Genomic DNA, 144,179 nt, shown 5'->3' on the forward strand with positions numbered 1-144,179 from the left:
ATATGTCAGATAAGCAACCGTTTGATGGCAAGAGGTTAGAATTGCACCCTCAGGACAGGCTGACGCCGCCTTCTGTGAACACGCGTCCTGCGAAGAGGCATGAAGCCTGACTACGCTTGCGCAGATCACCAATCACCTCACCTCTCCTCACCTCCAACCACTTCAGACCACCTTGCCCCCTTCCCCATAAATATCCCTGAGTCCCTATTTTCGAGGAAGAGGATTTGAGATTCATTCTCCCGTTTCCACACTTGGCTGCCTTGAGATGAATAAACCCTCTCTCTCCGCAATCTTGTCATCTTGGTGATTGGCTTTCTGAGTGGCAGGCAAAAATGGACCTCTGTATTGAAAAGATGAAGGAATGCCAAATGGGGTTACAAAACTTGTGGTGCATTTTAAATATTAATGTGTCACATATTGTGATTTATAATAAGAAATATATATTTGGTCTTGGTCAGCTGTTTCTGGCACAGAGCTCCTAAAAGCCTTGGATTTCCCTAAGTGATGAGAGATAAATGTGTCTCTTGTTATGTTAATGAGGTGACATTTGGAAAGCACCTAAGGATGGGGCTGGTTGCCAGGGGAACCAACCATGTGATTAGAGGGTTGGAACTTTCAGTCCCATCCCCTGACCTCCAGGAAGGGAAGAGTGGCTGGAGAGTGAATCAGTCACCAGTGGTCAATGATTTAATTAATCATGGCTATGTAATGAAGCCTCCAAAAAACCCAAAAGGATGAGGTTCAGAGAGCTTCCAGGTTGGTGAACACTTGGAGATTTGGGGAGAGTGGTGTGCCCAGAGAGCATGGAAGCTCTCTGAAACCCTTTCCCGTACCTTGCCTTAAGCATCTCTTCCATCCGGCTATTCCTGACTTATATCCTTTTATAATAAAGTGGTAATCTAGTGAATAAACAGGTTTCCTGAGTTCTGAGTTCTGTGAGCTCTGGAAAGTTAATCAAACCCACGGAGGGGGTTGTGGGAACCTCCGATCTAAAGATGATGAGTCAGAAGCACAGGTAACATCCTGGGCTTGGGACTGGTGTCTGAAGTGGGGGCAGTCTTGCAGGATTGATCCCTCAACCTGTGGGATCTGATGCTATCTCTGGGTAGAGAGTGTCAGAATTGAGTTGAATTGTAGGAGATCCAGCTCATGTCTGAGAGTTGCTTGTCAGTGTGGGGAACGCCCCCCACACACACACATTGTAATTGAGTACAGAATCATTTTTTTTTTTTGGTGAGGAAGACCAGCCCTGAGCTAACATCCAATGCCAATCCTCCTCTCTTTTGCTGAGAAAGACTGGCTCTGGGCTAACATCCGTGCCCATCTTCCTCCACTTTATATGGGACACCACCACAGCGTGGCTTGACAAGCGGTGCATCGGTGCGCACTTGGGATCCGAACTGGTGAATCCCGGGCAGCTGCAGCAGAGCATGCACACTTAACCGCTTGTGCCACTGGGCTGGCCCTGGGTACAGAACCTTTTAAAATTAAACACATTACTGCTTAAAATATAATGTAACATAATTTTGCTAGGATTAAATCATTACAAGATTTATTAAAATTCTAAAATGTTGTGTACTATGTAGTGAAAGTGTTACTGTGCAAAGGACACTATCTGCTCACTGCAAGACAAAAGCCAATCCATCAAGAGGCAAGACGGTGGTAGAGAAAGGACTTTTAGTAAGCACTGAGCTAGCTAATCAGAAGATGGTGTACTAATGTCGCAAAGAATCATCTTAAGGGGAGTACAGAATCTTGAAGCGGTTATATAGGGCCAGTGGCCTATAGAGGAGGGGGTCAGGAATGTTGACAATCTGGCACTGTAGACTGGGAGTCGCCACACTGGACTTTTCAGCTGTCATTGATGATGGATGCCAGTATAGAATTTCTGCCCTGGGGTCATCACATTCCTAAGGAACTCAAAAGAAGAAAGTTATTGTCTCATCACAGCTGGGAGATATATAGCTATACAGGGCTCATAAATCAAAATGCGTGCAGTTTTCTTTATGTTTAAGTTCTTTATTTTCTAGCCTATGTGCAAACCAGAGTGTGTCCAGCTGGGTTAGTTACCTAGAGGTCAACCATAGTTACAATATGGCTTCCATCCTACTGTATGGCTTCCCTTATGCCAAACCTGTGTTGAGCCAGTATCAAAAGGGCACAGATTCAAATTGTGTAAGTGCATCTTTTTCCTTCTGGCTATAGGTGATATCTGAGCCCTCGAATCACCTCGTATGCCATTGACATTAAAAGTCAGTTCTTGGGAGAGTTTCAGTTTGGGAACATTAAAAAGTTCTGGAGATGGATGGTGGTGCTGGTTGCACAACAATGTGAATGTACTTAATACCACTGAATTGTATACTTAAAAGTGGTTGAGATGGTAAATTTTACATTATATGTATTTTACCACAATTTTTTAAAAAGGTCTATGCTTGGAGCCTTTCATCAATGGGCAGGGCCAAAGGCACAGGGGCTTCCCTAGGACAAGCCCTGATCAGCCCTCACCTACTTTGCAAATGGGCCCCGCACTTCTGCAGTTCCTGTAAGAAAAATATGAATTCAGGGTAGTGCTCCCCAGCTGGGTGGAACCCCAGCTTTCCTACTGCCTACGTATTGACGCACATATTATTTTATTTAGAAATTCCTTTCTGTTATTTCTTATTTATATTAAAGTAAGGGCAATATACTAATTTTATTTAGATTATGTGTATCGGTGGGTATTATGATCTATAAAGTTTGTTAGAGGATATAAAAAGGGTGATATAAAATATTTATTACATAAAATGAAGATATTGGAATGAGTTGTGTTGAGAATCATTGATTTATCTCTTCCCCTACTGTTTAATATTTTGGATGCTCCAAAAATTTATGGTTTTATTATAAATTATGGCTGGAGGAATACCCATCTATTACTGCAGCAGTCAGGATAAGCTGTGTCAACAAACAACCCTGAACTCCCAGCAGCTTATAACAACACAGGTTTCTTTTTGGCTCCTGCCACATGTCCATTGCAGGTTGGCAGGGAGTCTCTGTTCATTGTAGTTACTCAGAGTTCCAAGCAGGCAGAGCAGCAGCCTCTCAAATATTGCTGGTCCCTTTGTCAGATTGGGAAAAGGATCTCGGTTGGCCGTTAAATGCTGTGGCCCAGAAGTGAAGCACTTCACTTCTCCTCACACCTCATTTGCCAGAATTAGTCATGTGACTCCATCTGCCCACAAGAGGACCAGGAAGTAGAGTTTTCCATGTCTCTGGAAGGCAAGGAGAACTGGATATTGGTGGAGAGCAATAAGGCCTCCCACTAGTCACTCTTAATTAGTTCCTTAGGATATTTGTGTGTGTGTGTGTGTGTGTGTGTGTGTGTGTGTGTGTGTGTGAGGAAGATTAGCCCTGAGCTAACATCTGATGCCAATCCTCCTCTATTTTCTGAGGAAGACTGGCTCTGGGCTAACGTCTGTGTCCGTATTCCTCTGCTTTATGTCAGACGCCGCCTCAAGCGGTATATCGGTGCGCGCCTGGGATCAGATCCTGCGAACCCCGGGTGATAAAGTGGAGCGCGCGCACTTAACCGCTACACCACCAGGCCGGCCCGCTCAGGATATGTTTTTAGAGTGGGATCACTGAATCGAATGCTCTTGATTCCTATTGACAGAAAGCTTTTCAGAAAGGTTTAATATATAATTATTCTGCAGCTTTATCACCAGAGTATTTATGTATGCCTTGATACATTGTCTGCAAATAATGATAATTTGGCCCCTGCCTTGGCAATATTTGTACTTATTCCCTGCTGTAGTACATTGACCAAAACTTCTTATACAATTAAGAAACAGTGGTGATATCAAGCAATGATGTCCCTCATCTGAATGCAAATATATTTACTGATTCAGCCTCAACAATGAGCAGTGCATGGGATCCTCTTACATGCTGGGTTTCATCCTCTCTGACTTACTCGAGGCATCTCTACTATGATTATTCCCTCCCTTCCCTGCATTGTAACATTTCTCTCTCTCTATTGAAACTTTCCCATCAGCATGCAGCAGGTTGCACCCCACTCTGCAAACTCTGAAAGAGCTGTCTATACTTGCTTTTCCAGTGTCTCCTCCCATTCTCTTTGATACTCACTCTAGTCAGGCTTTTGCCCTGACTACTACTCCAAAACGGCTCACATCAAGGTCACCAATGACCACCACGTTGACAAATCCAGGGTTCAGTCTTCAGTTCTCATCTTACACAGCATTTGGCACAGTTCATCAATGTCTCCCTCTTCCTTAAAGATTGTTTCTGCACTTGGCTTCCAGGACACCACTCACTTGGTTCTCCTCCTACCTCGCTGGCTATTCCTTCTCATTCACCTTGCTGGCTCCCCCCCATCTCCCCAATCTCAAAGCATTGGCGATGCCCCAGGACATGCTCGTAGTCTGCACCTCTCCTCTATCTCTACATACTCCCTAGCCGAGCTCATTCAGAGTCATGGCCTTAAATACCATCAATGGTGATGATATGCAAATCTACATCTTCAGCCTGGACCTCTCTCCTTAACTTCATCTGTATAATCTGTCTCCTTGACACCTCTACGTGAATGCTTAGGAGGCATTTCAAATTTCACACATCCAAACCCAGCCCACTCAATTTTCCCACCCAACTTGCTTCTACTGTCTTCTGCATCTCATTAAATGGCACTTATAGTCTTCCAGTTGCTCAAACCAAATATCTTGACATTATTCTCAACTCTTTTCTTTCTCTCATACCACACAATCAATCCATCAGTAAATATTATTAGCTCTAGTTTCAAAAACCCCCCTTGCCTGTGGTAACCACCAAACAGTTCTCTCTGTCTGTATGTTGGTTTATCTTCCACAAATGAGTGAAATCACGCAGTGTTTGTCTTTCTCTTTCTGGCTTATTTCGCTTAACATAATAGCCTCCAGGTCCATCCGTGTTGTTGCAAATGGGACGATTTTGTCTTTTTTTATGACTGAGTCGTATTCCATTGTATTAGATAGCACATCTTCTTTATCCAATCATCAGTGGAGGGACACTTGGGTTGCTTCCATGTCTTGGCTATGGTGAATAATGCTGCAATGAACATAGGGGTGCATAAGCCTCTTTGGATTGTTGATTTCAGGTTCGTTGGGTAGATACCCAGTAGTGGAATAGCTGGATCATAAGGTATTTCTATTTTTAATTTTTTGAGGAATCTCTGTATTGTTTTCCACAGAGGCTGTACCAGTTTGCATTCCCACCAGCAGTGGATTAGGGTTCCCATTTCTCCACAGCCTCTCCAGCATTTGTTGTTTTTTGTCTTGGTGATTATAGCCATTCTAACAGGTGTAAGATGATATCATAGTGTGGTTTTGATTGGCATTTCCCTGATGATTAGTGATGTTGAGCATCTTTTCATGTGCTAATTGGCCATCTGTATATCTTCTTTGGAGAAGTGTCTGTTCATTTCCTCTGCCCATTTTTTGATTGGGTTGTTTGGTTTTTTTTTGTTCAGTTGCGTGAGTTCTTTATATATTATGGACATTAATCCCTTGTTGGATATATGGTTTTCAAATATTTTTTCCCAGCTGCTGGGTTCCCTATTCATTTTGATCCTGGTTTCATTTGCCTTGTAGAAGCTCTGTAATGTGATGAAGTCCCACTTGTTTATTTTTTCTTTTGTTTCCCTTGTCTGAGTAGACATGGAATTCAAAAAGATCCCTTTATGGCTGATGACGAGTGGTGTACTACCTATATTTTCCTCCAGGAGTTTTATAGTTTCAGGTCCCACCTTCAAGTCTTTGATCCATTTTGAGTTAATTTTTGTGTATGGCCAAAGAAGATGGTCTACTGTCATTCTTTTGCAAGTGGCTGTCCAGTTTTCCCAGCATCATTTATCGAAGAGACTTTCCTTTCTCCATTGTATGTTCTTGGCTCCTTTGTCAAAGATTAGCTGCCTGTAGAGGTGAGGTTTTATTTCTGGGCTTTCAATTTGGTTCCATTGATCTGTGTGTCTTTTTTTGTACCAGTACCATGCTGTTTTAATTACTATCACTTTGTAGTATGTTTTGAAGTCAGGGATTGTGATGCCTCTGGCTTTGTTCTTCTTTTTCAGGATTGCTTTAGCTATTTGGGGTCTTTTGTTGTCCCATATGAATGTTAGTATTCTTTGTTCTATTTCTCTGAAGAACGTCCTTGGGATTCTGATTGGGATTGCATTGAATTGTAGATTGGTTTAGGTAGTATGGACATTTTAACTATGTTTATTCTTCCAATCCAAGTGCATGGAATATTTTTCCATTTTTTAATGTCATCAGTGATTTCACTCAATAATGTCTTATAGTTTTCATTGTATAGGTCTTTCACTTCCTTGGTGAAATTTATTCCTAGATATTTTATTCTTTTTGTTGCAGTCGTAATGGGATTGTCTCCTTGAGTTCTCTTTCTGTTAGTTCACTGTTGGTATATAGAAATGCAACTGATTTCTGTAAGTTGATTTTGTACCCTGCCACTTGGCTGTAGTTGTTGATTATTTCTAATAGTTTTCCAATGGATTCTTTAGGGGTTTCTACATATAAGATCATGTCATCTGCAAACAGTGAGAGTTTCACTTCTTCATTGCCTGCTTGGATTACTTTTATTCCTTTTTCTTGCCTAACTGCTCTGGCCAGAACCTCCAGTACTGTGTTGAATAAGGGTGGCGAGAGTGGGCACCCTTGTCTTGTTCCTGTTTTCAGAGGGATGGCTTTCAGTTTTTCCCCATTGACTATGATGTTGGCTGTGGGGTTGTCATATATGACCTTTATTATGTTGAGGTACTTTCCTTCTATACCCATTTTGTTGAGAGTTTTTATCATAAACGGATGTTGGATCTTGTCAAGTGCCTTCTCTGCATATATTGAGATGATCATATGGTTTTTACTCCTCGTTTTGTTAATGTGATGTATCACATTGACCGATTTGTGGATGTTGAACCATCCCTGTGTCCCTGGTATAAATCCCACTTGATCATGGTTTATGATCTTTTTTTAAAAATATTTTTAATTTTTTTATTGTGAAATTTTTGTTGTACATTATTGTTTATCAGTCACCATATAAGTGCATCCCTCCACCCCTTGTGCCCCCCTCCATACCCAGCCCCTGGTAACCACCAAACAGTTCTATCTGTCTGTGTGTTGGTTTATCTTCCACATATGAGTGAAATCATGCAGTGTTTGTCTTTCTCCTTCTGGCTTATTTCACTTAACATAATACCCTCCAGGTCCATCCATGTTGTTGCAAATGAGACGATTTTGTCTTTTTTTATGGCTGAGTAGTATTCCATGGTATATATATACCACATCTTCTTTATCCAATCATCAGTGGAGGGACACTTGAGTTGCTTCCATGTCTTGGCTATAGTGAATAATGCTATGTATGATCTTTTTAATGTATTGCTGTACTCGGTTTGCCAATATTTTGTTGAGGATTTTTGCATCTATGTTCATCAGCAATATTGGCCTGTAATTTTCCTTCTTTGTGTTGTCCTTGTATGGCTTTGGTATCTGGGTGATGTTGGCCTTGTAGAATGTGTTGGGAAGTGTTCCATCTTCCTCTATTTCTTGGAATAGTTTGAGAAGGATAGGTATTAAATCTTCTTTGAATCTTTGGTAAAATTCTGCAGAGAAGCCATCTGGTCCTGGACTTTTATATTTTGGGAGGTTTTTGGTTACTGTTTCAATCTCTTTACTTGTGATTGGTCTATTCAGGTTCTCTATTTCTTCTTGATTCAGCTTTGGGAGGTTGTATGAATCTAAGAATTTATCCATTTCTTCTAGATTGTCCAATTTGTTGGAATCTAGTTTTTCATAGTATTCTCTTATAATCTTTTGTATTTCTGTGATATCCATTGTAATTTCCTCTTTTTCATTTCTAATTTTATTTATTTGAGTCTTCTCTCTTTTTTTTCTTGGTGAGTCTGGCTAAAGGTTTGTCAGTTTTGTTTATCTTCTCAAAGAACCAGTTCTTTGTTTCATTGATCCTTTCTACTGTTTTTTTTTTTTATTTCAATCTCATTATTTCTGCTCTGATTTTTATTATTTCTCTCCTTCTGCTGACTTTAGGCTTTGTTTGTTCTTCTTTTTCTAATTCTGTTAGGCATAGTTTGATGTTGCTTATTTGGGCTTTTTCTTGTTTGTTAAAGTGGGCCTGTATTGCTATGAATTTCCCTCTCAGGACCGCTTTTGCTGCATCCCATATGAGATGGTATGGTGTATTTTCATTTTCATTTGTCTCCAGATATGATTTGATTTCTCTTTTAATTTCATCAATGATCCATTGGTTGTTTAGTAGCATGTTGTTGAGTCTCCACAGCTTTGTCACTTTCCCTGTTTTTTTCTTGCAGTTGATTTCCAACTTCATGGCATTATGGTCGGAACAGATGCTTGTTATGATTTCAATCTTCTTAAATTTATAAAAGCAAGCCTTGTTTCCCAACCTATGGTCTATTCTTGAGAATGTTCCATACGCACTTGAGAAGAATGTGTAATCTGCTGTGTTTGGATGGAGTGCTCTATATATATCTATTAAGTCCATCTCGTCAAGTTTTTTGTTTAAGTCCTTTATTTCCTTAATGACTTTCTGTCTGGATGATCTATCCATTGATGAAAGTGGGGTGTTAATGTCCCCTACTATTATTGTGTTGTTGTTAATATCTCCTTTTAGGTTTGTTAATAGTTGCTTTGTGTACCTTAGTGCTCCTGTGTTGGGTGCATATATATTTATAAGTGTTATGTCTTCTTGGTGGAGTGTCCCTTTTATCATTATATATTTCCCCTCTCTGTGTCTCATTACCTGTTTTATCTTGAAGTCAACTTTGTCTGATATAGGTATGGCAACGCCTGCTTTCTTTTGTTTGCCATTAGCTTGGAGTATTGTCTTCCATCCTTTCACTCTGAGCTTGTGTTTGTTTTTAGAGCTGAGATGTGTTTCCTGGTGGCAGCATTTTGTTGGGTCTTGTTTTTTAATCCATCCCACTACTCTGTGTCTTTTGATTGAAGAATTAAGTCCCCATTTCTTGATGAAAACAGCTACAAAGGGTTGTGGCCATTTTTATGATCCACAACACATTGAGTGGCGTCCCCCCTCATTCCCATCCCCCTTCAGATCTCTGATCAATCCCAACTTCTCAGAAGGACCTCCCCTCCCCACCCTACTCTCACCCCAGGGCCAGCACACCCTATTCCCCCACTGCTGTTTTCTCCAAACACTTATTGCTGCGTGATACATACTGTACTGATTTACAGGTTGGTTTTCCTCCACCACAATGTATGCTTCATGAGGGCAGACGCTTTTTCTCCTGGAATAGTGTCTGGTGCACAGTAGGTGCTCAATGTATATCTGTGGAATAAATATAGAGATGGATAAAGACTGAATTAGCTACTGATTCAATGTGATAATAATAATAGTAAGAGAATTACCTAAATTGAGCACTGATATCTCACATAAACATGTGCTGAACACTTCATATTTATTTTGTTTTTTAACTCTCACAATGATCCTAGGAAGTAAGGACTATGATGATCCTATTTTATAGATGCAAAAAACTGAGGATCAGAGAGGTTAAGTACTTACCCAAAGTCACACAGTTAGTAAGTGGTGGACCTAGGCTTTGAACACAGGTATATGAAAATGACATATTATTGTCAGTGGAGGTGATTCTGTTTTCTTTTCAACTGTCCTTGTATTCCTGGGTTGTGCATCATTTGGTCATAATGAATTATTCTCTATATACAGTTGGATTCAATTTATGAGTATTTTATTGAAGATGTTGAAGATCTTGCCATTTGTGTGTTTAATCTAGTTTGGATTTTGTGCTATCTTTGTCAAGTTTGGACACTGGAAATGTGATAGTTCTGTAGAAAGAATTAGAAAGCTTTTTATCTTTTTCTATGTTCTAGAACACAAGTAGGGAAATTATCTGTTTCTTAACAGTTACAGGAAAACTTTCCTGGTCTGAGCTGAGCGCCTTTGTTGGAGGTTAAGGCTGCCCACTGATCCTCTGTTCCCCCTGCATCTGGGTACGTGGAGACTGAACTTCCCGCCCCCTGGGTTGGGTGAGCTCTGTGGCTAGCCTGGGCCAGTTGGTTGGAAGCAGAAGCAATGTGTCATTTCCAGTGAAGAGCATCTAAGTGCTGACATGAGACTCTCCAGGGTGTCTCTCCCTCTGCCATGGTGGATGTCAATGCCCTGGAGCAGGGAACCCTGGACAGAGCCCACGACAATCTGTGTTGGACTACAGCATAAGCAAGAAACAAGCTTGTTGAGCTAAGCTAGCCGAACCTAAATGATACATGGGGGAACTCTTTGGTGGCGTTTCCGTGTTTTTCCAAAAGTTAATGAATCTGGTCAGGTTCTTGACTATTTCTTGAAACAATTTTGGGAGTGTATTTTTTTTCTAGAGGATAATCCATTGCAGTGACAATTTAGAATGATCAACATTCAGCTTTATCCACTTGGTCAATAAATATTTATTGAGCACCTATTCTCCATGAAGCCTTGTCCTGGGCACTGGGAAGAGTGAAGTAAACACATGCTATGTGTTCTGTTCTCATCTTTTTTTTTTTTAAAGTGCGCACTCAATATTTATTGTTCAATAAACGAATAAAATTTTAATGTAAACTAGACCTTAAAAATCATCTAATCACTCCATGAATCATACCGAAGCTAACATTTACCTTGTCCTCCTTGAGTATTAGGCGTTTTCAAAACACCATGACTTTTTCAGTTTGGTGCTTTTTGTAGAGTGATGTGATGTGCATCTTCATCTTTTAAATCTATTTATTGTTAAACTCCTTTACCCGTTTGAAACACAGTTTATGAGGGCACTTCACTCCTTGGCCCGGCTCAGTGATCCCCATGACACCAGAGCTGTGGTTAGAAAGGCACTCGTCAGAAAACAGAAAGCAGACACCTTACTGCTCACTGCACCTGAAAAATCCACTTGGAAGAAGCAGTATTTTTGGAGGATCCTAATGGACGTGCAGTCCAACTGGGGACTCTATGTTTGTACTTGCATGACAAGATGCTACCTGTAAAGTTCTTTGTTCTTGCACTCTGCTTTGGGTACACTTGGGTACACGAACCATCTCCTCTTTGGGTTTGCCCAAAAGGGGCAGTTCACAGGAAAGTACAGGGAAGAATGGCAATTGTTGACTTTGGAGGGCAGAAGGGGAAGAGAGCTTATACCACATACCCCTACATTTTCCCCAAAGACTCTTTGCCTCCCTGCCCTTGAGGGTCTCCCTTCCCCCCATAGCACCTAGCCTTGCTTGGTTGCCTCCTCCCTTCTCCATATCGTTCCCACACACATTTCCAAGCCCTCTTCCCTTCACTATGTAGAGCAATCCTGTGACCATCTTGTGATCTTAAACATCTTCACCAGCCCCTTTTTACCACATCAGAACATTTCTCCTGAATAAATGCAAGACTCTCCCTGAAAAGGCTTCTGGTGAATTCTATTTTCTCCAGCTCATCACATTTGAATTAAGTCAGACCAACAGAGAGCTACAGTGTGGACCACAGCAGTCCATCCACACCCCACACTCCAACTCCCAACTAGACTACAGTGTGGTTGTGTACTACAGTGCTCTGCCTAGACTTCAGTGTAGTTGTATACTACATTGCTCCGACTACACTACAGTGTGGTTGTATACTACAGTGCTCCGACTACACTACAGTGTGGTTGTGTACTACAGTGCTCCGACTAGACTACAGTGTGGTTGTGTACTACAGTGCTCTGACTACACTACAGTGTGGTTGTATGCTACAGTGCTCTGACTACACTACAGTGTGGTTGTATACTACAGTGCTCTGACTACACTACAGTGTGGTTGTGTACTACAGTGCTCCAACTAGACTACAGTGTAGTTGTATACTACAGTGCTCTGACTGTACTTCAGTGTAGTTGTATACTACAGTGCTCTGACTATACTACAAGTATAATTGCTTGTGCTGGTTGCAGTTTAATGTGTGCTCATCCTACTTTGGGACAGGTCATAAGAAACAGCTGTCTGCAACTTACGACACTACTATAAAATAGTATGACAATGATCATCACATTATAAAAATTGTTTTAGGAGGACTCTTAAGATGAATTTCTTTCTCCCATCCCAAAATTAGTTTGTTTCTGTCATACAAACATGGTGAATTAGGTCACTGGTCAGGTTTCCTCACACTCTTGGCAGCTGGAAAGCTCTGAGCTATATTGTGGTCCAACTTTAGAAGGGTATAAAATTTCATAGCATGCAGTTTCAATACCAACTACATTCCTGATTTTATCTTTCTACTGCATTCTTCTTGCTCCAATTTGCTCAAGCATATTTTTATTTTGTTTATTGTATTTATGAACTGCCTTTAACTCCTCTGTTAACATGGTGAGAAATAAATGCATTTAAAGATTAGAAAAAGAAAGTGGTAAAGTTTATTTCCCCTATGTAATAGTCTGCTGGCAAGTTGCCTTGGTTGATATGCACCTCCATGATGCTGGGGATTCAGGCGTCTTCCATGAGTCTTCTATCATGCAATGCTCTGTTCCCCTCCCCAGTTGCTGCCATATCTGCATGGTTGGAAAATGCCCACCACCATGTCCACTGGGTCTGCTTCCAGCCAGCCCAAGGGGACGAAAAGAGGGCGAGTGATAGCATGACCTTCCACCCTTAAAGGGCGTGTCTCGGAAGTGGCATCTATCACTTTTACTTGCATTCTGTCCGCACACTTTATTCCATGACCATTGCCTAGCTGCAAAGGAGGCCAGTCTTTCTTCGGGGTAGCTATGTGCCCAGTTAAAATTTGGGGGTCCTATGACTTAAGAAAGAAGGTGATAAAGAAAAGGAAATGTGAGATAACTAATAGTCTTATACTCCTTACTGTGAAATAATAGAAAACATATATTGTTCTCTGTTACTGGTTCCTGGCACAGAGCTCCTAAAACCCTTGTAAATTCCTAAGAAGTGATAAGAACACTAGAAGCATCTTTTGTTCTCTTGAGGAACTCTGGGTGAGCTTCCAGATGGCTCCTGGATGGGGGCTGGTCACCAGAAGACCAAGCCATGATTAGAAGCTTGGGGTTTTTAGCCCGACCCCCCCATCCTCCAGAGAGGGGAGAGGGGCTGGAAATGGAGTTAATAATTGGTCATGCCTTTGAGTCTGGGGTTCAGAGGCCTTCCGGGCTGGTGAACACCTCCCTGTGCCGGGAGGGTGACACACCCAGGTTCACGAGGCCAGAAGCTCCTGCACTCAGGACCCTCCCAGACCTCACTCTACGTATCTCCTCATCTGTATCCTTTATCACATCCTTTAATAACCTGGTAAACATAAGTGTTTCCCTGAGTTCTATGAGCTGTTCTCGCAAATTAATCGAATCCAAGGGTTAGTAAGTCATGGGAACCTCCGATTTGTAGCCATGTGGGGCAGAGGTTGTGGGTAACCTGGGGACCTACTACTTGTGACTGGCATCTGAAGTGGGAGCAGTCTTGTGGGCCCGAGCCCCTCACCTGCGGGATCTGACGCTATCTCTGGTAGACAGTGTCAGAATTGAGTTAAATTGTGGACATCCAGCTGGTGTCACAGAGAAGTGCTTGGTGTGGGGGAAACCCATACACATTTGGTGACAGAAGTGTCAGAAGTGAAGTGTTCTGTGTAAAAGTAAAGGAGACACAACAGGAGGGAAATGCATAGGAGGGAAAAACTGGGCGTTTTTTCTTACACGTTTACCTTACAGTTTCAGGAGAATTCTTGAAGAGGGAAGGAAGACAAACAGCTAGGAGCCAGTCCTGCACATCTAAATCAGAGGTCTCAAGTAGAACAGTAAGGGGGCGCCCTGGCTAAAGCCAAGCTCTGTGTGCGTCTGAAGAGGGACAAAGGTGGCTTTTGGCTGGATTTGGGTTTGGATGGATCTGTGCTTGAGGCTTTGCCTGCTCTTCTGCCTTGAAGGGCTGTTTGCAGGGAAGCCAGCGCTGACCCCTGTGGACACCGGGCAGGCTCTCGCCTTGTGAGGGGAGGAGCATGAGAGCAGAGGCTTTGAACTGAGGTGAAAAACACATTTCTTGTCTTCTGTGGGCAACAAGACTTGAGACTGGATGCTCTGGGTGCACTCTGGGGTGAGGGTGAGCTTGCCCTGTGGTGGAGAGGTGGGCAATTGGCAAGGAGGTGCCTCCCGTGGGGCCTGGCTGTGGGTCTGGGCTTCAAGGACTCGAGTTGCCCCATATAGTAGCAGTCATTAATTCTTCCTGACCATCTAAGGAGGTCTCGTGAGAAGTCGCAGCCTGGTGGCAGTGGTACGCAGGGCGTGGAGAGAAGGGCCCCCTTCATGCTTGGGGTGGAGTAGATAGGGGCAGACGGAGGCACCCCACTGCAAGGCAGGAGCAGTGCCCAGTGGCATAGCCTGCTCCCCCAGACCACAGCAGCTAAGGCCTGACAGGGAGGGAAGGCCACGTGGGCCTGGCCACCAGCCCTGAAGACAGTCTGGGGACTCAACACCGGGGGCTCTGGGAGGGGTGAGTTGCTCCACAGGCAGAGGGGGCTTCAAAGTCCTCACCATCTGGGAATGAAGGGGGATGCAATTTCAACTAGCCGTGTACCCTGGCAATTACTCTTCTCTACCTCAATTTCCCCGTTTATAAATGGGGATAAAAATAGTTGGGTGAGCGAACGGATCAAACGAGATGAATGCATAGAGCCCTGCTGAGCACCCACTTAGTACTCAGTCCTCAGTACTACCGTCTGCTACCAGCTACTATCATCACTCACAAGAAGACGCCCGGACAGACCTTCTATGAGAGTACGTCCTGAATGGAAGAGAAGGAATAATGGAGGAGGCTAGGCACGGGCCCTTCAAGGGGGTGGGGGTGGGGGTGTTCACAGGCCGCTGAAGGACAGAGTCTGCTATGTGGAGAGGACTGAGGCTCTCCTACGAGAGTGAAGCCTGGGCCAGGACACTCCCAGCATGGCCAGGGACCTGAGGAGGGAGGAGGGGGCCTTTTGGGGGCTGTGGGACCCAGAGGGGCAGAGCCAGGTGGGGGTGGGGGAGTAGAATGTCAAGAAGAGAGTGGCATGTGGGTAAACTGAGGCGACAGCAGGTGAGTGAGGTTGTAGTGTTTGGGACCTAGGGAGAGGGAGTGCAGAGGGGAGAGCCCCAGGCTCCTGCGGGGTGAGAGAGAACAGGAAAGAGAGAAGAAAGTGTAGGGGGAGACCACTGGGCCGGGAGGAATCCATGGAGAGACACAGGACACACAAGCTAGGGAGAAAGATGGAGCCCCGCCCACGTCTGAAATGCCAGCCTGGGGCAAGGAACCAGCGGTGGTCCAGGAACTGGCCTCCTCTGTAGCGCCCGCTGGATCCATGTCAGCCAGCCGGGGTGGGCCTGGCCTGTCTGCCCAGGGAGGCTGCCACAGCAGGCCATATTTGCTAAGGGAGATGGAGGCTTCCAGTGCCCATCCTGCTTCCTCCACTTTCCAGGAGGAGGAAGCTCTCACACCCCGAACTTCATTTAGCACCTGCTTTCGGAGGCTGGAGTTGATGCACACCCGTTTCTCACTGCTGCATCTCTCCCCAGGGTGCCTGCCTCTCCCGGGCTAGGCAACCTCACTTGAGTGCCAGCACTTCCAGGGCCCTCTGGGGCACCCCCAGATGGGGTGCAGAGACACAGAGATGCCGGCGGCCACCGCTCACAACATTTATTCACCTGGGGCCACTTTCTCACCCAGCCAAAGGCCACTCTGACTGGACGGGGATGGGGTGCAGACAGGAGGGCTCCACTGGGGCTGCAGGGGGAGGTGCTGTCACTCGGGGGGCGAGAGGGCAATCCGGCCGCCAGGGAAGGCAGGCAGGTCGTGGAGGGCGAGGACACGTCGTGGAGATGGGGGTCTTCCCTCTCACAAGACCTTTCCCTCAGTACTCGAAAGTCACTGTCTTGACCCGCAGGTACTCATTCAGGGCGGCCTCTCCTGCAAGACATCACACACTGCTGGGACACGTCGCTGTCACAGCAGCTTCCACTGCAGGCCTCGCTGTGCCGGCGCTGCACGCATGTTTTCTCACCAGATCCCCGCGGCAGCCGTGTGGGTCAGCCCTGGCCCAGCCCCAGCTACAGATGAGAGAACGAGGCCCAGGCAACTCAGGCACCTGTGAGAGGGCCGGGCTCCAACGCAGGCACTGGAATACCGACCAATCTGGGCCACCGTTCCAGAAACTTCCCCGCTCCCATCACCACCTTGCTGGGGAGGGCTGCCCCATCAGCCTGAGGGCAGCCAAGAGGCTCTCTTGGTGCCCTCCTGGTACCCAGACACACCAGCCCATCGCCTATCCCTCTGCTGCCCCCAGCTAATTCCAGGTCACGAGCCCATGGCCCCTGGAACTCGGCTGTGCTCTGTGGCTGGTGTGTCTCAGCCCCACAACCAGCACAGGGAGCCTCCCCGACCCGCTAAGGCTGGCTCCAGGAGCCACGCTTCCCCAGCTGGGGCTGCTGAGGTGGGCTGTTTGGCAGGCCTGGTTTGTGGGCCCTCTCTCTGCAGGACCCAGGGGATAGGGGGGAGATGAGTTGGAGGAGCTCAGGGGACAGAGTCATAAGTGACAGAGATCATATTCTGGGGACTTGGCACCCACAGCACCCCTGGATGACAATGGGCCTTGTGGATTCCTGTGGAGGACATCAGGAAGGTGGCCTGGGGAGGCAGGAGGAGGTGGTAGACAAGGACAGGGGGGCAGGAGTGTCCAGGGTGCGTGTGTGTGCATGTGTGAGTGTGAGCCCTGCCTCTGTGTGCACAAGGGTGTGGTGTCAGGCTTTGGTTGGTGTTGTTGGGGCTCCTTTCACAAGCACCCTTGGGGCTTTCTGCAGGGCATGAAAGATGGAGGGGGAGGGAAAGATGACATAGTGACAGTCCTTTGGTTTCAGACTCAGCCTGAAGCTCCCTGAGGACTCTGACCTGGACAGGGAGGCCAGGAGGGACAGAGGCTTCGGGAAGACAGCGTGGGGATCTCCCACAGCTTTCAGCCCCCGCCAAGCTTGGCATCCCAGTGGTCATCCCTAACTGGAGCTGGTTCCCAGCTGCTGGCTTCCACACCGGCAGGACAGGGGAGTGGGACCCATCCCAAACCACAGGGCAGCCCAGAGAAGGAGAGGTGTCAGGGCAGAGCTGGCGTCCCCGAGAGGCAGGCGGGGCTTGTGCTCAGCTCCCCACCTCCTCACCTGGGTGACATCCTGTCTACCCTGGGGACTCACACTACCCCATGGGACACCCTCAGTCCCCACGGCTTCCCGCCTCTCTGAGGATGAAGATGGAGTCCTGACTGTGGTCCCTAGGCCCCTGAGATCTGGCTCCTGCCTTCCTCTCCAGCCCCTCTCCTCCGTCCTCCCCACCCCGGGCCCTCACCAGCACTCAGGCGTGTCCCCACAGCCCCAAGGACAAAGCTGCGTCTCAGGACCCGCTGAGCGCTCTGCCAGGAGCACGCGCCCTCGGGTCTTTATGGCTGGCTCTTCCAGCACTTGGGTCTCAGCGCAGGGGCCACCTCCTCAGAGAAGCCCACCCTGGCCCCTGGCTAACGTTGCCCTCCCAGTCTCCTCACCCAGATCACTTTGCTTCTCTGCTTCCCAGCACTCCTCACTTTCTCGCAGGATCTTGCTGACTGCCTTAATTATCACTTGTCCCCTCCCAGTAAGAAGTGAGTACCGACAGCCGTCTTGTTCACACTACACCCCTGGCCCCTGGGACAGGGCCTGGCCCCAAGAGGCCTCTACCAGCTGTTTAGGATTAGGTTACCCAGGTCTTTGCCAAATCCGGACTGCTTGAACCCTCCAAAGGGAGCAGCCACGTCGGTCTTGTTGTATGTGTTGACAAACACGGTGCCTGCCTGCAGCTTGTCACTGACGTACAGAGCCTTGTTGATGTCCTTGGTGAAGACGCCAGAGGCCAGGCCAAACTCCGTGGCGTTGGCCCGAGACAGCACGGTGTCCACGTCACTGCAGGGAAAATCCAAGAAGAACTAAGTGAGGGAGGGACAGGGGGCAGCCCTAGACGTGTGACACAGAGAGACCTGCACCCCTTCCCCCAAAGGGGAACCCGGCCTCCTCCCAGCTGCCCCCTACGCAGGACCATCAGAGGAGAAACGTGCTGGGGCTATAGGTAGTGTAGGGGGGACAGAGGGCAGCAGAGGGGGAGGAAAGAATGAAAGGGAGGAGGAAGAGCAGAGTCAGATCCGCACACGGTGGGCCACAAGGATCCTTTGGGTCATCACGGGCGAGACCGTCACCTTACAGACAGGGGGACGGGAGCCCAGAGCAGAGACAGGCTGGACCCCCGGCACATGTAGAAAGGCATACGCCTCAGGCACTCCCCAGGGAGCCACGCTGGGCCTCCCCACCACAGACATCATAGACTTGAAGACTTAGCACAATATTTACTTGGTGGATGGAAGAAAAGTGTCTTATTCTAATAAAATCAGCATGTGGTGATGATTTCAGTAATTTTTTTTTTTTTGTGAGGAAGATCAGCCCTGAGCTAACATCCGTGCTAATCCTCCTCTTTTTGCTGAGGAAGACCGGCTCTGAGCTAACATCTATTGCCAATCCTCCTCCTGTTTTTCCCCAAAGCCCTAGTAGATAGGTGTGTCATAGTTGCACATCCTTCTAGTTGCTGTGTGTGGGACGTGGCCTCAGCATGGCCGGAGAAGCGGTGCATCGGTGCACGCCCGGGATCCGAACCCGGGCCGCCAGTAGCAGAGCGCGCGCACTTAACCGCTAAGCCACGGGGCCGGCTCTTCAGTAATTTTTTGACAGTTGGAAGTACAGTGTATTGAGGATGAGGTGCCATTTTGTAATCTGCTCAAAGGCGCTACTCTGAAAAATAATAGCCAGGAAGAGAATCTGTGGTAGATCAAATACGGCCACAGAGTGCAATTCCTCTCCCTTTAAACCTGAGCTGGCCTTGTTGACTTGCTGGACCAATAGGAACTGAGGTTCTGGAATTTCTGAGGCCAACCTCTGGATCTTGAGGAGTCTTGCAGCTTCCACCTGGTCTCTGTGGGGGAGCCAGGTGCTAGACAGAGGCCCTGAGGCTGCCATGGGGCAGAGAGCCTGAGGGGAGAGGCCCCCGCATGGCACAGAGCAGAGGCAGCTCAGCCCCTCTGACCAAACTGCAGATTCATGAGTGAAATAAATAACTGTTGCTATTCCAAGCCACTGAGTTTTATTATATAGCAGTAGGTAATTAGAACAGAGCCCAACACACTGAGAGATATCCAGAGAGATATCACCTCAGTGATTGACAAGGACTTGGCAGGCAGCCAAGCTGCGTCCACAGCCCCCACCCTGTTTGAGGTTTCCTCCTGGCCTCCTTGGGACAGCTCCACACAGCTCATGTGAAGACTCCAGTAATGCATGGAAAAGAATCAGGCTCTTGAGAGACACAAACAGGATTCCCTACCCGTCAGCAAACCGAGAGATGATCATGATGGGCCCGAAGGACTCCTCCTTGGCTATGAACATATGGTCTTCCACGTCCGTGAAAACAGTTGGCTCGAAGAAGAAACCTGTTGGGGAGACAGAGACCCATGGTGTGCAGGAGGGCGGTCCTCCAGCAGTCTAGCCTCTCCCCAGCCAGGCCTGGGTCCCTCCAGCCACCATAGGCACATCCCACTCCAGCAATGTAATTCATGACACCTCTATGGTGGACACCACGTTCTGTGGGTGGCTTTCCTGCCCCAAGCTACAATTTCATGTGATCCTCACACATTTTAATGAAATGCTGCCAAGGAAAACAAGGCTAACGCTCAGAGCTGGTGTGTGATACAGCTGACATTCAAACCCAAGTCTGTCGGTGCCAAAGCTCGCGACCATGACAAAGACCTGGGTTTTTCTAGTGACATTTAGTCTGAAAACATGTCTGGTTTCTTTGGCTACTGTAGCCTCCCAGGTGGTCCTCCGTCAGTCCCCGAGGACTTTGGACACCGGTCCTGACAGACAGAACCCTGGGACTGCCTCCCGTCCCCTTCGTGGACCCACAGGGCAGGCGTTGACTTCCCGGGCGCAGGGTGAGCGCTCTGTCTTGGACAGGACACAGCCTCCCCTCTCCTGTCCACGTGGGCCCACCACTGCTCCTGCCCAGACTGCCACCCTACAGGCCCAGACCGAATCATTCCTGCTGGTAGAATTGCTTTCTCGGACCCCTTCTCCTCTGAGATCCTGCTGCACTAGATTTAATTTGGCCTGATTTAGGGAATATTAAGAGACCTGAAATTTTCTCTCTCTAGTTTTTAGAAAAACAAAATTAAAAAAAAAACTTTAAAAGTAATTTAATTAATAAAATATTCCATATTTTTCATACATTTATAATTTATATTTTATACATTATACATTTTATATATTAATTACAATTTTCAAAACGTGAGTTACGTATGAACACACTGACTCATGTCGGGTGGCCTGTATCCACTTAATCTGCAAATCAACTGTCTGCAAACCACCCGGTGTCCTGAGCTCTGGGCTGGCCAGTCTTTCTCCCCTTCCTGCTCCTTCTGCTCTCTTCCCCGCCCTGCTCTGGGCCTGCATGGAGGGCTGCGTGCTCAGGCTCCCTCATCCTCTGGCTTCCAGCTGGGTTTGGTCAACAGGAGGCAGCCCACATCCCCCAGCTCTGCGTCTCACCAGGTCCCAGGAATTCTGCTCCCTCTTCTTGCCCCTCAGGCCAGGGGGTGGTGGTGATGGCTGCCCACTGCTGCTGATTCCTGGGTGCTGCCCCGCCCCTAACTGCTTTGAGAACAGGGCCTTCACTTCACTCTCCCAGCAGGCCTCACAGAACACCCAGCCTAGTGAGGCGGGAAGGGGGAAGCAGACAGACAGTGGCAGTGCAGTGGTGATGACGCTCTGTTGAGGGAGGAGGTGCCCGGGAGCACCCATAACACGGCAATGGCCTATCCCTGGATGTCCTTTGAGCTGGATGATGAGTTCACCAGATGGGGAAACTGAGGGGCTGTTCCCTAGGCAGAGGAGCAACAAATGCACAGAGTGCAAGAAAACGCAAGACGTATTCAGAGAGAGTTAAGTACGGCCAAGGGCAAGTGAGTGAGAAACAGATCAGGAAAGACCTGGGTGGGAAGGTAAGGGGTTTGAGCTTGCCGTGGCAGGAGGATGAGTCACTGTGAAGTGTTTCGGCACTGGGGGAGACATAGCTAGACCTCTGGCAGCTGCATAAGTAAAGGATTAGTGGGGTTCAAGAGGTCCTGCAGGAATCCGCGTGATGGTCCAGGCAAGACAAGATGGTGGCAGGGATTCAGGAGAGGCAAGAAAGATTTCTAGATTTAAGAAAATCAGGCACTTAATTAAAAGCAGTGGGTCAAGAAAAGAGAGGAATCTAGAATTCATTCTTTCCTTCCCTCCTTCATTCTATCAAATTAACTCGGGCTTGGTGTGAGGCTCGGTGCTGGCGCGAAGGACCTAATGGTGTAGAAGAGACACATTGCTCCTGTCCCCACAGGGCAGGCAGTCTAATGGGAAAGCAGCACAAATATTCCATGCCTGCAGCTCTTGCTCCTCTGGCTTGGGTGACTTGATCGGATGGAAGATTCTAGAGAGGTAGGCGTGTGTGTCTGGGGTCAGGTGGGGGCTGGGACACTGTAATGATGCAATGGATTTGGTGCCCATTGAGTTTGAAGGGCCTGGGGGACAGGCAGGTGGAGGTGTCCAGGTGGTCAAGATTCTGGGTGAAGAGGAGCCTGGACACAGATATTTGGGAGGGTCTGGGCCATTGCAGGGGGTGAGATCCTCCAGGGTATATCTAGCAGGAGAAGCGCTCCAAGCTCAGGACAGATATGGGGATACACCTACATTAGAGGGACAGGTGGAGAGGAAGGGAGCTTCCAGCAAAGAGAGACTGCTGAGGAGTAATGGCCTAAGAGAGGAAAACCATGACATCCAGGGCCATGGAATCCACGGAGGAGAGAATTTCAAGGATGCAGTGATGTTAGTGGCAAATCAGAGTCCACTTACGGTACAGATTAAACCAGCATGGATAATGCTTTCAGCTCTGATGTCTTTATCTTGTCAGTCCCACACCTTGTCTGGCAGGTGTCCAAATAGCCAAGGCTACCCCATCCAAGATCCCGGATAGGACCTGATCCCTGGGAACTTGACTGTGCAGGCACCTGGCCTTTAGATCCCTCGAGTTAGAGCTGGGCAGCAAACCAGAGGCCATGCTACCTGCTGCTTCAGTTTACCCAAGAGGGCCAGGTGTGCTCTAACTAACCTGGCCGAGGCACCTGATTCCCACCACAGACCAGTGTCGCCCCTTCCTTCACACCACGCTGGCAATACTCCATCAGCTTCCGTAGGTGGGCTTGGTGGTTCTGTGGCCCGTGGTTGGTGTCCCGGTCTAGAGGGTTGCCAATCTTCATCTTCCTCACCTCTTCTACCTGTGGAAAGCCCTCCCAGTCAGGTCTCCCTTGGGTGCCATGGTTTCTGATGATGGTCCTCACCTGACCCACCTCCTGTGTTTCCATTTTTGGTGACCAACCACTGGCCCCTGAAGAAAGTCTACATTCTATATTCTGGCCCTCAAGGGGTTCCATATTCTGGTTGCAAACCTGCCTTCCAGGCTGAAACCCCAGATGTATCCTATGTGCAAGGAGACCCAAGCCTAGTGTCAGATGGGCTGGGAAAACAGAGTTGTCCAGGGATATGGGTGTGTAGGGGAGACGGGGGGCAGCACACGCTATGTTTCTACACTGGTTCTGCACCCAACTTCACGGGCTGAGAAGGTGAAGGAATGCTGGTCCAGAGACTCCAGGATATGGGATGGGGATAGGGTGGGGAAACACCAACCTGCTGCAATGCCCTGGCGACAATGTGGGACAGACACTCAGTGGAGTGGAGGGGCCTGGGTCTTGAGTCCACCCTTCCCTGCCCCCACTTCTGTCTGCTTCAGAGCCCAGCTTTAAGGCTTCCTCTCCCAGGAAGCCTTCTCTGTTGCCTTGGCCAACATATAAGTTGGTTACACCTGGGACTACCCTCTGCCCTTCCCACCGGACCCTGGTACCAAGCTGCCACTTTGCTCTTGTTCTCTGCTCCTGTCTGATCCCCCAAACTGCTCTGGGAAGCCAAGAGCAACCTTGCTGAGTCTCCAGGATGTGCATCTCACTTCCTGTATTTGGGAACTGTCACTATGTACACAACGGCCCCTGGCATTCTGACCCCTTTGGTCACCCTGTAGGGTTTGACGACACCCCTGCAGACCCCTGGATGGGGCCTGAGCTTGCCCAGCTTCGTGCTCCCCACCACCACACCCACTTGGTGGCCCCCCACACGTCCCCCACCTCATCTCCAGGCAGCCCCCGCCATGCCCCAGGTCCAGCTATCCCGGTGCTGGGCTACTCACAGCGGTAACTAGCTCCACCAGGCTGGCCAGCTCCCAAATGACAGGAGGTTATACAGACAGACTCATTTCTCTGCAGTGCCTCCTACCTGGCGTGGAGTACATGTCCCCAGCCCTTGAGTCTGGCTGGCCTGTGACTCGGTTTGGCCAGTAGAATGTGGTAGAAGCAACGTTCAGTGGGTCTCAAGAGGCCCCTAAACATCTGCTCTCACTGTGGGAGTGCTGCCGTGGACCGTGTGTGCCCGAGCACAAGGTGCAGAATGAAAGACCATGATGAGCCATCCCAAGGGAGCCACCCAGTGCCCCACCTGACCTGGCAGAAGGGTGAGCAAGCTCGGGGGAGCCGTGCTGGTACCCACACTGCCAGCCCACAGGACTGTGAGCTGCGTGAACGGCTGTTATCTCAAGCCACCAAGTTTCAGAGTAGTTTGCTACCTGGCAAAAGCTGTTACACTCCTAGAAAATCCGTTCCTCCCTTCACTGCCTTTCATATTTTTACCCATTATTCAAGACCTTCTTCTTCAGAACTGCTTCCTAACAGCCGCCCCACCCTACCCTCAGACTAAAGCTCTCTCTTTTTTCCTGGCTTCCAGTTTGTCTAAAACTGCACATAAAGTCTGTCCTTCCAGCATCTCCTCTCCTCTCTGCAGGGTTTGGATTCTGTCCCCCAGGTCCTGGTATCCCTGAATGGATCAGGGTGTACCAGGGACCTGGTCATGCCAACCAGCGTCCTTCCCCGTAGCCTTTTCTATGAGTTGGTGGTAAAGAGTGATTTCCCTCTCTGGTTCTGCTGTAAGAATGTAGGAGATGCTGCCAGCACCTCACCATCCCTTTACCTCGGGGCTGTGAGAGGCACCTGCTGGTGGCTCCCAGGAGATGACGGGAGCTGCCCTCCTCCAGCCGGTGGACAGGCACAGCCAACAACTGCTGATGGGACAACAGCTTGGCCCCTTGAGTGCAGGGGTACACCTGAGTGGTGTCACTTGTGCTCCAGAGCTCCTGTCTGTGGGTTAGGCCAAGACTGGATGTCACCTGAGACCATGTCCTCTGTCCCTGTCCTCTCCTGGTCCCTCCCACCTTCTAGGCTTCACTGAGAGCTCACCCTTGGTAAGCCACATGCACCTGCATTCTGATCTCAGGCTCCACTGCTAGGAAACAGACCTAAGACAGGCCCTCTGGGTTATGTCAGTTTGAGCTGAGAGGTTGCTATTTCTTCCTGAAATAAAACCCGTGAAGATTTAATACGGCTCAGCTTGAGAGTTCCCTGACCCAGGTTTCCTGACCCAACTCCACTTGGTCCGGCCCTGCCTCCCCACCCCCAGCCTGCTGCAGCCCAGGCAACTGTCTTGATGAACCAGCAGCTACGAGCCTCTGCGGCAGAACTTACCACCTTCTGCACAAACTGGTCATGAATTGAGTCCTCTACGAAGAGCCGGCCTGCTGCAATGCAATTCTCCCCTTTGTTGAAGAAGACAGAGCTCATCCCCTTCGAAGAACAGACAAGAATGCTGGGTTAGGACTCCTCCCAGGGAAGCCAGCCCCTAGCTCCCTGCCGGGGCCTGGATACCCCCTTCTTACAGAGCAGGGGAGGAATACACGTGTCCTGACCTCCTACCTTGGACCAGGCCCAACCAGTGCTGGACATGTGTGCTCCACTCATTCCTAAGTCACCACAAGAGGAGGGGCGAGAGGGGACAGTGTAGGAAGTGAGGCCACGTGGTGAGGGGGCAACAGAACTGAGCCCTGACTCCCGCTGCTGGGGGACAAAGCCAGCGTCCACGTCGCAGAGAGCAGAGGGCAAGACGGAGTGAGCGAGTGAGGCTGGAGACCCTGCAGGGCAGACTCCCTGGGGCGACCCAGGAGGGGACAGAGCCCACACTGGTGGAGCTGAGCCTGGAAAGTCTGTTAGCATGGAGCAGGTGGCAGAAGGTAGGCAAAGGCAGGCAGCCAGCCGTTGTCTTGGGAGGGGTGGGGTGCCAGCCCAGGCTTGAGGGAACTCCTGGCAGGAGTCAGAATAAATGTAAATAAAAGGGAGCCTGCTTTGCAGACCTGGGGAGCCCCATGTGGGTTAAGCTCGGCTCTCCTGGAAGCTGGGACCGCACCAGCAGCGTTGGCCTCAGTACCAGGGCCAAGACCCTTGGGATGATGGACTTGTCCCCCTCAGTTTCCCCATCTAATGAGGCTGGACTCTCTTTCAAGTCCAAGCTGGGTGTCACCTTGTCCTCCAAGGCACAGCGGGACCCAGATGGGACGGCGGGTGTCTCTGGGCACCTGGCTGAACACTGCCTTACTTGTTTGCTCCCACAGGCATGGAGAGGGGACTGGGGCATAACAATGACGATGATAATACTAACGTAAGAACAACTGACACACAGCACCTGCCACGTGCAGCCACCGTTGCACACCTTTCAGACAGAGCAGCTGGTGTAATCCCCGTAATAACCGCAGAAGGCAGGTGTTCCTATGCTCCTCATTGTCAGGTCAGAGCACCGAGGCCCAGAAAGTTTAAGTGACTTACTCAAGGCTGCCCAGTGAGTCAGGGGCACAGCTGGGCAAGTGTGGACACGGCACACAGTTGGGGGAAGGGGTCTCTGTCAGCAGGGTCTTGCCCAAGTGTCCAGGGTTCTGCCTTCTTTTCTGTTGGAGAGGAAAGGCTGCTGTGCTGATTCCAGAGCAGATGGACCTGTGGCTCAGGTTTCCAACCATGAAGCTGATTTCAGTTATCCTTATAGGTATGAAACTTCTTGCGAAGTTTGTTTCGGAGGGCACGTGTCACTCCAAGGCCCCTTCCTGCCAGCCTGTGCTTGTGGTGACACTACAGTCTAGGCTAAATGTGTGAGTTTGACTGCGGAATCAGAGAACAGTACCCCCCACCCCCGCTCCTGCCCACCCCCGTGCCCCCAGGTTGGCCCTCACCATCTGCACAGCCTTGCTGAGGTCACAGTCAGCAAAGATGATGAGGGGCGACTTCCCACCCAGCTCCAGGGAGACCTTCTTCACATTACTCAGGGCACAGCTGGAAGGAACAGAGGTTGGTAGGGCTGGGTCCGTGGGAGACGGCGACACAGGGGGCTCCAGGTGGAGGGGGCTGAGCACAGCTCCAAAGCATGCCTTACTCGAAAGAGCAAGCAGCAGGTGGGAGGGAGCTCCATGTGAGACCAGGCCCGGCACCTTCTCCCCACCTCCACATTTGCCAAAGATCCTCTCCTCCCTCCTCTCAACTACTGGCTTCATGCTGTGCCTCTTTCCTCCCCGGACACCTAGGCCGCCCCCAGGGCGGCTCTCACTGCCCCCTCTGGCCTGCTCCTCTTTCATGCGTCCTCGTAGCTCCTTCCTCACTTCCTTCAGGCCTCTGGTCCAACCTCCTTAGGGTGCCTGCCTCGACGGCCCCATATAAAATGCAAGCTCCCGAGCTCCGCGCCTGTTGCATTTTGCTCCACCGTGTATCTGTGTCTGACCCCATCCGCCAGAACGTAAGCCCCAAGCCCCACTGAGGCGGGCAGGCCTTTGTCGGGTCCCACAGCTGGTGTTTGATGATGTTGAACCGATCAATCAAACACTGACCCATTCCCCAGTTGGGGCAGCTGCATCACCACAGGGCCTTCAGCGCCTCAGATTTTTAATGGTGGGTGCAAACAAAGAGACGCTGGGGGTCCTGTGCGTGCCACGCCAGTGGGCAGGAAATGGACTTGCTGACACTGTCCTCAAAGGGACATTCAATGGACTGGACCAGGGATACAGGAGCCATGGCATAGGACAGGGGGTCCTCACTCAGGACCGACCCAGCACCGGGGCTCCCCTGTTTCCGGCACCAGCCTGGCGGGGGCAGAGGGGCGGGGGGCGGGGCTGCTTGGAGAGGATCCCGGGAAGACAGCAGCCGCAGAGCCACAGAATGCAGCCCTCTGAAGCCCTCCTTCCCCCGGGTTCTTAGAGCTGACCTTCACCGAGCCCTCACTCTGCACTTTGCACACACACGCTCAGATGTGACTATTACCTACGCAGCACAGAGGAGGAGACCAGCCAGCTTTTCAATCAGGAGAGGGAAATAAGCTGCTGTGACTGCTTGCAGTTACCTCCCCTGCTCCCTCATCTGTCTGTCTGTCCTCCATCAGTCAGTCCTGGGCTCCCTCCAGCCTCCCTCTCTTCACTACTGAGGCTTTCTCTGCTGTGTTCAAAATGAATCAGAGCAGCCCTGCCTGGCATGCTCAGAGGCTGTGACCAGCCACACTGGCCGTGGCTCCTGATCCAAAAGGGGATGACATGTAAAGTCACTCATCAGCATGAGCATGGTGCTTGCCCAAGAAGGCGGACATGGCCCAGGCTGCTCCCAGCCAGCTCACAGAGGGCATGTGTGGGGCTGAGGGGCCAGAACCCCACCTTGTGGGGCACAGAGAAGCCAGTGGGAACTAGGGTCAGGGGCTGCAAGAGTGTCCCAGGGAGAAAGAATGCCCTTCTGCATTGGGAGCTACAACAAGGAGACATGGTTTTAACACTTGAGAAGCCTTTCTCCCGTGGAGCTGTCATGCCACACCTGGACTACCCTGGAGGTCACATGCATGACCCTTGGAGCAGAGACAGGTTGGTGGTCACGTGTCTTCAGAGAAAGGCAGGTCAGTGTGCTCAGCAGAACCCCCAGCTCCTCTCTGTTTGCACCTGTCACTCAAAGTGCAAATGCCAGAAATCCACCGCCAGAAATTCAGCTTCAGTGGGGTGGGGTTCAGGCACCCAGTGGTTGTCTTGGGGCAGCCAGGGCTACGAGCTGCTGCCCTGTCGTCTGGCCCATCTACCTCTCCATGCTTGTCAGCTATGCAGACCAGAACCACTAGTACGCAAACTACCTTCACTGAACTTGTGGGGAAACTGAGGCCTGAAAGGGTCAGGGCTTGGCCCAGGCCATATTATGAATTACCGACAGAGTCAGGAACACAACCTCAGTTGGTTTGAGGCTGAAGCCTAAGGAATAAGAGATGAGAGGATGTTCTAGATCAGTGCCATCCAGCAGAACAGAACGAAAGCCTCATGCACTAGCCATGACCACAATGGCAATGTTTTTTTAGTAGCCACGTTAAAAGAAAACTAAAAAGAAACCAGTGAAATTAATTCTAATATATTTTCTTTAACGCAATTAATCAAAAATATTACCATTTCAACTTGCAATCAATATAAAAAGTTATTAATGAGATGCTTTACTTGTGCACTAAGTTTTGAAAGTCCAGTGCATCTTTTATACTCGCAGCACATCTCAATTCAGAGCACCCGTTCCAAGCGCTCAGCAACCACGCGTGGTGAGCTCCACAGAGCGGCCTCACGGGCCGCACCAAGGGCCCAGCAGACATACAGAATTGGAACCTGCATTAAGGGGGCCTCCAGGGACACCTGTGCACACAGAGGCTTGAGAAGCAGGGTTGAGCTCCCACACAGCACTGTTGCTGTCCCAACACTGTGACCAGAGGCCACAGCTTCTGTGGCAGTGGTGGCCTCTCTCATGTACCCCCAATCACTTACCTCTTCATGATGTGCTTCCCCACCTCCGTGGAGCCTGTAAACCCAATTTTCCGCACATCGGGATGGTCCGAGAGTCTCTGGCCAACCAGTGAGCCTGCAGATAGGAGGGTGCTAGGGAGTCAGGGCAGCCCCTGCAGTGCTGACGTGGAGGGGGCAGGAGCCCCGCCACCCTCACACGTCTGCCCTGAGGCCAGAGCTCTGGGCTGCAAGACCCGCGTACTTAGTGCCCCAAGTTCCTGGGGTTCACTGGGCCTTGTTCCATATTATGGGGGTTATTGTATCCCCTCAAAATTCATATGTTGAAGCCTTAACCCCCGGTATACCTCAGATGTGAGTGTATTTGGAGACAGGGTCTTTAAGGACGTAAGTTAAAATGAGATCATTAGGGCGGGCCCTAATCCAATATGACTGGTGTCCTTCTAAGAAGAGGAGATTAGACGGACACACGCAGAGGGAAGACCATGTGAGGACACAGGGAGAAGATGGTCATCTGCAAGACAAGGAGACAGGCCTCAGAAGGAACCAACCCTGATGACACCTTCATCTCAGACTTCCAGCCTCTGGAACTGTGAGGAAATAAGTGTCTGTTGTTTAAGCCGCCCAGCGTGTGGTACTTGTTCCAGCAGCCCAAGCAGGCTCACACGCTCCCCATGTGGCTTTCCACCTGTCACGGTAGACCCCAAGAGTGAGGGCATCCAGGCTTCCAGCTCTTCCAGGGTCTCCGGTAGAGACCCAAGGGATGCCTGGCCTGGCCCGTGGGGGCAGTGGTGCCCAAGCATCACAGACTCCAAAAGTCCTGCCCTCAGGGTACAGCCTGACCCAGAGAGCCCCAGGAATGGAGAGGCAGGGTGTGGAGAGGCCAGGCATTTGCTGCCCCTTCTGTTCAGAATGCTTCGACTCCCAGCCTGCCCCATACCCCATGGCCTCCCCACTCCATGCCAGGCCCTGCACACTCCCCACCCGGCTACATGCTCATTCCTATTTCCTCCTCAGGTCTCTTTTTCAATGAGATTCCAGGTCGCCTCTCCCCAAACTCAACGTGATGTCTCTCTGCTTAAATCTCTTTCTTCTTTTGGCTTCTGACTCTGTACTCTCCTAATTTGCGTCCTATTTCTCTGACAGCTCTTTCTCCATCTCCTTTGCTCACCACTCTTCCTCTATTCAGCCTTAAAATACCCAGTGCCTCTGACTCCATCCTGGGTTCTCTTCTCTCTTCAGTTCACACCGTCTCCTCAGCTGATCTCACCCTGGCTCACCTCTTCGAATGCCATCTTCAGGCACGTCATCCTCTAAATGTCTATCCCAGCCTCCTCTGGGATCCAGATCCATTTACTATTCCTCTGCCTGCTCCGTACCTCCACCTAGATGTCTTACAGCCTCTCAAATTCAACATATATGAAACTGAACTCTTGATCTTTCCCCAGACCTGCTCCTTCTCTGGGTTCTCCATTTCAGTATACTACCTCTCCTTGCAGCCAGTTGTTCAAGCCAAGAACCTGGGAGTTGTCTTAACACTGCCCTTCCCCATCCCATCTACCGCCCTGTCCTGGGCTCCTCCACCCACCCAGTTCCTCCATCTTTACTGCCCCGAGACTCCGAGCTTGTAAAACCACACATGCCCAGGTGCACCCATGAAGGTTCTGGTTTGCAAGGTTTGGAGTGGGATACTTACATCCTCTCTATGTATATAGTTAAAGCTCTACAAGTGATTTTGACACTAATCCCATTCCACCATTCCTTGTTAAAAAAAAAATCACTGTTTTTGGAAGAAAATATTTGAAAAAGACATATCTGATAAAGTACTGTTATCCAAAATACACAAATAACTCAACAATAAGAAAACAAACAGCCCAATCTAAAAATAGGCAAAATAGCTGAACAGACACCTCACCAAAGGAGATATACAGATGGCAAATAAGCATATGAAAAGATGCTCACATCATATGTCATTAGGGAACTGCAAATTAAAACAACAACGAGATACCACTACAGGCCTATTAGAATGGTCAAAACCCAGAACGCTGACAACAACAAATGTTGGCAAGGATGTGGAGCAACAGGAACTCTCATTCACTGCTGGTGGGAATGTAAAATGGTTCAGTCACTTTGGAAGATAGCTTGACAGTTTCTTACAAAACTAAAAATACTCTTACCATAAGATCCAGCAATCACGCAGCTCGGAATTTACCAAATGAGTTGAAAGCTTATGTCTACATAAAACCATGCACACAGATGTTTATAGCAGCTTTATTCATAACTGTGAAAACATGGAAGCAACCAAGATGTCCTTCAGTAAAGTTCATCCAGACAATGGGATATTATTTAGCAATAAAAAGAAACCAGCCATCAAGCCATGAAAAGACATGGAGGAACTTTAAATGCACATTACTAAGTGAAAGAAGCCAATCTGAAAAGGCTACCTACCATATGATTCCAACTATACGACATTCTGAAAAAGACAAAACTATGGAGACAGTCAAAAGATCAGAGATTGCCAGGGCCTGGGGGAAGGAGAAATGAATAGGTGGAGCACAGAGGATTTTCAGGGCAGTAAAACCACTCCACGTGATACTACAATGGTGGATATACTTGTCAAGGAATGTACAACACCAAGAGCGAATCCTAATGTAAACTATGGACTTTGGGTTACAACGATGTGTCAGCGTAGATTTGCCAACTGTAACAAATGTACCTCTCTGGTGAGGGAAGCTGTGCATATGTGGTGACAGGGGCTATATGGGAACTCTGTCTACTTTCCACTCAATTTTTCTGTAAACTTAAGACTGCTTTGAAAAATAAAGTCTATTTAATAACAATAATAATAATAATAACAAAATCACTGTCTTAGGCTATTCAAGAAATATTTACAAGAAGGTGTCATATACTGGATCACAAAGAAATTCTCCATATTAGAAAACAGAATTTTTATGGGTTGGATTGTGTCCCCCCAAAATTCATCAGTTGATGTCCTAACCCCCAGTATCTCAGAATGTGAGCTTATTCGGGAATAGGGTTGTTGCAGATGTAATTAGTTAAAATGACGTCATTAGGGTGAGCCCTATTCCAACAAGACTGGTGTCCTTATGAAAATGGGAAATTTGGACACAGACACAAATGGAAAAAACACCATGTAAAGATCAAGGTGGAGATCGAGGTGCTCTACAAGCTACGAAGATGCAAGGAAGGATTCTTCCCTAGTGCCATTTAGAGGGAGCATGGCCCTGCCAACATCTTGATCTCAGACTTCTAGTCTCCAGAACTGTAAGGCAAATTTCTTGTTTAAGCCATCTAGTTTGTAGTACTTTGTTATGGCCACCCTAGAAAACTAATGCACAGGCTATATTCTCTGATCATGACATAATAAACTAGAAATATAAGAACAAAATTTTAGACCAAAAAAAAACTTGGAAATCTTTTTCACTTTTTTTACTTAATGGGTCAGAGAGGAAATCAAAACTGCAATTATATATTATTTAAGAATAATAAAACATGCACACAATATATTCAAAGGTACGAGGTGGGAGTTACTTCTGGAAGGCCAGCATGAGGAGCCCTGTGGACAATTTTCTGGGAAAACAACCATAACTGGTGAAAATCATAAGAAACAACTATTTGAAGTTTCTGGAAATTTTCCTAAGGACATACAGCAAATGAAGAAATATTTATTTAAGAAAATCTACTAAATCTCAGTAGAACCGTGAGAGTCTGTGGTGCTTGACTCATGAACCATTCTCTCCCTGCACATCTCCTCTCTCACTCCAGGCAGGTGTGGCCAGGAAGACAGGACTCCCCCTCCTCCAGCTCCCAGTCCAAGGATATGGCATCTCACCATGAGGAGCAGGCCATCAGCATTTCTCGTCTCCTCCAATTCTGAGTTTCAGAGGCTAAATTCTTAGTGAGTATGGCTTCCACTCAACCCCACATATGAGGTGAAGGCTCTACCCCAGGTGTGGCAGGCTGAGACTACTGAGACCTCATCTGCCTAGCCCCAGCTCCCTCAGAGGGCCCAGCCCCTGAGGCAGTGGCTCAGAGATTTTGGCCAGGGGAAAAGGCTTTCCATAAGAACAGAGAGCTCCAAAATACTCCCCAAAGGCAATGACTTGACTTGAAACAGTGTTGGGAAGTTGAATCCTAAGGGCATTCTCAAAAACAATGGAGATTTTGAGGGTGAGCAACTACGAGGAGGCTGGTAGCTCTATGACAGTAATAAGCAAAAACACAGGCCAGTGAGTATACTAGAGAGAACCAGGGAAGAGTCCTCTGAGTAAGAACAAATCTCAAAGGCTTGCTTCAAAAACTACCCCTACGAAAGGGCTCGAACTTGGATCAGATTGTAGTGTAATTTATGCCCCAGTGCATTGTTGAAAACAACAGAGCAATCAGCCTGCAGTTAGTGCAGCTGAACAGCTGGGTGTGATATAAAGGAAGCAGACAGCTTAACATAGAGACCTGGGAAAAAGGAAGTCAGAAAGAGCCCACTAAAATTGCTATCATCTCAGGTGACTATGGACATGCCAAAGGCTGTGTAGTTGGGAAGTGACATCAGAGGCTATACAGTGCAGGGGAAATAGACCTCACTAAAATAGTCTAGCCAAGTCACTAAATAAATAAGCAAGCAGATAATAAAAACAAGCTCTGGAAAGGGAGAAAGAGAATCAATTACCAAAGTTGCTATATTACCTAAAATATCCAGTTTTTAACAAAAAAATTACGAGGCATGAAAAGAAACAGGAAAGTGTGACCCATCACAGCAAAAAAAAAAAAAAAGAAAAGCAGACAATATAAACTGACCACAAGAGGGCCCAGATGTTATACTTAACAAAGACTTTAAAGCAGCCATTATAAATTATGTTCGAAGAACTAAAGGAAACCATGCTTAAAGGAAGCTATGATGACAATGTCTCATCAAATAGATAATATCAATAAATAACCAATAAAAAAAGAACGAGGTAGAAAATCTGCAATGAAAAAGTACAATAATGCAAATGAAAAATTCAGTAGAGGGGCTCAACAGTAGGTTTGAACTGACAGAAGAAAGAACCAGTGAACTTGAAGATAGATAGAGATTATGCAATCTAAAGAACAGAGAGAAAAAAGAAACGAAAAAAAAAAATGAAGAGCGCTTCAGAGAAAAGTGGGATACCATTAAGCACACCAACATATTCATAATGGGAGTACCAGAAGGAGAAGAGAAAGATAAAGGAGCAGAAAAATATTAGAAAAAATAATGGCTGAAAACTTCCCAAATTTGATGAAAAACATTAATCTATACATCCAGGAAGCTCAATGAATTCCATGTAAAATAAACACACAGAGATCCACACCCAGATACTTTACAGTAAATATGCTCAAAGACAAAGACAAAGAGAAAATTTTGAAAGCAGCAAGAGAAAAATGACTCATCTTATACAAGGAAACCCCAATAAGATTAACAGCTGACTTCTCATCAGAAACAACAGAGGTCAGAAGGTAGTGGGATGATACATTTAAAGTGCTGAAAGAATTAAACCGTCAGCCAAGAATCTTATATACAACAAAATTATCTTTCAAAAAATAAAGACATTTCCAGATAAACCAAAACTTAAATAAGTTGTTGCTAGCAGACCCACCTTACAAGAAACTCTAAAGGAAGTTCTTCAAGTTGAAAGCAAGTGACCACAGACAGTAATTCGTATCCACATACACAAAAAGAGTACCAGTAAAGGTAATTATATAATTATAAAAATTGGTATAAGTGCATATTTCCTTTCCTTTCTTCTCTTAACTGATTTAAAAAGCAATTCTATAAAACATTACGTATATAATTGTACTCTTGGATTTACAACAAATATAAATGATATATATTTGACAATAATAGCAGAAAGGAGGTAGGTGGGAACAAAACTGAAATGGAGTAAGGAAATGACAGCAAATAGTAACTCAACAGAAGCAAATGAAGAGAACCAGAAATGTAAATAAGAAGGTTAATAAACTCTCTCTATATATACTTGCTCTCCTTTCCTTTCAGCTTCTTTAATAGACAGAAAATTATATACAGTAATACTTACAGCAACGTATCCCTGGGTTTGTAACATATACAGATGTGATACGCACACAAAAATATGTGATAATAGCACAAAAAGGGAGAGAGATAACAGAGCTTTGTAGGAATAGCACTTGTATATTTCGCTGGAATTAAATTAGTATAAATCTGAAGTAGATGCTCATAGGAAGTACATGGTAAGTCCTAGAGTAAGCACTATGAAAATAACCAGGAACTACATAGTGAAAAAAATCATTAAAAGAATTAAAAGATTACACTAGAAAATATTCACTTAATGCAAAGAAAGCAGTAAAGGAGGAAGAGAGGAACAAAAGACAGGAGACACAGAAAGCAAATAGTAAGACGGCAGACGTAAATCCAGCTGTATCAATAGCAACAGAAAATGTGAACGACTCAGCAACCCAGTCAAAAGGCAGAGACTGTCAGACTGGATAAAAAACAAGACCAAGGGACACGTTGTCTACAGGAGGCCAGCTTCAGAGTCAAAGACACAAGCAGGGTGAAAGGAAAAGGACGGAAAAGACACTCACAAACAGCAACCAGACGAAAGCTGGAGGGCTACACCAACACCAAATGGAACAGGTTTAAGAGAAAAACTACTACAAGAGAAAAAGTGTCCATCAAAAAGTATGAGGTGTCACCAAGCTCTCGTTAAATGCTTTCCTTATTTAAACTGCAAAAAATAAAAATTAATGAACTAAACTTTCAACTCAGAAAGTTACCAAAACAATAAACACACAGGAGAACACAGAAGGAATAATAATGATAAAAGCAGAAGAAAATAAAACATCATAGGAGTGGAATGGGTAAAGAAATTCAAGAGCTGTTGTGGTTTATTTTTTTTGGAGGGGGTATGGTGCCAAACAAGCATTTTCCACAAATTTAATCAATTTAAAAAGAGAAAGAACAAATGAAAAGTATAAAGGGGATATTATGACAATCAAAAGTAGAATCAAAAAAGGAGATATTTCCAAGGACATTTAATTCCCAAGTTACGGAATTTGTTCTAGAGCACATACAAAAAATGGAAAACATTTGGGAAAGCATTTGAAAGCTAAAACCCTTCCAGGTGTGGGTCTCCCCCACCATAGGAGAGACTCCTCTGCCACCAGGTTGGCCACCCCACTGGCTCTGCACCGGGGTGCTATGCCCCCCAGGCCACATCACGCAGCAAGCCCTGTTCTGACCAAGTGCATCTCCAGCTGCCTGGAACCCTGGCCCCCCCTAGATGCCCATGTCCCCGTCCACCGTCCTTACCAGATCCCGGGAGGATGTTGATCACACCCTTGGGAATGCCGGCCTTCAAGGTCAGCTCTGCGAACTTTAAGGCTGTGAGTGGGGTCACCTGAGGAGGCAGGAAAGAAGCCTGGGTCAGGAGTGATTAGAAGTGGGGCTCTGCCTCCCTCTCCCAGCAGCCTAGGTAGTGAGTAGGGAAGAGCAGCCGTGGCGGGAAGACCCCAGGGAAGCCACGTTCATGGCCCACCACAGCAGGTACTGCCAACCCAGCCAGCTCACCCCGCAGCTCTAGCGGAGAGCTGGGACCAGGGCCTGCTAACCTCGGGTGCCTTTCTAGCACTCCGCCCTGCAGAGCTCCAGCCCCTCAGCCAGGCCTGGGCCCTTCCTGCACAGCCTTTGCTCCTTCTTCACCTGCTTACCCCGAGCCCTCAGGGACTGCGGTCCCAGGGCGGCCTCGCAGGGCCTCACACTCAGCCTCTCCCCGCCCCCTCAGGACAACCGGCCTCCTCTCCTGGGGCCGCCGCCTCAGCTGCCCCTGCCGCGGGGCAGACGCTCTGAAAGCATCTCAGCGCCCAGGCCAGCCTGGCGCTCCATGTGTCCATGTGCGCTTCTCACTACCACCCCCGCCACCGGAGGCCCCGCTCCCTGCCCTTGACCCTCTAGCAATCGTCCATCTTCTGGAGGAAGAGGGGGTAGATTTCTGGCCACGGTAACTTTCCTCATCAAGATGAGGTCCCACCGGGCCTCAGGCTGAGCAGCCACATCTGTGGGGTGCTGGCCTGGGGTGTTGAGACCAGTCAGGGGCTGGGTGTTCTTAAGGGCGATGGGTGAGTGGGGGCCTTCCAGGCACAGCAGCCCTGCACTAAAGGGAGAGGTTAAGGGTCATCTCAGAGGGCTGTTGTGAGGCTTAAATAAGCAAAGGCATGTAAATTATTACGGGATTTGTTCTATATGTTAAAACGCTGGAGGAGGGCCTGACTCGGTAAATATATAAATGTCACCCAGCAATTCCACTTCTGGGAATGTATTCAAAGGAAACGAAAACAATAACTCGAAAAGACATCTGCACCCTCATGATCATAGCAGCATTATTCACAACAGCCAAGACATAGAAGCAACCTAAGTGTCCATTGATGGATGAATGGATAAAGAAGCTGTGGTATATATATACACATACAATGCAATATTATTCAGCTATAAAAAACAAGGAAATCCTGCCATTTGCAACAACCTGGATGGACTTTGAGGGCATTATGCTAAGTGCAATAAGTCAGACAAAGACAAATATTGTATGATCTCACTTATATGTGCAATCTAAAAAACAAAACAAAACAAAAACTCATAGAAAGAGAGATCAGATTTGTGGTTACCAGAGGCAGGGGTGGGAGGAGAGGCAATTGGAGGAAGGTGGTCGAAAGGTACAAACTTCCAGTTATCAATCAGTATTAGGGGCATAATGTGCAATAGGAATGATGACCGTAGTTAACAGTGCTGTGTGGTATATTTGAAAGTTAAGGGAATCCCAAGAGTTCTCATCACAAGGAAAAAATATTTTCTCTTTTTCTTTTTATTGTATCTATATGACATCATGGACGTTAACTAAACCTACTGTGGTAATCATTTCACAATATATGTAAATCAAACCATCATGCTGTATACCTTACACTTAGCACAGTGATGTATGTCAATTCTATCTCAATAAAACGGGAAAAAAATAAATGTCAGCTATCTTTATTGTTGGTTTTTTTATTATGTTAATACCCTTGGAACCAAATTGCCCCCAAAGAAGCCGGGAGAGAGGGAGACCTGGGTGCACTGTCAGAGTGTCTTACCTTCTGTTCCCAAGACCCCTCGAGACAAGGAGGGTGGGGCTTTTATGGCCAATGTACAGAGGAAGAACCTGAGGCTCATGGGGGTGTCCTCACCCCCAGGGGACCCTGCCAAGGCCCTCCTGGCTTGCCTGAGTGACCCTTGCCGTCCTGCCCCTAAGCCCCCACTCGAGTGCCGTGTCATGGCTTCTCTGTAAGGGGCCGGGGTCCCTTACACAAATCCCACCGCTCACCCTGCTTTCGTCCAGGACTTTTGGTCTCTGAAGCCAAATAGGAGACCAGCACCAGCTTTACTAGCAGACCACTCCATGCTGTCTCAGAGCACGGGGCCTGGACAAGGGGCACCAAGCAGCGTTTCTGCTGCCCCGAATCCAGAGTGCTGGTGTTTTTGGAGAAATCTGTGACTTTGCTCACCAAGTAGCTGCAAACATAAGCGCAGCTAAGCTGGCTCAGCCACCTCATGGCCAAAAGAACATGAAGTCTGCCTACGGCAAGCACTGGCCCCTCCTGCACGCCGCCTCTGCCCACTATGAGCGGGGCCCACGGCACGCCACCCTCATTGCAGTACCCTTCCTCCCTGGAGGAGAAACCAGGACTGATGTCAGCAAAGGGGCCAACGGGCCATCTGTCTCCTCCCTTACAGAGCATTTCCCAATACCCTCTCCAGCCCACAGGCCCTGCCTGGAACTCACCCACACCCACCTGGGCAGGCTTGATCACCACTGTGTTCCCAGCAGCCAGGCAGGCAGCCGTCTTCCAGGAGAGCATCATCAGGGGGTAGTTCCAGGGGATGACAATGCCACAGACCCTGCCACACAAAAGAAGGCCATCTCTCCACTCAGCCATGGAGCCAGAGTGCACCTGCCAACTGCCTCCTCTCTCCCAGGCCTGACATCCACTCCAGAGCCAGGCTTCCTGATACAGCACCAAAGGGGGTACAGCGCACGCCTGCCTTTCCAGTCCCTGACAGGTCAGGATGTCCAGTCTGGCAGTAGTCCCTCTTCCCAGCAGGGCACGATGGCATGGACACTGGACAGGTGCTGATGGGAGCTGTCTAGGGACACAGTTTGATAGGGCATGGCACCAGGCAGTGGGGCTGGGGGTGACAGCAGGCAGACAAGGGTGAGAACCTGGCAGCCGGCAGGGCCTGTGAGAAGGCCGGGGGTCACACAGGCAGGCTGAGAAGGTGTGGGAGAGGGTCAGGACCACGCTGGTGGCCCGGAAGGGCACGGGAGAGGGTCCTCCTGGGCGTGGAGAAGGGAAGCACAGAGTCAGCCCGGGAGGCCTGGTAAGGCTTGGCCTGCTTTGTGTTAAGAGATGGTGCCCAGTGTCGGCACCGCCCTTAGCCCCAGAGACAGCCTCTGAGGCTGAGGCTGAGCAGTGTCTCCATCAAGTGGAGGCCCCATGGCCCTGGGGGACCTAATGATGCCACCTGCGGTCCCAGCAGGCATGTGGCCCTGCCTTCTCCTGACCCCTGAAAAGTGGGTGCGATACAGCACTTCTCTGTGTCAGTCCTAGACAATCAGATGAGCCATCCACATAAGAGCCCTGCACAGTCTACACGAGTGTTGTTTTCATCATCATTATCTTCATCTTCCTGACCACTATCACCATCAGAATGTTTCCCCAAAGGACAACTTGTTAGCTGAACCCAGGCAGTGGGAAGAGCGTGAGCAGAGGTCAAGAGCAGGGGGCAGTGAGGAGGAGGCTGCCTGGGGGCCCACATACTGTCCTGGAAGCAATGGGGTGCACTGAGGGGTTAGGAAAGCTGCTCCCCACCCCACGTACACCCAGAAGACCCAGAGGGACAAGACGGGTGGAGGGAACAGAATGAGTGTCCCAGGGAAGTGGGTGGGGTCCCAGGGAGAGAGGGCTGTGCCGTGGAGGGCTCCAAAGAGGAAAACACAGCCGAGGGGTCCCACTGTCACAGGCTGAATCCTGCCGCCAACATCCATATGGGGCAGTCCTCACTCCAGAACCTCAGAATGTGACCTTATTTAGAAACGGAGTCATTGCAGATGTAATAGTTAAGACGAAGTCTTATTGGAGTAGAGTGGGCACCTACCCAATGAAACTGCTGTCCCTATAAGAAGGCCTCCCTGTGGACAGACAGACATGCACAGTGGGGAACCCCATGTGGACAGAAAGTCAGAGAGCGGGGAACGCTCACGGTTGCCGGCAAACCATCAGAAGCTAGCGGAGAGGCCTGGAGCAGATTCTCCGCCCCCCCCCCCCCCCCCCCCCGGCCTCACAAGCAACCAACCCTGCTCACACCTTGCTGGGACTTGCAGCCCCCAGAAGGCTGAGACAACAGTCTATTGTTTGAGCCTCCCAGTTTGTGCTGCTTTGTTCTGAAGGCCCTCACCAACTCCTATGCTGGCCAATACAGGAGACAGGCTGTGGTCCCTGGGACTGGGGGGTCTGCAGAGTTGGTCCCGGCCCTGGGATGGGGTCAAAGCCATTGGGGGTGTGGGACATGGGAATGGGACATACACGTACCTGGGCAGGCTGCCATGAGAACGCTCTTTCCTTACCCGCCCTGCTGCTTCTATTCCTGGTGGCCTTTCTTAGGCGGAAACCTCCCGGCTTCGGCTCAGCCATTGTTGTGGTAGCCCCTCCCAGGTACTATCCTGCTGTGCCCCACTTCCCTGGGTGATGCAATAGGGTGACTCCTGACTGTGGCAGGGTTCCAGGGGCAGTGTGCCTGGACAATGGGAGGTGATACCTTCCTCTGTAAAGAGAGCCTCTGGCCCCAGTGGATGTTGGGCTAGGGTGCAGCTGAGGGACGGGAAGGGGAAGGGCCTTCCACGAAGTGGCTGTGGCCTCACTCCTGGGGTCCCTGGGGTGCTGGCCAGGGGAGTTGGTTGGCGCACGTTGGCTGCAGGCACTGAAGGAATGCTCCGTGTGCCCTGGGAGTGTGACAGCATCAGTTTGGATGGCATGTGTCATAGAGAGGACGAAATGAGATTGCAGACTAGTGAGTGGGCCAACTTGGGGCACTGGCCTCTGGGAGGAGGACAGGACACAGCCAACACCTGGATGACCAGCAGCCAAGGGACTGGAGGTGGGAGTGGGTGGGTGTGACTGTGCAGAGGGTGGCATGAGCGTGGAGGGCCCGGAGATCCTTGAGAAGGCCATTGTAGCTGAGCATTGTGAGGGGGTGGGGTTGGGGGCACCAAGCCCCCATCGAGTGTGCAGCCGAAGTCAGGAGTATGATTTCGTTTCAGGAGCCCAGGGAGGTGCTGAGAGGAGCAGTGAGACGACCTCAGATAAATTTTATAGTATCTTCTGATATGAACATCACAAAGATCTGGCCTTTGCTCTTTCTCACACCAGGTAAGCAATTCTCCTCTTTGCCCCATAGCTTCAGCTGGCCTGGCCTGGCACTGGGAAGCGTGGGTGGGAACCCCTGCCTTGGAGTCAGTGCCACCTCCGCCCAGCCTCACCCTGCCCTGTGGGCTAGAGGATTGGGTCTTCCTGCAGCCACAGCCCCCTCCCCCGACAGGAGCCTCCCTCACCAGCAGGCCTGTCCTTTAAGACCCGATTTGTCCATCTGTAATCATTTTTATTGATCCAAGTGACATTTGAACACATTCTCCGTGTGAAATACTCCCACGTTCCCGATGAAGCTGAGGGCCTTTGACCACCATCCACAGGGATGTGAGGTCCCTGTTGGTGGATCGCAGTGTCCCCACCCTGTGAGGGGCACAGAGCAGGTGGGAATGACTGTTGGGTGCTGACCGTGCCTGGGCTTCTGAGCCTGGCGACTCCCCTCCTTCCTGAAGTCACCCCTGGCCACCTGCACACCCACGTGCGTGCCTAGTGAAGGTGGGCCATCAGACAGGACAGCGTGGGATGCTTTTAGATGGCAGCCCTCAGTGTGTTTTCCTCAGGCCACACCAGTTTCTCCTGGAGCTGTTTCTGGGTGGTGCCCACAGCTCTGCCACAGCCCTTTACGCAGCCGTACACCAGCCCCTCGTAGGGACACTGTGCAGTCCAGCATTGGCTGTGCTGGGTTTTGCTCTTGGGCGTGTCTCCTTGTGCCCCTGTGTCAGTGAGTCACCACAGTTGTGCTTTGTGGGGTGAGGACTTTTGGGGACGGAACAGTCACTGCCAAGCTGCCTTTCACAGAGGTAGACCCACTGCCCCCTCCCCCACAGGCAGCGTGAGGGCCGCTTCCCTCTCTGTTGGCCTTTGGGCCATCTGGTGCTGAGATAAGGCCTCTCACTGCCAGGGTGAAAATCGTTTCCCCAAACCTAGTCTTGTCTGTGTTGATTTGTCTTTCTCCTGTGGAGCACCCATTTCTCTCCTTTGCCTCTTTCTCCGTTGTTTTTTTCTGTTCCTTGGTGCTGGGTAGGAGTCCCTCATTTTTATGCACATTGATCATTATATTCTTTCCAGATAAAATTTTTCAGGTGTACCCTGTTTCTCACCATGACCCTGACTGACAGTGGGTTATTGTGGGAATTAAATAAAATTATACTTATAAAGTCATTCAAACAGTGCCTGGCACAGAGCAGGTACTCTGGAAGTGAAGGCTGTTTTGATCTGCAAGAATGCAAGTCCCCCAAGGATAGGAGCTTTCAGCAGTTTGGGTCATTGCTGTATCTCCAGCACCTGAAATGTCTGGCACACAGTAGCTGGTGAATAAACAGGTGGTTGCTAAAAATGTAAAAAGGGGATGTTATGAGCACCCCACACAGTGTGTTGCCTGGAAAGCGCCTGGTGTGTGGCCTATCTTTGCCCTGCATGGGGACTCACCCGACAGGCTCCTTCCTGGTCAGGGTCAGGTTGCGGTTGGGTCTGGCCTGGTTGATGGGGATGGTAGAGCCCTGGAAGCAGCACAGGGGCTGTCAGTGGGAGGGGTTCCAGTTCCTCACCCCTTCCCCGCTGCGCAGCCAGTCTTCCTCTGGGGCCCAGGGAGGAATAGGGTCTTGTCTGTGTCCTGACACACCCACTACCCAGACGAGTAGGAAACCCACCCCTCCCAGCTCATGTGGGATAGGAACACTGAGGGGTTCAGACAAGGGTGGAGCGGGCAGCCAGCAGGGCCAGGTGCCTGCTGCACTGAGCCTGGCATCGTCCTCAGACAGGAAGCTGGTCCCTGCATGGGTAAGGCCTCTGGTTTTGACACTGCGGTGGAGCAAGGGTAAAGGTGGGGCATGGGGGACCAAGTTGCCTCTAGAGGCTGTGCTGGCCCTGGAGGTCCTGCTCCAGCCAGCAACGATACAGCAGCAGCAAACATGGAGTGGGCACCGGGTGGCCCACTCCCCTCATTGCTGCCATATCGGCACTCCTCAGCCCCGCGAGAGGAGAGGAGCTGTGGAGGCCAGACCTGGCAGAGACACCGTGAGCCCTACAGCCATGGGTCTCCTGGGGAAGGTGGGCAAAACCTCCAAAAATGACCCCAAGGTCACACCCTGATCCCTGGGGCCTGGCATATGGTGAGCTGCCCCTTCTGCAATAATGTGGTGCAGCACAGATGACCTTAGAGTGGGGAGATGATGCAGGGGGCCTAGCATGACCACAGGAGCCCCCTGTAAAGGCAGAGTTTTCTCCAGTTAGGGGCAGAAAAGAGTTAGAGGGATTCCAAGCCTGAGAACAACAAGCTGTTATGGGGGATGGAGGGCTGGGGTAAGGACCAGAGACAGGCCTGTAGGAGCCGAGAGTAGCCCCAGCCAGCAGCTAGCAAGGGCACAGGACCTCAGTCCTACAGCCACAAGAACTGAACTCTGCCAGCACCCGAATGGGCCTGGAAGTGGGGTCTCCGCAGGGCCTCTGGATAAGGCCCAGCCCAGCCACACCTTGACATCGACCCTGTGAGACCCTGGCATAGACCCCAGCTGAGCCCACCCGGACTTCCCACCTGCAGAACCACAAGCTGATAAACAGTGCCGTTTTAAGCCACTAAACTGCGGTAATCTGCTACACAGCATGCAGACTGCTGTGCTGCTCCTGGAGTTCCTCGCCGGGCCCAGCCTGCCTGTGTGAGCCCTCATGCGGTGAGCAGGGGCCAGGGCCCCACCTGGATCTTGTCGCACCAGCCAGCAAAGTAGCGGAAGGTCTGGATGGACATCCCCACATGGGTCTTCAGGGCCAGCGTGTAGACAGCGCCCGCGTCCAGAGCCTCGATGGTGGCCAGCTCCTCCTGATGCTGCTCCATGAGGTCTGCCAATCTGACCAAGGGGTGGGGGAGGGAGGGAGATGGGCTCAGGCCTGGCACAGCCTTGCCTGCTCTTTCAAGGCCTTTGGTCAAGGAGTCGAGGGGCCCTGCCCTGCATTCAGGCTCTGCCACACTCAGACGTGCTGACCTCAGTTTCCTCATCTGTCTGATGGGAAAGTAATGTTACTTTGCTGTCCCTCTCTCCTGTCCTCTCTCTTTCCCTTTCTTCCTTCCTGAAAATATTGATGGGTTGACTACTTTATAATAACCCTCACACATGATCCTGCAGAGGAGTCCCCTTGCCTCTGTAACAAGGAGGTCACCACCCCAAGAGGCCGCCCTCCCTGTCTCTGGACAGCCTGGAACAGGGAAAGCATGTGGCTTCAACCACAAACTGATCCAGAGGAGTGTGCTCTGAAGTCGGTGTCCCTGGGATGGAGAGGGAGGGATGATCAGGGAGGGATGATAGGAGAGGTGCCAGGGAAGGAGCATCTACACAGCCCTCCTTGAGCCCGAGCACTCCCAAGTCCAGTGCCCTCCGTGACTCTGGCAGGCGTGCTGCTGTGGGCAGCCTGGGCATCAGAACGGTGCCCCCTTTCTGATGTGAGGGTCTCATGCGCCCAGGGCAGGGTGGATGGGGGAAGGTGGAGACCACGGATCTAGAGCAGACCTCAATATTGTACATGGGGGAGATTTGCCCAGAGACAAGTCTGGGACCAAAGCCTGCTGACCCGTTTCCATGCTGCTCCTTCCTGCACGTGGCCACCGACATGGCCCTAACACCCCTAGGTCTGCTCCTGTCCTCCTGCCTACACCTCCAGGACCCCCCCAACAGCTGCCCCCACACTCAGGATGTACCCCCAACCCTGTGCCTGGTCCATCAGCTCCGGGACTCTGCCCATTTCCTCCTGGGGCCATGGCACCCACTACCTTCCTCCTCCCTCCTCCTCACATCGGCCTCATCCAGGTGCTCAGGTGAATCAGCCTCCACCCTGGGACCTTTGGGAGCCGTACTGGGTGCGGTGTGCCTGCACTGCCCCTCTCAACCTTCTGTACCTCTTTCAGACCCCAACTCATGTCACTCTCCCTGGGAAGCCAATCCTAATCTCTGCCCACCCCAGACGAATCACATCTCTGCCTTTCTTCAAGCCTTGCCTGACGTCATTGATATTCACCTAGACGAGCACGTCTGTGCTATTTGCCCCTCCCACAAGGACAGGCACGATCTCTGGTATCTTGCTCCCCACTGGATCTCCCGCACCCACTGGGCATGTGGTCAGCACGCAGCACAAGGCTGGTGAGTGAAACCGTGGACTGAATAAGCACGGCGGCAGAACTATGCTGTCACCTCAGAAACAGTGACGTGCCTGGGGCACTCTCTGAGTAACAAGAGCAAAGATGTAAATCACTTTTTGAGAAAAGTTATAGACCAAATAGTGAAAATGCCATGTTTTGGCATTTCAAGGACTAGGGTTTCATCAGCTACAAGGACAGATGAGCCAAAGGTATAAATATATATTATAAATAAGCCAAAGATGGCCTCTGTGTATTGGCCCCTAGGTTGCTATGTCTTTACTGCAGGCTGAAACCTATTAGCTTGAAAGTCTACTGGCGCCAATGTTTACACATCCAATTATTTTAAAAATAGCCCCAACAAGCAGATTTTTAGCCACTTAGAGCCTGCCCGCTTTGCATCCCCTGAGCAACTTCACCTGACAGCTGTTACCATTGGTGAGATGGGCCATGCAGGTATAGCTGTTGCCCTCCAGAGCCCTCCAGCCCAGAGACCCCAGCCGCACTGCTGACCAACACCGCCTGGATACGGGAGCCCTCTCTCTGATCCCCCTGTCCCCCCAGGAGTTCCCCTGTACCCCTCCCATTCTGAGTATCGGCCCCTCACTGCAGCCTCTGGAGGGTCTCCTGCTGTGGGGGCTTTCCCACAGGTAACCTGCCCAAGCACCCCCAATAAGCCTGCTGTGTGTTACTGCCTCTCATGGTCATATCTTTTTCCTTGACCAGCCCCAAATCCCTCAAACACCCAACACTTCTAGACAACGCCACATGTGTGTGATGCGACCAAGTCATAAATCCAATTCCCAAGACACTAACTAAAGTAACCATCACCTAGGCACACCATTCGGGAGGCTCCGCGAGGGGAGCTGTGCGAGATTGTTCTACTGTCAGCTTGGTTCAACTGTCCTCACACGGCACCAGGTGTGGGAGGAGTAGTGAAGCTGCGCCCCCACCAGGTCTGCAGGGCAGACACAGGGAAGGGCAGGCGCAGAGGGCCTGGCGGGCTCAGCCTGAGCTCCAGCTTGCCCCTGTCCAACAGCAGCCCAGGCCACCACCAGACTCTGGGCCCTGGTCCTGCAGAAGTCTCCGAACACAGGGCGACAGCTTCCCACAGACTCCCCCACTGGCTCTTTGTGCTCCCACTCTGGCAGCTCCCTTGTCTCCCGAGGAGCTCTATCTTGTCCCCCAGGAATTCTGGGGGCTGCCTAGTGACTTTCTCTGACTCTCCCTTCTGCATCTTTCTTCCCAGCTTCTCCCACAATTGGATGATGTCTTATTCCTGTAATGCATTCCGTATTCCACGATACCCATGGTGGTCCTATTCCTTCGTTGAACCAGGGATGCTCTGCAGCCATTTCTCTGGGAAATCCTGCCCCGCTCCCTCTCGGGCCAGTGATGGGCGTGCCTCCTCCACAGGGACTGAGAGCCTGCATGGGGCAGGGACTGGGTCACTAGGAGCTCTCAGGCCTTGAGATGTCTGTCCACCCAGTCCGGGTCTCCACTTAGAACTGTGCAGGGTGCCACTCTCTCACTCGCATTGTGGTTACTGGGGTTATCACGTCATGTGCCACCAGATGGCAGGAGAGCATCTTGAGGGAAGGACACTTCTCTGGGCCAGCGCAGGCTATCACAGGGGTCTCTGCTCCAGGGCCAGAGGCTCACCACTACCAGCCTGGGTGTACACGTTTCACAGCTCTGCCTGACCTCCAGGGGCTCTGGGTCACTAGCCAACAGCTTTCTAAAAATGACAGGTTCTCCAAGGGGTCTTGAAACTAACTTGAGATGCGGCAGGCTGGGCACGCCCTTGCCTGCCCCAAACCCCACCACCTCTATTCAGTTTTGCAAACCATGCAGCCCCGTCTCCGTGGTTCCTTGCAGTGGGGGCTGCCCTGGTGTTTCTGGCCAATAGAACAGAAATAAAAGGCATTCTGACTGTGAGGCCAAGGTGGAGGCTCTCTCCATCCGGATGACAAGTATGCTCAGACCACACCATCACAGGCTCCACGCCTGAGAGCTTCCCCAGGACCCAGAGCTCCAGGAACTGGCTCACCAGGCTTCCCAACACTGCTCAGTTCATCTGCCCAGCACCCTCCCTTCTTCTGGAAACAACACCTCACTTCCTTGGGGACAACCACTCCTCACCCACGGGGACCACGCCTCTCTTCGGGGCCTCACTTCCACCCTGTGGTCACAAACGGGAGCAAGCTCAAGTCCTTCCCTAAAACTTCTGATTGGAGCTAAGGGAGAGGGCCCCTTCTGCCCTGGTTTAAAAGAAAAAGAAAAAAAGAAAATGAAAGACCAGGAGACTCTGGTGGCCAGAGCCGGGCTGAGCAAGGACAAGCATCGGCAGGATGGAGCCTGTCCCTGCCCCGCCGGCTCTGTGCCCTTGTGGCGTCTGGACTCTCAATACCTCCTCCAGCCCACGCCTGTCTGGGTCTGCCCGGGACCAGCTGTCAGCTTTGCTAGTCCTCGGCTCCCACCTGAAGCACACTTTCACCTTTGTACCTCCTCACCTTTGCTCACACTGTCCCTCCGCCAGGGACACTTTTCCCTAAGGCTACTTGTGTCTGGTGAAATCCCTCCTGCTTCTCAAGTCACTTCCTTTAAGATGCTTTTTCTGAGCCTCAGGCCTCAGGTACATTAACTGTCTGGGACCCCACCTCCTCCTGACAGGACCGCGGGAAAAGGGGCCTTCACCCGAGCATCCACCCCGAGCTGAAGGTGGTGGTGGCTAGCAGGTGGGTGTGGGGCTCTCACCTGTACAGGAGCCGGCCCCGGTCCCGAGCGCTGATCTTCCCCCACAGTCCGTTCTCAAAAGCATCCTTTGCAGCAGCCACTGCCTTGTCAACATCGCTGACCTGGGCAAGGGACACCTGGCAGATGGCCTGTGGTGAAGCAGACCCATGAAGCCGTCCCTGGGCCGAGCAAGCACAGACACCCCACACCACCCACTCCCCTGGCCACCTGGGTGAGCTCAGAGGGCTCAGAGGGCCAATGGGAGGGCACTGGGAACTTGTTTGTGCAACAAGGGGAAGGCAGGGACCTTCGGAAAGGTCTGCTTGTGTTTCTACACACCGGGGGGCCTTTTCTTCACTTTCCCACTGAGCCCAAACAGGGCAACAGACTCAGGCTGCAGCTACAAGGCTGAGGGTCAGCTTAGCATTTTCAAACCAAGAGCAGAGACTCATTAACTTAGTGAGTCCCAAGTGGAAGGTTTTGTTCAGTGAAATAGGATAGACATGGGAGATGAGTGGAGAATGCCCATCCCCACTCCCCGCTCTGTGCCCTGAGGTGTGTCCTGAGGGTGCCCACCTGCACTACAGCACAGGGTCGGGGCGTGGCCAAAGGGAAGCTGGCGGAGATGGGGGTGGAGGAGTGCGGCCAGCACCTACTCGCTGATCACCATGGACAGTGCCTGCTGAGCAGCCCTGTCCACACAGCCTCCTTCCTAGGAGTTCCTGAAACTCCAGCTCCTGATGTTCCTGCCTGAGGGGACTGTGCCCCTTCTCTGTGTCCCTGCACCCTACCATGCCTTTGTGAGTCACTTTCTTTAAACTTCCCTCAAATGACCCACTTTGAGTGTGCTATCTGCTTTCTGCAGGGACCTGAGTGATGCCGTAGGGTAGGACAGGATAGAAAACAATCAGGACGCGCCTGTAAGAGTAACTGCTGTTTCAGGTGTGTATGTACGTGAGAGTATAGCATGCGTGTACGGGGTCACGATGCAAGAGGGTCACAGGAGACAGTCTAACAAACACGGGATTCAGAGAAGAACTGCCTGATGGTGGGTGTTCAAATACTCAAGAAGGTGGGGCCCACGCTGGGGTCATTGTTGGAGTGTGGAGGGGCAGGGAATGGCCTTCAGTTCTTCCTTGGGGGGTTTAACTCTTTCCCCAGTCTTTGAAGTAGGCTCAAGACCCTTTAGAGTCCTCTTGCCTCCCCACTACCCTCCCCCCCATGTCTCCCCACTATGCCCTTCCTGTAGGAAGGACTGGAGACTGACTGTACCCCTTTCATGTCCAAGCAGAGGCCCCCCGGGCCAGGACCCCCAAAGGCCATGTCGGGGAGGTGAGGGAGTGGATGGGAGAGGAGGCTGTGGGGGAAAAAGGGGTGGGCAGGAGGAGGTGCTGGGCCTGCACTCACACTTCCATCTGTGGGGTTGATGGTCTCATAGGTCTTGTTGCCCTCGGCATCCACAAATGCGCCCCCAATGAAGAGCTGGTGGGGCATTTGGAGGGTCAGCTTGTTCACTGCCTTTTCCACCTGGGAAGGAAAGTTTCACAGGCTTTAGCCACAGTGTCGATTCTTCACAAATGAGCATCGGTGACAGGCACATAGCCACAGAAGGACACAGGAAACACTCACAGATGGATAGACAACCACTCACGTGCGCACACACACAACCAAGGGGGCCAGGGCTCAAGGCCCCTTGGCCTCCTCAGAGATCCTTTGCCAAATCCGGTCCTGCTGTCCTCCTCGGCCCAAGGAGCTATTATGTGGGCAGTTTTGGGAGCTGAGTGACAAGAAGAGGTGAAAAGCATAGACTTTGAGGCCAGACTGCCTGGGTTGGAATCCCAGCTCTGCCACTTACCTGCTGTGTGACCTCAGGCTGGTTGCTTAGCCTCCACACGCAGGAAGTGCTAGTCAGTGGACAGGCCCTTGTAAGCCACCAGACATGACGCCAGCCCCACCACTCACTTCTCTATGGATCTGAAATCCACACTGAATACAGGAGCCTCTGGGATGCCATCCTTCTCTTGAAATCTGTTCATCAGTCATTTGTCCACAACCCCAAGGCCAACCTGGTGTCCATCCCGGCCACCTGTACTTTCTTTTTCAGCTTTTGTTCCAAATTATCAGCTAAACAAACAAAGCTAATTCCTATGGGATTTTGTAGCCTGCCAAGATACCCCAGGGACAGTTTTTCAAGAATTTCTTTAAAAAATAGATTTGCAATTATTTCACCACACTTCTGTATATACAAGTATAATATATAAGATCATGTGTTTTCCTTACTAGGAAATACTCCCAATTTCTCTCTCTCTTCCTTCCTTCCTCCCTCCCTCCCTCCCTCCCTCCCTCCTCCTCCTCCTCCCTCCCTCCCTCTTTCTCTCTTTCTTTCATGTGTTTCAACAAAAGGAACTTAATGCAGAGAATTAGTTGCACAGGTGACAGAAGAGCTGAGAAGTCATGAGTCAACCCAGAGGTTGGCAACCGCAGGAAGCCACTGACTTTGCTAGACTACAGGGACAAATGGCAGAGGTGGTGGTACCAGAACTAGGGGACAAGGCCACTCTGGGAACTAGAGTCCCAGCAGGGTGATCTGACAGGGGCTGGAGGCACAATAGAGATGCAGCCACTGCTGGAAAAACCCATCAAAGGAGACAGAGGGGGAGAAGTACTCTGGAAAAGTCTCTTCTTAATATCCTGGTCTCATGTGTTGGGACTCAGAATTTGTCCCATACACTGAGACTTAGACAGCAATTTTCTCTGTTGAGTTTGCTTTACTGCCCTGGCATCTTCAGGCTATCCAGGGAGAATTTGGGACACTGAAGGGTGGGTTCTTGAGGGTCCTGGCTCCCTGGACATCCAGGTTTCCCCCGTGTGTGATTGTGGATTCCCAGACATGGATGCTTGAGGGGCCAGCGGGGCCATGCCTGCATGGAGGGGCCCAGGACTCACATAGTCAATGACGCACTTGCTCTCTTCGTCGTCCCCTCGCAGCTTTCTCACTAATAGTTGGATGAAGTCCCTGAAGGTGGTCGCCATGTAAACATCCTCGTTTTCTAACTCCAGGCCATTGCACAGCTCCTTCACTTCCTCAACCAGTCTGGAGGAAAGGAGATGGAAAAGTGGGAGCATAGGAAGAGACTTGGTAGGCCCTCATTTTTCTAGCACCAGTGATGGTGGTGCCAAACACATTTATCCAGAAGATACCTTCATCCCAGCACCCAAAACAGGGTTGTTAGTCTAGAATTGGGGTTAAGAGCCCAGTCCATGGACTCAGAAAGCCCTGGTTTCAAGTTCTGGCTCCATCACTCACTAATTTGTAACCTTAGGCAAGTGATGAATTCCTCTGAACTTTAGTTTCTTCACCTGTAAAACTGGAATAGTAATAGCTCCTCTACTATTTTCTGATGAGTAAATGAGACAACCCACTTGTTAACAATAATTAATAGAAGATTAATAATAATTCTAGAAAGACACTGTTAAAAGAATGAAAAGACAACCCACAGATTGGGAGAAAATATTTCCAAGTCACATATCTGATAAAAGACTTGTATTCAGAATATATAAAGAACTCTCAAAACTCAATACTAAGAAAAAAAAAAAAACACAATCCAAGTAAAAATAGGCAAAAGATTGAACAGACGCTTCACCAGAGAAGAAATATGAATGGCAAATAAGCACAAGAAAAGGTGCTCAACATCACTAGTCATTAGGGAAATGCAAATTAAAACCACAATGAGATATGGCTACATACTTACAAGAATACCTAAAATTAAAAAGCCTGACCATACCAACTACTGGTACAGATGTAGAGAACTAAACTCTCAGACACTGCTGGTGGGATTGTAAAATGGTACTTTGGAAACCATTTTGGAAAGCAGTTTGGCAGTTTCTTAAAAATTAAGCATATACTTTTCATTTCACTCTTATGTATTTACCCAAGAGAAATAAAAGCCAAGTACAGACAGAAAATGGCAGAGTAGGAAGCTTCAAAAATCCATCCTTCCACCTAGATGACTACTGAACTAGCAGGAATGGTCTGAATCAAATATTTTGGAACTCCAGAGCTTAGTTGAACACGTGCAGCATCCAGGGGAGAACATGATGAAGAGGCTGGTAAATGTCAGTAAATTTTAGCCTTTAATGAGGTATTAACCCCCATTTCTGTGGCAGGAAGCAGTGAGGGCAGTGGGTCTCATTACTGGTGCAGCTTGCTGGAGCCAGGGTGAGCAACAAGGACCTCGTCCTCCATATATTTGGATTGTGTGTTCTGAGTGCCGATGCTGCTTTTGATCACTGAGGGGCCAGCACAAAGGCTGGTAGCCATTGTTTCAGCTCCCACATGTGGAAGCAGCTTCCAGGGGATTTAAAGAGGCTCTCCTTTTGGGAGCCAGACATTAAAAAAAAATCCTTGTTAGGCCACTGGCTGACCACAGGGATAACAGAAGAGAGACCTCCGTGACTACACACAACAAAGAATACACATTTTGCAAAAAAAATTTTGAAAAAGTCACAAATGGATGGCTCCAGAACTCAACAAGCAAGATTTAGCAACCTCTGAGGAGTGATAGAATTAGATTTTCAGCATTACCACACATAACACTCAAAAAGTCCACTTTTCAACAAAAAATTGCAAAATACACAAAGAAAGGAAAGTATAGTCTATTTATGGGAGAAAAAAATAATTTGAAAGAAGTCATCCCTGAGGAAGACCAGATATTGGAATTATTACTCAAAGATGTTAAATCAACTCTCTTAAATATGTACAATGACTTAAAGGAAACCATGGACAAAGAACTAAAAGAACTAAATTTCAGTGAACTTGAAATTACCCAGTATGAGGAGCATAAAGAAAAAAGAATGAAGATAAACAGAGCCTGAGGGACCTGGGGGATACCATCAACATACTCATTACAGAAGTTCCAGAGAAGAGAGATAGAAAGGGTCAGAAAAAATATTTGAAGAAATAATGTCCCCAAATTCCCAAATCTGAGGAAACACATGAATATACACACCCAGGAAGCTCAATGAACTCCAAGCAGGGTAAACTCAAAGAAAACCACACCAAGACACATTACAGTCAACTTGTTGAAATCCAAAGACAAAGAAGGAATTTGGAAAACAGTAAGAGAGAAGTGACTCATCACATACAAAGGATCCTCAATAAGATTAAAAGCTGATTTCCTCTCAAAAACCATGAAGGCCAGAAGGCAGTGGGATGACATATTTAAAGTCCTGAAAGACAAAAAATTTGTCAACCAAGAATTCTATATCCATCAAATCTATCTTTCAAGAATGAAGGAGAAATTAAGACATTTCCAGATAAACAAAAACTGAGGGAGTTCATTACTAGTAGACTTGCTCTACAAGAAATGAGGGAGTCTTTCAGGCTGAAATGAAAGGACACCAAACAGTAACTCAAAACCATGAGAAAAAAATAAAAAACACTGGTGAAAGTAACTATGTAGGTAAATATGAAAGCCAGTATTATTGTACTTTGGTATCCTTGTACCTTCTCTCTTTTTCCTTTATGATATAATAGGCAAATGCATAAAACAATAATTTTAAACCTATATTAATGGGTATACAATGTATAAAGATGTAATCTGTGACAGTAACAATATAAAGGGGGAAGAATAGAGATGTATAGAATTAGAGTGTTTGCTGGAGTGATGTCAGCATCATGGCAGAGTGAGCTCTCCCCTTAGACTCTCCCCCCCAAGATACAACAAAAAGGACATACATATACCAACAGAGAACATTCACACAACAAAAAAAAGACATCTGAGAGACCCACGCAGCCATACATCTGAAGGTGGAGGTGCTGGACCCCCTGGAGGAAGTGGAAGGAGGTAAGCAGAGCTCCTCTCCCTCTCAAACAGTAGTGACCCCAGGACCGTGTGTGGCTCTGAGAGGAGGGGGGTGAGAGGTGGCCCTCCTTGGGAGAACCGACACTCTCCAAGTTCCCTCACAGCCTGTGGGAAATCCCCACATGGAGGTGACTGAACTGTTGTGGGGGTGTCTTCATCAAGCTAGCACCCCAGGAGAGCAGATAGTGAGGGAAGAGCGAGAAGCCCCTGGGATTGCACAGGTGAAGGAAAGTGCCTGTCGCCCCCACCCAGCACTCCAGCTCAGCCAGTCAGTCAGAGCGCCCATGCATATGTTAGAAAAGCAGCAGCTAGAGGCCAGGGCTTGTGGAGGGCCCAGAATACACAGCTCTTGACTCCCACTCAGTGGCAGCAGGTGGAAGCTGAAATCAGATACTATCACTATGCAGAAGCACAAATCCACGCTGTCAAACAGTATGAAAAAATATATTAAATCTCCAGACCAGAAGGAAAATGACAAGCACCCAGAAATCAATCCTGAAGGCACAGAAATCTATAATCTAAATGAAAGAGAATTCAAAATAGCTATCATAAAACACGTCAATGAGTTACAAGAAAATACAGATTGACAGTTCAATGAAATCAGGAACTTCTTCACAAAACAGATTGAAACTATAAAGAAAAACCAATCAGAAATGTTGGAGATGAAAAATACAATGGAGGAGAGAAAGAAAAATTTGGAGTCTTTAAATAACAGAGCTGACAATATGGAGGATAGAATTAGCAATCTAGAGGATAGGAATACAGAAATGCTTAAGAAGGAGGAGGAGAGAGAACTAAGACTAAAAAGAAATTAAGAAAGTCTCCAAAAAATAACCAACTCAATTAGGAAATGCAACATAAGGATTATAGGCATTCCAGAGGGAGAAGAGAGGGAAAAAGGAGCAGAGAGCTTGTTCAAAGAAATAATATCTGAGAACTTCCCAAACATGGGGAAGGAGCTGGAAATACAAGTGAATGAAGCCAATAGATCTCCTAACTATATCAACGTAAAAAGACTCTCTCCAAGGCATATAGTAGTAAAGCTGGCAAAAGTCAATGACAAACAAAAAATATTAATGGCAGCAAGGCAGAAGAAAATAATTTACCAAGGATCCCCTATCAGGCTTTCAGCAGATTTCTCAGCAGAAACCTTACACAGGCTAGGAGAGAGTGGAATCATATACTCAAAATTCTGAAAGACAAAAACTTTCAGCCAAGAATACCCTATCCAGTGAAAATATCCTTCAGATATGATGGAGAAATAAAAATGTTCCCAGATAAACAAAAGCTAAGGGGGTTCACTTCCACCAGACCACCACTACGACAAATGCTTAAGAATGCCCTCATACCTGAAAAAAAAAAAGGGGGGGATACAAAGCCTTGAGTAAGGAGAAAAATAGGTAGACAAAATCAGAAAAACTGCAGCTCTCTAACAGAACAGGTTAGCAATCACTTAATTATAACATCAAAGATAAAGGGAAGGAAAACACCAAAAATAAATATAATCTTGTAATTTTAACCACAAACTCACAACACAAGATGGAATAAGTTGTGACAACAATAACTTAGAAGGGGAAGAGGAAAGGGATAGAATCGACTTAGTCTAAGGAAATAAGAGGCTATCAGAAAATGGACTATATCATCTACAAGATTTTTTTATACAAACCTCATAGTAACCACTAAACAAACAGCGAGAACAGAGACACAAATGATAAATAAAGAAAAATCTAGGAAAACCATCATAGAGAACTAGCAAACTGAATTGGTAGTCTGTAACACACAGGACGAGAAACAAAGGAAATGCAGAACAACCAGAAAACAAGCAATAAAATGGCAGCATTAAGCCCTCATATATCAACAATCACTCTAAATGTAAATGGATTGAATTCTCCAATCAAAAGACACAGAGTGGCAGGATGGATTAAAAATCAAGACCCAATAATATGCCTCTGGGAAACACATCTCAGCTCTAAAGACAAACACAGGCTCAGAGAGAAGGGATGGAAGATGATACTCCAAGCTAATGGCAAACAAAAGAAAGCAGGTGTTGCCATACTTATACGACACAAAGTAGACTTCAAGATAAAAAAGACAATGAGAGACAAAGAGGGGCAGTATATAATGATAAAAGGGACACTCTACCAAGAGGACATAACACTTATAAATATATATGCACCCAACACAGGAGCACCAAAGTACATAAAGCAACTATTAACAAACCTAAAAGGAGATATTAACAACACAATAATAGTAGCAAACCTTAACACCCCACGTACATCAATGGATACATCATCCAGACAGAAAGTCAACAAGGAAATAGTGGAATTAAATGAAAAACTAGGTCAGATGGACTTCATATACGTATATAGAACACTCCATCCAATATCAGCAGAATACACATTCTTCCCAAGCGCACATGGGACATTCTCAAAGTTGGGAAACAATGCAAGCCTCAATAAATATAAGAAGATTGAAATCATATTAAGCATTTTTTCTGACCATAATTCTATGACGCTAGAAATCACCTACCAAAAAAAGCTGCGAAAGTGACAAAAATGTGGAGACTAAACAACATACTATGGAACAACCAATGGATCAATGAAGAAATTAAAGGATAAATCAAAAAATATCTGGAGACGAATGAAAATGAAAATACATCATACTAACTCATATGGGATGCAGCAAAAGTGGTCCTGAGAGGGAAATTCAGAGCAATACAGGCCCACCTTAACAAACAAGAGAAATCTCAAAGAAGTAATCTTAAACTACACCTAACAGAACTAGAAAAAGAAGAACAAACAAAGCCCAAAGTCATCAGATGGAGGGAAATAATAAAAATTGGCACAGAAATAAATGAAAAGAAACCAAAAAAAACAGGAGAAAGGATCGATGAAACAAAAAGCTAATTCTTGGAGAAGATAAGCAAAATTGACAAACCCTTAGCCAGACTCACCAAGAAAAAAAGAGAGAAGGCTCAAACAAATAAAATTAGAAATGAAAGAAGAGAAATTACAATGGATACCACAGAAATACAAAGGATTATAAGAGAATACCATGAAAAACTACATGCCAACAAATTGGACAATCTGGAAGAGATTGATAAATTCTTAGACTCACACAACCTCCCAAAACTAAATCAAGAATAAATAGAGAATATGAATACACCAATCACAAGTAAAGAGATGGAAACAGTAATAAAAAACATCCCCAAGAATAAAAGTCCAGGACCAGATGGCTTCTCAGGAAATTCTACCAAACATTCAAAGAAGATTTAATACATATCCTTCTCAAACTAATCCAAAAAAATGAAGACGATGGAACACTTCCAAACACATTTTAAGATGCCAACATCACCCTGATCCCAAAGCCAGGCAAGGACAACACAAAGAAGGAAAATTACAGGCCAATATTGCTGATGAACATAGATGCAAAAATCCTCAAAAAGATATTGGCAAACTGAATACAGCAATACATTAAAAGGATCATACACCATGATCAAGTGGGATTTATACCAGGGATGCAGCGATGGTTCAACATCTGCAAATCAATCGATCTGATATACCACATTAACAAAATGAGGAATAAAAACCACATGATCATCTTGATAGCTGCAGAGAAAGAGAAAGCATTTGACAAGATCCAACACCCATTTATGATAAAAACTCTCAATAAAATGGGTGTAGAAGGAAAGTACCTCAACATAATAAAGGCCATATATGACAAACCCACAGCCAACATCATACTCAATGGGGAAAACCTGAAAGTTACCCCCCTGAGAATAGGAACAAGACAGGGGTGCCCACCCTCACCACTCTTATTCATTGTAGTACTGGAGGTTTTGGCTAGAGCAATTGGGCAAGAAAAAAAAATAAAAGGCATCTAAATTGGTGAGGAAGAAGTGAAACTCTTGCTGTTTGCAGACGACATGATTCTATATATAGAAAACACAAAGAATCCAGCAGAAAACTATTAGAAATAATCACCAACTACAGTAAAGTGCAGGGTACAAAATCAACCGACAAAAATCAGTTGCATTTCTATACTCTAATAACAAACTAACAGAAAGAGAACTCAAGAAGACAATCCCATTTACAATTGCAACAAGAAGAATAAATTATCTAGAAATAAATTTAAGTAAGGAGGTGAAAGACCTGTACAATGAAAACTATAAGACATTATTGAAAAAGATCGATGATGACATAAAGAAATGGAATGACATTTCATGCACAGGGATTGGAAGAATAAACGTAGTTAAAATGTCTATACTACCTAAAGCAACCCACAGATTCAACGCAATCCCAATCAGAATCCCAATGACCTTCCTCATGGAGACAGAACAAAGAATCCTAAAATTTATATGGAACAACAAAAGACCCTGAATAGTCAAAGAAATCCTGAGAAAAAAGAACAAAGCTGGAGGCATCACAATCCCTGACTTCAAAACATACTACAAAGCTACAGTAATCAAAACAGCGTGGTACTGGCACAAAAACAGACACAAGATCAAAGGAACAGAATTTAAAGCCCAGAAACAAACCCACACATCTATAGACAGCTAATCTTCGACAAAGGAGCCAAGAACATTCAATGGCGAAAGGAAAGTCTCTTCAATAAACGGTGTTGGGAAAACTGGACAGCACATGCAAAAGAATGAAAGGAGACCATTATCTTTCATCATACACAAAAATTACTCAAAATGGATTAAAGACTTGAAGGTAGGACATGAAACCATAAAACGCTTAGAAGAAAACATAGGCAGTACACCCTTTGAGATTGGTCTTAGCAGCATCTTTTTGAATACCAGGTCTACTCAGGCAAGGGAAACAAAAGGAAAAATAAACAAATGGGACTACATAGGCTAAAGAGCTTCTGCAAGGCAAAGGAAACCATGAACAAAACAAAAAGACAGAGGCCGGCCTGGTGGCACAAGCAGGTAAGTGCATGTGCTCTGCTGTGGCAGCCCAAGGATCGCCGGTTCGGATCCTGGGCTTGTACCGACACACTGCTTGTCAAGCCATGCTGTGGGGGCGTCCCATATAAAGTAGAGGAAGATGGGCATGGATGTTAGCCCAGGGCCAGTCTTCCTCAGCAAAAAGAGGAGGATTGGCAGATGTTAGCTCAGGGCCGATCTTCCTCACACACACACACAAAAAAACCCAAAAAGACAACCCAGCAACTGGGAGAAAATATTTGCAAATCACATATCCGAAAGGGGTTAATCCCCAAAATATACAAAGAACTCACACAATTCAACAAGAAAAAAACAAACAACCCGATCAAAAAATGGGCAGAGGATATAAACAGACATTTTTCCAAAGAAGATATACAGATGGCCAATAGGCACATGAAAGGATGTTCAACATAACTAGTTATCAAGGAAATGTAAATCAAAACTATAATGAGATATCACCTCACACCCATTTAGAATGGCTATAATCACCAAGACAAAAAAATAACAAATGTTGGAGAGGATGTGGAGAAAAGGGAACTCTCATACGCTGCTGGTGGGAATGCAAACTGGTGCAGCCTCTATGGAAAACAGTAAAGAGATTTCTCAAAAAATTAAAAATAGAAATACCATATGATCCAGCAATCCAACCACTGGGTATTTATCCAAAGAACATGAAATCAACAATCCAAAGAGGCTTATGCACCCCTATGTCCACTGCAGCATTATTCACAATAGCCAAGACATGGAAGCAAGCCAAGTGTGCATCGACTGATGATTGGATAAAGAAGATGTGGTGTGTATATATATATATATATATATATATATATATATATATATATACACACACACACACACACACACACAATGGAATACTGCTCAGTCATAAAAAAAGACAAAATCGTCCCATTCACAACATGGATGGACCTTAAGGGTATTATGTTAAGCGAAATAAGCCAGACAGAGAAAGATAAGCACCGCATGATTTCACTCATATGTGGAAGATAAACAAACACATGGATGAAGAGACTAGATTAGTGGTTACCAGAGGGGAAGGGGGTTGGGAGGTGGGCATGAGGGGTAAAGGGGCGCATATATATGGTGACTGATGAATAATAATGTGCAACTGAAATTTCACAATGTTATAAACTATTATGACCTCAATAAAATAACTAAAAAAAAACTCAACTGCAGTTTTTACAGAAATAGAAAAAAACCCATAAAATTCATGTGGAACCTCAAAGGACTTTGAATAGTCAAAACAATCTTGAGAAAGAACAAAACTGGAGGCCTCACACTTCCTGATTTCAAAACATATTACAAAGCTACAGTAGTCAAAACAGCGTGGTACTGGCATGAAGGCAGACATATAGACCAATGGAACAGAATCAAGAGCCCAGAAATAAACCCATGCATATACGGTCAACTTGTCTACAACAAGGGAGCCAAGAATGTATAATGGGAAAAAGACAACCACTTCAGCAAATGGTGTTGGGGAAACTGGATATCCACATGCAAAAGACTGAAATTGGACTCTTATCTTACACCATACACAAAAATCAACTCAAAATGGATTAAAGACTTAAACAAAGATCTGAAATTGTAAAACTCCTAGAAGAAAACATAGAGGAAAAGCTTCATGAAATTGGTCTTAGTAATGATTTCTTGGATATTATACCAAAATCATGAGCAACAAAAGTAAAAGTAGATAAGTGAGACTATATCAAACTAAAAAGCTTCGGCACAGCAAGAGAAACAATCACAGAGTGAGAAGGAAACCTATGGAACACGAGAAAATATTTGCAAACCATTTATCTGATTAAGAGTTAATACTCAAAATATATAAGGAACTCAAACAACTTAATAGCAAAAAAACTACAATCCAATTAAAAAGCGGGCAGAGGACCTGAATAGACATTTTGCCAAAGAAGATATATAGATGGCCAACTGCAACATGAAAAGATGCTCAACATCACTGATCATCAGTGAAATGCAAGTCAAAACCATAATGAGATATCACCTCACACCTATGAGGGTGGCATTACTAAAAAATAAAAAAACAAGTGCTCTCGAGGATACGGGAAACTAGAGCCCTTGTGCACTGCTGGTGGGAATGTAAAACGGTGCAACCACTAGGGAGAACAGTATGGAGGTTGCTTAAAACATTAAAAATAGAGCTACCATATGACCCAGCAATCCCACTTCTGGATATTTATCCAAAAGCATTGAAATCAGGATCTCAGAAATATCTGCCCTCAAATGTCCATTGTTCACTATAGCCAAAAGGTGGAAACAACCTAATGTCCACAGACAGATGAAGGCATAAAGAATATTATGTGGTCTACACATACAATGGAATATTATTCAACCTTAAAAGAGAAGGAAATCCTGTTATACGCTACAACATAGTAAACCTAGAGGACATTATGCTAAGTGAAATAAGCCAGTCACAGGACAAATACTCTATGATTCCATTTCTATGAGGTATCTAAGGTGGTCACATTCATTGAAGAAGAAAGCAGAATGGTAGTTGCCAGGGGCTGGGGAGAGGGAGAATGCGGAGTTGCTGTGCAATGGGTATAAAGTTTCAGTCATGAAAGTTAAAAATGTTCTACAGATCTGCTACACAGCAATACCGTACAGCAAGTACATTGTGCTATGGTTAACAATACTGTAATGCACACTTAAAAGCTTATGAAGGGGTTAGATCTCATGTTTTACATTTTTTACCACAATAAAAAAGGATGCATGCTCTTAACTGTTTACAAAAAGCAGGATCAGTTTTCTCTGCACCCTCCACCACCCTCAGCTCAGAAGCTCTACGCAGGCCTGGCTTGGCCTCAGGATATCCTTCTCTCAGGTGTCTGAAATTCTTCTTAGCATTATTTTTTAACAAAACATTGATTTTATACTTCGTATTAACCACACAATAAGTCAGAGTGAGATACAAGAGACCCGTAGTGTGTGATTTCCAAGCACACAGGCCCTGTGCACCCTCTTATATACACGGCAGGTTGCAAAACCGGCTGCAGTGCTGCACCCTTCTGTGGTCCTGGCCTCGGTGTGACCGCAGCACCTGCCGTTAGGAGCTGAGTCCACTTCCCCATTCCTTGAAGCTGGGCCAGCCCCGGGACTGGCACTGGCCAATAGAATGCAGTGGACATGATGTTCTCACGCTCCTAAGACACTCTCTTTCCTGGGATCCTGCCACCACTACGTGAACAAGCCTGGCGGGCCTGCTTAAGGGGCCATCCTAGACCAGCCAGCCCCCAGCTGGCCTGGCAGCTGACATCAGCTGAGTCTGGCCCAGGTCAGCTGAGCCCAGTCCAAACTGTGGACCCCACAGAACCACGAGCTAAAGAAATGGTGTTGTTTTAAGCCACCATGTCTTGGGTGGTTTGTTACACAGCAAAAACTAACTGGTGTGATACACATCCCCGAGTCTCATGAACTCACAGTTACTCTTCAGCATCAACCCCTGCTAAGATCCGCCCAGAACCACCCCCAGGTGGACTGCATGCAACTCCTCTAATTACCATTTATCTGAAGCTTTCTATCACAATATCATTAAAATAAGGGAGAGGCCTGTAGTCAGGATCACGTGGTGTTACTCTGTCCAGCCTTAGGTGGACTTTTCAATTTGGTCAGACCGCACGTGTGTTCTTGTCTTCCCCCAGAGCATAAACGTTAGCCTCCTCCTCGCTCTCTCCCGCAGGTCTTGGAAAGTCTCCTGTTGCATCCACGTGGGACTGGATTTCACACATCCTCTTCCATCCTGGATCCCTCCCTCACCAGTGTGCTGCTCTGATTGGCACTGCCCACTAGCTCTACTGATGGCACCAATATGCGGGTCTCAGCTGAGCATTTCTCTGAAACTCTTCTGCACACCATATTAATAACACACCCTTCCTTCTTAATTGTGTAATGAATTTTTGTCTACTTGAGCTCCACAGAGTTTCCTCTGTACCTTCTTGAAGCACAAAAAGCTCTCCCCTGGGGCCGGCCTGGTGACGCAAGCGATTAAGTGCACGCGCTCCGCTGCGGCGGCCCGGGGTTTGCCAGTTCGGATCCCAGGCGTGCACCGACGCACCGCTTGTTAAGCCATGCTGTGGCGGCGTCCCATATAAAGTAGAGGAAGATGGGCATGGATGTTAGCCCAGGGCCAGTCTTCCTCAACAAAAAAAGAGGAGGATTGGCATCAGATGTTAGCTCAGGGCTGGTCTTCCTCACAAAAAAAAAAAAAAAACACCTCTCCCCACGTGTAGTAGACATCTTTGATTCTGCCTTCTCAACACCTACTTCCTCTGCTTCTGGGAATAGCATTGACATTTTCCAAGGGAACAACCTTCTCCCCTCTTTCCAGAGATGTGGGTTGAATGTAGTCAACTCAATCTTTGGCTCCAGAGGTGGGCACATGACCTAGCCTTGGCCAATCAGAGATGTCTCCCCCTGGGGGAGGGAGCGTTTCATTCTTGTTGGGCCACATGCCTCCACCAGAGTCAGTCAAGTTCAAGTCTAGAACTTACATGGAAACTGCCAGGAAAGTATCCCCCTTTTCACTGGGAATGTTAAAAAGACAAGAAATTAGACCAGAGCTACTGTGTGGCCATCTTGTCACTGTGAGGAGAAATTCTGCCCCAAAATGAGGCAGCAGATGGTGACAATGTTAATGACATAATTTGAGCCTTTGGAGTAGTCAGCTATGCCTAAAGAAAGCTACTGTGGACTTTTTGACTTTTGTTTTTTGGTTAAACTAGTTTCGATTAAGTTACTGCTGCTTGCAAGCAAAGGTCTTCTTAATACATCTCACATTCTTCCCTTTATACACATTTGACACATGGCTAAATGGCAAGCAGGACAATTCATACAAAGGTGAAGAAAAGGTAACCGAATCTACGGCGATAGACTGTCCATGGGGCGTGCGGCCACTGACTCAAAAGGAACAGGAGGGAACCTCCTGGGTGAGGCTGGTGTCTGTATCTCGATTAAGATATAACTCCTGTTAGATATGATACATATGACACAATATCTACATCGTATATATGATGTAACTTCTGTGCTAGGTCTGCATCTGCCTTGTTTTCTGGCATCCACGCTCTCAGAGCCGTGAGCCACCACCTAGAAGTCCGAGTGCCAGGGCAGTCACTGTGACACCAGGCACCAGGCACAGCAGTGAGAAGCCACCTTGGACAAGGACATCCCTGCCCAGCTGTCCCAAGTCACGCCAGTCCACTGGCTGCAGCCATTCGAGGCGGCCCCCCAAGGCCTGCACACGCGGGCCCTTTCTGGATCTCTGACCAGCACACGACCCACGAGCATAACAAATTGTTGTGGTTTCCTGCCACTCAGTTTTGGGTGACTTGTGACACAACCACAGACACCTGGGATAGGACCCTTCCACTCCTGGGCCTACCTCACAACGTCCACCGACGCGGCCCCCGACTTGAAGAAATCAGTGGAGTCATCCACCTCCAGGACGTTGGGAAGAATCCGTTTCCAGGCACTCTGAAAAACAGGCACTGTGAGAACACAGCTCCCAGGGAGCCAAGAGCAGGCGTCCGAGGTGAGAGCACCTCCTGATGTGCACATGGATCACTGGGGTCCAGGATGGGCTCTCTGTCCACTTCAGACAGCCTGACAGTCCTGGAGTGACCGTCTCCCTGGGGATGTAAGAGCCCAGGCCACTCAGCTGCTGTCCTCATGCCCAAGTCACCTTCACCACAGCTTCCCTGGGGTCCCCACGCGAGTCCAGGGGTGGCAGGAGGACGGACGTGCCAGAGCTCAGGGTGTGGCTGGGGATCCAGAAGGCAGGGCCAAGGTGCTCCCCAGCCCCCCTCAGACCTGGCCCCTCCTTGGTGCTGTCATCTGGGTTTGGGTGTCCCTAGCGTGACTCTACTGTGTGATGTTGCAGTGTGAAAGGGAGAGCAAAGTGGGGGGTAGTTCTGTGGGTGAAGGGGTGCAGTGATGTAGCTCAGGAGGCCTGGGTCTTGTCCTCACTAGAAACTAGCTGGTTCTGTGCTCCTCTGTCTCAGGACCTGTGGAGAGCAGCGGAGCCCACCAGCCAGCCTCACGGACGAGCGTGCAAAGGGCAATGACAGCTGAGAGGGCAGCACTCAGTCTCCCAAGAAGACTGTTGGCGAGTCAGGAAGGGACAACTGTTCTCTGGGCAGGCTCCCGCGCAGGCCTGTCAGGACAGCATCCGGGAGGGGCCTCATGCTCTGTCTGAGCTCCAGGCCACGGCCGGTCACTGGCCTGGATGAAGAGTGGGCAGGCCCAATCAAGACTGGCCCTCCGTGACCTCTAGTCCAACCTCTCCCTGGCTCCCTCTTTCGTTCTTGGAAAGGTGTCACAGATTTGTCCTTCTCATCCTCTGTGACCGTCAATAGCCGTGTCAAGCCACTCCCTGTATCCACTCCGTTGCTGCGGGCTCTCTGGGCCTCCTCCTGGGTCCTCAAGCCCCGGCGACGCCCTTCCCTGCACCCCCAGCTCATGTTTAAATCTTGGGCATCCTTCAGGGCCAACTGCTGCGTCACCTGTTCCCCGAAACCATCACGGACTGCTCCGATGGCAGAGGCTGCCCTCCTGAGACTCCCACAGCCTGGGATCACCAGTCACCTGCTGGTGTGTGGACACGTGGCTGCACGGTGCCCATGAGATGCACCAGCCCATACGGCATGTGTGTGGAACCTCTGAGAGGCAGTGCACCCCGAAGCCACACAGCCTCATTCAGATCCTGGCTCAGCTCCTGACAAGCCATGGAGACGCAGGCAGCCTCTTGGTGCCTCTGTTTCCTGATCCATGCATGGGGCTAGTAACAGCTGTGGGAGGAATCCTTGTGTGAGGCAGGCAGAGCGCTTGGAGTACAGAAGGAGCTCAGTAAGGGCATCGTTTGTGCCATCTGCAGTGCCCTGCATGGCCTCGGCTCAGGAGGGTGTGAGGCTGGGCTGGTCGCCCACAGCATGCCCCAGCCCACAGTGGGCACTTGGTAAGTTCTGCTGAATGGAGAACACAGGCTGACCCCTGTTATGGCCACCAGGCCGGGCCCTCTCCACCAACACAGGGTAGCTACAACCACCCACACTGGCCTCTCCACCCCATTCGCCTCCAGACCACGTCCTGAAAGAGCCCAGCCCAGCTCTGACCAGCAGGCGTAATGATAATGATGCTCACAAGGACAAAGAGAGGCGAAGACACCAGCCCCACCACCTGGGATCCAATCCCAGTACAGCCCTCATTAGCCGTGACTCCCGCCTCGGTTCCTCAGCTGGGAAGTGAAGGGGATGACAGCGCCGACTTCAGAGTTGTTATAATAACTAAATATGGGACAGTTCCTGAAGTGTTTGGAACTCAGTGTAGAGTAGCTCAGAGACTCTAGGAGGGTCTGCTTTCCTTACAACGCCCGTGAGGTTCACTGACAGCATTTACTGAGATCCTAATAGGTGCTACAAACCGACCCTTTCCAGACACGTTTTCTCCTCTCCCACCACACACGGGTGGTGGTGGGTGGTGATTCTTCCCATCGCACAGATGAAGGACACAACTGCAGCATCTTTTGACTCAGGCTTGGCTTTACAAACACACAACCCCACACCGTCCTGAGTGCCACTCGACTGTAAGCTCCAGGTCAGTTTGTCCAGCTGGCCTCTGACCCCAGGGCAAGCACAGGGCCAGGGCCGCAGCAAGTGCTCCAAGAATATCTTTTGAATAAATAGCCTTTTTTATTACAAACATTCAAAATGTTCAGCTTTCAACTAAGGAAGTTCTTGGTGCCCCCTGGAGCAGTGTGAACTCCTCGTGTCCCTCCCTTGCTGAGTCCTGCCTTCTGCACTTGTCATCGACGCCCAGTCACCCACGTGGCCGCCTCCTGGCCCACCTCCCTCCGTCACGGCCTCTGCCCTGCGCTCCAGCTGCACCGTCGTCCCGAGGCTCCGAACACAGGGAGGGCCCTCCCCGCTCAGGGCCTCAGCTTTGGCTATTCCTTCTGTCTGGAAGGTTCTCCTCCAGACTCTCTCTCTCCACTTGTCTCACCTTAACCCCCACACACATCCAGGAAGGCCTTCCCTGACTATTCCTTCTAAAGTTGTCCCCCAGCCTCCAGGGACCTCATTCCCATCATCACCCTTTCATAGCACTTCTCACTGCCTGAAATTATTTTATTCTTTTTCTTGGTTGTTGAGTGGCTCTCCTCCCCATGAGAGGGACACTTCATGACATCAGGGACATTGCTTATTATCATATTCCTAGTGTCTGGCTTAGGGCCTGGCATTTGGTAGGAACTCAGTATGTATTTCTTAGATAAGTAGCTGAATACACGACTGAATGAGTGAAGGGCTGAAAATCCATCAATGCCATCTGTTCATTAACATCATGGCTTCTGGGGAGAGGGAGATGGATGGAGGGAGCAGGAAGGGCAGGAAAAGCTCTGGGAAGTGACCACTGACTGGACTTCAGGTGGAAGACACTGAGACTCAGAGAGGAAAGTGCTCTCCAGCATCACACGGGGCAGCTGGATTGGAGCCTGAGACTGCCTGACCAGCACAGGATGCTCCCTCTGGGGGAGCCTTTCTGGAAGGTTCCAGCGCACATGTTCTCATCACAGGGCCATAGGCTTGGCACCTGTCTCTCAGCTATTCCAGGGGCTTCATTTGTCCACTGTTGACATTGAGTGCTTAGAAGAGTCAGACCCAGCTGGCCAAATCCCAGGGCCTCAGTGGCAGAGGAAGGAGGGGCAGGGGACATCAGGAAGCCCCAAGACCACATAGAACCAACTGTGCCTGAAGCCAGCACATACACCCACAGAGGGTACGCACAGCCCAACCCCAGGGAGTGTGATTCATAAAACACACATGCAGTGCACGACCTGCCCAACCAGACGGCAGCCCTCAAGGTAGCTCTTACCCGCACAGCCTCCGCGGTGACTAGCTCTACCTCTGTCAGCTCGAGGGCACTGCTGTCTGTTCCCTTGAAGAAGTGCGAGGCCAGGATCATCTTGCCATCCTCCAGCTGGATGTTCTTCACCAGCAGCTGCGTAAGGAAGGATTTCACAGGGCCTGTGGTCGCCCTCATGGCAGGGAAGAAGGCACTCCACACGGGCTTCACCCCGACCCTCACCAGGAGGCTCAGATCAATGATGAGGAGAAGAGTTCAGGCTGCTATTCCAGGGACAAAGAGGAAACTACAGCTCATGCCTGCCCCCGCCCCTCACTTTTCCCTGTCACTCACCCTCCACCACACTCACTTTCTTTTTAAATACAATGAGTTTATTGTTTCTATAAAAATGATGCCTACTCATTAGGCAAAAGGAGTCCACGCACTACTTTGAAAGTCAGTTGAGAAAACTCATCACCCCATAGCCCAGCTCCTAGAAACGCCGTGGAAACATCTGGCGAAGGTCATCAGATGCCCCCCTGGGGCGCAGAGGTGGGAAGAGGAGTGGAGGAAGGACACGTGTAGAGGACATCGCTGTCTGATAAGAGTGGTCTACAGGAATGGTACGCCTGACAGAACTGGAGCCAGGTTCCCTGCGTGACCCCCAGCCTGCTGTCTTTTGAAGATGTTCTGGGGCTTTCTGTGAGCTAAAGCCCAGCCAGATCCAGCTAGAGGTTCCTGAGAGAGGCTTCAACCAAGAGTCTCCACCAAGGCTGCCTCCTTTGCTTTGCTGTCCCTGTGAATATCAGGGAGCACACAGTCAGGAGCCCCCTAGAGCCCCTCCCAGCTGGTGCCCCCATCCTCCAGCTGCTGCAAGGGTGGGCTGTTAGTGGCCTACACCTGCACCCTCCTCAATCGCTGTTGGCGTACAAGCATGGTCCTGCACAGAGAGGCCCAGGGGCTGTGCCTCCTTGCCCTCCACCCCAGCCCAGGGCAGCGGAAAGCCAGGACTGAGTGACGTGAGGGTGCGGGTCAAAATCGGTAGATGCAATTCCTGTTGCAGAGCCCGGGGCCCTGGGGTCAGACCAGGGCTGGACTGCTCTGGAACCCATGTCTGTGCTCAGCATCATCCTTAGTCTTAGCCCGTTTTCCGCATTGTACACGATTTTCCAAGAGTACTCCCTGGGTAAATCACGCGCCTGAGAACTCCCGCCTCAGACGCTGCCTCTAGGGACCCTGATCCAAGACAGATATCGGTCAGGAATCCCTAAAACACCCACCCACTGTGACTCACAGACACTGATGGCAGTGCACGGCAGGATGGGCCCCCCGAGCGAGCAAACGCCAGTCCCGGGTAAAGCTGCTGCCCACTCCACCTGCCTGCACACAGCGGCGTAGCCGAGGTCAGCATCCATGGGTTTGCTGAAATTCCCATAAGTGCTCGGAGACCCCTGCCTGTCCTCCTTCTTCCTTGCCCCTACTCGACCACTGCGTGGAGTGAGCATTAATGGCAGAGTACCGCGCCAACTCGTGGGCCTCGGAGCCCGAAGGTGAGGCTTTGCATCTCAGCTCTGCCGCGGACTAGCTCGAGTGACCCGGGGCAGCTTATTTAAATCCCGGTGCTTCAGTTTTCTCTTCTGTAAAATGGCTGTAATATTAACACATATCTCACAGGGCTGTTGGGAAAATTAAATCTAATACATACGACTTGTTTTAAAACAGTGTGTACAGAAAGTGCTCCATAATATTAGCTGTTCCTCTGAGATGCTGAGTCTGCTAATAGGAACCAGAGCATGCTGCGAGCCTAGCATGGCACCCTTGTTCAAAAAGGACACTGAGGCACAGAGGTTCCGTGACCATACCCAATGGCACTTGGACACTCTGTAGAACTAAAAGGAGGCCCCCAGTTCAGGGCTCCCTGGAGAGGGCTTCTCCCTGATTCCGACACCCTCCCAGGGCACCCAGCGTGGCCCAGGCGCCTGGTCAGGAAGAGCTAAGGGGCTGGCCTCCCCAGAATACGGAAGCGGGCCGACCCAACAGGGGGCAGTTTTCCAGACGCTTGGAGCCCGCAGTCTCATGTTCTCCTGTTTTCTCCAGAGCAGCCTGGGGTCTAACTGCGGGGCCCGAGCCCCTGGACAGGAGTGTGTGTGGCCTGAGCCTACAGTGTGGATGCGTGGCCGCAGCAGCGCCGTTACCATTCTGTCGTCATTCCCGAAGAGCACGAGTCCGGCTTTGGTGACCAGCCCCGGCCGATGGGCTCCCGGGATGGGCAGCGCTTCTCCCTCGGGTACCAGGCCCGTGGTGTTCAGCGTTGAGTTGAAAAACGTCAGCTTCTGTCGAGGACAGGAAAACCAAAAGAAGATGGTGGCTGGGAAGAAGCCCCATGCCGGCAGCCAGGCAGGGCTGAGCAGAGCTCGGGGGACAAGGGGCCGGGACAGCGGCAGCAGCAGAGCACAGCTCCGACAACTCTGCCTCCAGGGACACAGACAAGACCCGGAGGAGCCTCGGTGGCTCAGGGAGCCCTCAAACTCCGTGTACCCCAGGCCCTTTGTACGGCTGTGGCCTCAGACCTCAGGTGGACAGACATCAGGAGAAAATCTGCTTAAGGCATCATGGAGTGAGGACACTTGCCCTGGGGATATCACCAAGCACCAGTCACTTTGCAAAGGGTCTTGTGGCAGCAAGGGCAGCAGAGAGATTCCCAAGACACAGACTGGGCAGTTGGTCAGTGGTCAGGGGTTTGGACAATGCAGGGCTTTGTAGCGGACAGGACTGCCCTCCATGGAGCACAGATGAAGGTCCCTGCTCACAGTCCTGCCAGCCCCTGATGTCTCACAAGAGCCTGTGAGCCCCAGGGCTCCCCGTCTTCAGCATCTGGCCTGCCCACTGCTCAGTCCCTATTCTGAGCATGCTGCCCTTCCCCCTTGGGGGGCCAAGTCAGAGCTGGACTTGGGGTCTCTGTGAGCCTAGGGGTGAGAGCCAAAATATTTTACAACCAATACAGCTCAACCCCAGGGTTGCTGCAGGCCTGAAGGCCTCGAGCTGTGCTGGACCTTTACCCTTCAGCCGCCAGGGTATCTGACGGATGGTAGATAGGTCTCATGGCCCTGGGGGAGGGGCCAAAGTGGCTGGGGGCACTTGAGTGGGGCTGGGGGTCAGGGCAGCGGTGACTTGCCAACCAGCTCAAACATATTTTGATAGTTTTGCAGCCAGTGGGGCACACCAGTGCACCCAGCCCAATCCCCGCCACGCACGAACACACCTGCCCACAGGCCTCTGTCCAGGCACCTGGCACCTTGTCATTCCCGCGGATCCAGTTATGAATGGCCTCTGCTGGCTGCTCCCAGTTGATCTGTGGACAGAACGTGTGTGCTCAGCTGGTCTCAGCCCACTTCCTGAACATCTGGACAACACCTCTGCCCTCCCCTGCCTTCCCCTCCTGCCTTGCTAACCCCTGGACAGTGGGTGGAGCCCAGGGGAGGGCACTGGGAAGTCCACTTCCAATCAGACACAAGTCTGAGTCCTGAACTGGGCTGCGCCTCTCCCTGGTGCCCCAGTTCTGGGGGTTCTGACCCCGAGTCTTTCACAGGTAGGGTAAACTTCAGGATGGTTTGGGGAAGATAATGTTCTGTTGTTGTTAAGATGGCCAAGGCCCCACACAGAGCCCCAGCACAAAGCACAGGCCCATCCCCTGGGCCCCCCAACAGGTTCTCCTCACCTACGGGGCTCACATAGACCCCCACAGAGCACCCACTAGCCCTGAGCAGAGATACAGCCCATAGGCCCCCAAGGCTCCCCTCCCTGTGACAGCTCCATGGAACTGATTCTCTCTTGTGCCTCATCTTAGAGACTTCTGGCACTATAGCTGATTTTCACATTCCTCATCCCCCAGCTCTTCTCCCTGGGGCCCTGCCTGCCCATTCCTCCTAAAGAGGAACAGGGAGGAGCCGGACGGACCCGGCTCCCTGCCAGTCTAGGTGCCACATGCCTCCTCCTCCACGGCTCTGCTCATGTGTCCCCCACCTGGGCTGCCCTCTCCTCTGGCCTTAAACAATCACAGCCTGACCACCCAGTCTCAACTCCAGCTTTCCCAGGATGTCCTCTGCACCCCAGCTCTGCACAGGCAGGCTTCAGGGTGGGCAGGGCCCTGGCACTCACCTTGGCTGTTTCCTTCTTCTGAATGCCCTCATAGGTGGCTCCTTCCTCCGGCTGAGGGAGTCTGGGGGCTCTGCCCTCAGCGATCAGCCTCACAGCCTGCACCTGGGAAGACCTGGTCAGTTGGCATCCCCAGCATTTGGACCCTCCCCTTACTCCTGGCCCCTGGGTTCACAGTGAGTCTGGACCCTCCCCACCCTGACCAGACTTGCCCAGCACCACCCCTGGCACACAACAGGCCCCCGAGAGAGATCTGCCTGAATCTAACTCCAACCTGTACAATGGGCACAAAACTCACCTTCTCTCCCATGCTAGGTTTTAGAATATTATATAGAAGATCTTAGATCTTCTGAGATCTTAGAAGATTATATAAACTACAGAGCCCTGTACAGGTATAACACACACAAATTTCCATGTTTTTATCTAACACCTTCCCTGTCTTTTAAGGAGAATGGATGCTGAGCCCTGGGATGGGTTTGGAGGTCTGAGATTAAGCAGGAAGCAGTTTCTCCATTAAAAAGAAGAGGAAGGTTGTGGGGGAAGGAACCAGGGCAGAAGGAGAGCCAGGGAGCCCAGCCCACTGTAACGGAGGGCCTGTGGGGAGCGCGCCCAGAAACACTGGGCTGAGAAGTGATGCGAGTGTCAGAAACATGGAGCAGGACCGCAGTGGAGTGCTCTGTGGTGACGGACACATTCTACATCTTCTCTGTCCAACACACTGCCATCAGCTGCGGGTAGTTACTGAGGACTTGGAATACAGCGAGTGAGACTGAGGAATTCAATTTTTTTTTTTTTTAAAGATTTTATTTATTTATTTTTCCCCCAACGCCCCAGTAGATAGTTGTCTGTCATAGCTGCACATCCTTCTAGTTGCTGTATGTGGGACGCGGCCTCAGCATGGCCGGAGAAGCGGTGCGTCGGTGCACACCCGGGATCCGAACCCGGGCCGCCAGCACCGGAGCGCGCGCACTTAACCACTAAGCCACGGGGCCGGCCCAGGAATCCAATTTTTAATTAGAATTTATTTTAATTAATTGAATAGCCTCCAGTGACTAGCAGCTGCCATATTGGACAGCGCAGCCCTAAAGGGTGTTTTCAGTAGTTTCAGTGGGATGTGCAAGGTAACCAACTTTTCTGTCTCTCATTTCAGATCTCCAGCATGTCTATTTTGCTCACCACTTTTGTGAGAAAATGGATTCCGTGGGAGATAATACAAAGAGGCAACTCGTTGAACACAGCCTGAAAAATGAAAGGCAGCTGGTAGGACATAGGAGCTGAGGGCAAGGGGCAGCTGACACCTGCGCAGGGGGGCATTTTTACGTCAGTGTTATGCTTATGGCTACACCCAGACAGTGAATGCTCTCCTCCTGGAGACTTGCTCCTGTCTGACTCCTGCCTGCTGCTGGAATCAATGAGAAGCTCGAATGTGTCTGCCTTTGGCCATCACTGGCTGGCCTCCTCCCCCTGGACCACCAGCAGCCCCACAGACACACCAACCCCTATGGGGTCAGGTCCCATGAGGCCTGCCTAACTGTCTCTGAATCAGTCATTCTCGACTGATTCAGAACGCTCCCTTCTGCAGAGAACTCAGCCCACGCAACTACAACTGGGCCACCCTTCACAGCAGGAAGCATGTGACTGAGGCTGGCCAATCAGAGTACCCCAGCATCCTGGCCAGTGATTGGCTCGGGGTGATCACATGACCTAAGATCAGCCAATCAGGGTCTTTTCTGATTTTTCATTCATGAGAAAGAGGGTTTCTCTTCCACTAGAATCAAGAGATATAAGCTTCGAGCTACCAGTGACTCTTTCCTCCCATTTGAGAGCAGCCAACCTGAGGATGAAGCTAATCAAACAGAAAAGTAGAATCGAAGGCTGAAGAAACAGAGAGAAGTAGAATCCTAGCAACATGGCTTAAGCCTCTGGACCCAGCCATGCTTGATGCCATCCCTGGCTTTAGTCTTCTCTATTAAATGAGCCCAAAACATCCCCTTTTTGGCTAAAGCTTTTTGAGTTGAGTTCTGTCATTGTATACAAGAGTCTCGCCTACTATATTATATGCCCTAATCCTGCCTCTTTGAAACCCTGAAATGAGAGTGCACTCTCTCCAGAATCCTGGAATTGGGGAACAGATTCCTGGCCAGCTCCGGGGCAGCAGGCTGGGCCTAGAGGGGGCAGCAGGCTGGGCCAAAGGGGGCAGCAGGCTGGGCCTAGAGAGGGCGCTGGGACAGAGAGGCCCTGTGGGCACATGTGGCATGGCCGGCTCCCTGCCCTTACCATCCCTTTGACGCCTTCCGGGAAGAGGAAGCGGTTGTACAGAGTGCTCACGGTGTCATCCGGGAGGATCTCACACTCCTTCTGGAGCAGAAGGTCCCCAGTATCCAGACCATCGTCCGCCCAGAAGATGGTAAACCCCCCTTTTTTGTCTCCGTGAATAAGGGTCCTAGGGAGGAGAAGAGAGTGAGAAGAGGCAAACCCTGAGTCCAGGAGGAAGGACGCCCTAGGGGCAGCCCCTGTGGCCCCTGCCACACTCCAGCACACCCCCTTCTCACCCCACCCCCAGGCAGGAGCAATACCTGCTCTGGCAAGAGCTGGAAGGAGAAGGAAAACGGTATTTATTGACACTACCCATGTGCCAGGTACTGTGCTAAAAGCCCTATATGCTTTTTGTAACTTAATCCTCACAACAGGTGTAAGTCTCCCCTTTTACAGATGAGGAAACTGAGGCCCAGAGAGGTGAAGATGTGCCAGAGGTCAGGGAGCTTGAATTCCAGTCTGACTACAAACCCACTGTCTCCTCCCAGCTCAGATGTCTTCCCTCCTGACCACCCATCAGACATACCATGCTGTTTAGTCACATGTCACTGAACAACGGAAATACGTTCTGAGAAATGAGTTAGGCGATTTTACAGTTGTGCAAACATCACTGAGTGTACTGCAGGGGAACAAAATTTGCCTTTCCCAAATGTGTCTCTTTAATATGAGGATGATTTTAGGCTGATTATTTTTAAGAAACAAAAGACTTTGAAAGTTTTTCTTGTTACCTTCCCCTTAACTGCCTAAAAGAATTCAGATAAAGAAACCTGTCTCAGGAGGCGGGCTCTCACCTCAGCATCTCATGAACTGGGTAGTAGACAGGGAGGACCCTAGAAAAGCCTGTTTGTTGGGCTCCCTTCTGTGTTCTTCTGCTTCTGTGTGGCCAAACACTTGCTTTCCAAACGTTTGCTCCTTTTCACCTACCTGTGAATTGCCTTCCTTCCCTTTGAAGTCCCTGACTCTTCCCCACCCCTAACATCTTCTTTTGTCTTTAGCTGAGGATGGTATTGAAGGTGTGGGCTTCGCCCATTTTGGCAAGTTACTCAGTTTTATTGGCTTTCTCCCATGCATACATGTTATTAAACTTTTGTTTGTTTTTCTCCTGTTAGTCTGTCTCATGTCAACTTAATTCTTGGACCAGCCAGAAGAACCTAGAAGCATAGAGGAAAATCTCTTTCTCCCCTACGGCACTTACACAAACCTAGATGGTATAGCCTACTACACACCTAGGCTATGTGGTACTAATCCTATGGGACCACTGTTGTATATGCCGTCTGTCATTGACGGAAACATTGTCAAGCATCGTCACGGCACACGACGGTATTCTCCTTTAAGAACTTATTATCTCAGACTATCTGGTTCAGGTGATCCTAGACTCCATCTCTATCTCCTTCCAAGTGGGGTGCTGCTGAGAGTACAGCAGCAGATGCAGGTCAGAGCAGGCCTCTGGGCACACTGCCTGGGTTGGTGCCCCCAGCAGCCTCCTGGGTGCCCTCAGGCGAGCCCCTTAACCTGTCCCGTCCCAGTGGTCCCTGCTGCAGGATGGGAACACTGACTTGCTCGCTTCGAAGTTTGCTGTGGGAACACAGAGTGCCTGGTGATGCCTGTCCCCCATTTTTTGCCCTGTCTCACCAGTTGATGGCCGAGGCCCCTCGGTGCCTGGGGAGCAGACTTGGGTGGTAGATGATGGAGCCATGGCAGGGGGCGCTGATGACCTCCATGGGGATGAACTGGCTGCAGAAGGGCAGGACGTTGAGCTCAGCGCCCAAAGCCTGGTATTTCGCCACCACGTCGGGCAGAGCCTGTCCTCTCGTCCGCCAGCGGGGAAACTTGAACACTGGCACTCCATCCTTCTCGGCCTCTAGGCCTGTGGGACAGCAGGTGAGAAACTGGCCCCTCCTTGCACTCACCCACACACGGCCACCACTGCCTTCCCAGCACAGTGGCTCCTGGACCTTCTCTCCAGGCCTGTCCTTCCTCCCCTCCCCTGCTGCCCCACCAGGCTCCACTGGGCAGCACAGAGGGGCAGCACCAGCTGAGGGTGAGGTCTGAGGGACTGCTCTGCCTGGACTGACTTCTGCCAACTGCCCAGACGTCTGCACACCTCCCCTCCTAGACCCTGGTGACACTGACGGCGGACCCCTTCACCTCCCGCTGCTCCTGCAGCCTCACCATGCTGGTCACCACGTTAGTGTCTCTCCACCCTTCTACTGGTCTCTGGGGTGGCGCCTGGGACCCTGCAAACTGCATATCTGCCTCGTCAGCTGCTCCCTGTTAAGTGCTGCCAATAAGAGCAGCTCGAGGGAGACTGAAAGGCTGAGGGAGAAGGGGAGAGAAGAGGGTGGAGGGGTTCCTCCTTTCTGTAGGGCTCCTGTCCTGTGAGCATCATTTTGGCCTCACCTCTTCACCCCAGTGGCAGCAGTGCCTTCCCAGAGCAGCGGCTGAATCCGTTTGCAGTTTTCTCAGTATCTGCAGAACTAGCCTCAATGTACAGCCCCCCACCGTGTCTGCACTCCAAGGTCCAGCTCCCAACCTACAAGGGCCCCTCTTCCCACCCAGTTACCGCCACCCATGAGCAGCCCTCCTCACAGGGCTGAATTACAGCCCCCCAAGCTTCCAAATTTTAGTAGTTACAGCTCCTTCCCTCTGTTTCCCCAGCCTCAGAGGTGGCAGCTGCCTCCTGCGGTCACTACCCCGCTACCTGAGAGTTCTCTTTTGCCTGCCCCTCCTCAGCACCGAACAAACACTTCCTTGTACTCGGTTCTTTGTTAGAACGCCTGGCGTGACGTCTGGCCCCCGAGTGGACCTGACCCATTCTCTGGCCCCTCTGGCTCTGTGCCCTGCATTCAGGGGTGTTGAGGGAGGGTGGGATCAATGTGAGCAGACTGGACTGTGCTTGCAAAAGTTTTCCCCTCTGTGACAAGGGAATATTTCTGCAGGACATCTGAGGTCAAGGTCAAGTAGTGGCCCCAGCCAGGCTCTGTCTGGGTCCAGGCTCAGAGGCTGGTGTCAGTGGTCACTTAGTGCCTAGGGGCAGGGCTCAGGCTGTAGTGGGGTCAGGCTGTGTCACGGGTCACACTGGGGTCAAGTCTGAGACTGAGGCCCGGCTGGCATTGGGGCTGTGCTGGAGCTGAGTCCAGGGTCAGCCTGTGCTTCTAGATCTGGAAAGACTCACTCTGCCTTATGAACCAAACCCTTGCGCCTGGCCAGCCTCGTGAGGCTCCTTTCCTGATCTGGCCTTCCGTGCTTCAGCCGGCCCCACATTCTGCATCCGTTAGGCCTGAGAAGGACTCATGAGTGTCCCTGAATGGCTGTTCGTCTGAGCTGAGGCCCCTGCATCCTGCTGTGCTGCTGGGTTTCCCAGCTCAGAGGCTAGTGATTCTCAACCTGTGCTCCTCCTAGCGCCAGGGGTGTCAGCATCACCCCGGAAACTTGCTAGAAATGCAAATTCTCAGGCCCCACCCCATCCCTCTGAACAGAAATGCCCAGGGTGGGACTCAGCACTCTATGTCACAGGCCTCCTAGTGGCGGGGATGTGCTCACGTCCGAGAATGCTGACCCACAGTGCCTCCTGCCTGCCAGCCCTTTCAGAGCCTGGGTGCTGGGGTCAGAGAAGCCTGGAGTGGTCAGACAGCTGGGCCCTGGGAGAAACCCGGGCTTCTGCACGGCCCTTTTCCGGGACACAAAGCCCATCCCATGATCGGCAGGGAGGGCCTCCACTTTGCTCCAGAAAAGCCCGGCCGCCAGCCGGCACCCGAGCAGGATTCAAGGTGGGCTACGCACAGCTGCCTGCAGCCAGCAATGCCCGCCACCCTCCACAAGACCCTGCAGGCTTCTGCTCCCGCCCGCTGCCCACTGCTACCCGCCTGCCTGGCACGCCTTTTCTCTGCTCCTGGGCCAGCCACTCACCCAGAGGGTCCGCCTTCCCATCCTTGTCCGGGACCGTGAACACGCCCACGACCTCATGGCCCTCCTTCCTCAGGTGGCAGTAAACTTCCTGGCCGAACAGGCTCTGCCCGATCACTGCGATCTTCATGGCAGCAGGTGAATCAGAGGACCTGGGGAAGGAAGAAGGCCACAGTGTTCCAGAGGGCTCCCTGGCCTTGGGAGCTGGCCCTGGTCCGAGTAGGGGCAGCTGCACAGCCCTCGCCTGCCCTGCTCCTGCCCAACCTTGGGGCCACCTCTGGAGCTCCATGGGCGGTAGGCATCTGCAGGGAGACTGCCACTGTGAAGGTTCTCAATGCGGGATGTTAGATGGCGCAGTGGGTGCATCAGCTGGCGACTGTCGATTGTGGGATTCCTCCTTGAAGCCCTCCCAACTGGCGTGGAACGCTGGGTATAAGTCCTCTGAGATAGATTTGAGCATATTTCTGTAACCAACCAATTCTGTGACCACACATCAAGTCACATCAAGCCTGAGTTCCCTCATTTTGAATGAGAAAGATGCCACATTCCTCAAATGGCTTTGAGCCTACAAGGCCAGGTTATTGCCCTGAGCCAGGGAGCAGCAGGGGACCGGAGCGCCTGCCCACTTGGGCCTCATGGAAGAGGGTGCCTGGGTGGACAGGCCCTGAGCACTGAAGCTGGGGCAGGAAGTGGAATGGGGTGCCCTGGGCTGGCCAAGAAGGAAGATGTACTGAGTGACACATAGCTAGATTATGCAAATATCTCCCAAGTTTGGTCATTCATTTGCTGTACTCACATCTGTAAAACCTGTTATTCACGTGTATATTTCCTTAAATTGTCCATTTACAAAAATACACATATTTTTTGGAAAATTTCATTAAAGTATTACATACTTCATACACACAAAAAAGTGCACAAATCATAGGTGTGTAGCTCAATGAATTTTCACAAACTGAACACACCCCTGTAATCAGCACTCAGAGGAGAAATGCTGCGGAAGCCCCCTTGAGACTCTTCCATTCACTACCCCAACTACGAGTAACCAGACTTTGAACAACATTGAATAGTTTTGCCTACCATTTTCTTTATTTTATATATATTCGATTCATGTAAATGGATTCATACAGTGTAATGTTTTATGGATTTTTTTCCAACAGCATTATAGATGCTGTTGCACGTGGTTGTACTGTGTTCATTCTCATTGCTGCATAGTATTTCATCGTATCAATGTAAATAAATACATTTATTTATCCATTCTACTGTGGATGGACATTTGGGTAGTTTTCAGTTTAAGGCTATTACCAACAGGGATGCTGCAAAGATTCTGGCATGTGGTTCTTACTGAGTATATGTTCACATTCTGTTGTGTTTTTACCCAGGAGTGGAATTCCTGGCCACAGGTATGAAAGTCTTCAGCCTCGGCAGATTCTGGTGGTTGTACCAATTTCCACTTCCATGTGCTCTGCATCATGGCCTCGTGTCATGCTCATTTTGCTATTTTGCTATGACAGATACTTGTCTCACTGGGGTTTAATTTGCAATTCCCTGGTGACTAATGAAGCTGAGCACGTTTTCCTGTGTTTATTGGCCATTTAGAGATTTTTTTGTGGGAATTGCCTCTTCAAGTCTTTTGTCTGTTTTTTCCATTGGGTGGTCTTTTCCTTACTGATTTGCAGGAGGATTGTTTTTTCGTTCATTTCTTTTTGTTTTGTTTTGTTTCTAAGCAATTTAGACTGAGTCCTTTGTCAGATATATTTATGGAAAATATCTTCTCCAATTCTGTGGCTTGCCTTTTTCACTCTGTCATGGTGTCTTTTGATGAACACAAGTTTTTAAACTCGATATACTATACTTTATCAAAATTTCCCTTTACGGTTAGTGGTTTTTGTACTTTACTTGAGGAATCTTTGCCTAGTCCAAGTTCATGGGGATGTTCTCTCTGTCTTCTAAAATCTTTTTTTGTTTGACAAAGGAGCAAAGACTATCCAATGGAATGGAAAAGATAGTTTTTCAATGAATGGTGCTGGAACAACTGGACATCCACATGCAAAAAAAAAAAAACGAATCTAGGCACAGACCATACATCCTTCACAAAAATTAACTCAAAATGGATCACAGACCTAAATATAAAACACAAAACTATAAAACTGCTAGAAGATAACACAGGAGAAAACCTAGGTGACCTTGGGTATGCACTGACTTTTTAGATATAACACCTAAGGCAGGATTCATGAAAGAAAACACTGATAAGCTGAATGTCATTAAGATTAAAAACTTCTGTTCTATGAAAGACATTGTCAAGAGAATGAGAAGACAAGCCACTGACTGGGAGAAGGTGTTTGCAAAAGACACATCTGATAAAAAACTTTTACCCAAAATATACAGAGAACTCTTAAAACTCAACAATAAGAAAACATTAAAAAATGCACCAAAGACCTTAACAGACACCTCACCAAAGATGATATACAGATGAAAAATAAGCATATGAAAAGATGCTCCACATCATATGTCATCAGGAAAATGCAAATTAAAACAACAATGAGATACTACACACCCATTAGAATGGCCAAATCCAGAACACTGACCACACCAAATGCTGGCCAGGATGTGGAGCAACAGCAACTCTCATTCACTGCTGATGGGGGTGCAAAAATGGTACAGCCACTTTGGAAGACAGTTTGGCAGTTTCTTACAAAACTAAACATTCTCATACAGTATGATCCAGCAATCACACTCCTTACCCAAAGGAGTCGAAAACTTATGTGCACACAAAAACCCACACACAGATGTTTACAGCAGCTTTTTCACGATTACCAAAACTGGGAAGCAACCAAAATGTCCTTCAGTGGGTGAGATAAATAAACTGTGGTACATCTAGACAATGGTACATTATTCATTGCTAAAAAGAAACAAGCCATCAAGCCGTGAAAAGATATAGAGGAAACTTAAATGCGTATCACTAAGTGAAAAATCCAATCTGAAAAAGACTACTTACTGTATGATTCCAACTATAGGACATTCTGGAAAAGGTGAAACTATGGAGACAGTGAAAAGACAGTGGTTACCAGCAGGAGTTGGGGTGGGGGAGGGATGAATAGGAGGAGAACAGAGGATTTTTAGGGCAGTGACAATACTCTGTATGATACCATAATGATGGATACATGTCATTATACATGTGTCCAAACCCATTGAATGTACAACCCCCAGAGTGAACCTTGATGTAAACTATGGACTCTGGGTGATACTATTGTGTCAATGTACGTTCAGCAATTGTAACAAATGTACCAGTCTGGTGGGAGGTGTTGATAATGGGAAGGCTGTGCATGAGTAGGGGTGGAGGTATACAAGAAATCTCTGTAACTTCCCCTTAATTTTGCTGTGAACTTAAAACTTCTCTAAAAAAATAAAGTCTTAATTTTAAAAAGGGAGAAGTTAGAAAAAAAATTCTATTGTTTTGCTTTTCATAGTTATATTTACAATCTTTCTGGAATTGTTTTTTGTGTACAGTGTGAGGTAGAAGTCCAGAAATATTTTTCCAGGACCATATATGGGTAAATCTATCTATGAACCTATATTCTGCTCCATTGTCAGTTTGTCCATCTTTACGTTTACTGTAGCTTTTAAAAAATTTTGTTATAGTAGTAAAAGATACATAACATACAACTTGCCATGTTAACCATTTCTAAGTGTACAATTAGCGGTCTTATTTACATTCACAGTGTGTGCAAGCATTATGACTATTTCCAAAACTATTTCATTACCCCAATGGAAACTTTGTATCTATTAAGCAATAACTTCCCATTCCCCACCATCACCAACAGCCCCTGTTAACCTGTAATCTACTTTTTGGCTCTGTAAATTTGCCTATTCTTGGTATCGCATATAAGTAGAATTGTACAATATTTGTCCTTTTGTATCTGGCGTATTGCACTTAGCATAATGCTTTCAAGTTTTAAACACGTTGTAGCATGCATCAGAACTTCATTCCTTTTTATTTTATGTTTTATTCCTTAAATATATATAATACATATATTTCCTTACGTTTTATCCCATATATATAGTGTATATATATTTCCTTGTGTGTGTGTGTATGTCTGTATACATCCATTTATCTGTTGATGCACACTTGGGCTTTTTCCACCTTTTGGCTCTTGTGAATAATGCTGCATTGAACATTGACATACAGGTATCTGTTTGAATCCTAGTTTTTTTAAACAGTGAAAAAATGGGTCAAAGACTTGAATAGACATTTCTCCAAAGAAGATAAACAAATGGCCAATAAGCACACGAAAAGATGCTCAACTTGATTAGTGAATAGAGAAATGCAAATCAAAACCACTTCACACCTACTAGGTGGGTCAGCCATAATTTTTTTAAAAAAAGGAAAAGGAAAATAAATGTTGACAAAGATGTGCAGAAATTGTAACCCTTATACTTTGCTAGCAGGAATGTAAAATGGTGCAGAAGCTGTGGAAAACAGTTCAGCAGTTCCTTAAAAAACTAAACATAAAATTACCATATTACGTAGCAATTCCACTCCTAAGTGTATACTTATTTTTTAATTGGGTTGTTTGTCTTTTTGTTATTGAGTTGTAGGAGTTCTTTATAAATTCTAAATATTAAAATCTTATCAGACATACAATTTGCAAATAGTTTATCCCATTCTGAAAGAGGTCTTTTCATTTTCTGGATGATGTTCTTTGATGCACAAAAGTTTTAATTTTGATGAAGTCTGATTTATCTATTTTTCTTTTGTTGCTCATGCTTTTGGTGTCATATCTAAAATCCACTGCTGAATCCAAAGTCATGAAGATTTATCCCTATCTTTTCTTCTAAGTGTTTTACAGCTTTAGCTCTTATACTTAGGTATTTAACCCATTTTGAGTTAATTTTTTGTATATACTCGAGGCAGGGATCCTATTTCATTCTTTTTATTCTTCATTCTTCATTCTTTTTCTGTGGAAATAGAGTTGTCCCAGCAACATTTATGGAAGATACTATTCTTTTCCCATTTAGCGGATTTGTCAAAAATCAATTATCATAGGTGTAAGGTCTATTTCTGGATTCTCAGTTCTATTCCATTGATCTACATGTCTATCCTTATGCCAGTACCACACTGTTTTGATTGCTGTAGCTTTGGAGTAATTTTTGGAATTGCAAAGTGTGAGTCCTCCAAATTTGCTCATCTTTTTCAAGATTGTTTTGACTATTTGGGGCTCCTTGCAATTACATATGAGTTTTAAGACTGGCTTTTCCATGTCTGCAAAAAAGTATCTTGGGATTTTTATAGGGATTGTGGTGAACCTGCAGATAACTTTGGGTAATATTGACAATAATATTAAGTCTTTCTATCCATAAACACTGGTTGTCTTTCATTTATTTGGGTCTTCTCTAATTTATTTAGGTAATGTTTTATAGTTCTCATTGTACAAATCTTTCACTTCCTTGCTTAAATGAATTCCTAGATATTTTCTACTTTAAGATGCTATTGGAAATGGAATTGCTTTCTTAATTTCCTTTTTGGATTGTTTATTGCTGGTGTATAGAAACACAAGTGATGTTTAGGGGTTGATCTCACACCCAATGACTCTGCTGAATCCATTTATTAACTCTAGTAGATTTCTTGTGGATTATTTGGGATAATCTATATATATAGGATCATGCCATCTGTGAATAGAGACAGTTTTACTTCTTCCTTTCCAATTTGAATGCATTTTATTTCCTTTTCTTGCTTAATTGCTCTGGCTAGCACTCCAGTATTATGTTTTTTTTTCTTTTAATTTTATTTATTTTTTCCCCCAAAGCCCCAGTAGATAGTTGTATGTCATAGCTGCACTTCCTTCTAGTTGCTGTATGTGGGATGTGGCCTCAGCATGGCCGGAGAAGCAGTGCATCGGTGCGCGCCTGGGATCCGAACCCGGGCCGCCAGCAGTGGGGTGTGCGCACTTAACCGCTAAGCCATGGGGCTGGCCCCAGTATTATGTTGAATAGCAGTGGTGAAAGTGGGCATCAATGTCTTAGCCCTGATCTTAGGGGAAAAGCTTTCAGCCTTTCACCCTTGAATATGATGTTAGCTGTAGGTTTTTCATAAATTTTCTTTATCATGTTGAGGAAGTTCTCTTATATTTCTAATTTTCTGAATGTTTATATCATGAAAGGGTTTTGGATTTTGTCAAATGCTTTTTCTATATCAATTGAGTTGTTCGTGTGGGTGTTAACTTTTATTCTATTAATGTGATGTATTACACTGATTGATTTATTATGTTGAACCACTCTTGAACTCCAGGGATAAATCCCACTTGGTTATGGTGTATTAAATTCAGTATGCTAGCATTTTGTTGAAGATTTTTGCATCTATATTCATAGGAGTTATTGGTCTGTCATTTTATTTTTCTTATGATGCCTTATCTCGTTTGGGTATCAGAGTAACGCTATCTTCATAGAATGAGTTTCCTCCTCTTCTGTTTTTTTTGCAAGAGTTTGAAAATGATTGCTGTTAATTCTTCTTTAAGCGTTTGGTGGAATTCAACAGTGAAGTCATCTGGACTTGAACCTTTGTTGGGAGGTTGTTGATTACTGATTCAACCTCTTTACTTGTTATAGGTCTGTTCAGATTTTCTACTTCTTCTTGAATCAGTTTATGGAATTTGTGTGTTTAAAGGGATTTGTTCATTTCACATAGCTTATCTAATTTGTTAGCATACAATTTTTTCATAGCATGCTCTTATAATTCCTTTTATTTCTGTAAGGCTGGTTGTAATATCCCCATATTTGTTTCTCATTTTAGTTATTTGCATCTTCTCTCTATTTTTCTTTGTCACTTTAGCTAAAGATTTGTCAATACTGTTGATATTTTCAAAGAATCAATTTTTGGTTTCATTGATTCTCTCTATTGTTTTTCTATTCTGTATTTCATTTATGTCCATCATAATCTTTATTATTTTCTCACCTTTGATAGTTCTCAGTTGTTTGCACTGTTTTTGTCTAGTTCCTCAGGTTGGTTTATGGATTTGTGGTATTTCATTTTTTTTATTGTAAGCTTTTCTTCATTCTTTTTCCTTTTACTCTTCAGACTTGATAATTTCAATTGTCCTGTCTTCAATTTTACTGATTCTTTCTTCTGTCTGCTTAAATCTGCTGTTGAACCCTTCTAGTGAATTTTTTCATTTCAGTTATTGTACTTTCAGCTCCAGAATTTCTGTTGGATTCCTTGTATAATTCCTATCTCTTTATTGATATTCTCATTTTGTTTGTAATTGTTTCCTGATATCCTTTAGTTTTTTGTCTATATTTTCCTTCATTTCTTTGAGCACATTTAAGACAGTCGTTTTAAAGTGTTTGTCTGGTATATCTGACGTCTGGATTTCCTCAGAGTGATTTCTGTCAATTTATTTTGTTCCTTTAAATGGGTCATACTTTCCTGTTTCTTTGTATGCCTTGTGATTTTTTTTTGTGGTTGTTGAAAACTGCACAATTAACTATTAAAATGTGGTAACTCTGGAAATCAGATTCTTCCTCTTCTCCATCATTTTCCATATGTCTTATACTCTGTTTTGTCCCTCACTTCCTCCAGTACGGACCTTTTTGGTGTATGATTGAGTTTTTATTGTGAACTATTTTAATTCCCTTTCCATTTCCTATTGTGTATATTCTAAAAACTTTTTGGTGGTTACCATAGAGATTACCATCAAATATTTTGCTGTGTTTTTGATTGCTGAAGGCAATAGTAGTCGATTTGGTTAGTGATTTTTCCAAAGTATTTTAGCAAAGATTGCATTCCTTGTCATGTTTGGTCACTAAAGTCTCTATTCCTTAGCTTGTGTTTTGCCAATGTTTTGACAGAGATTCTCTTGAATGCCAGAACTAAGAGAAAAAAAACCACCTTTCCCAGTCTTTCAAGAATAGTTCTGTGCTGGGATACTCCTTCAACACTTAGCCAGACTTGCACTGAGCCAGGTACCAACCTAAGGTGAAAGCTTAGGATCTTCTCAGATCTTTTCTCAGCGTGCACCTGGCTTTCTAAATCCCTCCATGTACACCGGTGCTTTTGAATGCCCTTATTTCTCAAGGAAAATCTCCCTTCTCTTTTCCTCCTGGGCCTAGGTGGTCTATCAGATGTCATGACTGTAATCTTTTGCCCCCGGCATCTGTAGGTTGTTAGTTCACCTTTCAGTATTTTCAAGCAATGTCCGTTGCTTGTTTAGCCTGAATTCAGAGTTAGGTGAAATACAGATGAGTTTCTTTCGCCAGTCTTCCAGGTAGCCCCTGCACAGGTTAGAACAGATATACACAATGATTTGTGAATAAGGTGTGCTATGCTCCCTTCTGAACCAGAGACCTGGCTCTCACGCTGAAACATGGGTTGCCATTTTCATGACTGCCACCATGCCGGGGAGGAGGTGGGGCAAGGGTTAGAAAAGTGTCACAAAGATTTCCTATGTTTTTAAGTTGCTTTTTTCTTAGTAAGTGTTCACTTGGTTGCTATAACCCCTTGACTGTTTCCCAGAGTTCTGACAAAGTTGCTTCTGAGAATTTCCACTTGCTTTTCAATGTTTCTGTGGGGGGAGGGGAGAGAGCTTGGCTCTGCCTACTCTGCCATTTTGCTGACATCACTTTCTAGAGCTTTTCACTAGATCTGATATATGGTAGTCTAAATCCTCCATTTTGTTCTTCTTCAAGATTACCTTGACTATTTTGGCCCCTTATTTATCAATTGGTGTAAAAAGAAAAACTCTGCTGGAATTTTGATGGATTATATTTTATTGCACTGAATCTATAGCTCTGTCTGAGGAAAACTGACATCTTGGAATACCATGACTTTCTTTCCATGAACAGGGTATATCCATCCTTGTATTTAGGTTTTCTTCATTTCATCCTCAATGATGTTTGGTAATTTTCAGTACAGAAGTTTTTCCTTCTTTTTTGGTTACATTTATTTCTAGGTAGTTGATGTTTTCCAATGCTACCATAAATTGCATAATTTTTATTTTCCAATTATTGTTGCTGGTATATAGAAATACAGTTGATTTTGTACAGTGACTTTGTATTAACCAATGATTTAATTAATTCACATATGAATTTTAATACCATGTAGATTCCTTGGGATTTTCTAAGTATACAATCATGTTTTGATGGTAGTTTTCTTTCTTTCTTTCTAATACTGAAGTCTTTCATTTCTTTTACTTCCTTATTGCAGTGGTCAGTGCATCCGCTACAATACTGAATACAGATGGTGATGGTGGTTCCTTTCTCTTTTATGACTTCAGGAAGAAATTGTTCAATATTTGATCATTTGTTAGCTCTGAAGATTTCTGGTATATAGACTAGCATATTATGAAAGGTGCCTTATATTCCAGGCTTGCTAATCATGAAAAGGAGTTGACTTTTATCAAATGTTCTTTCTATATATGGGATTTTTATCTTTTTTTTTAAATCTTACTGTAGCGAATCACGATGATTGATTTTCAGATATTAAACCATCCTTGCATTCCTGGAATTAATTCTACTTGATCATGATGTATTATCTTTTTATATATCTCTGGATTTGATGAGCTAATATTTTATTTAAATATTTTTCATCTCTGCTTATGAGAGAGATTGGTCTGTAATATTTTTCCTAACAACAATGTTCTTTTCAGGTCTTGGTGTGGTTTTCTTTATATTTATCCTGCTTGAAGTTTACTGATCTGCTTAAGTCGGTGGCTGATATTATTCATCAGTTCATCAGTCCTGGAAAGATCATGCTCATTGTCTCTTCAAATGTATTTTCTATCTCATTCTTTCTATCCTCTCCTGAGACTCCAATTACATACATTATAGATCACTTAACTGTGTGTCATATATCTCTTATGTTCTACTTTTTTCTCGTCTTGTTTCTCTCTGTGCTGCAGTTTGGTTATTTTCTGTTGGCTCCTCTTACTGTTCACTAATACTGTCTTCTGATATGTCCAGCCTTCTGTTAAACCCATCCAACTGAGTTCTTAATTTTGGATAGTGTTTTTCAGTTGCAGTGTGCCCATTTGATACTTTTTTTTTAAATATAAATTCTAAATATCTGGGAAATGCTCCATCTTTTTCTCTATTTTCTTGAATGTACTCTTTTTGGTTATTTTAACATCTTTGTCTGCTAACTTGAATATCTAGATTATCTGTGAGTCTGTTTTTATAGTCTGTTTGTCTCTTTGTTATTGTTTATATGGTCCCGTCTCTGCAAATATCTCACAAATTTTCTGTTGATTGCCAGGCATTGTGTGTTTAAAAAGTAGATGTCCTTCATAATATTATATTCTACCAGAGAAAGTTCACTCTTTCCTCTGCTAGGCAAATGTGGGGTTGAGGGTGACAATTACATTAATCCAATCATGGACTGATTTGGGTTGATGCTTTGTTGCAGTTTTAGTAAAATTTAGTCTACCTCTGGTTTGCCCCTTTTCCTAGGTCTTGTCACTCCAGGGCTTCCAGTTATAGATCTAGGCAGGTCTTGTCTCCTTAGCAATGGGAGATGGTGGGAATTTCTGCTCTGCTTTTCAGAGGTTTCTGCCTTAACTCCTAGCCTTCTACCTGCTGTAGATTTGTAATTCAACAAATATTGTGAGGGAGAAATAACACCCCTCAAAACACCACTGTTGTCACTCCATTCCTGTGTCATCAATAAAACCTTTGCCAATTTCTCTGTCCCCAACAGCAGCCCTTGCTTGAACCAAGCCAAGATTCTCAGACTCTACCCTCCACACATATTAGTAAGACTCTGCAGGAAAAAGGCATCTAGAGATTCTGACTTCATCTCTGAAAGTTATTTATTTTTTTATTTATGTTTTAATAGTTTATAACATTGTGAAATTTTGGGTCATACATTTTTGTTTGTCCATAGCCATATATATGTCTCCCTTCACCCTTTGTGCCCACCCCTACCCCCATTGCCCCTCGTAACCACAATACTGTTTTCTCTGTCCATGTGTTGGTTTATAGTCCACATATGAGTGAGATCATATAGTGTTTGTCTTTCTCTTTCTGGCTTATTTCACTTAACATAATACTCTCCAGGCCCATCCATGTTGTTGCAAATGGGACGATTTTGTCTTTTTTTTTTTGGCTGAGTAGTATTCCATTGTATATATATACCACATCTTCTTGATCCAATCATCAGTCAAGGGACACTTAGGTTGCTTCCACTTCTTGGCTATAGTGAATAATGGTGCAATGAACATAGGGGTGCATAAGCCTCTTTGGATTGTTGATTTCAGGTTTGTTGGATAGATTCCCGGTAGTGGGATAGCTGGATCACAGGATATTTCTACTTTTAATTCTTTGAGGAATCTCTATACCGTTTTCCATAAAGGCTGCACCAGTTTCCATAGAGGCTCCCACCAGCTGTGTATGAGGGTTCCTGTTTCTCCACATCCTCTCCAACATTTGTTGTTTTTTGTCTTGGTGATGATAGCCATTCTAATAGGTGTGAGGTGATATCTTAGTGTTGTTTTGACTTGCATTTCCCTGATGATTAGTGATGTTGAACATCTTTTTATGTGTCTATTGGCCATCTGTATATCTTCTTTGGAGAAGTGTCTGTTCATTTCCTCTGCCCATTTTTTGATCGGGTTGTTTATTTTTTTGTTGTGTGAGTTCTTTATATATTATGGAGATTAACCCCTTGTCAGATATACGTTTTGCAAATATTTTCTCCCAGCTGGTGGGTTGTCTGTTCATCTTGATTCTGGTTTCATTTGTCTTGTAGAAGCTCTTTAATCCAATAAAGTCCCACTTGCTTATTTTTTCTTTAGTTTCCCTAGTCTGGGTAGACATGTTATCCGAAAAGATTCCTTTATGACCAATGTCAAATAGTGTGTTGCCTATATTTTCTTCTATGAGTTTTATAGTTTCAGGTATCACCTTCAGGTCTTTGATCCATTTTGAGTTGATTTTTGTGAATGGCGATAGCAGGTGGTCCACTTTCATTCTTTTGCATGTGCCTGTTCAATTTTCCCAACACCATTTATTGAAGAGACTTTCCTTTCACCATTGTATGTTCTTAGCTCCTTTGTCGAAAATTAGCTGTCTGTATATGTGTGGTTTTATTTCTGGGCTTTCAATTCTGTTCCATTGATCTGTGTGTCTGTTTTTGTACCAGTACCATGCTGTTTTGATTACTATCACTTTGTAGTATATTTTGAAGTCAGGGATTGTGATGCCTCCAGCTTTGTTCTTTTTTTCTTAGGATTGCTTTAGCTATTCGGGGTCTTTTGTTGCCCCATATGAATTTTAGTATTCTTTTTTCTATTTCCATGAAGAATGTCATTGGGATTCTGATTGGGATTGCATTGAATCTGTAAATTGCTTTAGGTAATATAGACATTTTAACTATGTTTATTCTTCCAATCCATGTGCATGGGATGTCTTTCCATTCCTTTATGTCATCATCGATTTCTTTCAATAATGTCCTGTAGTTTTCATTGTATAGGTCTTTCACCTCCTTGGTAAGATTTATTCCTAGACATTTTATTCTTTTTGATGCAATTGTAAATGGTATTATCTTTTTGAGCTCTCTTTCTGTTAGTTCGTTATTAGCATACAGAAATGCAACTGATTTTTGTAGATTGATTTTGTACCCTGCAACTTTGCTGTAGTTGTTTATTATTTCTTTTTTTTTTTAGTTTATTTACTTCCCCCCCAAAGCCCCAGTAGATAGCTGTACGTCATAGCTGCACATCCTTCTAGTTGCTGTATGTGGGATGCAGCCTCAGCATGGCCAGAGAAGCGGTGTGTCAGTGTGTGCCCGGGATCCGAACCCGGGCCGCCAGCAGCGGAGCGCGCGCACTTAACCGCTAAGCCACGGGGCCGGCCCTGTTGATTATTTCTAATAGTTTTCCAACAGATTCTTTAGGGTTTTCTATATATAAAATCAGGTCATCTGCAAATAGGGAGAGTTTCACTTCTTCGTTGCCTATTTGGATTCCATTTATTCCTTTTTCTTGCCTAATTGCTCTAGCCAAAACCTCCGGTACTATGTTGAACGTGAGTGGTGAGAGTGGGCAGCCCTGCCTCATTCCTGTTCTTAGAGGAATGGATTTCAGTCTTTCCCCATTGAGTATGATGTTGGCTGTGGGTTTGTCATAAATAGCCTTTATTATGCTTAGGTACTTTCCTTCTATACCCATTTTGTTGAAAGTTTTTATAATAAATGGATGTTGTATCTTGTCAAATCCCTTCTCTGCATCTATTGAGATGACCATGTGGTTTTTATTCTTTGTTTTGTTGATCTGGTGTATCACGTTGATTGATTTGCGGATGTTGAACCATCCCTGCGTCCCTGGTATAAATCGCACTTGATCGTGGTGTATGATCTTTTTAATATATTGTTGTATTCGGTTTGCCAATATTTTGTTGAGGATTTTTACATCTATGTTCATCAGCGATATTGGCCTGTAATTTTCCTTCTTTGTATTGTCCTTGTCTTGCTTTGGTATCAGGGTGATGTTGGCCTCATAGTATGATTTAGGAAGCGTTCCATCTTCCTCTATTTTTTGGAATAGTTTGAGAAGGATGGGTATTAAATCTTTGAATGTTTGGTAAAATTCACTGGAGAAGCCATCTGGTCCTAGACTTTTATTTTTTGGGAGGTTTTTGATTACTATTTCAATCTCTTTACTTGTGATTGGTCTATTCAGAGTCTCCATTTCTTCTTGGTTCAGCTTTGGGAGGTTGTGTGAGTCTAAGAATTTATCCATTTCTTCTAGATTGTCCAATTTGTTGGCATATAATTTCTCAAAGTATTCTCTTATAATCCTCTGTATTTCTGTAGTATCCGTTGTAATTTCTCCTCTTTCATTTCTAATTTTATTTACTTGAGCTCTTTCTCTTTTTTTCTTAGTAAGTCTGGCTAAGGGTTTGTCAATTTTGTTTATCTTCTCAAAGAACCAACTCTTTGTTTCATTAATCCTTTCTACTGTTTTTTTGGTCTCAATTTCATTTAGTTCCGCTCTGATTTTTATTATTTCTCTCCTTCTCCTGACTTTGGGCTTTGTTTGTTCTTCTTTTTCTAGTTCTGTTAGGTGTAATTTAAGGTTGCTTATTTGGGCTTTTTCTTGTTTGTTAAGGTGGGCTTGTATCGCTATGAGTTTCCCTCTCAGGACCGCTTTTGCTGCATCCCATTTGGTTTGGTATGGCATATTTTCATTTTCCTTTGTTTCCAGATAGTTTTTGATTTCTCCTTTAATTTCATCAATGATCCATTGGTTTTTCAGTAGCATGTTGTTTAATTTCCACATTTTTGTCAATTTCCCAGTTTTTTTTTTGTGATTGATTTCCAGTTTCATAGCATTATGGTCTGAAAAGATGCTTGTTATGATTTCAATCTTCTTAAATTTGTTGAGGCTTGCTTTGTTTCCCAACATATGGTCTATCCTTGAGAATGTTCCATGGGTGCTTGAGAAGAATGTGTAGTCAGCTGTTTTTGGATGGAGTGCTCTGTATATGTCTACTAGGTCCATCTCGTCCAGTTTTTCATTTAAGTCCACTATTTCTTTATTGACTTTTCATCTGGATGATCTATCCATTGATGTAAGTGGGGTATTAAGATCCCCTACTATTATTGTGTTGTTGTTAATGTCTCCTTTTAGTTTTGTTAATAGTTGCTTTATGTACATTGGTGCTCCTATGTTGGGTGCATATATATTTATAAGTGATATGTCTTCTTGGTGGAGTGTCCCTTTTATCATTATATATTTCCCTTCTTTGTCTCTCTTAACCTGTTTTATCTTGAAGTCTACTTTGTCTGATATGAGTATGGCAACACCTGCTTTCTTTTGTTTGCCATTAGCTTGGAGTATTGTCTTCCATCCTTTCACTCTGAGCCCGTGCTTGTCTTTAGAGCTGAGATGTGTTTCCTGGAGGCAGCATATTGTTGGGTCTTGCTTTTTAATCCATCCAGCCACTCTGTATCTTTTGATTGGAGAGTTCAATCCATTTACATTTAGGGTAATTATTGATATATGAGGGCTTAATGTTGCTGTTTTGTCACTTATTTTCTGGTCCTTTTGCATTTCCTTTGTTTCTTGTCCCATTTGTTTCAGACTGCCAATTCAGTTTGGTTGTTCTGTCTTATGACTCTTCCAGTTTTCTCTTTGTTTATCATATATGATTTTGTTTTGATTATTTGTTTAGTGGTTACCTTGAGGTTTGTATAAAAAATCTTGTGTATGAGATAGTCCATTATCTGATGGCCTCCTATTTCCTTATACTAAGTCAATTCAATCACTTTCCTCTTCCCCTTCTAAGTCATTCTTTTTATACCTTTTTCTATCTTGTGTTGTGGGTGTATGTTTACAGTGATGAGGTTATATTTATTTTTGATGAATTCCTTCCTTTGATCTTTGATTTGGTATTTAAGTGGTTGCTAACCTATTCCGGTAAAGATCTACTATTTTTCTGATTTTGTCTACCTATTTTTCTCCTTGCTCCAAGCTTTGTATTCCCTTTCTTTTCTTTTTATTAGGCCTGAGGGCCTTCTTGAGTATTTCTTGTAGTGGGGGTTTCGTGGCCATGAACTCCCTTAGCTTTTGTTTATCTGGGAAAGTTACTATTTCTCCATCATATTTGAAGGATATTTTTGCTGGATAGAGTATTCTTGGCTGAAAGTTTTTGTCTTTCAGTATTTTGAATATATCATTCCAGTCTCTCTTAGCCTGTAAAGTTTCTGTTGAGAAATCCGCTGAGAGCCTGGTGGGAGTTCCTTTGTACATTATTTTTCGTTTTTGTCTTGCTGCCCTTAATATTGTTTGTTTGTCATTGACTCTGGCTAGCCTTACCACTACATGTCATGGAGAGGGCCTTTGCCTGTTGACGTATTTAGGTGACCTATTGGCTTCACTTACTGGTATTTCCTCCTTCTTCCCCAGATTTGGGAAGTTCTCAGCTATTATTTCCTTGAATAGGCTCTTTGTTCCTCTTTCCCTCTCTTCTCCCTCAGGAATACCTATAATTCTTATGTTACATTTCCTAATAGAGTCAGATATTTCTTGGAGACTTTCTTCATTTCTTTTTAGTCTTATTTCTCTCTTCTCTTCCATCTGGAGCATATCTGTATTCCTATCCTCTATAATGCTAATTATTTCCTCCATATTGTCAGCTCTGTTCTTTAAAGATTCCAGATTCTCCTTTATCTCCTCCATTGTGTTCTTCATCTCCATCAGTACTGATTGGTTTTTCTTTATGATTTCAATCTCTTTTGTGAAGAAACTCCTAATCTCATTGAATTGTTTGTCTTGTTGTCTCGTATTTCATTGAGTTTTTTTATGATAGCTATTTTGAAATCTCTGTCGTTTAGGTTATGGATTTCTGTGTCTTCAGGGTTGGTTTCTGGGTGCTTGTCATTTTCCTTCTGGTCTGGTGATTTCATGTACCTTTGCATTGTGGTTCCTGTATTGGCTGTGTTTTTCCTTGTCCTGGAAATATCTGGTTGCAATTTCCACCTGCTGCCACTGTGTGGGGGTAAAGGGCTGTGTAATCTGAGCCCCCTGGGCCCTGCCCCAGCTGTTCGCTGTGATCTGCCAGTTGCTTGCTCTGGTCTGGTCAGCTGAGCTGCAGTGTCCGGCTTGCGGGGAGTGGGGGGGCGGGGCTCTCTCTTTTGCCCGCTGGGTCCCTGGCGTGGGGGGCTTCTTGCTCACCCCTCATTATTTGCTCTTCTGGGGTGCTCAGATGTTGATGGCAGCCCAGTTCTGAGTCCTCTCTCCTCACTTCCTCTGGGGGCCCAGCACGTTCCTCTCTCAGATGTGCAGCAGTGTGGATCTTTCTGATCTTGCTTTTCACTGTCTAGGAGTCTGTGGTTGGTCTGTGACTGTTCCTTTGTTGTATCTTATCGAGGGAAGAGTTTACAGGAAAGCTCACTCTGCCATGACGCTGATGTCACCCTTAAGGGAAATTACTGCAGGTCTTACCCCCAGACTTCTATATATCATAAGAAGTTCTTCATGAGATAAGATCCCAAAAGATGATTTCCCAGAATGTGGTGATCATGCTGGCGCCTTGATCTTGGATTTCCCAGCCTCCAGAACTGTAGTAGTGGAGTGTCTTGATAGTATAGCATGTCGAAAAGATGCAAGTCTCTAAATTAGAAAACAAGGGAGTGTTGGCACTCCCAGGTTTAGCAGAGCTAGAGTGTTCTATGCGTAAGTAATAAATTGCCTCTTCAAAGTCCTGAAAGTTATTTTTTTACTGGAATTTTATTCCCTCTAGTCCTTATTGCTTCTGAAGGTCTCTGATGCCTTTAAATGCAGATATAGGTACATATACATATATATATAGAGAGAAACTTATTCAACGTTTCCAGTTGTTCTAAGTGGGACATTGGCCTGCCTTGGACTGCTCTATGCAATTCACTAAATATACATATTTTAAAAGGAAATTTTGAACATCTTGAAATTATGGGTTGAATTGCTAGTCATGTTATTCTAATACACATTAAAATCAATGCATGACTGTTGTTTTCTTATGTTCATTCGTGGACCATCTAAATGAAAAGGAAACTCTGAAATAATGTATTTTTGAAAAGCTTTGACAATGTGACCATTATCATTGTGTTAAAAGCAGCATCTATCTCCATGGTCTCCAAGCATTACATCCCACTGACCTCTGCCCTTAGCACACTCTTCTGTCCATTAACTAATGAGGAGAGAAGATGCCTTGGGTTTCTGTTTTTAAAGCATGAGGTGGATGAGAAGTTTGGGGGGAGGAAAGGGTAGCTGCAAGTACAAGCTGAGCTCCAGCATGGGCCACATCCTCCTGCCATAGGTCTACTCTAGTGATGTCTTGCCAGCATCCCTGGATGGCAGACACCTGGAGGTGGGAATGTAGGACACATCTAAGCAATTAAGGCAAAGAGTCTGTCTTCTGAGAGTTACATAATAAACTCTATAAACTAATAAAAAAATTTTAAAAAATGTTACATAATAAATTAGTATTTAATCCCCTTGAGAAATGGGGCCTCTTGGGAGCAATGGTCGCAAACTTATGACTCTGCAGGAACCTAGGCAAGTAATGTGGATTAGTGAGGTGGGACATATGTAAGAAGCCTTCTCGGTCTATCTTTCATCCTCTCACTTTAGACAGAGATATGGGTAGAAAGATATTTTACTTTCTTCTTAATGCTCCCATAAGGAAAATAGCGGTCTGGTAAGATAATAAATAATGACATTTAGTCTCAGGGATAAGGACACATTAGAGCGCAAAGGGGACTGTAGGGAACTGGATAGAACTTGTTAGCAAGAATGGCCATAATTAAAGTGATGCCTAAACCTACCTGAAGAAGAAAAGTTCAGCACCAAACTAAAGCCTTGGCATCTCAGTGCTGGCATGTGCCTGTCACCTGGAGAGCGAAGGCTGGAGGTGATGATGGACAGCGGTGGGCAAGAGGGAAAAACAGGAATCTATCCATAACCTACTTTCAGCCATTTTTGCTGTCTTCAACCAGAAATATCTGGGTGGGAGTTGGGGTATGTAGGTGGCCACACCAACTAAAAACTTGGTCTTTTCCTAAGATGCAGGCTTACCTTAATATGAAGAAGCACTTCTCTAATAAGAATAAAATAAACACAGCATGAAAGTGCATTGACTGAAAAAAATTTTTTTTTAATCCATGGAGGTTTTAGAATCAGTCAATAGAGTCACATTATAGAAACAGAAACCACATCCACAGACAGACAAATGGGAAAGGTCAACTACAAAAGAACCCCCAACAGCTTAGAATCACCAAGAAAACAATATCACAAAGGAGAGGCATTAATTTCAAGAAGAAGAAGCAACAGCACCCAAAGAAATCACTCAAAGGCTACAAATAGGAGAGAGATTTCCCAAACCAAAACAACGTAGGTTATTATATAATATGGGGAGATAAAATGGAATAAAGAAAAGTAAAAAAAAACAAAAATACAATCCAGAATCCTCCTACTTTCTGGAATTTATGCCCTACCAGACAGTCAGTTTCATAAATGTTCTAGGAGCCCTTGAGTAGAAATGTGCTTTCTGGTTGTAATGCATCAAGTTCCATATACAGATTGACTTTATTATTCTATTATTGCGATTTTCTATTTCTTACTTTTGATGTACCAAGAAATGTAAGAGGTAAGTAGACGTTTTGCAGCACTATGCTGATTTCTGTTCACTTCCCCCTGTAGTTTCCCGCACTTTGCAGAGCTTGTCATTGCAGGAATTTTTGATAGATATCTTAACCTGTCAAGTTAAGAGAGCTTCCTCCTGTTATTGGTTTGCTATGAACTTATCAGGAATATGTGCTGAGTATTATCAAATATTTTAGCACAAATTGAGAGATCTCTGTTAATTTAGTGAATTTCATTAATAGCTATTCTAATATTGAACTATCCTTGCCTTCTTAGGATAAACTTACTTAATTACAAGTTATTTTTTAAGACATTGCTAGATTTCATTAGCTAATATCCTGCTTAGAACTTCTGCATCCATGAACATAAGTAAGATTGGCCATTTTCTTTTTTTTTTTTTTTTTTTTTGTGAGGAGATCAGCCCTGAGCTAACATCCGCCAATCCTCCTCTTTTTTTTGCTGAGGAAGACGGCCCTGGGCTAACATCGGTGCCCATCTTCCTCCACTTTATATGGGACGCCGCCACAGCATGGCTTACCAAGCAGTGCGTCGGTGCGTGCCCGGGACCCGAACCAGCGAACCCCGGGCCGCCGCAGCGGAGTGCGCGCACTTAACCGCTTGCGCCACCGGGCCGGCCCCGATTGGCCATTTTCTTAATCACACATATATGGATGTATGTGTTCATACACATATGAAGAGAGTGAGAGAGAGGAGCATTTCATATGATAAAGTTTGCATTTCAAATCAGTGAGAGAAGGATGGATTGTTCAGTGTGTTGGAAAATGGCTAACAACTTCCAAAAAAAAAAATTAGAAAACAGAGAGGATTTTTGGTTTCTAGTCTGGCATGTAAGAGCTTGGAAGTCATCACTGCTATCTTCACAAGAAAAAGCTGAACAAATAGAATATCAACAACTCTTCTTAGATCCATCAGAGAATTGAGAACACAGGACAATCTTCTGCCGCCCAAATTAGAGAGACAGATAGGCAGATACAGAGAATCACATCTCACGAGAGCAAAAAACTCTATGAGAGCAAGTATCAGGGTAGGAAAACCTAAAATGTAACTGAATTGCCGGAAGCTCAGTGTGGACAAGCTTGAGAGCTAAAAGCTCCAGGGGAGGCCAGTCTTGGGGAGGGGGTCCCCAGACTTTTGTGTATTTTACCTCTGGGAGCCCTACCAGGCTCTCTCAGAAGATCAGAGAAAAATCCCCTTGTCCTTCCGGCAGGACTATTCAATGTGTTGGAAAATGGCTAACAGTTTGTTCAAAATAATAATAGGAACAACGTATTCAGTGATTAAAGCTTGTGGAGAAATGAAGTGAATGACAGCAGTGATAATACTGGGAGGAATCAGGAATATTCTGTTATAGGGCACTTGCACTATCCATAAAACAGTATAGTGTTATTTGAAAGTGGACTTGGATTAGTTGTAAACGTATACTGTAAACTCTAAAGCACCACTAAAAAAAGCAAAAAATAAAAAAAAAAAAAGTATAATTGATGTGCTAAGAAAGAAAAGAAAATGGAATCATATAAAATGCTCAGTTAAAACCAGGGAAATCAGAAAAAGAGTGGAAGACCAAAAAAGGAAAAAAAAAAAAAAAGAAAGAAAGAACAAGGGCAATGGTTAGAAAAGAGTAATAAATATGTTAGCTATCAATCCAACTATATCAATAATCACTTTAAATATCAATGGTCTAAATACACCAATTAAAACACAGAGACTATCAGAATGGACAAAAAAAATCAAGACCCAATTATATGTTGTCTACAAGAAACCCACTTTAAAGAGAAAAACACAGATAGATTACAAGTAAATGGATGGAGAAAGATATACCCTCTTAACACTAATCAAAAGAAACATAAAGTAGCTCTATCAACTTCAGACAAAGCAGACTTCAGAACAAGGAAAAGTATTAGGGATAAAGAGGGGCACTACATAAAGGTAAAGGGTTCAATTCTCCAAGAAGATATAACAATCCTTAATGTGAATGTGCCTAACAACAGAGCATCGAAATATCTGAAGCAAAACCTGATAGAATTGCAAGGAGAAATAGACAAATCCACCAGTATAGTTGGAGACTACAACACTCCTCTGTCAACCCCCACTAATCAAGAGATCCAATAGTTAGAAAATCAGTAAGGACATAGATGAACTGAACAGCACCATCAGTTAGTTGGATCTAACTAACATTCATGGACTACTTCATCCAACAACAGCAGAATATACATCCATCTCAAGTTCACACAGGATATTCCCTAAGATAGACCATAAAATACATCATAACAAATTTAAAAGAATAGAAATCATACAAAGTATGCTCTCAGACCACAATGGGACTACTAGAAATCAATAACAGATATGTGGATAAGCCAAAATATGTGGAGATTAAACACACGCTTTGAACAACATATGGGTCAAAGAAGTCTCAAGAGAAATTTTTAAATATTTTAAACTGAAAGAAAATGAAAATATAACATCAAAATTTGTAGGATGCAGCTTAAGCAGTGCCTAGACAGAAATTTATGGAATTTTTAAAAATAATTTTATTTATTTATTTATTTTTTCCCCCCAAAGCCCCAGTAGATAGTTGTATGTCATAGCTGCACATCCTTCTAGTTGCTGTATGTGGGACGCGGTCTCAGCATGGCTGGAGATGCGGTGCATCGCTGTGTACCTGGGATCCGAACCCGGGCCGCCAGCAGCAGAGTGCACGCACTTAACTGCTAAGCCATGGGGCCAGCCCTTTAAAACGATTTTTTTGTTGTTGCTGTGAGGAAGATCAGCCCTGAGCTAACATCTAATGCCAATCCTCCTCTTTTTTGCTGAGGAAGATCAGCCCTGGGCTAACATCTGTGCCCATCTTCCTGCACTTTATATGGGACGCCACCACAGCATGGCCCGACAAGTGGTGCATCAGTGGGTGCCCGAGATCCGAACCTGTGAACCCTGGGCCGCCAAAGTGGAGCACGCGCACTTAACTGCTGTGCCACCGGGCCAGCCCCAGAAATTTGTAGCATTGAATGCATATATAATCAAGGAAAAATGTCTAAAATCAATAAAATAAGCTTCCACCTTGGGAAACTAGAATAAGAAGAGCAAATTAAATCCAAAGTAATCAGAAGAAAGGAAATAATAAAAATTAGAGCAGAAATCAATGAAATTGAAAACAGGAAATCACCAGAGAAAGTAACAAAACCAAAAGAAGTTTCTTTAAAAAGATGAATAAAATTGACAAGCCTCTAGCCAGGCTAACTAAGAAAAAAGCAGAGAAGACACAAACAAATTGCTAATATCAAAAATGAAAGAAGAGCCATTCTAATTTATTAACTTAAATAAATAAATCAATCTAGCTCCATAGCTCACATCTTACTCCAAAATATAGTTCAATTAGGTTAAAAATAAATACTATTTAAAAATTAAAGGTAGGAAGAAAATGTTAATGTATTAGAAAATACTCGGAAGTATTGGGCTTTACATGCCAGCACCAAAGGATAATTGTAGAAGAAAGAGTGTGATACATTTTCATATGTGAAGATGTTACATGTCTCTGAAGCAATTTGCCAAAAGCAAAAAAACCATTAGACAAATAAAACCATATTCAAATCACAAGTAATCAAAGAAATGCATAACGAAACAAGAGACTATTTTTCTTTTATAAAATTAGAAGGTATTAAGACAATATAAATGGTCCACGTTGGCTGGGTTATGGGAAAATGGACAGTCTCCCATACCACTGAAGGAACAATAAATCAGTGCAAACTCCCTGAAGGAAAATCTGGCAATAAATATCAAAATTCTAAAAATGGTTCTTTTCTTCTGACTCAGAAATTTCGCTTCTAAATTACGTTTGGACAAGCAAGTAAAGACATAAGTATTTTAAAATTATGCTACATTCACACTGTGTAACTCACGCAGCCCTTAGAAATGGCAGCTTCTCCTGTTTCATGTCCAGCATTAGATAAGCCAAAACGCCCCACAGATAACAAGCCACTATAATTTTTAAGGCGTGGTGTGCGTGCACAGGTGCCTGTGTCTGTGTACTTGCAGTGTAAAAGCCTGGAAGGATTCACACAGAAATGTTAAAAGCCACTGGGTAGGGTTTTTTGGGTTTGGAGGTTTTTTGATGACTATAATTATTTTTTTCTTACCAGAATGTTCTGTTTTTTCCTACACTGAACATGTATTATTGCGAAAAAATAAAGGGGTACACCCAAGTGTGTGGGTTCAGATCCCGGGCGCAGACCTACACCGCTCATCAGTCAGGCTGTGCTGGCAACCTAGATATAAAATAGAGGAAGACTGGCACAGATGTTAGCTCAGGGCCAGTCTTCCTCAAGCAAAAGTAAATAAATAAATAAAAATAAAGGGGTACAAAATACATCCCTTTGGAAGCAGGGAGGCAGAGTCAGGGTAGCCACCCAAGGGGCTGTTGTCACAGAACAGGGAGGCAAAGTTTGGCAAGAACAGGAGTGGTGGGAGGAGCCTCAGCCAGTCTTGACCTTGGGCTCCAGAAAGATCGGGTATAGAGGAGGGAGGAGTCAGGGAATAGACTACAGAGCCCCACGTGGGCCGGGAGGGCAGCCTCCGCGTCTTTCCTGAGTTGGCACAGCTCGGTGTCCTTGCCCCGGGCAGCGTGTGGGGACGCTGTGGGGCTGCTGTGACAGCAGTAGGGCTGTCAGGGCTTCCCAGGCTTCCTACCGCAACCCACACACAGCCCAGGTCCGGCTCCCCAGGACCCAGCTACCAGACCCCGCCCGAGCTGGGCTGCGCTGCGCGGGAGCAGCAGCTCCGCGCCGCCTGTTCTCGGGTCCTGGGGAGCCGAAGAACGCGGAAGAACGGAAGAACGCAGCTCTAGGAGGGGCAGAGGCTCAGCCGAGCTGTCCGGCAGTCAGCCTTTATTAAGCCACAAGGTGTCGCCTGCCCCCAGCTGCCCTTTGGAGGGCCCAAAGCTGACTCTTCTGCCGTCAGCCACAGTGCAGGCCTGACCTCCTGAGCCTGTAGACCTGGGTTCAATCCTGGGCGAATCGCTTCCATCTCTGAGCCTCAACTTTCTTGTCTCTGAAAGGGATGTCACAGGATTGTCTCCCAACGCTGTTGTGCAGGTTAATACTAGTAGGAAGGACAGCAGCCACCATGCACGGAAGGCCTCCTGGGGCCAGATGCGCTGTAGAATCTCATGTAATTCTCTTAGGAGCTAGGTACTATTATTTCTCGCCTTTCCCAATTTCAGCCTAAGAAACTGAGATTCAGAGCTTAAGAAACTTGCCCAAGATCATGACGAAGGAGCGAGCGGGGAGCAAACAAAGTCACCTGACGCCAGAGCCGGCCTCTGGACTCCAAGTGTGAGTCCCTGCTGCCTTCCGCCTCCGCCCGCGCCGCCCCGCGGGAGGTGCCGGCCCCTCAGGCAGGCGGCAAGCCAGGGGCCCCGACAGGCACCCTGGGCCTGCGCCCGGAGTAGCGCAACCCCAAGATCCACGCCGTGGGGTCTGCTCGGGCCTCCTCTGGCACAAGGGCCGGGGGGGCTGGGAGCTGTCCAATCACAAGAGACCCTCGTGCCCGGCCACCACATGTGGCCAATCAGGAAGGATCTTTCCCAGTCCGAGAAAGCGGCGAGAGACTGCGGAGAGTGGGCTGACGGCCCAGGGGCACAGTCTGTCCCTCCGCCACGGACCACCGGCGCCACTTTCGCTTGTCCCTTTCTCTCTCCGAGCCTCAGTTTTCTCTTCTGTAGGCCGTGCGGCCCCGAGGGCACCCCGCCCGCCCTGCCCGCGCGGTCCTCTGCTGGCCCAGCCTCCGCGTCGCGGTCCTTTAGCCCGTGGGCTGGCTGGAGGCTCGCCGCTCCAAGGGGAACCCCGGACTCAGACCCTAGGCCCGGCATCCCGGCGGCTAGGCTCGTGCACCCCCAGGAGCGCGCGGGGGAACCGAGCTCGGGCCCCAAGACGCGAGCCGGGGCAGCCTCCCCTCCCTCGGGGCGTCGGGGCGCCCCACTCACCTAGCGCGGGAGGAGAAGCAGGCGCTCGGGCCAGAAGGGACCTCTGAGAGCCGCGATCTGGGGACAGGGACTGGCGCAGGCTGGCCCTGGGCGGCGAGAGGTGGGACCCGCCCCGGCCAGTTCAGGGCCGAGGCCTGAGCCGGGAGAGGAGGGACTGCCGCGCGGAGGCCAGGGGGCGGGGCGCCAGGCGGGCGGAAAGTCACGCTCGGTGGGGGTGGCGAGGGCTCTCACCCGCTGTGTGACGGTGGCTGGACGGGCCGCTCAGCCTCTCTGGGCCTGCTTGCGTTTATAGGTGATAAGACCTGCTGTGGACCCTTCCAGAATTCACAGGGCTCTGTAAAGGCCCAAGGGCCCCGTGGTTATCAGTACCTGCAAGGCTGAGTTGCTAAGAGGAAATCCTGGTCAAACCGGGTAATTTCTCTCCCTCGCTCCCTCCCTCCCTCCCTCATTCATTCATTCATTCATTCATTCCCTCAAGAATAAAATGCCCAGTTCTTACCATGAGCTGTGGGCCGAACCAAGCACGATCCTTGCGCTTCGCGAACATGCCATCACCAGGGAGACAGTAACTGCCTGTCTCGAGTGCCGGGGTCTCTGCCTGCGCAGTGCCCATCCCGCCTTTCTAGGCAAGTCCCCTTGTCTTCACTCCCTTCCGCCTAGTCTGGTGCCACTGGCCCATCCCCCGGTTCCCAACCTGACCTGTCCTGACTCAGGCAAGGTTACCTGCCCGTCTGGGCCAAGGTAAGTCAAGAAAACAGAAAATGGAGGAGGATCAATCTGCACATTGTTTCCTGACTGCAGCCTTTGTCCGGGCGGCTCCTTCCACCTGGAATGCCCTTCCTGCCGCACCTGGCTGTGCGCTCCTCCATGCCCTTGCCAGCCTCGCTTCTTTTGAGGCGCTCTGCATGGGAGCTCCAGGCACCTGGACCTGCATGCAGTGCCTGAACACATCGAGCTTGCTCCAGCCTCAAGGCCTGTACGCTGGCCTCTGCTGGAACCTTCTTCTCTCAAATACTACAGAGGCAGGCCCTCTCTCGCCATCACATTGCAGCTGGTATATCGAATCTCTGATGCAGAGCCTTAGAGGAGCTGTTCCACGTCACACAATCTACAGAAGTCCCTCTGCCACTCCCTATCATGTCATACTGTTTTATTTCCTTCATGGCACTTACTGTGTATCTGAGATTTTCTGGTTCATTCTGTGTTTATTTTCTGTCTCTCCCGCTAGACTACAAGCTCTTTGAGGGCTTGTACTCCATGTTGTATCCCCAATACACAGTGACAGCACAGAGTAGGCTAAATGCTTGTTGAGTGTCTTTATGCCCACATGCCAAGATGGACAAGGATTGAGGGGACCTGCCCCTATTGAGCCCTGTAGCTCATTCTGAGGAACTGTCCCCTTGTTCTTTCTGCCCCAGCCACCAGGTCTCCCCGCTGTCCCTCATGTACACTGACCTTCTTGACACATGAACTTCCAACATACTATTCATCTTCTTTCTCAAGGGAGCCCGTCTCCTACTTTAGGAGGTTCCTACTAAAATGTCACATCCTGAGGCAAGCTTTCCCCAATCACACACCCACTAGGACAGATCCCCTTATTATATGACCACAGAGGAGCCTTTAATTTTCCTTCATGCACCCCCATCAATTGCAATTTTATCACTGCTTCTGGGATGATTTGATTGACTTGTCTCCCCCACTAAAACATGAGGGCAAAGACTATCTTATTCCCCAGGAATTCCCCAACACCTCATGCGGTGCCTGTGTTTAGAAGGTGCTCAATAAAATGTGTGGAATAAATGACTGTGGCAGGGGCCTGGAATGCGGAAGTAGCGTGAGAAGAACTTAGAAGCTAGCATAGAGAGGGCAGAATGACGGGTGACAGGAGCCACTGAAAGAATGGCTTGGAGATTGGACACCCCAAAAAGATGTTAGGAAAGCAAAGAAGAACCCATAGTCTTAGGAGGTGTCTGCAGCAGGAGAGGAGGGAAGTGTAAGCAGAAAGGTTACTAATGCTGCCACCTGCAGTAACATGGAAAGTAGAAAGTGTGCCAAATGAACTGGGCGATCTGGCTAAAGAAATTCCCAGGCAGAATGTTGAAGGTGCCTCCTGGCTTCTTCTTGCTGCTTATTCTAAAATGTGGGAGAAGAGAGATAAGCCAAAAGAAGGACTTTTAAATAGAAAGGAATCAGAACTTGCTGGTTTGAAAAATTCCCAGCTTCTCCAGATGTCAAATGATGCTAAAATTAACAAACAGCTTCCAGGCAAAGATGTAATGCAGGGCCGCTCCAGGAAAAGATGGTCTAAAGATGAAGCCAAAGGTGTGGCTGTAAAATCCTTTGTTAAGTTCTCAAAAAGATCAAAAATGGCACCTCAGAATATTCAGTTAAACAGTAGGACTTCCAAGAAGCTTAAGGTGGTCATTCAGCAAAAGCCCAAGGTAGAGAAGGGCTTATCTCATAGACATGCATGGGTTTGCCAGTTGTCTACAGGAGTGAACCTCAATAAGATTCACAGAAGATACACAAAGCTTTTCAAAGAATTATATTGGTGAAACAGTGCCAGCTTGGACTGAAAGGATCCGAGATAGTACAAAATGAGAAGAGACCTCTGGAACTGCCCCCTTTGCCAAATTCTACTGGCAAGAGCAGCCTGAGAAAGCACACAGATGCAGACATGGGCTACATTTCATGGAAATGGAAGTATGACTTGGAGAGCAGAGCTAAGAATACAGAGGGTGGGACCAAGAGAAGGGAAAGTCACTCTCAGGCCAGAGGCAGACTGAGTCCTAATCAAGGAACTTCCAACATCTGCCCAGCTGGATTCCAGAATTGCATGGACTAGTGACGCCTGCATGCCTCCCATCCCTGTCCCCTTTGAACAAGAATGTCTGTAGAGGTCATGCTATGCCTGTCCCACCGTTGTATGTTGGGTGTGGGCAGGGGCGCAGGCATGCAGACAACTTGTCCCTTGACTTCACAGGTCCTCAGATGAGAGCGACTATACTCAAGGAGTTACACTGAAGGAAATACGCCCAAGGAACCTCCTCCACGTGAGAACCTGATTTAGGTGCAAAGATTCTGGACTTCTGTAGTAGGATGGGGCTTTTGGGGGTGTTTGGAAGATTGCGTATGTTTTGCATGTGGGAGGACTGTAAATGATTTGTGGCCACTGAGTGGACTGTGGTAGTTTAAAAGCTCTTTGACACCTTCACCCTTCAAGAGGAAGAGTGCAGTTCCTTGAGCCCTTGAGTGTAGCTGGACTCAGTGACTTACTTCTAACAAATGCAGTGTGGTGGAAGTGACAATGTGTGACTTCCAAATCTGTCGTTTCATAGACCAGATAGAGAAATGGGGCCTGAGGTCAGAGAGCAGCAGAAGCCAGCTCTTCCACACCTAGGACTATGATACTCTCTGAATGAGTCATATTGCAGCCACCTCTGCCTAGTCAGTTCCCTGTGCTAGGAATGCCCTTGCACTTCATCTCCTGAGCCTTGGTTGTGCTTGGCTTGTGTGTTCCCCAGCCCTCCTCCTTGAGAATTTCCACATTCATAGCACAGATCGCACTCTAATATAGTTTTCCATAGCCTTGTCTATCTCTTTCTCTCAACTGCAAGACTCCTGAGGGCAGGGGCAAGGTCTGCTTCATCTGTGTACCCCAGAACCCTGCACGGAACCTGCCTCAGAAGAGCCACCAGTGGGTAAGTGTGGATAGAGGATGTGCCCAACAGAGGGAGCCTCTGCCTGAGCTTTCTGCAGAACCCTTGGTGGCCGGGAGGAGAATGGGTGCTTGCACAGTCCTGTGCTGTGGGCGAGGGGAGGGGGCTACCGCTCCAGTGCAGGGGCAGTTTAGAGGGTGAGTCTGGCTCCGATCCACATCAGATGATCAGATGGACAGAGAGATGGACTCTCTTTCTGTTGTGTAAGGATGATTCAGCTTGTTCTTTGGGAACTCAGTAACTAGGTGCTGTGTGTACACTGCTAAGGAAACATGGACTTGGCAGGCTCTATAGCCTTTGGGAAATCAAAGAGAGCAGGGCACATGACCTGAACTTTCTTTTCAAATTGGGGCCAGTGTTCCCCTTTGCTCAACTCTTGAGGCCGCCTGTTCAGATGCAAAGTGAGACCGCCCCATCTTCTACCCTACCTTGTGAAATACTCCAGGTGTCACCTGATATCCTGCCCCTTAGAACCTCTGCCCAGTGGGAACCAAGGATTCAGGAGGATTTTCCTCAATATGCCCTATAAAAGTAGCCAGTATGTGATTTTACATATGGTCTTAGTCTGTTCAGGCTGCTATAACACAATACCACAGATGGGGAAGCTTATAAACAACAGGAATTTATTTCTCACAGTTCTGGAGCTGGAGGTCCAAGACGAGGGCCCAGCACGGTCGGATGAGGGCCCTCTTCTGGGTCAGAGACCTCTCATTGTATCCTCACATGGCGGAAGAGTTAGGGAGCTGCGTGAGGTCTCTTATAAGGGCACTAATCCCCTTCACAAGGGCTTCACCCTCATGACCTAAGCACCTCCCAAAAGCCCCACCTCCTAATACCACCATCTTTGGGGGTTAGGTTACAACACAGGAATTTGAGGGAACACAAACATTAAGACCATAACACGAATAGAGGTAAAATATGAGTTAGCGTTAATACAGCTCTGGGCCTTGAACTGGGACCCACCTGAGGACCTGGAAATAGAAACAAAAATGTTTCTGAAGAGGTAGGCTGATGGTCAGAAAGCTCATGTAAGGGGCCTGTTGGCCCCCGTGTTAAATCAGACCTTGGGGTTGTTTCACGTTTGTATCCCCAGTGCCTAGGACAGCACCTGGCCTGCAGACAGCCCCCAGGAACTCATTGCAGGGGGTAAATGAGAATGGGGAGAGTCAGGTGCAGCCTCTCTCCTGGAGGAGCTTGTAGCCCAGTGGGGGAGATGAATGTGCAGACACAGCAGAAATCAAAGATGGAGAAGTGAGGTAAACCATGAGAGGGGAGACATTAGGAGAGGGGCCTGGGGTGCATCTGGCTTCCTTGGGAGAATAAGATCTGGCAGGACTACCATGAGTTTAATTAGGAAAATATAGGAAAGCTTCCATATGGAGAGAAGAGTAAGAATGAATGCAGGGGTTCGTGGAGGCCGGGGCCTGTGGGCGGCTTCCTATCACCCATGGAAATCTGACTTACCACACACTGGTTGAGAGGAGCTAGAGAGGGCCGGGATCACGCGGACCTGCAACATGGCGCCAGGAGTCTGCCACCCACCGTGAGGTCAGGTGATAGCCAGACACATGAGTCCACAGGTCAGGGCCGCTTCAGAAGTGTTTTGGTAACTGACGTTGGGTTGCTCACTTTTTATTTCGCAAAGTAAGAACATCTAAAAAAATCAATTTCCTGGAAACTTCAGCCTTAAAAAGGAAGGAATTCTGACACCTGCTACAACACGGCTGAACCTTGAGGGCATTATGCTAAGTGAAATAAGCCAGTCACTAAAAGACAAATACCGTATGATCTCACTCATATGAGGCTCTTAGAGAAGTAGAATTCCTAGAGCCAGAAAGTAGAATGGGGATTGCTGAGGGCTGGGGGAGGGGGATGGGGAGTCAGTGTTTCGTGGGGACAGAGTTTCAGTTTGGGAAGATGAAAGAGTTCTGGAGATGGATGGTGGTGATGGTTGCACAATAGTGTGAATGTACTAACTGCCAATGAACTGTACACTTAAAAGTGGTTAAGATGGTAAATTTTGTGTTATTTCACCACGACTGATTTTTAAAAAATCAATTTCTACCAGCCATCATCATAATTTCATAGAGAAAGACCATTCAACATCAAAAAGCTTAAAGGAGCAATTTGGCCTGCCATCTTAGACGCAGTGTTCTGGGCTCTGAAGAGCAGCAGTGTCTGCATGTGAGAAATGTGAGGTAGAGAGATGAGAAGTAGGAGACCAGCGAGAAGGTGGTACTGGTCCAAGGGAGTGTGGGTGGTGCCCAGGGCCCGTGACAGCATAGCTGTTACCACTTCTAGGCCCTAAGGGGTTGTGGGGAGGGCAATAGAGCACTTACCACACCCAGAGGAGAGTGGCGTGGAGAGAGGGCTGTTTGAGAGGAGCAGTGACCTTGGGCAAGGACACAGGTGGGCCACAAGGGGCAGCCAGAGGAATAAATCCCTGTCTCACTCTCTTCCCTCTCTCTGATCTCCTTCAGGGACTCTCTTATAGCTAAACCCAACTGGAAGTCAAAGACCAAGAAGCCAGTGGGGGCTGTCCTTGCAGGTCAGACTCCAGAGCAGTAAGCAGCAAGGGAAAAAGAGTGGACCTAGAGAGACCAATGGAAGAACAGGTACTGTCCAGTTAGGAGAGAACCCACTCAAGTTCAATGGAAGGAACTTAACATGAAGCAATAGTTACAGAAGTGTTAGAAGAGCTGAGGGTGCAAATAAGAAATAGTGAGGCAACCCAGAGATTAGCAGCAGACAGGAAGCTGACACCACCCCAAGGCCAGATGGACGAAGGGAAGATGAGGTCATGGATGGCTTTCATGTTACCAAATGAACGCACATGCTTTCCTCCCCATCTGGACCCCTCCGTAGTGGTCAATGCTATTGGCCCCCTGTGTCAGTCGTGTGCCTGGTTGCTCAAAACACTTGCCCTGCTGTGCTATGTATTGCACAGTTCTGAAGTCAGAGTCACCCAGCAGGAGAAAAAACATAGAAGAGGACCACCCAGGAACTGGGACCAAGCTGGGATCAAGTTGGAGACACAGCCACTCCTGGAGATGCTGCCTGAAGTAGAAATAGAGGGAAATGCCCTGGCTTTGGCTTACTCTCTTCTCATCTCCCACCAGGGCTTCCTAGTGCCTTAACAAACTGGAAGCCACTCACTTAGTAAGGGAGCCTGAGACATGTGGATGCTAGGGCCAGGCACCTGCAATATGGAGCAGAGGGGCATGAGCAAGGAACGGAGCTGCAAGCAACCGGGCACATGACTGACGCAGGGGGCCAAGGGCATTGACTGCTGTGAAGACGTCAGGATGGGAAAGAAAGTATGTGCAGTAGGTCTGGCAGCATGGAAGGCAGTGGTACCTCAGTGAGCGCTGTGTCTGGAGTGATGGGAGCATAGCAGCTTGGAGAGAGTGAAAAGCAAGTGTGTGGTGAGGACATGCACACAAGCACTTTTGAAGTGTTTGCCTGTGAAGGAAAAAATGAGAGAGGTCATAATGGGTATTCTATATATAAAATCATGTCATCTGCAAATAGTGACAGTTTCACTTCTTCCTTTCCAATTTGGATCCCTTTTATTTCGTTTTCTTGCCTGATTGCTCTGGCTAGGACTTCCAGTACTATGTCAAACAGGAGTGGTGAGAGTGGGCATCCTTGTCTGGTTCCTGTTCTTAGAGGGATAGCTTTCAGTTTTTCACCATCGAAGATGATATTAGCTGTTGGTTTGTCATATATGGCCTTTATTATGTTGAGGTACTTTCCTTCTACACCTATTTTATTCAGAGTTTTTATCATAAGTGGATGCTATATCTCGTCAAATGCTTTCTCTGCATCTATTGAGATGATTATGTGATTTTTATTCTTCATTTTTTTAATGTCGTGGATCAAGTTGATTGATTTGTGGATGTTGAACCATCCCTGCATCCCTGGAATAAATCCCACCTAATCATGGTGTATAATCTTTTTAATGTATTGTTGTATGCGATTTGCTAGTATTTTGTTGAGGATTTTTGCATCGATGTTCATCAGGAATATTGGCCTGCAATTTTATTTTTTTGTGCTGTCCTTGTCTGGTTTTGGTATCAGAGTAATGTTGGCCTTATAGAATGAGTTAGGGAGCTTCCCTTCCTCTTCAATTTTTTGGAAGAGTTTGAGAAGGATAGATATCAAGTCTTCTCTGAATGTTTGGTAGAATTCACCAGGGAAGCCGTCTGGTGCTGGACTTTTATTTTGGGGGAGGTTTTTGATTACTGTTTCGATCTCTTTACTGGTGATTGGTCTATTCAAATTTTCTATTTCTTCTTGATTCAGTTTTGGAAGGTTGTAAGATTCTAAGAATTTGTCCATTTCTTCTAGATTATTCAATTTGTTGGCATATAGCTTTTCATAGTATTCTCTTATAATCTTTTGTATTTCTGAGGTGTCCATTATAATTTCCCTTCTTTCTTTTCTGATTTTACTTATTTGAGCCTTCTCTCTTTTTTTCTTGGTGAGTCTAGCTAAAGGTTTGTCAATTTTGTTTATCTTTTTGAAGAACCAGCTCTTGGTTTTATTAATTTTTTCTATTGTTTTTTAGTCTCTATTTCATTTATTTCTGCTCTGATTTTTTTTTTTTTTTTTTTTTTTTTTTTGTGAGGAGATCAGCCCTGAGCTAACATCCGCCAATTCTCCTCTTTTTTTGCTGAGGAAGACGGCCCTGGGCTAACATCTGTGCCTATCTTCCTCCACTTTATATGGGACGCCGCCACAGCATGGCTTACCAAGCAGTGCGTCGGTGAGCGCCCGGGATCCGAACCAGCGAACCCCGGGCCGCCGCAGCGGAGCGCGCGCACTTAACCGCTTGCGCCACCGGGCCGGCCCCTGCTCTGATTTTTTTATTCCCCTTCTTCTACTGATTTTGGGCTTTGTTTGTTCTTCTTTTTCCAGTTCCTTTAGGTGTGCTGTTAGATTGTTTATTTGAGATTTTTCTTGTTTGTTGAGATAGGCCTGTATTGCTATAAACTTACCTCTTAGAACTGCTTTTGCTGTATCCCATAAATTCTGGCATGTTGTATTTTCATTTTCATTTGTCTCCAGGTAATTTTTTATTTCTCCTTTGATTTCTTTGTTGACCCAATCGTTGTTCAGTAGCATTTTGTTTAATCTCCACGTATTTGTGGCTTTTCTGTTTTTCTTCCTATAGTTGAGTTCTAGTTTCATACCGTTGTGGTCAGAAAAGATGTTTGGTATTATTTCAATCTTCTTAAATTTATGGAGACTTGTTTTGTGGCCTAATATGTGATCAATCCTGGAGAATGTTCCATGTGCATTTGAAAAGAATATGTACTCTTTGGCTTTTGGATGGAATGTTCTGTATATATCTATTAGGTCAATCTGTTCTAGTGTGTCATTTAAGGCCAATGTTTCCTTATTTATCTTCTGTTTGGATGATCTATCCATTGGCATAAGTGGAGTGTTCAAGTCCCCTACTATTATTGTGTTACTGTCTATTTCTCCTTTTATATCTGTTAATAATTGCTTTATATATTTAGGTGCTCCTACGTTGGGTGCATAGATATTTACAAGTCCTGTATCCTCTTGTTGGATTGTTCCCCTGATCATTATGTAGTGCCCTTCTTTGTCTCTTGTTACAGTTTTTGTTTTAAAGTCTATTTTGTCTGATATGAGTGTTGCTACCCCAGCTTTCTTTTCATTGCCATTTGCATGGAGTAGCTTTTTCCATCCGTTCACTTTCAGTTTGTGAGTGTCTTTAGGTCTGAAGTGTGTCTCTTGTATGCAGCATATATATATATATGGGTCTTTATTTTTTATCCAGTCAGCCACCCTGTGCCTTTTAATTGGAGCATTTAGTCCGTTGACGTTTAAAGTAGCTATAGATAAGTATGTACTTAACTTCCATTTTTTAACTTGTTTTTTCTTGGTGTTTTAGTAGTTCTTCTCTGTTCCTTTCTTCTTTGCTTGCTCTCTTCCTTTGTGGCTTGATGGCTTTCTTTAGTATTATGTTTGGGTTCCTTTCTCTTAGTTTTCTGTGTATTTATTCTAGGTTTCTGGTTTGTGATTACCATGGGGTTCATATACTGTAACCTACGTATATAGAAATCTATATTAAGTTGATGATCTCTTTAGTTTGACCTCTGCCTGAAAGCTCTACTCTTTAACTCCCCTCCTCGCACATTTTATGTTTTGGATATCATATCTAACCTCTTTTTTTGTGCATTTATGTCTGTTACCCTCTTATCATGGAAATAGATAATTTTTCGTATTTGTGGTCTTCTCATACCCCCTTATATAAGTCTCTTTAGCATTTCTTGTAGAACTGGTTTCTTGGTGACAAACTCCTTTAATTTTTGCTTGTCTGAGAAACTTTTTATCTCTCCTTCCATTTTGAATGATAACCTTGCCAGTTAGAGTATTCTTGGCTGTAGTTTTTTTCCCTTTAGCACTTCAAATATATCATGCCACTCTCTTCTAGCCTGTAAGATTTCTGCTGACAAGTCAGCTGATAGCCTTATGGGGTTTCCTTTGTATGTAACTTGTCTTTCTCTTATGGCTTTTAGGATTCTCTCTTTATCTTTAGTTCTGGCCATTTTAATTATGATGTGTCTTGGTGTGGGCCTCTTTGGGTTTATCTTGGTTGGTGCTCTCTGTGCTTCCTTTACCTGGATGTCTGTTTCCTTCTTTAGGTTAGGGAAGTTTTTAGCTATTATTTCTTCAAATAGATTCCCTGCCCCTTTGTCTCGCTCTTCTTCTGGGACACCTGTAACACGGATGTTAGTGCACTTGATGTTGTCCCAGAGGTCCCTTAGACTTTCCTCACTCTTTTTAATTCTTTTTTCTTTTATCTGTTCAGCTTGGGTCATTTCTTCTAGTTTTCCATCCAGCTTGCTGATCCATTCTTCTGTATCCTCTACTCTGCTTTTGAGTTCCTCTAGTGAATTTTTCATTTCCAGTATTGTATTCTTCATTTCTGATTGGTTCGTTTTTTATATCTTCCATTTCTTTATTGACGTTCTCACTGAGTTCATCCATTCTTCTCCCCAGATCAGTGAGCATCCTTAACACTCTTTGTTTGAACTCTCTGTCGGGTAGGTTGCTCATTTCTGTTTCATTTAATTCCTTTTCTGGGGTTTTGTCCTGTTCCCTTACTTGGAACATATTCTTTTGCCTCCTCATTTTGCCTCTTTCCCTGTGCTTGTGTCTATGTATTAGGTAGGTCAGCTCTGTCTCCTGATCTTGGGGAGGTGACCTTATATACGTGATGCCTTATGAGGCCCAGCAGTGTGCTTCCCTCTCATCACCAGTTCTAGATGTTCCAGGAGTGACCCCTGTGTGGGTTACTTGTGTCCTTCTGTTGTGGCGTGTTTGCTTTCCCTGTAGGTGCCCAGGGAGGCTGAGCTGTCCCCCTGTCCAGCTGGTTGTAATGCTCAGCTGAGTGTAGTTGTTGTGGGCCCGTCAGTCTCTTTACCGGGTATGGGGGGCCCCAGCACAGTTGGCTGCAAGGTCTAATAGCATATTCCTGTTGCAGTTTTTCTATTAAGTGAGTAGGCCCCCAGCATGGCTTGTTGTTAGGCTCAGGGGATTACAATTGCTATAAGTCTCAGGCCTATAAGGTTTTTGTCAGCTCTCTGAGGATTGCAGCCTGGTGGGGCTGGCCTCAGGCACAGGAGCACCCAATTGTATCAGGCTTTGGAAGGTAGGGCCAATCCCCTATGTGGGTCTTTGAGAAGCACAAGTCTTCTGCAGCTGACAAGCCCCGCTGCCCACAAGTCCATATACACAGTCAACACAGCTCTGCCCCGTGTGCACGCCCCAACCCCCTGAAGTGGACCCAGTCTCTCCAAGGCAGGAGCCCCACACTCTCCACTAATGCCCCACACTCTCCACCCGCTCCTTGCAGACACCCTACCTCACTGAAGTGGGCCCAGTCACCAGACTGTGGAGAATCCAGTCACCAATCTATACAGCCCCACAAGTTGCCTGATGGCTTGTTGTTGGGTGGGGCCAATCCCTAGGATGGGCTGCCTATCTTAGCTGAGCTGGATTAAATCGGTGCTCTGATGGGTGGGGCAGACCCTGGGCTAGCAGGTGCCAGGGAGAACTCCAATGGTGTCTGCCAGCGCCTGTGTCAGCACGCCCACATCAGGTCACAACAATGGCTGCCACCAATGTCCCAGTCCCTGCAGAGGTCTCACCTCTCACCAAGATGCACTCAGAGCCTATCAGGTGAGTCTGTTTTCACCAAAGGACTGTGCACCTTTCTTTCTGGTGATTTTAGGTTGCTTTCCAAGACAGGCGAATTTGTGCGTGGGCCCTTTAAGAGCTGGTTTTAATTTCTTTGTGAACCCACTTTTCTGTGGGTACTCCCCAATGTTGTTAGTACAGAGCAAAGTCAGATATTATGCCACTCATCTTGGTTGTGATGGCTCCAAAAAATGCCTATAGTGGGCATGCTCCCTGGCTCAGGGCCCCGCTCCTCCAGGGAGGGCTGTGTACCTTTGGGTTGCTCCCGGGCGGCTGTAAAGTGCTGTGGCTTGTGTTTTTTTCTCTCCAGAAGGGAGTTTCTGCCTCTTCCACCTCAATTAGGGTTGTTGTTTGTTGCAGGGGTTTTCAGTTTTCAGTTCTCTCTCAGGGGTAATTTTTCCAAGAAGAGTTGTAAATTGGCTCTGTCACTGGGAGGAGGTGAGTTCAGAGTCCACCTATGCCACCATCTTGACTTCTCCTCAACATTAGCTTATTTTGAAGCAAAACCCAGACATCATGTCATCTCCTCCATAATATTTCAGTATGTATCTCTGAAAAATAAAATTATTTTTAAGGAACAACCACAATATCATATCACATCTAAAAATTAACAATAATTTCCTATCATTGTCAAACATGCAGTGTGTGTTATAATTCCCCCAACTGTACAATTAGTAGGTCTGAACCGGGTCCATACACTGCAATTTGTTGATACATCCCTCTTAGCCTCTCTCTCTCCCTCTCACTCTCTCCTCCCCCTTCCCTCTCTCTCTCTTTCTCTCTCTCCGCCCCTCCCCCTCTGTCAATTCCTTGCAATTTATTTGTTGAAGAAACAAAGTGGATTGTCTTGTAGAGCTCTCTGCTGGGTTTGGAGTCATGTCCCTTTGCTGTAAATTGGTAGCTGGAGCTGGAGTCAGGGGCAGACGCAGGTTTGGCTTGTTGGTGTGTTTGTTGGCGAGAATACTTCTTACATGGTGTTGTTACTTTCATCAGGAGGCACATAATATCTGATTATGTCTCTTTTTTTATGTTATTGGTCATTGATGTGCATTGCCCTAGATGCATTATTTTATTTTACCAGTTTCACTAGCATCTCACAAAGATGACCAATGATTTTTTTAAGCACCATATGGACTCATGGAATTTGATGTATTTTGTGTACTTCAATTCCTAGCAATTACTTTTCCTTATTTCCTATGGTTCAAATGTCCTATCTTTGGCCAGTGGAACCTCTTCAGCGAGGCTCCTGCCTGTGGTTGCCATGCCTCCTGGAGTGTTTAAAAGCACCTTGCTTTCTGATAGGAGAGGATGTGGCAGGTTCATTTTGTGCATCTCCCTACCCCAGACCAGGAATTAGCTATTTCTTCAAAGCCCTCCACCCCCAAATCAGTTAGTATGTGCTCAGTGTGCTCAGTGCTCAGAGCTAGGAAACACTTTTCGATGAGATAGAATTTATCAAGAGCCCATAGTGAAACTTGCAGCTCAAATTTAGGTTTGTGTCATTTTATTTAACTGCTTTGATCTCACTCACACCTACATCGCTTGCTTCCCTCCTGTGCTGAAAACCCCCGTTCCCAAGGACGCTAATAGTAATGACCACTTCCTTTATCCCACAACTCCACACAGGGGTGTAGGAATAACTGTATTGACACTACCTCTGACTATTTGATGATTGAAAAGAGTTCAAGGTATTTCTTTTAGTATTCCTCTTTATATCTGCGGAGTACTCCATTGAGTGCATGCACCACATTTACTCATAAGCTCACAGTGGTTGGACACAGGCTCCTTTGCTAATGACCACTTATGGGTGGGCCATGATGTGCTCAGCCATTCTGACGCACGTCACAGCGTTTCGGTGTCCCCACCCTCCCTACAACCAACAATATTGTAGCAAATATCCTTATGTGCTGGAACTTTTTCTGTAGGCTAGTTTTCCAAAAGTTGAACTGCTGAGTTACATGGTATGGATAGTTTTGATCTTAATAGATATTACCAAATTTGCTTTTAAAAAATATTATAGCATTTCACCTTCTTCTTACAGCCCAACGTAAGAGAGCAGGTGACTTACCAGCATTGAATGTTATCTGACTTCTTCATTTTTGCCAATCAGACCTGTGAAACCAGAATCTTACTATTGCTCTAAGATTGCAATTCTCTGATCACCAGAGAAAGTTATCATCTTTTACTACGGTTATTGATGATCTGAATTCCTTTTCTGTAATTTGCCTGCAGTTTCTTGTTTTCTGTTTGTCTTTTTCTCGTCAGTTGATAGAAGCCCTTTGTACATTAGAGTTAAATCCTTTGCCTGCCTTGGGTCTTTTACTTTTAGACAGGTGAGCCCCCCCACACACACACCCATGCACACACATGCACACATGCGCTCACACACCTAGAGGAAGTAGAGACGGTATAGAAGACAGAAGAAAGTTCCATAATTTAGTTCCATAAATTAATATCAGCCAAGAAATAAGAAAGGCTCTTAGGTTCTGAAACAAGATTCCTATGAAAAATAAATAACCTGAGACAGTCTCAAATAATGGCACTATGTTGCTTCTTAACCACGACCCCTCCTCTCGCCCCCGGAAGGCAAACTCAGCCTTCTCCGGGGTCCGAATGGAAGGACCGTGACGTCCAGATGGAAAGGAGTCGCCTGGTGCCGTTGCAATGAATAGCAAAGCATGTGTCCATACGGCTTCAGACACAGGGACTCGGGGAGAGACTGAATACCCAGCGCGACCACGCTGCATGCACAGAAATGGGGTGCACATACAGCAGCGTCCTCAAAAGCAGGAGCCACTGCCCTCAAAATTCTGAGGGGAAATTACTTGCAACCCCATATTTTATCCCCAATTCGAAGTGAAACACATAGAGAGTGGAAGGAGCACTTTTTAAGACACAGTACTGAAAATTGACACACGCACACTCTGCATTCTTTCTTAGAAGCCATTGGAGGACATGATCCAGAAAAACAACAGAATAAACCAAGAATCAGCAAGATTTGGAGCAAGGAAACAGAGGGAGCAGTCCAGGAGATGAATACAGGGCGGTCTCAGGACAACAGGCCAGTAGTCTACATGGAGAGGCCAGAGGGCCAGGACAGGAACTGACAGATTCTCCACCAGGATGAAGCACCTTAAAAAGAACATCACTATGCATTTGACAGGTCTGATGGGGCATTTTGAAAAATAAAAAAATAAAGATCCGTACATTGAGTATTAAGCAAATTTTTTAAACTTATTTTAAAAATAACAAAAAATTGGACAAGAAAAAATCATAATATACTGCTGTTGCCTCTGCAGTGCATACTAGTACATAGTCGTAATAAATTATTAAATTTGTTACAGACTATTAATTTTACCAAAATCTTGCTATGCCCACATTGGGAGACAGGGGGTAAGAGAGAGAAGGAAAATACAGAAGGGGGGCCACTGATAAGGACTAACTCCTCTTTATCATAACAGACTCTCAATAGAGCATTTCAAAAATTGCTCATCGAGCAATAATAATATAAGCATATTATTTAGTAATATTGATCAAATCAGTTAGTATTCAACGCATCGTTGTGAAATGCCTGCTGCGTAGCAGGCACTGGGGACGTGAGGGTGGGGAGAGCAGCCCCTGCAGAAGCAGATGTGGCCGCCCCTGTGACGCAGAGCCTGAAGTGGACAGCAGGTGGACGGGTGGGATGTGGAGGGCTGATCTTTTTGTCATATGCTTTAGTACTATTTGAATTTCTAATTGCGTCCATGTAGTTGTTTTTATAAAAACCAACAGTAATAATTGTCAGAAACTGGCTCACCCGACATTCATTCCTATCCACTGTCTCCCTTACGTTTCCCTTCCACCGGGAACAGAAAAGTAAAATACAGGATGTCCTAGCTCTCTTGCCACTCAGGTGGCTGTGGGACACAGTCAAGGGGGATGTGGCGATATTCTTGGGAAGGGCAGGCCCCACGTCCAGCCTGGACCCTGGCGGGTGCCTGCAGATGCCACCACTCTCTATCCACTAGGAGGGACACAGACGCCTGCTTGGGAGACCAGGGCAGGACCCCTGACCACGGCGTTGAGCTCGGGGCTGTCTGTCTGGCCTCTTCTTGACTTGGGAGGGGGAAACCCCTTGGTTTAGCCCCCATGACAGTGTTTTCAGTTATTTGTAGCCTAATGCAGTTGAAGATGCAAGGAAGGCTAGGACAGGGTCCAGGCAGGAGCCCATGTGAGGCCACCAGCTAGATGTGACCTGGGATGCACCAGAAACGGCCTCTTCTGTCACCTGCAAGGAGCAGCGAAGCAAGCCCAGCCTCACTGTCTCAGCCTCTGCCTCTGGGAAATCTCTGTTGCTACAGCAACCAAGAGCATGACCCATCAACTCACTGCCCCTTCTGGGCGGGAATGCTGAGTGAGGCCAGGCCGGAGGGCAGGCAGCCCAGGTGGCGCTCTGACTCTGCTGTTCGTGGAGGGTCTGGCAGCTCTCCACAGGTGATAGGGGCTACGCATAGCAAAGCTGAGATTCAGGCTAACTTCGATGCTTCCTTACACACAGGGAGGGAGCCCTCTAGACAAAGGTGCCCCAGGCCACATCTCCCTCCTTCCCCTTTCCTCGAGTCCAGAGGAGGGCCCAGTTTGCCCCTGGTCCAGCTTGAGGTATGGCGTGCCTCACTCCCCACACTAAATTTCCTTTGCGGTGAGACCCACTCGTGAGGATGAGTTTTTGTCTTTGCAAAGCACACAGTATGGTGAGGACATAGCGTTTCTCCTGTCATGGGAGACACTTAACCCACCATATCACAGTGTTGAGAGACCTGGACCTCTTGGGCCTACCTGGGCTCAGCCACAGCAACGCCACCTGGCCTGGGGGGTGGGGCCAGGATCCTGGCAGCTTCACTCAATCCACATAGAATGATGAAGAGAACATTCCAATTCCATGTGTCATCCAGCAGGATGCTAAAAATATTGGATAATGAAAGTATTGTCCAATAATTAATGTTAGGACAAATAGAGAGCAATTAAAAATAATTAACGCATCAAAATAAATTTACATAGTTGTCAAATATAAAAAGCCAAATTATATTTAAGTAGCAACAGTAACAGAGAATGTGTTAATCAGGTCGGAGCTGGACTGCTCTCTGTTCAGAACACTGAAAGGAGGGTCAAAAAATGAGGACAGAGGATTAGAAGGATGTGTTTTAACCAAAATTTTTATAACTTCTTTTGGTTTTGTCTTTTTTTGGTGAGGAAGATTGGCCCTGAGCTAACATCTATGCCAGTCTCCCTCTATTTTGCACGTGGGATGCCACCACAGCATGGCTTGATGAGCAGTGTGTAGGTCCACGCCCGGGATTCGAATCTGCAAACCCCAGGTTACCAAAGCAGAGCGCAGGAGCTTAACCACTACACCACTGGGCCCGCCCCTGTAACTTCTTTTAAAAGTTAAAATGGGGGCCGGCCCAGTGGCGCAAGCGGTTGGGTGCGCGCGCTCCCCAGCGGTGGCCCAGGGTTCACAGGTTCGGATCCTGGGCGGGCACAGATGCACTGCTTGTTAAGCCATGCTGTGGCGGTGTCCCATATAAAGTAGAGGAAAATGGGCATGGATGTTAGCTCAAGGCCAGTCTTCCTCAGCAAAAAAAGAGGAGGAATGGCAGATGTTAGCTCGGGGCTGATTTTCCTCACACACACACACAAAATTAGTTAAAATGAAGGGAAATAAAAATAAAGGTCCACACAGAACTGCCCTGGCTCCCTGAAGATTCAACTTCATGCTTCTCCCAAGGGCCCCTGTAGCCAGGCCCATCCTGGAGGCACAGATCACTGTGGGTCACCATGAAAATCGGGGGCATCTAAGAGCTTTGTGCTGAAACCTGGCCTTCCAGGTCATTCTGGAAATATGTTTGTGAAGGTAGGAGATAGAAGAACTTTGTTTAGCTAGCATAGAAATGTGTGCCTGTTTGGATGTGGCCTCCCTTTGTTTTGCCAGATGCTGTCAGTGTTGCAGCCAGGGTGTCAAGTCCTCCTGCCTTCTTCCTGGCAGCTTCTGGAAGCCTGAGTAAGAGGTCTGGCCCATGGACAATCCAGAAATAAGGGATCTCCAGGCCCCATGGAGGCAGCCCTTGACCGATGGGAGATGGATGAACCGATAAGGGCTTCCCCTCCCTGACAGACGGTTCTGAGACACATTTCCAAGGGCTCCTGGGAAGGTTCCATGGGATCGGCTGTGCCAGGAGGGCTGTGCTGCTTTCTCTTCATCCCTTTCATCTCCCTGTCTCTCAGTCCTCCTCCAGATGCCACAGTCTGATTTGAGGACTCACGCGTGAGCCTTTGTCCAGGATGCAGCAACAACCCGCTTGCTCTGGTCGCCTTGCCAACCTCAATTTATGCCCTTCTTGGTCCCTTGAATGTCACTCACGAACTCTGAGTGCGCTCTCCTACCACCCCGACCTCTTTTTCTACTGAACTCTTACTCCTCTTTCAGGTCACAGTGGCCTCCCTGACCTCTCCCTCTCGTGGTGCCACACGCCCAGCCTTTGCCCTGGTCTCAAGGCATAGTCCCCCCAGCAGGGCTGTTTGCCACCACTGTCTGGGCTGGGCAGAGTAGCACCCGAGGTAGGTCCAGTAGATGCTCACCTTCCTCAGGTGCAGAGGGTCCCCCACACACACCTCCATCCACAGGGTCCTGGTGTGATGAAGGGAATCAGCCAGTTATGTGAGGTCAAGTGGGGGGCCTGCCCCACACAAAGAAGCTATTTGGCTAGAAGGGCTGTGGACAGCATGCTGGCTGTGGCCAGTGGATGGCCCCAGACGGCCCAGAACGCCAACGACAGTCTCTCTGCTTGAACTCTTCCTCGGGGGCTTCGTGGGGCTGGTGACTCAGGTGCTGTTGGCTGGAAGCTCACTGTCACCTTTGAGAACTTCTCCGGGCGGTGTGAGTGCACCCCTTCTCCTCACCCCACCATACGCTGTGGAATATTTATTCTGTGGGAGGAGGTGGTGCCGAGACATTTGCTGCTCTCCAAATATCTGTGTGCCCCCTACATCCCCATCTGCAGCTCCTCACTGCCCGTGTGCAATCCACTCTCTTGGCCAATGGCTGCGAGCAGAAACGTGACTTGGAGGCTGAAGCATTTAAGAGCCTACACACAACTCTCTAGCTCCCTGTCCCTCAGCAGGGGAATGACGAGTCACAGGATGCAGCAATAGGGTCCCTGAGCCATGGCTTGTGAGAGCGCTGCCCTGGAAAGCCATGGGCCACGGCACCTCGAGGGTAAGTGGGAAGTCAACTTTTGCTGCGTTAGGCCCCGGAGATGAGGGTTAATACGTTATTGCAGCCTAATTTATCCTCTCCTGACAGATGAAACCTGGGAAAAAGGTTTTGAATTAAAAGGCCGAGAAACTGACAGCTTTGGTGAATTCTACTCCTCCTTGGGGGTCACAGGAGATCAAAAGAACTAGAGGAGAAATGCACACAATAGCAGTTGTCCATTTGCCAAGTGACATGCATTTGTGGGCTGACTGATTCATGAGTCTCTCTCCCTACCACAAGGTCTAGAAGTGGGAGTCTGTTGGCTCACCACTGTATCTCCAGCACCCAGCATGATGCCTGCAGGAGGAAGCACTCAATAAAGAGTTCTAGAGGGAGCTATTGAATAGACACATAACCACTTACCCTTGGATGTCCCTCTGGGACCTAGGGGAGCAGGAGTCTTTGCTCTAAGAACCTGCCCCCTGAGTGGGTTGCCTGCAGTCTCCACCCGTACCCAGGCTGGGCCCACCCTGCCAGGCCCCTTAGGCAGCCATGCACACTGGAGAGCAAGAAGAGCATCCATAGGCCACAGAAGGGCCGGGCCAGGTGCGGCCAGGACAGCCATTGCTGGTGGGCCCGCTGGCCCAGGAAGCTAGGACGTGGACTGAGGAAGGGAAGGAGGGAGACCAGGGGCTGCAGGCTCTGGTTCCAGTTCCAGGCCACACCGTGGTGGCCTATGCTGGAGCAATTAGTATTGCGCATACAAGGCACTACTGCAATAGAAGTGTGGGCACTAGGTCCCTGGGCTTCTGAGTCCTCCTGCAAGCTGCCCTGCCAAGGCCAGGTCTGGTTAGGCTCCCAGACGCCATCTCTCTGTTTCTCGGGCTGCTCTGGCGACTTTGATTACAGCACTTGGTTCCCTGTGCTGGGGATTCTGACAGGGAGGAGCTGCCCCTGATTTCTGGTATTCTTAGCTTCCCCCATGGGAGTGACACTGTGGACTTGTGAAATTTCTTTGCAGGTCAGATTGAGTAAGCCCCAGCAAGGTCACCCTCTAATGAAATGCCTACGCATGGGGCATGGAGCTTTGCGATTGGTGCAGGGAGCTGCCCCCACAAGGGCACGCGGCAACCTTTCTTGTAAGGGTTTTTCTGAAGTGTTGTGAAATTATTGGTGTCTCAACACTGCAGCAGATGGCCACTGAGTTCAACCAACATTTAAACAAGCACCCACTGTGTGTTAGCCACCATGAAAAAGGTAGGGTTCCTGTGCTCCAGAAGTTCAAAGTCAGGGAAGGGAGATGGATCCGTCAAATGCATTCTCTCTCTCAACGAGTGTGTCCTGAGCGCCAGCTGTATGTCAGACACTGCTCTGGACACTAGGATACAGCAAAGAGCACCATTCTTAAAACACATCTCGCCCTCTGGCACTTATATCTGATGGCTAGGGAGGGACAAGAAACACAATAAACATGGGAGTTATGGGGTATGTGAGATGGAGAAAAATCAAGTGGGGAAGGGGAAGAGGAGAATTGGGGAGGTTGCCTTTAAACAGGGTGGTGAGAGAAGCTTCATGATGGAGTGATGGCTGAGCAGAGGCCTAAAGAAGGTGAGCGAGCCGTGCACCCCATAGGGCAGAGCCCACCTGGGGGAAGACACATCTGGGGAAGGGCCCACCTGGGGAAAGGGCACACTTGGGGGAAAAGACACATCTGGGGAAGGGCACACGTGAGGGAGGGCCCACCTAGAGAAAGAGTACATCTGGGGGGAAAGACACACCTAGGGAAGGGCACACCTGGGGGAAAGATGCACGTAAGGAAGGGCACACCTGGAGGAAAGAAACACCTGGGGAAGGACATATCCGGGGAAGGGCAAACCTGGGGAAAGGACACAACTGGAGAGAGAGGGGAAGGGCACTCCTGGGGGAAACACACACCTGAGAAAGGGCACACTTGAGGGAAAGACACACCTGGGGGAAGGGCACACCTGGGGAGAAGATACACTTGAAGGAAGGACACACCTGGAGGAAGGATACACCTGGGGGAAGGGCACACCTGGGTGATGAGTGCACCTGGAGGAAGGGCACACTTGGGGAAAAGATACACCCGAGGGAAGGGCACACCTGGGGGAAGGGCGTACCTGGAGGGTGGGTGCATCTTGGAGACGAGCATACTGAGCATAGGCTCTGGGGAAGGAGTGTGCCTGGCAGGCTTCTGAGTGAGTGAGGGGGTGCACAGGGTAAACGAGATTCAAGGTGCATTCAGGGCCCAGACCGTGGAGGGCCATGGAGCACACATCATCCTTTCCTTATTCATTCATTCACTAATGGCTGTTAGCACCAACTCTGTTCTAGGCCCTTTGTAGGCAGTGAGAACTTACACAGTGAGGAGAGCCCGTAGTCTCAGGAGTGAGACCTAGAGCCCAACCCTCCACAGGGCCTTCACACTTTCTGTCTCCCCACTCTGGTGCTCTCCTCCTCTGCTGGCTCCTTAGCCTCACTCAGGTACTGACTGGAAATGCTGCCCCCATTGTCCTCTTTCCCATCCCCCGATATAGTCCCTTTCAGCACTGAGCAGTGTCTGAAATCATCCTGTTTTTTAATGTAATTTTACTCACTTATTTGCCCTGTTCAAACTCCGCGAGAGTAGGGACCATGTCCTGGAACAGCACTTGGCACACAGTAGATGCTCAGGAAATGCATGTGGAAGGAATGATGGCCTACACTCTGACACTTGTCTCTAAGAAGCTGTGCCTGTGAGGGTCGTGTACACGGAGCTGACTTGTGCCTAGACTGGTCAGGCCCCACCTGCTCCCTCCTCCTCTCCTTCCCTTTCTTTCTGGAGGAGAAGTGTTCTTCAGCTCTCTGGGACTCCCCAGCCCCCAGGCTCTGGATCCCAACCTCTCGGATGCCTCAGGGACCTCCTTCCACCATTGTTCCATCTATCTCTCTCCACCTCACCAACCTCCACCGATTATTGTCCGACACTAGGAAGGTGTGCTTAGGTCTCCTCCACGCTAAAAATTCCTCCTTCACCTTTGTCTCACCTATCTATGTCTTCCCTCCCCTCCCCTTGTCACGCAAACTTCTAAAATACAGGATCTTCTCATCTTGGGGTTTGGGGACAAGATTCTCAGAGTCAGTAACCATTAGAAGTACTACTCAGGAATTTGTGTGTATTGCCCACAGTGGGATTTTCCCTTAGAGAGGATTCATAGGTTTAGTTAGAGTCTCATTCCCAAAGGTTAAGTATCCTGAGATGTTTACTCCACATTGCTTATGAATACAGTGGCTTATTAAAGAATATATTTCTAATGGAAGGAGTAGTCAGAGGCACTTGCCAAGCCTTATGTCAGGAACTCTGCCCTGACGGCTGCCTGCCTCTTCCTGCGGGGTTAGCCACCCAGATCTGGGCTGGGCACCCAGAGAGGGAGAGGGCTCAGCAGTGTCAGCTGTGCTCACAGGCCTGATGACTCCCACACTTGTAGCTAACTTGATGCTTTTTTACTTTGGCACATACTTGAAAGAATTTTTCAGTTATAGTCTAATCAGACCAGCTACCCTTCTTTACCATTTTATTCCAACCTCAGCACATACACAGGAAAATTTTACTAGTTCAGAAGAACATTTTTAGCCATTTGGCAGAAGCAGTAGGATTGCTTGCAACTTCACCGGAAATTTCCCAATATGCAATCTCTGCTAATGAGCTCATTACAAAGCTTCTGACAGCCTTCCTGGAAGATTATACCAGGAACCAAATGAATCTAAGGTCTTACTGTTGTTTCTAGATATTTTATTTTTGTTACTGTGGCTGCAAATGGGATCCTTACTCACTTTATTTTATAAAGGTTATTGCTAGGATATATAAATGCAGCTTATCGCTGTTGATGGTGCTCAGGGCAAGCTACCCCAGGAGGCACCACTCTGGTATGCAGATTATTTCGAGCTGAAGACAATAAGGACTCAGAGAACTCAGGAAGAATATTTGAGTTTCCCCTCCCAAACTGCCTAAAGAATTTAAAACAAAAGATCTGTTTCAGGAAGGAGTTATTATCATGATGGCTGTAAAGATAATGTAGGATAGAGGTTACAATAGGAAAGGCACCAAGCCTCTTTTATCAAAAACTCTGTCTCTCCCTGACCACGTTATCTATAGATGACCCTGAAAAGAATTGTCTTCCTGGCCTCTGAAGTCCCAGGCCACTACCCACCCCCAATACGCTCCTCGCCTTTAGCTGCAATACTTAAGCAAGCAGCTTAGACAGAGGGACGAGTTGCTCATTTCTGAGTTTCTCCCATGTATACATGTTATTAAACTTGGTATTATTTTCTCCTGCTAACCTGTCTTGTTGATTATTTGGCCAGCCATAAGAATCTTAAGGAAAAGGGCAGAGGGAGATTCTCTCTCTCTCCCAACAGTTTTGGCGCCCAACGTGGGGCCACACTGGCAGGCAAGTTGCCTTCTCTGGCTGGAAGACCTGCCTTCTCCTTGGGCTTCTGCAGATGATGAGATACGGGGACGCCTAACGAAAGCCAGCGAAAGGTAAGACTTCTTACCATGCCAGCCTCCCAGCGTCTCTATCTGTGGAGTCCGGTGGAAGGATGTGGTGAGAATTTTTTTCTCTTTCTAAATTTAGATTGGCAGGAGAAAATATTTGGGAAACTAGTTTCTTGTGCTTTTAGTGACTCTCGGTTTAAATTTGGTAGAGTACTTGGTTTTGATCTTGATCCTTTTTCCTCCCAGATAGTCTCTGTCTTGTTCTGTGTCCTGAGAAAACTTGGCTTTGTGACCAGTGAGAATATTCTCCTTGGTCTCCACCATACGGAAGGTGCATTTACCGGTGTGCACCTTGGTGGCCAGTCGAGTAGACTGGGGTTCCGAACCGTCTCTTTGTCCGGCTGTGCCAAGCTCTCAGGGGAGTTTGTCAAAAAGGGCCCAGTCCATAAGGGCTTTTGTCGTCTTAACCTTCGTTGCTTGTTAGTGCTGGAAAAATCCCATTCCAGTATCGCCTGCCTGGTGTCACAGATTAGCAGGTCTGTGACTGGAGGCGTCCCACACTATTGTGGGAGACCAGAGACACCATCCTTACCACCTGTGCAACGAAGGTCTTTACTTTCTCTGAATATCTTTGGGAGCGAATTCTGTGGCTCATGGGGGCTACACCATCTGCACCCTCACCAGGGACGCCTCTTGCGTCCATGGTGAAGATTTATTCTAAGCGTGGAAAATTACCTCCGGGTCTTTCCTTAAAAAGGCTTATTGGATTGAGTCACTATTGGAATAAAGATACAAATGAAGATCCTACTCGTCAGTGGCCAGACGACGGATCCTTTGAATTGGGAAAACTTATAAATTGGGGGAAAAAATGTTTTGAGAGCTCTCATGTAATTATTTATTTGGTACCTAAGAAAAGGCCAGAAAAAGGAAGGGAAAAATTTGAATAGCCTTAAGACCTTGACTCAGGTTACAGTTGAATTGAGAACATGTAAAAGTGTAAGTGTTGATAAGATTATAAAGGTTGGAATGTTTGAGCTAATTTTATATAAAGAGGTTACATCAACTTTGCCTGAGTATATTTTAAAATGTCTGACTGGGAATGCTTCCCTTGTCCAAAATTAGAAGACCAAGACCTATTGATAAAAATCTTAATGATAACTATGTTTAAAGGTATAAGAGGTGATGAAATTTACATGAAATTTTGTAGGAAAAAACTGATGTTATTTCTATTACAGAACTGGTTAACAAAAATAGTAATTTAAATGATGGCCAATTTTATCTAATGTCTTATGAAGTCTTGTAGGCAATCTAAATAATTATTGGGAATAAGTAACTAAATAGTTGTGAAAAAGATGAATGTTGGATGAACTTTAAACAATAATTATGTGTTATGGTGGTTACAGCTTCCAAACTCTTTTTGGTAACTTAAAACTTTAGAGTTTTGTTAAATTTTATGATAAAAATTCAATTGAGTATCTAGATCATTTCCAAATAACATAAGATATTAGACATTGATTGCTAAATGTACATTTGTCTACTTTTGGCTTTTCATTACAGGAAAACTAAAAGGTGTTTTGGGTCTATTGGTAAACATGTGTTTTATTAAAAGATTGTACTATAAAGTAACATATTTCTAGAAGTTATGAAGTGTTCATAAATTTTCCAAGCCACAAGATACTAATGTAAAAGAAAGTTTATAATTGTTTACTTAGTTTTTACTTACAAATTAAGGTTTCTAAAGGTTAAAATTTCTAATTAGTATATGTGATTGAAGCTACTAAAAATTAAGAAAACTATGTCTGTGTACAGGGAAAGTAAGATGTATGAAGAAGGTACAAAGAATGGAAATATTTTGTTTGGTTGATTAAGAAAGATAAATTTGTCCTCAAGTACTAGGAGGGAAAAGAAAGACATGGGACAAATTCTGAATGTAAAAAGAAAGTCATAGAAGGTTTGTGGAAGAGGAATTCTGGAAAAAGAGTTTTATGCATGGTCAAGTTGGCTAAGATTAAAATGAATTTAATTAAGTAAATGAGTTTTAATAGCAGAAGTAAGCTGGTGCAAAATTAAAATTTGGTCTTCTGTCTCTTAAAAGGATAATTTGCTTAAACTTGATAAAGAGGTTATAAAAGATTTTTCTTTACCTTTGGGTAAGTCTACCTAAAAGACAGGAAAAAAAAAAACTGTTAAAATAATTTCCTGTGTTCAAAAGACTGAGGTCTCTCTATTAAGGCTTTTTGGACTGTTAATGCTCTGTTTGCTTTGACTTTTTATATTTTTGACAAGCTCCCCAAAATTCATATCTTAAATAAAGTCTTTTTTTTACTTTTTTTCTTTGAGAATTTTCAAAGGGCCCTGGAACTTCTCAAAGAAATTTGCTCTCTTCCTATAAGGAGAAAGATACTAAACTTATTAGGGTTATTCAGTATGTTAAATTACATGGAAAGCATTGTCAGACACGTGATGATAAGCCTGCTTAGGTGGTATTATGTGGGTAAATGTTATTGATATAGGTGTTTTAAAATTGTATAACATTACTGAAATTCTGATCTGTCCTGGTTATTAGTCATAATTCTGCTTATTATTATTTTAAAGTGTTGTATGTCACAAAATTAACCAAATTTCTCTGTCAATTGCCATTTTGAGGTCTTGTTGTTTACAGACTTATTTCTTTGCTCTAATGATTTTGCAAAATATATTTTAAGTTCAGAAAAATTCGTGGAGAGGACTCCAACATTTACACTGGAATATAGGTTTCTGACAAACTTTCTGATCATGAAACTGAACTTGGTAAGAAATTACAGAAATCTGATGGAGAGACTGATAACTTCATGAAGCTGCTAACAAAAAGATTGGGATCAAGAATGGATTACACCAGACTGAATGAACTGATAAGGATGATTATAATTTTTATGATTTTTCTTTTGAAGTGTTGCTGAATTTTTAATGTTTTGTTTTTTCAGATTTAAGGAAACTTCTTCTCTTTTCTCCTGAGCTAGCTATGACTTATAGCAATTTGGTAAATGATACTTTTGTAAGTAAAATTGAAATATTTATCTTTTTCTCTCTATCTGATCCCTCGAATTTGGAAACTCTTAGTGAGTGAGTATTGTTGTTTTCATGGCAATGTAGTTATTTGCATAAGTTCAATAGGAATCTGTTCTCCTTATAACAGGACACAATTGGAAACACTGGTTATGTTACCAAGGTTGTGACTGGAACATCATATTTGCGATATAACCATACAGCTTTTGAGGAATGAAGATTGGACTTTATGGAATAAAGCCACGTGGAAATATTGGCCTGGTACCTTATGTTCCAAGCAGCACTTACCAGGATAAGTAAAGAATGTCACTTATCTGGCAGGTACAAGGAACCTCGAAATATTTTGGAGGAACCTTGGAAGAGAGGAATTCACCCAAATCTGTAGGTATTGCAGGCAAAGTCTGATGACAAAATCCTTTGCTTGGCTTTCCCGGCCTTGAGAGGCCTTTGAAGTTCAATGTGAGATTCCTTATAAAAAGTTCCAGCAAAGCAGATTTAAAAGAGCCTATGTGATCAATTGCTATTCTTGCTGTACTTATGTAAATAATTGGGCCAACTCTATTGGAACTAGACTTATTTTGCAAACTAGTTAGTTTTAATTTGGCTATCTTAATAAAAATCAGGGTGATTTTAGAGAGAAAAATTATATTTCAGTAAAAACTATAGTATACATTTGTGGCTATTAGATCCTAGTTTTGTTAATTGTCTTTTGAGGTTTTTGTTTTATATCTGTTGACTGGACTGGATCCTGATTTCTTCTAGTCTCCTGAAATATCTGGCTACAGATGTCCCAACTAATGTTTTTGATTTTTTTCCATCATTTTCATTTGGAATCACTGAAAACTGAACCTGCCCTTTTTCCTGAAGCCTTACAAACTGAAGCTGATGGACTTGATATAAACTTAAGAGATGACCTGACGACATCATCAGAGACATTTTAAACTGCAAAAGATGCTTTGACGCTGACATCTAAAAACCTTCTTCACTGGCTGTCCTCTAAACTCAGAAACTGCTTTACAACTTGCTCCAACCATTAACCTTGTTTTTCTTTCGTTTACATAGAAATGCTTCTATGAAATAGTTGATTGCTTGCTTCCACAATATAGGCGTAACCTTGAGAGCCCACCTGCATCACCACCTTCTAAAATGAACTTAACTGAACTGATCTATTATCAGGACTAAGAAATGTGTTCAGTGAAATGAAACAATCTACCAACTCAGCTTCTGGACTATGAAATTTCTTTAAGTTTCAAAAGGACTGTGAAACTTCTAGGGAAATTTCAGAGGAGGGAACTGATGGTGCTCAGGGCAAGCTACCCCAGGAGGCACCACTCTGGTATGCGGATTATTTCGAGCTGAAGACAATAAGGACTCAGAGAACTCAGGAAGAATATTTGAGTTTCCCCTCCCAAACTGCCTAAAGAATTTAAAACAAAAGATCTGTTTCAGGAGGGAGTTATTATCGTGATGGCTGTAAAGATAATGTAGGATAGAGGTTACAATAGGAAAGGCACCAAGCCTCTTTTATCAAAAACTCTGTCTCTCCCTGACCACGTTATCTATAGATGACCCTGAAAAGAATTGTCTTCCTGGCCTCTGAAGTCCCAGGCCACTACCCACCCCCAATACGCTCTTCGCCTTTATCTGCAATACTTAAGCAAGCAGCTTAGACAGAGGGACGAGTTGCTCATTTCTGAGTTTCTCCCGTGTATACATGTTATTAAACTTGGTATTATTTTCTCCTGCTAACCTGTCTTGTTGATTATTTGGCCAGCCATAAGAACCTTAAGGAAAAGGGCAGAGGGAGATTCTCCCTCTCTCCCGACACTGTGTTTATCTTGTATCAGCCACTTACCTTAATTCTCTTACTGTTGTTGCTGAACACTTGCTACCCTCTTTGAGGGAGGAGCATACTTCTCTGCCTTCAGTTCTTGGCCAATGAATTGGAGTTCACTGCTGGATCCTGAGAGAGGAATTGGTGTGTGCCCCTTATGAGCAGAAGCTCTGTGCAAAGGGTCTACTAGTCCCAATGCCAGTGTGTGTGGAGACTTCTCAACAGCAAAAAGCAGTGCTTGGACGCCAGCAGAGTGTCTGAGACTTCAACTCAATTCTGACACTATCTCCCTGGAGATGGAATCAGATTCCACAGGTAAAGAGCTCAGTCCCATAAGACTGCCCTCCACTTCAGATGCCAGTCACAAGCCCTGGCTGTCACCTGTGCTTCTGACCGACCAGCTACAAACTGGGAGGCTCCAACAACCTCCTCCTTGGTTTGATTAATTTGCTCGAACGGCTCACAGACCTCAAGAAAACCCGTTTACTCACTAGATTACCGATTTATTACAAAGGATATTAAAGGATAGGAATCAACAGCCAGATGAAGAGACACATAGGATAAGGTCCCAAACAAAGGAGTTTCTGTCCTCGTGGAGCCTGGGACCCGGCACAGCAGCACCTGGGAGCGTTCTGGTTCCCCAGTGTGGAAGTCTCCAAAAAAGGGCTCTGAGTTGTCCTTTTTGGGTTTTTCTGGAGGCTTCATTACATACTTGTGATTGACTGGTTCATCGGCCATTGGCAATTGATTCAATCTCAAGCCTCCCCCTCCTCCTCAGAAATCAGGGGCTGGGACTGAAAGTTCCAGTCCTCTGACCACATGGCTGGTTCTGACAACCAGCCCCCACCTTGGGTGGGGTCCAAAAGTCACCTCATTAACATAAACAAGACACTCATTTCACCTTTATGGCCCTGAAACATTTTCAGGAACAGAGGACCGAGGACCAAATATTATAACAAAAGAGGCTCCCATTGCCCTTCTCGCTCAGGAAATTCCAAGGGATTTGGGAGCTGTGAGCCGGGAACTGTGGATGAAGACCAAATATATCTGAGAAATATATTTTCATCATCTGAATAGCCAAATACATATATTTCTTATAAATCACAATGTCACACTCTGGGTATCTATTACTGCTTTAAAACCACCCCTAAAACATGGTAGCTTGAAACAACCATGTACTATTAGCTAATGGCCCTGTGGATTGACTGGGTTCTGTAGTTTTTTCCTTAGGGTTTCTTATGTGGTTGTAGTCAGTTGTTGGCTGGAGCCGCAAGTCATCTGAAGGCTCAGCTGGGCTGGACATCCAAGATGGCTCAGTCACATAGCTGGCAGTTAATGCTGACTGTCACCTGGAACCTCAGCTGGGGCTCTTGATTGTGAAACCCGGAAACAGTTAGCCGTTGATGATCATGTAGCTAGTAACTAAAGTTTTTTTCTTTTTTGCAGTTATTGATTATAACTTTTAGTTGTTCCCCCGCCCCTTGTTAACTGTGCTGTTTAGGCACTATGCTATCTGACTCCCACCAGGTTCCTATAGATAACATCTCCCTGGAGCCTGGGTCACCACGGTAATGGGTGTTTGAGCTGTTTTTCAGGAATTAGGACCCCCTTGTCCAGTTCAGGCTGGTTGAGACCACCAACCCATGAACTGGGCCCATGCAGATGCCCAATAAGTGACCTTTTCACATCAAGAGACTAAAAACGCCACCCTCGGATCATGCTAATGCCACCATTTTGTGAACACGCGTCCTAAGAAGAGGCACGAAGTCTGACTATGCTTGCACAGATTGTCAACGACCTCACCTCTCCTCACCTCCAATCATCTATCTCCGCACTTCAGACCACCTTGCCTCCCTACCTCATAAATATCCCTGAACCCCCATTTTCGGGGATGCAGATTTGAAACTCATTCTCCTGCTTCCTCACTTAGCTGCCTTGTTATTAAAACCCTCTCTCTGCTGCAATCTTATCGTCTTGGAGTTCAGCTTTCCAGGTGATGGGCAAAAATAAACCTGGTTGGGAATAACTGGAGCACTCACACATGGCATCTCCATGTGGCTTGGGCTTCTCACGGAATGACAGTGCAGTTCAATGAGGGAGTACTCCAAGAATGAGTGTACCGAGAGTGAGTGCATCAAGAGATCCAGGTGGAAGGTACAAGGCCTGTCATTGGCCTAGCCTCAGAATACTACTTCTACCACAGTCTATTGGTTAAGCCAGTCCCTAAGGCCAGTTATTCCAGGGATAAGGTAAGAGTCCACTTCTGGTGTAAGAAGCATTGGTGCATGCAGGGGGGAAGGAATTGATGGTGGCAAACTCTACCTCAAGCTTTTAGGACCATCATGTGGTTCCTCCATGCTCCTTCCCCTCTGCCATGAGGCCGGCATGTCCCAGATAAAGGCAGCTAGAACTCCTTCAACTGATTCATTCAGGCATGCATTTTAAGCCAATAAACATTCACTGAGCCCTCACTATGTGTGTGAGCCTCTGGCCTTACAACGCAAGGCACTCTTCAGCTACACTCAGGTCTAGGTCATGGGAGGAGTGAGGGCGGACTGGCTGTGATTGTGAGGCAGATGGGCACAGAATTATAGTGATGAGAATTACTCTATAACACTTACATAGCACCTACTATGTGCCAAACACTGTTATAAGCACTTTACACATCAACTAACATCGCGCCTAGTGGCAGAACTTAAGAGGCACACTTATTTCAGAAAATAAACAGGGGTACCAGCTGTCATTTTTATTGTAAAATTTTGGGATAGTGTAATAAAATAAAAACAAAATAGAATACACGATTATTAGAAGAGATAAAGTATTACCATTTTCAGATATGATGATTTTGATCCATAGAAAACCCAAGAGAGTAAACAGAAAAACTATTAAAATTAGTAAGTATGATCCTATAAACTTTGTGACCTGGGATCAGCCACTTCCTCTCACTTCTCCCACCTGAATCTGAGCCTCCTGAAAATGGGGGATCCCCTGCCTTATCAGCTCAAAGCTGTGTTGTGAAGAACAAGGGAGACAGTGGGTATGAAAGAAGCAGTGATCACGTTTGGGGAGTGTAAAGATTGGTGCCCATGTGGGGAGTTAATGTGCTTTGACGATGTGATCACTAATGAGCAGTGCATTATCCTCAATAGTCCTTCAAGAGTGCCTGGGAGCGGAAGACGCAGGATGGAGGGAGCGGCTCTTCCAAAAGAGGAGACGGGGCTGAGAGGCACGACATTCAGCGGAAGGAAACGATGGTTGCGCCCCTCCACCTTCTTTCTGCATTCCCTATATCCAGCCCTAGTTCTGATAGCCTTGTTGATTTTGCTTTGGGAAACTAGGGGTGTCTATTGTATGCAGTCTTGTTGAGAAATCAATTGAGGCGTTTCCTGGGCAAGGGCCCGTGACACCAGCCAATGAGACTCTGGTCCTCTGGGAATCTGAATCGTGGGCAGAGTAAAGCAAAGATGGGAAACAGTTGACCCACTGTCACTGCCACTGCTCCCTGACAAGAGCATTCTCCAGCTCTTCAGTGGGAACTGCCCTTGCTCTGGTTCTGAAGAATTGATTTTTCACTTTTTCTTTGATTCTATGAGCTACCCAAATCTCTCTTTGATTCTTGCTCCAGTCAACCGGAAAGTTTCTGTTGCTTGCAATCAAAGAACTGCCAATGACAGCAGAGAGGTGAGGCTTCTGGAAAGATGGGGAATGACACATACCAGGCCCTGTGGCCCGTAGTCAATAAATATCTCACTGTCTTTACATGGCACCTTATGAGGTAGCGATTGTTACTCCCATTTTGCAGATGAGAAAACTGAGACTCAGAGAGGAAATTGGTTGATCAATGTCCCAGCGAGGGAATGACAGAGGAGAAGTTTCGGTCTAGGTGTGGGTCAGGGTTCCGCAGTGTGTAGATGGATTTCCCTAGTCCCTGCATCATGTGCTCAGGAGCTGCCTGCTCCCCAGGTCTCCAGGCCGCTGCAGAAGGCAGGCAGGCGTGTGTTCACCAGCTGGACTTTCTCTGCTCACTGCGGCCTCCCCAGCCCCCGCTCTCTGACCCTGAGTCAGGGCCTGAGCTGCAGAAAGGCCTAGAAAGGTCCGTGGGCATCTGACTTTCATAAAATCTCAGCCAGGTCTTATTCCCAAAACAATTTTATTATTCGGCATTTTGACAAAAAAAAAATTTGAACAATTTGGCCATGTTTTCATTCAATTCCTCTCTCCATTCTAATTGTGATCTCTCCCAAACTGTTTGTCAAATTCCCATCACGTGTTTTCCTGCTTGGAAGTCTGATTTCTAAGCCCCCAGAGGACTCAAGCTCACAGTTTGGCCCTTCATCCATAGTTAAAGTCAGTTAGGCCAGACGTTTCCAAGAGAAGCCAAAAGCTTGTTGGTAGCATTGGAAAGTGAGCCGCAGGATAAGGATTCTAAGGGCAGGAAGAAGGCACAGGCCAGGAGGGCGCCACCCTCTGGGAGGTGGGCCAACAGAGCCAGGAGGGCTGAGCTGTGCTGGCCACTGGGGGGAGTCCCCAGTCCTTCCTCCTGGCCTCACAGGGGGTCGACCATTGCTCCAGACTTGGCTGGAATCCCAGCTGCACCACTGCCCCGCTGGGAGAGCTCACCAGGCCGCCGCTCTTCGCTGAGCCTTCCTTTCTCATCTGGCACGTGATTTACCTTCAAGGCGGTGTTTCCTAAACTTGAGTGGCTCAGTTTTTGCGGCATATTTGTATACTATATGTACAATTAAAATTTTTCTTTAAATCAAATTATTGTCTTTGATTAAATATCTTTTTTTAAATTTGTATACCTCATCATGTATACAACATGGAAAATGGAAAACCAGTATCAGATGCCATAAATAGAAGGTATCTAAAAAAAATAGCACAACTGTCAAATAACTAATATAATACCCCCTAACATCAGCTTGTGACCACCAGTGATATGCAGACTCAATTTGGGAAACGTTGCTCTAAGGGGTGTGGGAAATGATCTCAAGTGTCTCCAGCCTGGATGTCCCCAAGTCTTCCAGTTATCAGAGCTCTCTCTTTCATTAATTTAAATAACAAATAGCCTGAATCCCTGCTCCATGCATCATGGCAAGATCCTCCTGCCCTCTCCCCCTTGCCCCTAGCAATACTTGTGTGGATTTCCAAAATGCTTAGTGTTCTCCCAGGCCGTGAGAGCTGCCTGCTTTGTGAACAGTGCCTGGCTCCTAACTGGCAATCTAGGTTCCAACGAGGCCCAAATTTACATCCCAAACCTCTGTTCTGAGCTGTAGATTCCAAAATCCAGCCACACACCTGAGAATTCCATTTGGATATCTTATAGACACCTCAATTAGTATACTGAAAACAGAACTCTTGATCTGTGCCGTAAACCTGCTTTTCCCCAATCTTCCCTGTCATGGGGAGGGTTTATTCCTCAGATTCTCCTGTCTCCACGGCCTGTTCACTGCTGAATCCCCACGCAGATCGCATTGTCCCCCACAGGGTAGGTGCTTGCCTCAGTCAGCCAAAACTGTTAGGCAACTGTTAGGCAACAGTGACAAACGACCACAAATCCCAGTGACTCAGAACAACAAAGGCTATTTCTCACTCATATTTATGTCTCTCGTGGCTCAGCTGGGTCTCTGCTCCCTGTCGCCTTCATTCCAGAATCAAGGCTGAAGCAGCAGCCCCCAGTGAGTGTCAGTCTGGCGGCGGAGGAGAAAGCAGTAGTGCAGGCGCGTGCTGGCGCTCCACGCTCCCACTGCTGCTCATGTCTCACTCATTAAGACGGGGTCAACAGGGCAGGGAGCGTAGCCCTCCCATGGACTACTCGGGAATAACAGCCCAATCTGCCACTGGGCTTCGTAAACATTTAGTGACCGGGAACGTAATGAACGCGCTCTCACAGGCAGCTTCAACCCGGGTCTAGGACCTGGATTCACATGCAGCTGAGGAAACGGTCTTCCTACCCTGGTCTCAGGCATGCATTTGAGACCCAGAGCTCACCTACCGGCCTGGGGTGTTAACTTCTCACGCGAGCCTGGGGTCCTGGCCTCACACATGGGCAAGGGTCCTGGCCTTACCCACAGGCTTTGGAGCCAAGGCTGACACACAGGCCTGGACCAAAATTCTCAGTCTCAGGTTTAAGGCAAGGCCCAGTGCAGGGAGCAGGGAGTGGGCGTCCTCCTTGCCATGGTCATCCCTAACCTGAGATGGTGCATCCGCCCAATTCCCGACACTTGCTTCTTCTTGGCACAGTTCATCAGCCTCATTCTCCACCCTGTGCGAAAGGGCCCTGTGTGAGCTCTGGGCTTCTCTGATGCTCTGCCTTGAGCTGTGGACCTTCTGGAACCATTGGGAAAGGCCAAATCCCATCCCTGCTGACCCTGCTCTGGGATCAAGACAGAAAGCTCACCTCCATACTCAGATCCGGCCTGGGAGCCAGAAGTCACTTTGTTTCCCCTCCGTCTCCTTGCTCAGGCTCACTGGATCCCTGCCTCACTCCTCCTCTGTTCCCAGAGAGGCCGCAGGCCAGCTGGAGCTATGGGCATGTCCACCTCCTTAGCCACTATAGCCTGCCTCTCTCCACACCGGCCTGGGCCTCTGGGCCCTTTCCGTGGGGCCTCAGGAGCAATGCACTGGGCGGCGGGGGCTCATGGTGTCCTTGGGCTCACTGCCCCAGGCTCTCTGAAAACTCTTGCAGCCCCTGGGGGGTCAACAGGACTGGAGGAGTCACTCTGAGCCTTCTGTGGGTTGGTTCTTCGGAACCAAAGGCTCACACTGGCTGCCATCTAAGGGGCCATCCCAGGAGGTGGCTCAGGCCATGTCAAATCTTCCCTGAGCTGGAGTCTCATACAGGTGGAGGCTGAGAGGGTGGGAGAGCCTGGGAGTCGGCACTACATGAATTGTGACCCTGGCAGCTCTCCAGGTAGCTGAGGCTGGTACACAGCCATTGTGGGCCTGGAGGGTCAGTGGAGGGTTAGGTCTGGATGACAGAAACAGGGACGATACCTACAGATACACCTGCATGGGTGCAAAATGGCCCACATACAAGCCATGCTTCTGTTGACAGGGTTCTGGTTAAAAAGATACTGGAGCACAGCGTAGCTGTCAAAAAGAATAAGGAAGCTCTGGGGCCAGCCCTGTGGCGCAAGCGGTTAAGTGTGCGTGCTCCGCTGCGGCGGCCTGGGGTTCGCCGGTTTGGATCCTGGGCGCACCCCATGCACTGCTTGTTGAGCCATGCTGTGGCGTGTCCCATATAAAGTGCAGGAGGATCACCACAGATGTTAGGCCAGGGCCAGCATTCCTCAGCAAAAAAGAGGAGGATTGGTATCAGATGTTAGCTCAGGGCTGGTCTTCCTCACAAAAAAAAAAAAAAAAAGAATAAGGAAGCTCTCCGTGCACACGCAGCAAGAGATCTCCAGGACATATTGTTACATTAAAAAAAAAGCGATGCACAGAACAATGAGAAAGGCATGGAGTAGAATATGCATTCTATTTGCTTGCATTTCCTATGGGCATAAACTTGTAATAGATATACAGAGAGCTCGTAGGAGTGCCTACAGGGGGCGCAGAAGAGCAGGTAGACAGGGATGGAAGAACAAGTGTTTAGAAGTAAACTTTATCATTTTGATTTTTGAACCATGCAAATGTATTACCTGCTCCAAAAATAAATTAACTAACTAGAAAGGGGGCACACAGAGCCACTCTCCCCTCACAGACCTGGAATCTTTGACGCCACAAGCACCCACTGTGACCCCTGACCCCACGTCCTCCCACACCACTGGGGCCTCGCTGAGCACCCCCTCCTGGTTTCCAGGCTGGAGTCACGCTTCGGTTCAAGATCCTGAAGGCTTAGAGCAGGACTTGACCATGCTGCCTTGTCTAATTTGTATGGCAAGGGTGTCCTGCTCTCCTGGCCGCAGTCCTGGCCGTGGCTGCCCTCCCAGAGGACGAGAGGACAGTGAGCTTTGTCCTGCTGCAAATGGGGACATGAAGCCCCAGAAACCTGGGGTTGACTCCAAGGAGGGGCTCAGCCAGCACCCCCAGCTGCTGCCTGGGCCTGCCTGCCAGAACCTAGATTGCCGTGGAGGACTAGGGCTGGCCCTCCTCTCCCGTGAGTCAAGGGAGCCTGAGGGACCAGAGCGCTGTCCTCTCCTCCTGGCCACAGCCCTGTCCCTCTCAGGCCGGTAGTACTTCTGGGCCCACAGTGTCCTCACTCTGTGCTTTGCTCTCTGCTCTCTCCCTGTCTGTAGACAATGGAGCCCACGGTTCCAGAGAGGCCTCCAGGACCACAGCCAAAAGCATTTTGTCCAGAATTCAAAAGGGCTGTCTCCTAGGATGTGGGCTTTCCTGCCTGGGAGCTCCAGAGTCTGAAGGCAGCAGGAGGGGAAATGCCTTTGTTGTTCTTGGAAAGCTTCCACCCCTCCTCGCCACCCCACCAGCACTTGCATAATTAGAGGGGATGAGGGAGGCCGGGACAATTATCTTTGTGAGCTACCATCTCCCAACCTGAAGGCCTCCCCAGGCCCAGACCTTTTTCTTTTCTCACTTTTTGACGTGCAATATGCACACAGAAAGTGTACATCCTGTAAGTGTACAGCTTGACGAGTCTTACATGAATATTCCCATGTAACCAGGTAAAGAAATCAAACATTATAAGTCCCTAGGAGTCCTCTTGGTCCCCCATCCCCCCACTAAGGGAAAATCCTTTCCTGACTTCTGGAACCATCGGTTCATTTTGCCCACTTTGGGACCCTATGTCCATGGAATCATATGGTAGATATTTTTGTGTGTCTGGCTTCTTCCCGGCAACATTATGTGAGAATCACCCATGCGGTTCGTTCTCACTGCTGTACAGTGTTCCACTGCATGGATGAACCACAATTTATTTCCCACTCTACCATTGATGGGCATTTGTCTGGGGCTATGAGGACTAGCACTGCTCTGGACATTCCAGTGCACGCTTTTTGGTGAACATGCATACACATTTCTCTTGAGTATAGACCTAGGAGTGGAATTGCTGTTTCTCAGCACTTTGGGGCAAAATCTTGCTGTGACTTTGAAGCTGGAGGAAGCAGATGGACCGTCCATATTCGTGATCCCAGCCAGGTACCAACGGGGAAAGTCACAGGAGAACAGCCACACAGAGGTGGAGGCAGGCACTGTGATATGCTGCTGTCTCCTGTCCTGAAGGAGCAGCCTTTCCCTTGTTGACCCCAGGTGTGGTTGCAAAACCCAATGGGTTAGGAGGGAAGGGCAACAGAGGGCTCTCAGCCCCTTGCCCCCAAGGCCCACGGGAACCTTACCAGCTCCTCCCCACTAGGAGTTACTAGCTTGATGGATTTGAGTATGAGCCATTGATCAGCCCCTGGTTATTGCAGGCAGGACTCATGGACTTTAGGAGGTAAGATCCATAATCTGTTACCTCTGCGTTCACTTCCTGCTTCTTGCCTCACGGCACCAAGCAGGCCTGGAAGAAGCTGGGCTGTCCAGGCAAGGTGGTCTCCGTCTCCCTTCTCTTGCTTCCGTTTCCTCTCTACCAACAGAAGAGACACCCCTGACATGGTGATGATTAGACACTGGCTGAGCTATGAATAAGGAAATTTAGGGTCCATTTGCTGCTAGTCCCTTTGGGAGTTCCCTGGGGTTGAGGATAATGGACAAGGAGGCCTTGGTTATTTATGTTTGCCTGGTTATAACAATATCAAAATACCACCAAACACTAAACAGAAAAGAAAATGGCAAAAAATTGAACTTCATTAAAATGAACTTCTATTCATCAGAAGACACCGTTAAGAGTGAAAACACAACCCACAAAAGTTGCCTTTTATTCAATAAAGGGCTTGTGACCAGAAAATGTAAAGAACTTGAACAAATCAATAAGAAAAAGACAGACAACTCAATTAAAAACTGGCAAAAGACTTGACTAGATATTTCACGAAAGGGACTATCCAGATAGTCAATCCACACATGAAAAGGTACCTAATACCATAACTTGGGAAATACAAATTAATGTCACGATGAAATACTATATCATACCCACCAGAGTGACTAAAATAACAATATCAAGTGTTGCTGAGAATGTGGAGCAACTGGACCCCTCACACCCCGCTGATGGGAGCAAAACCGGTACAACGACTTCGTAAACCACGAGGAAGCATCTAACGAAGGTCAACACCAACCCTGTGAACCAGCAACTCCACACCGGGTGTGTAATCCACAGCAATGGGCGGCCATCTCCCCCAACTTTACAGTCGAGAATACTCACAGCAACGTTACTTGTGTTTTCAGCTCCAAACGGAAAACAACACGAATGTCTTTAAATAATAGAAAGATTAATTAAATGGTAGTGTTTTAACAATGCAATGATATACTACACAGCAACAAAGAACAAACTACTAATCTTTGTAACAACATGGATGAATCCCACAGGCATAGTATTGAGTTTTCATTCACATGAAAGAGCACATAACTATGGATTCCATTATATAAAATACAAAACCAAGCAAAACTGATATATAGTGTTAGAACTCAGAGTGGAGATTTGGGGACAGTTGCCTGGGACCAGGCTCCAGGATGCCTTCTGAGGAGCTGTGAGCTTGACATTTCTTGATCTAGGTGCTGGTTCCACAAGTATGTCCATATGTAAAACTTCATCACACTGTGCAGTCAAGATTTGTGCACTTCACTGTAGTAAGTTGTCCTTCAGGAAGAAAAAGAAAGAAAAATATGCCAAACTTCATCTTTTACCTTTCTCCTCAAATCAGTCAGGTGTCAGAGTTGTGGTAGAAACTTCTGGTGGTGACCTTAGCCAGCTCCTGCCCCATTAGTAGTTAGCTGAGACCGTGTGACCAGTTTTGTCCCACGAGTTGTGAACAGAAATGATGAACATCAATTCCAAGCTGAAGCTTCTCACTGACAGTGCTGGGCCCTCCAGTTCCTGCTTCCCCACTGCAGCAATCCCAATGAAGTCCCAAGATCAGTGTGGCCTGCACAGTGGAGTCCCTGCATCGAGAGTGTCATCTAGACATGGTGTGGACTCTGGGTTAAGGGAGAATACAGCTTTACTGTGTTAAGCCTATGCTATTTCAGGGTTATTTGTTACCACAGTGTAACTTTGCCTATCCTGACGATTACAGGGTGTTTAGGAGCCTGACAGAGGAATAACAGTCCTTCAGGTCGCCTGAGCTTGTTCATGACCTTGGCCAGGCATCACATCTAGCATCAGACCACCAAAAGCCCTGTGTCTATATTCGATGGAGCCCCTGGTGGTAGTTCCTGGCGTGACATTACAGCAGAGGTGAAGCACTGGCCTCCAACCCTCTCACAGAAAGCTTCCTCAGCATGCTGTTCCCTCTCCAGCTGCCCTGAGCTACCAACATTTTGTGTAGGTGTTTGCCCACTGCCCACGGCAGCAGCCCTCATTGGTCATAGTCAGGACTAATAAGTTCTCTTCCTGGGGCTATTTCCTTTGCTACTTTGAACTCTTGTTTCTTGGCAATGGAATCTGCCCAGCGTTTTGGGTTACCTGTTAACAGGAGGTGGCAAAATGGTCCAATAATTTTGAATTTAGCCCCATGTTGAAATGTACTACTGAACACAACATGGTGGGGCTGTGAAGAGCTAGGGGGCCGGGATCCCTGACTGCCTGAGTTCAAACCTCATTCCCTTTGTTGGCTAACAATGAGACATTGCCATATTACTTAACCTCGGTGCTTCAGTGTCAATGTAGGTTCTTTGATTGTAACAAATGGACCATCCTGGTGCAAGCTGATAATGGTAAATACTATTTATGTGTAACGGCAGAGGGTGTAGGGGAAATCTCTGTACCTTTCACTCCATTCTGCATTGAATCTAAAACTACTCTAAAAAATAAAGTCTATTAAGAATAAAAAATAATAAAATTAGTGCCAGAATGTGTTAGAAAAGAAATTTTGCAAGCCTTCAAAGGACATATCATTCCCATACCTTGTACATTGTTCCAGAGCCTACAAGAAAACAGAATATCCATGTGCAAGGTAATGTAGCCCTAATATCAAAGTTTGATAAAGGGCAGGGATAGAAGCCTTAGACAGTTAGAGGCTAAAATGCTTTTTAAAAATCCTCAAAAACCAAATCTGGCATTTTCCTTTTCCAAAATGAAATTATCCTTACTTTTTTTAAATTATAAAAATTAATACATAGTTGAAGTAAAATATTCAAACAAAAGATAAAAGTTTAAAATATAAAGGGAAGTAATATCAACAAGATGGAGGACTAGAAAACTACAGGCCCTCTCTCCCCCAC

The 144,179-nt window shown here is 46.8% G+C and overlaps 1 protein-coding gene across 1 annotated transcript; it reads right to left on the reverse strand.

The window, feature by feature from the left end:
• Positions 1–15,677: 15,677 nt before the first annotated feature.
• On the reverse strand, positions 15,678–103,486 carry ALDH1L1 (aldehyde dehydrogenase 1 family member L1). The gene is made up of 23 exons (XM_058566540.1): positions 103,345–103,486; positions 78,241–78,389; positions 75,964–76,198; positions 74,293–74,458; positions 72,019–72,120; positions 71,123–71,212; positions 70,056–70,193; positions 67,891–68,016; positions 64,406–64,497; positions 51,127–51,274; positions 49,588–49,707; positions 48,202–48,329; positions 44,014–44,164; positions 42,750–42,820; positions 38,691–38,796; positions 36,181–36,268; positions 28,881–28,974; positions 26,292–26,391; positions 24,763–24,861; positions 22,251–22,416; positions 19,437–19,542; positions 17,775–17,974; positions 15,678–15,962 (listed from the first exon to the last, which is right to left on the reverse strand). Exons 2-23 carry the CDS (start codon positions 78,365–78,367, stop codon positions 15,907–15,909), a joined length of 2,709 nt encoding a protein of 902 aa, XP_058422523.1. The 5' UTR covers positions 78,368–78,389; positions 103,345–103,486; the 3' UTR covers positions 15,678–15,906.
• Between the last annotated feature and the right edge of the window lie 40,693 nt (positions 103,487–144,179).

This window comes from Diceros bicornis, chromosome 2, assembly GCF_020826845.1.
Source record: "Diceros bicornis minor isolate mBicDic1 chromosome 2, mDicBic1.mat.cur, whole genome shotgun sequence".
Classification (NCBI taxonomy): Eukaryota; Metazoa; Chordata; class Mammalia; order Perissodactyla; family Rhinocerotidae; genus Diceros; species Diceros bicornis.

Coding starts and splice junctions, on each gene's coding strand:
- ALDH1L1 (XM_058566540.1), bottom strand. CDS start 78,367: ATGAAGATCGCAGTGATCGGGCAGAGCCTGTTCGGCCAGGAAGTTTAC. Junction 76,199..78,240: donor TGGGAAGGCGGACCCTCTGG/GTGAGTGGCTGG, acceptor GCTGTCCCACAG/GCCTAGAGGCCGAGAAGGAT. Junction 51,275..64,405: donor GCGTCGGTGGACGTTGTGAG/GTAGGCCCAGGA, acceptor CCTTTCCTCCAG/ACTGGTTGAGGAAGTGAAGG.